Genomic DNA, 144,179 nt, shown 5'->3' with positions numbered 1-144,179 from the left:
GGATCTAGAACTAGAAATACCATTTGACCCAGCCATCCCATTACTGGGTATATACCCAAAGGACTATAAATCATGCTGCTATAAAGACACATGCACAGGTATATTTATTGCAGCACTATTCACAATAGCAAAGACTTGGAACCAACCCAAATGTCCAACAATGATAGACTGGATTAAGAAAATGTGGCACATATACACCATGGAATACTATGCAGCCATACAAAATGATGAGTTCATGTCCTTTGTAGGGACATGGATGAAACTGGAAATCATCATTCTTAGTAAACTATTGCAAGGACAAAAAACCAAACACCGCATGTCCTCACTCATAGGTGGGAATTGAACAATGAGAACACACGGACACAGGAAGGGAAACATCACACTCCGGGGACTGATGTGGGGTGGGGGAGGGGGGAGGGACAGCATTAGGAGATACACCTAATGCTAAATGACGAGTTAATGGGTGCAGCACACCAACATGGCACATGGATACATATGTAACAAACCTGCACATTGTGCACATGTACCCTAAAACTTAAAGTACAATTAAAAAAAAAAAGAAAATGAAAGAAGGTGCAAAACTCTTAAGCTAAAAAGAAAAGATTGTAGCTTTCCAGTAAAAGTAAAGCTACTGAACTGGTGTTTTTGTAACACTATGTATCTTAGGAATTTAAAATATTTCATAAAATTTAAGTTTTATGGTCCAATACTTTAATAAATAAAAAATGTACTTTCTAAAAAAAAAAGAAGAAAGAAAAACAAAAGGACAAAGAACATCTTAAATGACTACATTCAATTATCATGGAACTTTAATTTTTTAACTATTCAAAAAGATAGCCACTGTATTATTTCAACTATATGACTCTCCTGAAAAAAGTAAAACTATGAAGATAAAAGATCAGTGGTTTCCAGCAGTTGCTAGGGAGAAAGGGAGAGATGAACAGGCATAGAATTTTTAGGGCAGCATTTTTAGGGCAGTGAAACTGTTCTGTTTATAATAAATAGATACAGATCATTATACATTTGTCCAAATTCACAGAATGTACAGTATTAAGAATGAAGCCTGATGTCAACTACGAACTTTGAGTGATTATAATGTGTCAATGTAGGATCATGAGCTGTAACAAATGTACCACTCTGGTGGAAAATACTAACCATGGGGGAGGCCGTGCATGTGTGGGAGGCATGGAACATAGGAGAAATCTCTGTACTTTCCTCTCAATTTTGCTGTGAACCCAAAACTGCTATAAGACATAAAGTTATTGACTTAAAAAACATATTCGCTGTCTATGCATCCCAGGATTTCCAGAACAAAAATAAAAAATAAAAGATATTCACTGAATCTGTTATTATGATATATTTAAGCAGGACACAGTGGTAATCCTAAAAATTGGAGATCATTAAAGACCAAAGTAACAGCATGTGGGCATGATTTCTCAAATCGCAGTATAGAAAATACATAAAACAAATAAATTTAATTGCAAGCTTAGGCAAGAAAATATTAATAAAATTATTGAATATCTTATCTTATTTCATAATTCTAAACAGGGATTTAGCAGAATATGAAAACTAGATTATTCACATAATCAAAATAAAAGACCATTTTTATTCTAATTTTAACTCAGAAATTATTATGCTTATTCAATTTAACACTTTTACTGAAAGGTTAAAGAGATAAGAAGGACAGATTATAATTGCCTAATATTGCTATGGTAACTTTCATCCAAATACCCGTGAGTCACCAGAAGTCAAAAAAGTAACCAGCATTGCAACACAGGATGGATCATACAACACAAACTAGTACCAGGGTACCTTATCTTATATTATTATTTGCTGTTAAAATGAGATTTTAAAACAACACCAAAAATTAAGTTGGGGTTAAAATTGTTGTGCAGAAAAGATTTCATATAGCAGACAAGAGACTGCCATCCTTAGAAAGACCCGCATGCAAGGCTGGCCCTTGGCTGGTGTTTAGGAAATTGGAATTGGGAGGATTCCCACCACTCCCTAAGACTGGCTCACTGTGTCTAAAGTGTTTATAGAAACAATGTGGTTAATCTGAATAATTGCTTTCCGTCTGGGAGTCTGGAATGTGGGTACATGTGAGGGAGAGTAACCTCCATTAAAAAAACTTGGGTACTGAGTCTCTAATGAGACTCTGGTACTGGTAGATATCACTGCACATGGGTTGTCAGAATGTGAGGCTGGGAGAATTAAGCAGATGCTGGGAACTCCACAGGAGAGAACTCCTGGAAGCTTGTGCCTGGTTTCCTCCAGACTTGACCACATGCACCTTTTCTCTCTTATTTTGCTTGTGCCCTTCCATTGTAATCAATTAGAGATCTCAATATGACTATTTGCTGAATCCTGTGAGTCCTTCTAGGGAATCACCAAACCTGGAGGTGGTCTTGGGAACCCTTGTCACAAATGCATTATATAAGGTTTTTATTAAGTTAACATGATATACTTGACTATAATCAGATGGTTATTTCACAGAATAACTTTCCCTAATCTGTTTTTCTTTTATTTTCTTTCCTTGATATTTGACTTGGAGATTCTTATATTTCTATATCCAATTGATTAAAGCCATAAAAGAACTAAATGGAACAATTATGTTAGAAAATAATGTGAAATAAGCAGCAATCCTAGTTTCACCAGAATAAAAAATACAGAATCTTGATGATTGACAATGTGTTCTACAATATGAATACCTCTACAAAAAAAAAAAAAAAAATGAAAAGGTGGTCAATTTTCTGCAACTCAACTGGGCTTAATTCCTTTTCATAATAATTGTGCAGGCCAGGTGTGGAGGCTCACATCTGTAAAATCCTAGCATTTTGGGAGGCCAAGGCAGGAGGATCTCTTGAGCTCAGAAGTTCCAGACTTCCAGACCAGCCTGGGCGATATAGTGAGAAAAAACAAAGAAACAAACTAAAAAAAAAAAAACACCTTAAAAGGAAAATTAGCCAAACATGGTGGTGCATGCCTGTAGTCCCAGCTACTTGGGAGGCTGAGGTGAAAGGATCATTTAAGGCCAGAAAGCAGAAGTTGCAGGGAGCCAAGACAGCTCACACCACTGCACTCCAGTACTGGCATCAGAGGGAGACCTGTCTCAAAAATAAATGATTGTGTATCCAGCTAGATGTAACTACACATGGCTATAGTCCCAGCTACTCAGGAGGATGAGGTAGGAGGACTGCTTGAGCCCAGAAGTTCAAGGCTACAGTGAGCTATGACTGTGCCACTGAATAGACACCATATTCTAGCCTGGGCAACATAGAGAGAACCCATCTCTTATAATAATGATAATAAATTAATTGTGCATCATTCAAGTAACTTGTATAACTGGAGAAAAACATAACCATTGAATATAGTATAATAGTCTACTACTGATCATAGAGTTCCTTTTACTTGCTTCTAATCTTTTCATTTCTTGTAAAACTAAAACATGGTTCACCCATTAAAGGCAGTTCATCACAGAACAAGTCAAAAAGCCAAAAGAATTGCATCCAAACTGTAGGATGTGTTATCCACTGCTCCCTGCAAACAGTGGATTTGGTCTTCAGAATCAGCAAGACTTTTAACTTATTTTTGTGTGTGTGTGCACACCGGAACACACGTGTGTGTATGTGTATGTGCATGTGTGTATGTGTGTGTGTAAACTATGACAGATAAAACCATTTTGCTTATGTAAGAATAGGTAACATAACTTGTGCTTCTCACGAAGGAATTGCTTTTCTGTCTTCTGCACTCAGTCGGTATCTTCAAAAAATAATCTCCTATTTGTATGGGTGCACACTGGTTCAGTTTTACAGTTCTTATGGCCATTTATTTATTCTACGAGAAAGGGATTGTTGAGTTCCCGGTTCTAAAGATAGTTACTTTCTTAGTGACACAAATTAATAGGTAATACAGTTCACCCTTGAACAGCAAGGGTTTGAACTGCAGGGGTTCATTTATATGCAGATTTTCTTCTGCCTCTGCCACCCAGAGACAGCAAGACCAACCTCTCTTCTTCCTTCTCAGCCTAATCAACCTGAAGATGATAAAGATGAAGACCTTTGTGAGGACCCATTTATGCTTTATGAAGTCAATATATTTTTCCTGCTGATTTTCTTTCTAATAGCTTCACTTCTCTAGCTTACTTTATTGTAAGAACACAGTATATAATAATGCAGCACAAACAAAATAGGCGTTAATTGACGGTTTGTCATCAGGAAGGCTTCCAGTCAATAGTGGGATATTAGTAACTCAGTTGGGAAAATCAGAAGTTATACTTAGATTTTCAGCTGCACTGGAATCAGAGTCCCTAACCCCCACATTATTCATGGGTCAACTGTAATTATTTATTTACTAAATGTAAGCAATGTATTATAAAATCAACAATTTATTATAAAAATGAATGAGAAGATCCATATGCATAACAAGTCCAATTTGTTACAAGGTGACTATAGAGAAAACTTAAATATTATATAGGATTTTACAGATCATAATTAAGTAAATGAATTTTTTTCAGATAATACTGTTTGAGATTATAAATTAGCTACAACTACCTTCTTAAATAACTCTGAATTTCAAACTAAAGAAGTTAAATTTAAAAAATTAATTTACATATATGTATATATGTATATATACATGCAATTTACTCATATTTTTAAACTTGTCTTTTTCCTTCAAAACTACCTTAATCTTACATCTTAATTTTTTTTAATCAAGAGTAGGACCACCAAGAAAAATGAGATATTCACTATCAGAAGTCTTAACTGGATTGTAATTTTTAAGAATCTTCTTTCTACGTTCCAAAATTTGGTGTCAAATTCTATGTATAAAGTAATAAATAAAATTCCTATTTTAATACTGAAATAAAAACTATTTGCCATATTAAATTCTTAATGTTTGGTAAATGTGTAATCAAACTGATTCTTTTTTCCTCGCTGGCTATAACAAAATACATCTTCGCACATCAACATACTTCTATATCTATTGTCACCTTCAATGGTCACATATTATTCAATCCTATGGCTGCAACTGAAATTTACTTACAAGATCCATTCTACGGGTTCTTTTTAAAATAAGTGCTGTGAAAAACAAAGTGCATGTATCTCTATTTCCTAAGGGTATTTTGGTATAATGGAATTGAAGGGTAACAGGCATACACATTTTTAAAATGTAGTACTTACCACCAAATTATCTACTTAAAAAGTAATAGCAACTTTAAGCAGCAGTATAAAACATCCTCACACATATTGTGGACAGAAAACGGTTTCATTCCTCTTTTAATTTAAATTCTTATACCGGAAACGCAAAGGATTTCCTATGTACGTAAGTAACTTGTAGATCTGCAAAAAAATACTTTGCCCACTTTTAGAGTTTTTGATTATTTGATTTGAAAGAATTCCCTGTAAAATGAAGATGCACTTTTCAGGCCGGGCGCGGTGGCTCACACCTGTAATCCCAGCACTTTGGGATCGCGGCTCACCGCAAGCTCCCCCTCCTGGGTTCAGCCATTCTCCTGCCTCCGCCTTCGGAGTAGCTGAGACTACAGGCGCCCACCACCATGCCTGGCTTTTTTTTTTTTTTTTTTTTTTTTTGTATTTTTAGTAGAGAAGGGTTTTCTCCATGTTAGCCAGGATGGTCTCAATCTCCTGACGTCGTGATCCCCCCGCCTCAGCCTCCCAAACTGCTAGCATCACAGGCATAAGCCACCGCCGAGTAAAAATGTCGTTACAATAGTAAAAGACAGTAGGTGTCATGCAAAAATGTTAAAACCTTGATTTTTTTCATTCGGCTTCTGTAAAATTGATAAACACAGAAACGGCTCACATTTTGAGAAAAATGTGTCTTCCCATTCAAGAACACAGAAACCACCTCCCACTTTCAAGTTTCCCTCTAAGAACCTTCAGTAAAGAACTGATCTACACAGGTGGATACGGATGTAAAACGGACAGTTTTAGGTGAGAAATTTTGGCTACTGAAAATGACTCATGGTATTTTTTTTTTTTTTTTTGAGATGGAGTCTCCTCTGTCGCCCAGGCTTGAGCACAGCGGCGCGATCTCGGCTCACTGCAAGCTCCGCCTCCCGGGTTCACGCCATTCTCCTGCCTCAGCCTCCCTAGTAGCTGGGACTACAGGCGCCCGCCACCACGCCCAGCTAATTTGTGTGTGTGTGTGTATTTTTAATAGAGACGGGGTTTCATCATGTTAGCCAGGAGTGTCTCCATCTCCTGGCCTCGTGATCCTCCCGCCTCAGCCTCCCAAAGTGCTGGGATTACAGGCCTGAGCCACCGCGCCTGGCCGACTCACGGTATTTTTTGATAGAGGAATGAGTTCTCTCATTAGGCACCTCCTATAATGTAAATAACACCATGTTTTAAACGTGTAGGTTAAAAATAACAATGCATATGCTTAGCTTTGTGAGTTAAATCACTCACATTCTCCACCAAGTGTTCCAGCCGGGGAATTATGAGGGATGCTGAGCAGCTGAGGCTCCGTTTGGCACCGCCACTCCGAGGGTGTCTGGCGCCCTCCAAGGCCCCGTTCCAGGGACTGCGGGGAAGCCGGGCCTAGGGACCCTCTCCCACCCTGGGCTGAGCCCCCACCCCACTACCTGTGCTGCCTGTCTCTGCTCCTGCATGCCAGGCAGCGCTCCACCCCCGCGGCATCGCCCTTGACAGCGCCCTGTGGATATTCCGATTCGGTGCCCTGAACCCGTGTAGACCTGGCCTATGGAGCCCAGGACCGCGGGCCCCTGCGGCTCCCAAAGCCGAATAAGTGCTTCAAGGTGGTGAGTTCTTTTCAGACCCCCAACCATTGGCTCCTGAGCCGCGGCAGCTCCCTGTCACCTTTTCACCGACCCCCTTCCTACAGCCCTACACCCACCCCCAAATCCCCAATCCAACTCCAAATCCCCTATCCAACCCCCAATCCGCGATCCAATCCCCAATCCGCGATCCAACCCTCAATCCGCAATCCAACTCAAAATCCTCGATCCAAATCCCAGTCCGCGATTCCAAGTCTGCGATCTAGCCCAGAATCCGCGATCCCGCCTGGTCCACCCTTCAGCAACGACACTCCCAGCCTCCAACCTCTCAGACCCAGTGAGCCTCGCAAAGCCGTTAGGCGCGCGCCTGCACCTCGGGGCCGCCCAGCTCCCGGAAGCCTCATGTCCAGGCGCCGCTGGGCTCGCGGGTTTTCCTGGGCTGGCCCGGGCTGCCCCAGGACCACAGGCGGAAAATCGCAGGCGCGCAGCCCACCTGGCCTGAAGGGGAGGGCCTATCTGGCCATGCGACCCGCCCCGCTCCTCCTCCGAAGGGAGATCTGGTGCTGGCATGGGCACCCCGCGGCCACCGGAGTGGCTTCCTGGATGGCCTGGCTTCAGCGCTGACGCTCTGTCTGGCCCTGGGGGCTGCCTGGCTGGTGTCAGGTAGCGGAAGACTCCTGGAGAGTCACTTGCTCCTTCCCCCCTGCCCCCACCACTGCTGGTGCCAGGACTCGCAGTTTGCGGTTGCAGCTCTGGCACTGGCGCGGGATGGCGGAGCTTCCCTTGGATGGCGTCAGGGTCACCGAGTGCACAGCCTACCTGGTCTAAGGGTCTGCTCCTCCTGGACACCTAACCCTAAAAATACAAAATTTAGCTGGGCCTGGTGGCCGGGGACCTGTAATCCCAGCTACTCAGGAGGCTGAGGCAGGAGAATTGCTTCAACTCGGGAGGCAGAGGTTGCAGTGAGCCGAGATCACCTTACTGCACTCCAGCAAGGGCGACCATCTCTTAACCATTTTTTCCAGTGTACTGTCTTTTTCTTATTAGTTTATGGGAGTTAGCCACATATCCTAGATGTGAGGCTTTTGTCACATTAATCTAGAGTAAATATTTTCCCCCACTCTATTCTCCCCTTTTACTTTCTTAAAGGTATTCTTTGAAGAAGACAAGTTTTTAATTTTAATAAAGTCCGATTTATAAATTTTTGCTTTTATGGTTAGTGTTCTTTGCATCCTATCTGAGAAATCTTTTCCTGTTCCTAAACCATAAAAAGTTCCCCTTTAATCTATTAGAAATCTATATTTAAACTTTCACATTTGAAATGAAAATTTACTTGGAATTCATTTTTATTTACAGTGTGAGGCAGAAATCAAGATTTGTTTCTTTCTAACGTAAATAGCCAATTGACCCTGGAGGGCATTTACTGAGAAGACTTTATTTTCCCCATTGCCTAACTGGGTCTCTATACAAGACATCTGAATCTGTGGGTCTGAGTTGGACTTCCTATTTTTTCTTTATCCTTGTGCCTATTACTGCACTACTATGCAATATGACCTTGGTTACTGTATCTTTAACCAAAGTCCTAATATCTGAAAATGTAAGTCCTCCAAATTTGTTCTTCTTCACAATTGTCTTGACTGTTCTTGGCCCATACCTTGATGTAAATTTTGAAATTGGCTTATTAGTTTTCACAAGATATCTGGTGAGATACTTCACTGTGGTTATGTAGACCTGTAGATCAATTTGGACAGAAGTGATGTCTTAATAACACATAGCAAACAAAACAAAGCAAAACAAGCACAACACCAAAAAAAGAAAAAAACAGTTCAAACTAAAACTAAACACCATAATAAAACAAGAAGTACTAAACTGAGAAGAAATACTTGCAATGCATATCACAAAGGGACTCACATCCCCACTGTATAAACAATGTCTAGAAGTTGATAGGAAGAGAAACAGCTACAAAGCAGAAAATTTCACAAAATAACCCACAGTTCACAGAAAAAGAAATATCAATACATTTAAATACAAGAGAATATACTCAGGCTCAGTCATAATATGACAAAATTGTGAAATTCAAAGTTTGACTACTCACTTTAAAGCTGTGGAGAAATAGAAAAGTGTTTTCTCTTCTTCAGGCCCACCAGGCCTAGCACCCTGTGGCTCTACCTGAATACACTGGCTGTGCCATGGGCCCCAGAGGACATAAAGCACAAACAGCAGACAGAGGCTGTGAGTGGAGGATCAGATGCAACTGGCTTCACAGCAGTGTTGTTGGTGCATTTTGCGTGCCCACTTAACCCTCACAGGAGACTTGGCTTTTCTATGCTCCATGCCCACAGCATGGGCCATGTCAGGAGACCTGTGTACCCATGTATGACTGAGCCCGGCCCATGCCAACAGACTATCTGGTGTTGATCGAGTCGAACACCATGTCCTCACTGAGCACACACTTTTTCTATTCCTCATTGTCTAATTGGGAAACTGAGGTCCAGAAAGATGAAGGGAGTGGCTCAGACCAAGGAAGGTGGGCAGAGTCCAGGGTATTAGGGAGAGCTCTGGCTTCCTAGGCCTTGGCTTCACCAAATCCATCAGGATTGCTTTAAAAATAAAAGCCTCTAAGATCCAGGGGGACCCCTGACCACTCTGTCTTCATCTGGGATTATTTTCCTTTCCATGTCCCCAGGTAAGACAGACACACACACATGCATGACGACTTCCTAGGTGGGAGCCATAGAGATAGGGTTAAAAAAATAATTAGACACTATGGAAGTGACAAGAGGAAGAGAAGAAAGAGGTTGGAGGAGCTCTGCCATGGGGCAGTGGCCTCCACTCTTTTAGCAACATACCCAGAGGCCCCGGGCATGAGCAGGAGGATGTGCAAGGTTCCAAGGGTTCTGTCTGGCTTGGGGCTATTCCCAGCACACCCTTGAGAAGTTGGGACTGGGCTCCTGCAGCTCGTTTCTGTGGGCACCTGGAACTAGGATGAATTCGCCTGTCCCAGTGTAGACATGAGCTACAGCAGCAAAACCCTCCACTTCCTCCTGTATAACCTGAGATATTTAAGTGGGTGACCCCAACAGTTCGACATAGTAAAAAATTTTGACAGGCCTTGGTTTCCCCATTGGTGACCCACTGTGCTTTGAAACTCTGGAAAAATGCTTTCTGCTCCCTAGAGGTCCTTCAGGACAGAAAGAGATGTAAAGGATTTTGTAGATGATGTGAAATAGAGAATGTTTTAGAGCACTGGGCCCTGAGTCTTGGGTTCAGGAACAGGACTAGGATGTGTTGGATCCTTGAGGTCCTCATTGGGAGGTGGCAAGAAATCACTGCCCTGGATTAGGTGAGGATGTCATGAGTGAACCTTATGCCTCAGAAGGTGAAGGCAAAGAGGGGACGAGGGAAGATTTTGAGGTCCCTCTTACTGACCCTGGAGCCTACAGATTCTACTCCAAGGTGTGCTGGGACGCTGGAGATCCATTGTCTTGAGGACCCCTGAATGCAGATGCCTGTTTTGTTCTGTGACGCTTCGGCCTGGAGCTGCAGTGCTAGTCCTGGCCACCAGGAGGCAGCACCCTCTTGTGTCCCTGGTACCCACTGAGGTTTGCTGGAGCAGCTGGAGTCAGGGAAGATTCCTGCAGAAGTCATTTGGCCATTTACTGCCTAAGACCCAACTTAAACCTCCTGTCTTCAATTATCTTTACATTGTAAGGTGTTCAGAAACAGAAAAGAGGTTCAAGATCCCACTTATTTTTCTCGGCAACTCTGCCTTCAGCATTCACTCTATGCTAGGTGTCCTGGTGGGCCAATCATGTGTTTCTAAAAATTACCAAGTGTCTCTAACCCCGAGGAACTCACAGTGTGAGGCTAGCTGGAAAAAACGCTAAAGCAAGTAGGTATAACAAAAGAGTAAGTGATATAATGAAAACAAAGTAGGATGTTGTGAGGGAGAGCTGGGCATTTATGATGTGACCAGAATGATGAGAAAAATCTTGCCCTGCACAAATCTAGAAACAGTGTGTTAGGAAGAAGTCACTCCTGACACATTAAGACTTTTGTTTTAATGTTATTTTTATTTTATGAAAATTATTTTATCAGAACTATTTTTATTTTGTTAGAGTCACTTGATTTTCCTTGTAGTTTACAAAAAATTAACAAAAGTTTTTATTAATAATTATTTTGTAACTTTTAGATTAATTTAGTTTTATTATTTCATATTTTTAAGTAACCATTAACCTCTAAATTAGAGAAAATTATTTTTAGTAGAAACTTCATCTAAATGTCATTGTAACAAATTTTATTTTACTGAAAACACATCTTAATTTTTAATACACTTTGTAAGTAGATTTTTTACAACCAGTAATTTTAATTACACATATTAACTATTATTTGAATGCTTAGCAATGCTATTTTTTAGTGAGAAACCTAAGATTACTTAATTTAACATAACAAGACTTAAAGATTTTAAATCCCTAAAAAAATTAAAATTATGACACAGGTACTTCCTCTAATTTTTTGGGGGGTGTTTCAAGCACCTATGTTATATATTGAAATCTGTTGCGGGAAGTCAGGGACCCGGAACGGAGGGACCAGCTGAAGCCACAGCAGAAGAACATAAATTGTGAAGATTTCATGGACATTTATTAGTTCCCCAAATTAATGCTTTTATAATTTCTTATGCCTGTCTTTACTGCAGTCTCTGAACATAAATTGTGAAGATTTTATGGACATTTATCACTTCCCTAATCAATGCTCTTATAATTTCCTATGCCTGTCTTTACTTTAATCTCTTAATCCCATCATCTTTGTAAGGTGAGCATGTATGTCACCTCAGGACCCCGTGATGACTGTGTTAACTTCACAAATTGTTCGTAAAGCATGTGTGTTTGAACAATATGAAATCTGGGCACCTTGAAAAAAGAACAGGATAACAGCAATGTTCAGGGAATAAGGGAGATAACCATTAGGTCTGACTGCCTGGGAGCTGGGCAGGACAGAGTCATATTTCTCTTATTGCTGAAAACGGGTAAGAGAAATATTGCTGAATTCTTTCCCCGTAAGGAATATTAATAATTAGCCCTGGGAAAAGAATGCATTCCCAGGGGGAGGCCTCTAAAATGGCCGCTCTGGGAGTGTCTGCCTTATGCAGTTGTGGATAGGGATGAAAAACCTGCCCTGGTCTCCTGCAGTGCCCCCAGGCTTGCTAGGATTAGGAAATTCCAGCCTGGTGAATTCTAGTCAGACCAGTTCTCTGCTCTTGAACCCTGTTAACTGTTAAGATGTTTATCCATGACAATGGGTGCACAGAGGGACATGAAACTTCATCAGCAATTCTAGTTTTGCCCTGGCCTTGTGACCTTGCCCTGCCCATTTGCCATGTGATATTTTATTGCCTTTGAAGCATGTGATCTCTGTGACCCACACCCTATTCATACACTCCCTCCCCTTTGAAAATCGCTAATAAAAACTTGCTGGTTTTGCGGCTCAGGAGGCATCACGGAACCTGCCGACATGTGATGTCTCCCCTGGACACTCAGCTTTAAAATTTCTCTCTTTTGTACTCTTTCCCTTTATTTCTCATACCGGCTGACACTTAGGGAAAATAGAAAAGAACCTGCGTTGAAATACTGGGTGCTGGTTCCCACGATAGAAATCTACTGTTTCTGTAAGCCCCACCCTTAAGTCAAAATAACCTTGATGTTATTGTTAACAAGTACTTAGCATAAAGCCTACCCTTAGGCAAATTTATATAGTGATTTCAATTGTCCTGCACATTCCTTTCCTGTGATAAGTGTCTGGGTTTGGAGGGTAACAGTGTGGGGATCCACCATCTTCAGCCATCTGAGACATAGCTTCTATTCATAAATCTCTTTTTGTTTCTTTTAAGAACTTGTTTGCTGTTTGTCGTAGATAGCTCTTATTTTTGAGATACGTCCATCATACCTATTTATTGAGAGTTTTAGCATGAAGGGTTGTTGAATTTTGTCAAAGCTTTTCTGATCTATGAGATAATCATTGGTTTTTGTCTTTGGTTCTGTTTATATGTTGGATTACATTTATTGATTTGCGTATGTTGAACCAGCCTTGCATCCCAGGGATGAAGCCCACTTGATCATGGTGGATAAGCTTTTTGATGTGCTGCTGGATTCGGTTTGCCAGTATTTTATTGAGGATTTTTGCATCAATGTTCATCAAGGATATTGGTCTGAAATTCTCTTTTTTGGTTATGTCTCTGCCAGGTTTTGGTATCAGGACGATGCTGGCTTCATAAAATGTGTTAGGGAGGATTCCCTCTTTTTCTATCGATTGGAATAGTTTCAGAAGGAATGGTACCAGTTCCTCCTTGTACCTCTGGTAGAATTCAGCTGTGAATCCATCAGGTCCTGGACTCTTTTTGGTTGGTAAGCTATTGATTATTGCCACAATTTCAGAACCTGTTATTGGTCTATTCAGAGATTCAATTTCTTCCTGGTTTAGTCTTGGGAGGGTGTATTTGTCGAGGAATTTATCCATTTCTTCTAGATTTTCTAGTTTATTTGCATAGAGGTGTTTGTAGTATTCTCTGATGGTAGATTGTATTTCTGTGGGATCGGTGGTGATATCCCCTTTTTCGTTTTTTATTGCATCTATTTGATTCTTCTCTCTTTTCTTCTTTATTAGTCTTGCTAGCGGTCCATCAATTTTGTTGATCTTTTCAAAAAACCAGCTCCTGGAAAAATCAGGAAACAACAGGTGCTGGAGAGGATGTGGAGAAATAGAAACACTTTTACACTGTTGGTGGGACTGTAAACTAGTTCAACCATTGTGGAAGTCAGTGTGGCGATTCCTCAGGGATCTCGAACTAGAAATACCATTTGACCCAGCCATCCCATTACTGGGTATATACCCAAAGGACTATAAATCATGCTGCTATAAAGACACATGCACACGTATGTTTATTGCGGCACTATTCACAATAGCAAAGAGTTGGAACCAACCCAAATGTCCAACAACAATAGACTGGATTAAGAAAATGTGGCACATATACACCATGGAATACTATGCAGCCACAAAAAATGATGAGTTCGTGTCCTTTGTAGGGACATGGATGAAACTGGAAAACATCATTCTTAGTAAAACTATCGCAAGGACAAAAAACCAAACACCGCATGTTCTCACTCATAGGTGGGAATTGAACAATGAGAACTCATGGACACAGGAAGGTGAACATCACACTCCGGGACTGTTGTGGGGTGGGGGAGGGGGGAGGGACAGCATTAGGAGATACACCTAATGCTAAATGACGAGTTAATGGGTGCAGGAAATCAACATGGCACATGGATACATATGTAACAAACCTGCACATTGTGCACATGTACCCTAAAACCCTAAAGTATAATAAAAAAAAAAAAAAAAAAAAAAAGAAACTTGATTTGTCAGCCTCTTTCTTCAACCTCTCAACTCCCTTGGCCTGTAAAGGTAGGTTTACATATACCTACTCATGACAAAACAAGTTCATATATATGGTCTGTCAATTTCTAGAATATTGTTATATGGTTGATGATTGAAATGTGTAGCACAAAGTATAGTTTTGTACATGAATATTATATTTTATATAGTATATTCTATATAGCTACTTTCTATTACACATCACTAAAATACATGTTCAGTAAGTGCTCACTTAACGTCATTGATAGGTTCTTGGAAACTGACTTTAAGTGAAACAAAATACTATATACCATAGAAAATTAACTCTTGTTTACATCAATTAGCCAATGGTAAAATTGGTTTCATGATATAGTACATTGTTTTAGTTAAAGTCACAGTTTCCAAGAATCTGTCAATAAAGTGAGAACATACTGTAATTACTATTATAGTATATAGTACATTCTAGAATTATACTATTATAGTATGTTACTGTAGTCTTAGCAGTTGGTGGTATAATGTGTTTCAGCTTCCCCAAAGATCACAGAATTATTTAGACCAAGGAATAAGGGCTTCCTTTGGGAACCAGGAGCATCTCACCCTCTTAATACTACAAAACCTTCCTCTGACACCTCCTGTTTGTTTTCTCTGCTCCCAAGTGCAATCCTTGTGTGGGTCTGTTTACCTTACAGTACTTTCCTCCTTCCATGATTATATGTAATGAATAACTGCGGTCAGTCTCATCTGTCCAATAATTGGTGCCATGGCTTTAACTGTTCCAGTAGCCCTAGAGTGCTAATTTCTCCTTCACCAGTGGGGTAAAGGGGAGGCTAATCAAACAATTCACAAAACAAACTGGATTAATCAACTATGACTGAGGACATCTGCTCAACTTTAACTGCTTTTGGCATACTGGTTTCATGATATATTAAAAGTCACCTCAGTCAGATCCACCAGTTGGTGGTGGGCTTTTGCTTTGGTCTAAATAGCACTTTGTGGCCTTTATCATGAGTTGCCTTCCCTACCCGCACTAAAGCATACTCATCACCTAGAAATAAGTGGTCAATTGACTCTGCTCCAGCATGATGTGTCATCAGGTTTAGCCTGTGTTTGGCAGGCAGTTTGCAACACACTTGCCTGTCAAGGCAGTGAAAACATAGCAATTTAATCAGTCAGCACTTCAGTCCTGATTACCTGATTATAGTCAGGCTAGATCCCTGTGGTCACTTCATCTGGTCTGGTTATCATTACTAAATGGCTGGGTAGCTATTTGAACATTGTTTATTATTATTGCACACTCTCAAGGCAGGCCAAGGGATGTTCATTTGTAAAATTGCAGAAACAAAAGAGACTTTTACTTTGGAGAGAATTTGCTCAGTTGCTCAGTGACTCATGTCGCTCTGTGACTCATGTCGCTCTGTTGCTCTAACAAGTGCTACTGTCATGCAAGCAACAATGGTGGCCTTGTCTTTTCTGAGCTGCTGCTTCCTTTGCTGCTGTCATGTGCACTCTCATGATGCGGTGCATATTCCTTGTGCCTTATGGTTCAGGCACAGATAAGTAATAAAAAGGAAAAAGAGCATTTGATATTAGCCCCTCCCAAAACATGAGGAGCAATTATCTCACTGTGAAACCCTTCTCATCATGTGAACTTTCTGCACTGCTGCTTACTGGTATGCAAAAAGTGCAATCTTAGGATTAGGAGTTCGAAGGACCCAAACAAAATCACCATAGTGCATATGGATGCTAATCCCAGTGAGATTGAGTGGCAGTAAACACCTTCATCAAAAGAGAAGACAGATCACAAATAAACAAATAATGGTACAAATGAAGAAACTAGAAGAGAATGAACTCATCCAAAAGTTACCAGATGATGAAATCAATTAAAAAATCAGAGCAGAAATTAATATAATGGAGAGTAGAAAAACAACAGGAAATGTAGAAAAAAAAGTAAGAGTGTTTGTTTTGAAAACATAAAATTGACATATCTTTAGCTAGACTAAGAAAAAAGTGCTCAAATAAATTAAATCAGAATTAAAGGGAAGACATTACAAATGGTAAAACAGAAATACAAAAGGTCATAAGACTGCTATGTACATAGACTCCTATGTACAATGATATCCCAAGAAATTGAATAAGGTAGAAGACATGAACAAATTTCTAGATATGTAAAACATACCAAGACTGAAGCATAAAGCAATAGAAAATATGAATATATCAGTAATGAGTAAGAAGTTTAAATCTGATTATTTGACTGCTGAATTTTACCAAACATTTAACAAGAATCAAATCTTTGAAAAAATTGAAGAAGGAGGAATACTCCCAAACTCACTTTATGAAGCCAGCATTACCCTGATACCAAAGCCAGAGATGGACATTACAAGAAAAACAATTACACTCCACTATCCCAGATGAACATAGATGCAAAATCATCCACAAAGTAGTTGCAAATGAAATTCAAAAGCACTTTAAATGGATCATTTATTACAATCAATTTGGATTTACTTCTGGGATGCAAGAATATTTTAATATGTGGAAATCAATAAATGTCATACACCTTATTTACACAATAAAAAGATTAAAAATCTTGACTATTTTTGTGCATGCCTAAAATTATTTTGACAAAATTTAAAACTCACTCCTAATAAAATTTATAACAAATTAAGTATAGAAAGCATATACCTCACAATAATGAGTTACATTCTTCATTAGCTATAGGACAAGCCCATAGCTAACATTATAGTCAATGGTAAAACGTTGGAATCTTTTTTCTAAGATTTATTCTAAGATAAATATGCCCACTCTCACTACTTATTTCAACACAGTGTTGGAAATCCTACTTAGAATACTATACAAGAGGAAAAAAAGGAAGGGCATTTAAATGAGAAAGAACAAGATCTTATTTTCCTGGAGATTGACGATCAAGTTTTTACAGATTAGATTTAACAGCATGAAAGCTGGCACCACCCAGGAATCAAAGGAACTGTCCCTAAGGACATAGGACCTTAAGGTGTCAATTATTAAGTGGCTACATGAAAGCAGAAATGCTCCTGAATATTTCCATTGTCTAGATATAAAGTTTCAACGGATGATCCCCAGCAAGTAAAGGCACATCTTTGACTACTGTGGATGATGAGTGTTTCACCCAAAGCAGAGATGTGATACCTGACAGGTTTCAAAGACCCCCCACCAAGTGCTGTATAACTTGAATTGTATAACTCCCACAAAGATGGAGTACCATCTGTTCCTGAGGGATCAGGTCATCATCCATGTCTTTGAGACACTAACCAGTCAGGCTTCCGTTGACATGAGGCCAGTGATTTTAAGTGTAAAATGCCTCAACTATCATACTCTTTAGGTAGATATTTGGAGGCCTCCACACTTAAATGGGTTGGTGAAATATCACACCAGACACATGGCTGGGAATTGGGGTTTTCTCCTCTGCTCTTAGCAGCACCTTGGTAACCCAATGATTACCCTCCCTCGTGCCTCCACGTCCACATCTGCGAAAAAAGGCGCTGTTGAGGGTGACTTTTTCACAAAGCCGTAGGCCATGGTCACTCCCTGCAAAGCTCTGAACGTGTGAATCCCCAGGCCAGGCGGTGGGAGTCTTTCAAAGGCGCCTGAACTTGCCCTCTGCTTAGAGAGAGTGGAGGCAGCAGCATAGTGGACCGCGTCTGGGACCTCAGACCAGTCGCCTCTCATGGCCTCCGCCCAGAGTTGCCACTGTAACGCTCCTCGGCCAGGCGTTGGGCGCGCCCCGCCGCTTTTCTCGCCGCTACTCCCCTCAGACAAGCGCAGTGCAATGGTCCCTAGGGGTGGGTAACCAACTCAGACCACTTAGGAAAGCCGCCGGCTCCAGGGGCTGGAAGAGGCGCAAAGCTCTGGAAAGACCCTAGGTGTGGGTGGGAGAGAAAATCGAGCTAAGCAGTGGGAAGCCGGGTGAGTGAGGATTAGATACTCCCGATTTGGGCAAAGGCAGGGTGCACTTCGCAGCAACACATCCTCCTCACTGCCCAGCCCAGAGCTGCCCAAGTTCCTCTCCTTACTCAATCCCCTTGGCCAGGGTTTGGCACGGAATCAATGGCCCGCAAAGCTTTGTAAAAGAAGAGGCCCACACCGCCTGGCCCCTCCCTCCTCGGGTACGCGCGACCCTAGAGGCCGCATGGATCTATCTCACAGACGCCCTACAGAAGGTCCTTCCACACTTTACCCCTCAGGGGAGCCATCATTCCCCTGCGAGCCCCCATAGATTATTCCTGCGCACCCCGCATTGACCTCTGGCCTTGGAGCACCCTCGAGTTTTCCCCGCCGGGAACGTGGGGACTCCACAATTATTCCCATCCAAAGACCCCTCTCAAACCTGTCTCCTGGCATCAGCGATGCTGACACACCGCGGCAACTGCCCAGGCTGCCCTCTTCCCCGTTCCAACCACCTCGGAGGCTCCACAATGACTTCCCCAGGTCAAGGGCTGTACTGAGACCCTGCACAGCGACCCCAAAACACAGGCGACCCTCCAGCACTCCGTCAGACATCCCGCCCACCCTACAGGGGTGATCAGGCCCCACCCTCCACTCAGGCGATGGCTTCCCCCCACGACCCCTAAAAAGATGCTTTCCCGGAGACCCCGCACAGGGCGCCTCTGTCACACAGGGGCAATCCTATGAATCCCTCCCCAGACATCCTCGCTCCCTCTCCAGAGGGAGACCTCACAAGTGGAGGACTCCCCTGGAGAGGATCCTCAGAAACCATTCTCAAAGCCACCACCCACAACCAGAAAGACCCAAGGGAGAATCGTGGCCACGAAACGCATCTCCACACACACACTCCTCCCGGCACTCACGGCCGCCTCACCCCATGGTGACCTCAAAACGCTCTCCCCATGTTGCAGGGAAAAGAAAGGGAGAGTCCAGCAGAACTTCCCACAGGAGAATCCATTTTCCTTTTATTAATTATGCAGTGGAGCTAAAGTGAAGGCACAAAGGATTTTACACAAAATTTTACGTTCTTATGTAGAGGTTTTCATGGAAATTTAAACATTTAACAATGATAGGGATAATAGATAATAAACCCATCCTAAATACATTATCACTAGGTTTCAGCAATTCTTATTTTGCTATTTATTTTCAACTATCAATCTAAATATCCTAGTAGTATTTTAAATCAAATATAAGATACAATATCATTTAATTTTTAATAAAAATTTAAAAAAATTAAGATAAATTAAATCTAAAAAAATCAAATATAAGATACAATATCATTAATTTTGGAAAAATTTAAGTAACTATATCTAACAAGTAAAGATAAAAAAGAAAATATCATTATCACAACTAATACAATTTTTAATATATAAAATAGATAAATTTGTGTATTCACCAAAGAGTAGACTCTACAACCACTGAAGTTTTGCATGAAATGTTTTAACATGTTTAGTCTAATATTTTATCCTCAGACACAAAATATCAATACATGAAAATATTCAATTACATATAAAGGGCCATAGATTATGGTTGGAGGAGGAAACCACAAATCATCAGTGGGATATTCCAAACCACTGCACTGTGAAAATAAAAGCAAGAAAGAAAATAGGGATTCCTGTTGTTCCCGATAAAAGGAAAGGAAATGTAACTCTTAGAAAGCCACTCCCTCACTTTGCCATATTCAAATGTCTAGAACAAGGCACAGGCCTGGCCATACCCAAGGAAAGATTCAGGGTGTAACAAAAGACAGCAGAGATAATAATGGCATCTTAGGATTCTGCCCCCCCACATCCACCCTTGCACAAAAACCTGATCTAACGTCTCACATTGGTGGGGATCTGGTCTCGTAAGAAAAAAGAAAGTCTCAGAAAGTGTTTCCCTTGTAGACTCTGGGGCAGTTGATCCTCAGCGCTTCTATTTGGATGCCAGAAAATTCTTTCTTGATTGAGAAGGGGGGCAGTCCTGTGCACCAGAGTCCCATTGTTGACTGCATGTCAGTGGGTGCCACCAGTTATTACAACCAGAACTGTGTGGGCAAACTTCCTCAGGATGCAGAAGTCACTCCTGTGAGAACCGCTGCTCCTCTCCATATGTGAACAGACTGACAGGTGCAGGCAGCACCAGCAATCTCTTGAACCACTGAGGTGCACTGGAAAATGTGAGTTGTGGTGTGACCCTGTGTTAGAATCATTGAGAGGCTTTTGTTTTGTTGACAAGTGCTGAGACCATACAATGCACCAGGGCAAGATTAGCTGGGAAAATGATCTTCTGATAATGTTTTGAACCCAGATGTTCCTCCTTTGTTGTTTTCCCGGAACTGGGTAAATTCAGTTTTCACTTCTGTAGCTCCCCTAACAATCCCAAGGCCGGGTCTTTTACTGCTTCCCTAGGTGGTGTGACCATTATCAGCCTGGGGGAAGATGAGCTGATTTCATCTCTTCCTTTAGAACCATGACGTAGGGGCCTCATTTCACATGCACAGATTCCCTCCAAAGACTAGATGTGCAGGCCTGAGCCACCCTGGTGCTTGGAGTGATGACAGCCTCGCCCCGATGCCACTCTCTCCCAGCCATTGGGGAGTTTTGGGCCATCATGTATTCAGTGCCTCAGTGAACAGAGAACCAAACCCAGGTGCTCTCACAAATCTGGAGCCAATTCTAAAGTTTTTTGAGCTCTAGCTCAGTTCAGACTACTGTCACCTGCTAGGGACTGTGGGTGACTGTGGACACGACTGGCACCTGCTTGAGACTGTGGGTGACTGTGGACTCTGAGCTGGGATGTGCCGTGTCCATGTGACACTGCTTCTCCCCAAGAGTTGTTCAAGATGGTGCCCTAGGAATGCCATCTGGACCCAGTGGAAGAGGCAGGACAGGAAGCACCTGGCACCCACTGTTCATACCACCATCACCCAGTTCCACAATGTGGCTAACTGGAAGATGCTTCCTCTCGATGAAAATCCTAAACACTAACAACAACAACAACAACAAAAACAATTAACAAAACAAATAACAAAACAAAGAAAAAAAAGAAAATCCTAATTTTGTTGTTTCTTTCAGCAGAAGTGATATTTTCTACTCTTTACAGTTGAGAAGCTCAGGGTCTTTTAAGGCTAATTTCTCTCTTTAAGATAAGATGGCATTAGAGCACCGAATACCAATGAAGTTCATGCTGACAGCCCTTTTCATTGCAGCGGCATCTCGATGCAAGTCTTTGTATTTCCCCACGGCCGTGACAGCCTAGGAAAGTAAATCAAAGAGAAAACAGGTATAATTTTAAAAAGGGCTCCAACTTATTTTTTTTTTTGAGACGGAGTCTCGCTCTGTCGCCAGGCTGGAGGCAGTGGCACGATCTCCACTCACTGCAAGCTCTGACTCCCGGGTTCGCACCATTCTCCTGCCTCAGCCTCCGGAGTAGTTGGGACTACAGGCGCCTGCCACTGCGCCCAGCCAATTTTTTGTATTTTTAGTAGAGATGGGGTTGCACCATGTTAGCCAGGATGGTCTCAATCTCCTGACCTCGTGACCCACCTGCCTTGGCCTCCCAAAGTGCTGGAATTACAGGTGTGAGCCACCGCACCCAGCCAGGCTCCAGCATTTTTTAAAAGGCACCACTGATGAGAAGCCACACATACAGATTCCTTTAGATGGTTCCTTTGCAGCTGCTTTGGCTGAGGTTTACAGGGCCAGGTTCTGAGGATGCTACTCCCTGCCCATTCACTAAGGTGATCTCCTTTAAGGGCTATGAATAGATTGCCAGAGCCAAGAGGAACTTACTTTATTAAGTTATTTTAAAATTGGGCTCATCACTTAATGATACAGTTACATAAAAAATAAAATAGGACTCCCAAAGATTTCAAGAGTATTGTGACAAGATCCTAACAACAATATCATCTGTTACCTGTGCACCTGTTCCTTCGACATAATAAACATGCACTTGTGCCAAAAAATCAATTTACTCAGCGATTCAAATTCTACCCAATCTCAAAGCAAATTTAATGAGACAGGTGTGTGCTGGGCTATTTTGGAACATCCAAGAAGTCTAATGACTGAAGCACCATAAGGTGCTACTTTACTTGCACATTGTGGTAGAAAAATGTATTATTCTAAAGTACCACCAAGATATGAGAAAAAGTGCCAATTTTATATGTGTCTATTTCAGTTGTAATTTTCCTGTATACTCACCAAGGGTCATAAGCCATAAATCTTACGTTGTCCCATGAAAGTTATCATTTTCATTAAAAACCCATGTCCTTCCTACAGACAGTACTTGAAACACTGGCACCTTATGCAGTCTAAGTACAAGTCTCTCAGTCACTACTGCTTTGTCTAATAAACTCATGGGACTGCACTGTGTTGTATACAGTAGACAATGACATAAATTTCCAAACTGTGTAAGTAAAAGACAGTCAAGAGTGGTAAGTGCATTGTGTATGCAGATATAATTAGGAATACAATTGCATTTATTCATGTATTGTTGTCTGAATGGATAGAGGTTAAAAACAAAACCCATTAAAATCAGATTAAATGTAATTAAAAATATTCTGAATTATGGTCATAACAGAAAGAATATCAATAATTTTTTAAGAATATGGATCACTGGCTGGCGCGGTGGCTCATGCCTGTAAGTCCAGCACTTTGGGAGGCCAAGGTGGGCGGATCACCTGAGGTCAGGAGTTCGAGACCAGCCTGACCAACATGGCGAAACCCCGTCTCTACTAAAAATAAAAAATTAGCTGGGCATGGTGGCGCATGCCTGTAATCCCAGCTACTCGGGAGGTTGAGGCAGAAGAATTGCTTGAACCCAGGAGGCAGAGGTTGCGGTGGGCCAAGATCGTGCCATTGCACTCCAGCCTGGGCAACAAGAGTTAAACCCCATCTCAGAAAAAAAAAAGTATATGGAGTATCATTGGCTGTGGCTCACACCTATAATCCCAGCACTTTGGGAGGCTGAGGAGGGTGGATCTCCTGAGGTCAGGAGTTCAAGACCAGCCTGACCAACATGGAGAAACCCCATCTCTACTAAAAATACAAAATTAGCAGGGTGTGGTAGCACATGCCTGTAATCCCAGCTACTCAGGAGGCGGAGGAAGGAGAATTGCTTTAACACAGGAGGCGGGGGTTGCCATGAGCCAAGATCGCACCATTGTACTCCAGCCTGGGCAACAAGAGCTTAACTCTGTCTCAAAAAACAAAAAATTAATTAATTAATTAATTAATAAAGAATATGGATCCTTCTATAAACTGTAACAGATAAGAAATATGATGCCAAAGAAATAAGCTGTTTGGTCTGTTAATTTTAAGCCTTTCATTTTCCTAATCACTACTTAATATGATTTTGTAACAGATGTTGGCTTTTGTGGCCGATGGAAAATTCCACTAAGTGACTTCACATCCTTACCTCCAGTTTCTGTGCTTTATCTTTGTGAAGAGAACCAAATAGAAAATACAAGTTATGGTCATTTGCCAAGGCACACAGATCGAAGTAATATTTTGCATAGACACTGGCAGATACATGAATATTAAACTCAAGTAGCTCTAAGAAACACTTCTCCATCTTGCCCCTAGGGGAGGAGAAACACAATAAAACCAATATAGGACAATTCTAGTCAAGTGGGTTATCTTTAAAAATACCATTCTGAGCTACTAGGATGCTCTAAATTCTGTTTTGAAACAAATAAAGCCTGCCGGGTTGGGTTCCTACACTAATGTCCCAACAAGACACAGCTGCTTGGGGTGTCTTCTGCATCCCAGCACCCCAAGTTTGGGATGAGGGAAAGGTGGAAGCCTCTTCTGCACTCCTGCTGTGGACTCGGGGCTCATTCTTCAGAGTTCCCTTAGGGCAACTGCACAACTCAATCTCCATTCTCACTCACAAGCCCCGAAATAGCAATCACATGACGGGAATGATGGGTGTCATTTATTAGCTCTGAAGGACCTCCAGGCATTTTTACCAGGACGATAACAGGAAGGGGTTAACTGAAGTAGAGAAGCACCAACAGGAGGACTGGGCGCATCACCACGGCAACAAATGGACCCATGCAGAGCCACCCTATTATCTCAGAGGAGGAAAAATTCTAAGGCTACAAGAAGGATTCATCCCAAATAAATACATAAGCAAGCTACATTCCATGGCAAAAAGAATCCCCTTCCCTCTGCTCCAGCCCGCAAGGCTATGTCAAGGGGGCATAATGCAAGTTTCTGCTCACCTTAGTATTATGAAGAGTTGAAACTGCCACTATGACAGGGCAAGGATATTCTTTAAAGTTTGAAAGGCAGAAAAATCAAGGAGAGACATTTTGGCTAGACTAAACCCATTTTATAATGTGATTTCTAGTAGGGCCCTGGCCTTATACACGCAGTCTTGCTCCTGAGTTGGGAATGCAACCCTGAAGTGCTCAGCATCTGTCACCCCTGGCCAGAATGGGATTTGGGGGAGTTGAATACAGTGGGAGATGAAAGGGCTGGGAGCTGTCCTCTGCCACATGATCATCCAGCCGCCGTCACCAAGGCTAAATTAATAGGTACACAGAGTAAATCTGGCTGTTTTCAGAGTAACCTCTGTAATGAGTTAATTGCTTAAAAATGAACAGTATCTGAACAATACATTTGGTTTCTTGGTTTGAAAGTTTTTAATATTTTATTGAAAGTTTTTAATATTTTACCCAGTGGCTAAGTCAACAAATGCTTGATGTTCTCCTGTAAGGGGGACAGTTAGACCACGAGCCAACAGGTGGTGATCTAATTTGCTGGACTTAAAACCCAGCTGAACCTACTTCCAAAATTAATTTTCTGCTCACATGTCGACTAGTCTATAGAAATTTAAATATATATATATTTGAATTTTATATATATATATATAACTTGAATTATTGAATTAACTTCTAACCTCCAAGCTGTCCTTGTTGATTCCTAGGCAGAGGCCAAACTAACTTTGGGATGAACTTAGTTTATAGTTTAACTCTGAAATAAAGACAGTAGCAGCCCTTTCCCAAAACAAACCTGCTTCCTTCCTGGGGACTGGACTGCCTTTCCAGGACTAACAAATTAGCCACAAGATTAGAAATTATGGTTTAGGAGTCATGCAGCTGAAGTCTGCAAGAGTCTGAACCTCCCCATATTGCTCCTGGGAATAATATCACTATTGTAAAACCTAAGATCAGTGCTTGAGATATTTTGCAGGCCCTGTACTGGGATCAGGTGGCACCACTCCAATCAACAAACTTGGCTCATCTGGTTTTGTGGCCCCCACCCAGAAGCCAACTCAGTGCAGGAGGACAGCTTCAACCCTCTCTGATTCCATCTCCAATGCGACCAATCAGCATTCCCCACTTTCTAACCCCCTACCCACCAAATTATTCTTTAAAAAACCATCCCAGAGTTTTTGGAGAGGCTAATTTGAGTAATAGTAAAACTGGTCTCCCGTACAGCTGCCTCTGCATAAACTAAACTCTTTCTCTATTGCAATTCCCCTGTCTTAATAAATCAGCTCTGGCTAGGCAGCAAGCAAGGAGAACTCAGGCAGTCACGAACCTTGTTTCCTTCCAGGGACCAGTTTTCAAATGGATGACTATGATCAAGGCCACTTTAGTGTTTGCAACGTCCAAAGTACTTCCTTTAGTTTCAAATTCATTTGCGGTCACACTCTTTGCTAAAATGGCTACCAGAAATACCACCACAATCACTTGGTTTATACTGTTAGCAAATAGATTTTTGTTTTTGTTTTCGAGACAGGGTCTGGCTCCATCACCCAGGGCTGGTGTGCAGTGATGTGATCACAGTTCACTACAGCCTCAACTTCCCAGGCTCGGGCAATTCTCCCACCTCAGACTCCCAGGTAGCTGGGATTACTACAGTTGCCTGCCACCATGCCCAGATAATTTTTTTAAAAAAATTTGTACAGACGGGGTTCACTGTGTTACTCAGCAGGTCTTCAACTCCTGAGCTCAAGGGATCCACTCACCTCAGCCTCCTGAAGTGCTGGGATAACAGGCATGAGCCACTGAGCTCAGCCGCAAAGGGGTCATTTTTAAATGTAGATATACACTGAGGTATATCTACAATAGACACTGTATCTTCAATTGCAGACATACACTGAGATGATTCAGAATGATAGTATTATCTGGAGTCATGGACAATGGTCACAAAACTAACTTGTGCCACTGCCTGGAATGATCTTGATGGGCTGCTGCTGCTCAATGTGAACAAGAGCTGCTCCCTTGTCTTGCACAGATGCAGCCTGCACAGCTCTCCTCACTGTCCAGCAGGCACCCAGGAAGGCTCTGCTGGAAACACCTCCCTGCTCACCCTGCCTGCCAGCTCCAGGGCCCATCCCTTCACAGCAGTCATGAGGCCGGATTGGAAGGGAGTCCTGGTGAAGCTGGGTGGTGTTGGTGCATCTGGGAGGAACTCATGCCTCTGCAAGGCTCCTTGCACTGTCATGGGCAACTCTAGACCCCAGAGTGCTGCCGCGGATGTCTGAGTACCCATTGAGCCTTGTGAGTGTGGTGGGCATGGGGAGATGCCCCAGAAATGCTTTTCACACCACAGGCGAATGTTGGAGGTTCTAACTCATCAGGCTGATTTCCAAACACACGCAACACTCCCAGTGGGGAGGGGCCAGGGCACAGGAATCTGTGGCTATTTAACTTCATATCTCAAGGTTCCTATAAAAAAATGTCTTCAGATAAAAGGGGGAGGAAAGGACCAGCAAAAGCAACTACACAATGGGGGACTTAGGTTGAAGCTAAAACTTCTCCATAGTCCAGAGTCCTTAAGACCTTAACAGTGGCCAATTATTTCAAAGGCCAGATGTTTGCCCTTTAAAAAGGGACTGAAACTGGCAGATAGCTTCTAAAAACCTATAAAGATATTTACTGTACTGTGTCATTCTCATAGTACACTTGTAAGAGGTTTGCCAAAAAACAATCAGAAAAATACTTTTCAGTTTATCCAGGAGGTTATTACAACAATAACACATCAAGACCTACCCACGAATGCCGGAAAATATAAACTGTTACACTAAAGCTGGATAGACAGAAGTCTGTTGTCTTATGCCTATTTCCTTTATCTGCACAATGAAACCTATAAAGATATTTTTTACAATGTTAACTTGGAGAGCAAATGAGGTATGGAAATCGGTTACACTGTTCGCCAAAACCTTACAAACTCACATGTTCTCAACTGCAATGTCCTTGGGATTCTGGCTGTCATCCACACTCCACAGACCATGATTTATCCAAACCTTGGAGGCAAGAAGCATGGCTCCAAGGACAATCTTTTTCCAATTAGTAGGACAAAGATCGATGTTAGCATTAGTTCGAAGTCGTTCAATGTACACCTGCAAAATAGAGTGCTGCTCTTTGATTTCAGTTCAGTTTAAGTGTGGTGATATGAACATTTAAGAATGAAAGATTTCTTCTGGTTTTGACCAGAAAGTAAGTGCCTTTTATTCTTATGCTCTGCAGAGACTTTGCTCAGACAAAGCAAGAGGCCAAATCACAGTCATATTGAGATACCTCTGCAGCCTACTCTGCCCATAGACATTTCCAGCCCAATTTCGGTTGCAGGGATGCCTGGACATCCCTGTGGGCATGAAGAGAGGCACCATTAGCACCTTCACACTCATGAAAGGCAGCACAAACTCAGGCCCAGTGCAGATAAAGGTTGTTCAGGAAACACTCCAGTGCCGTCCGTGTGTGGCATCACACCTGGCTGGCAGGTAGGAATTTTACAGGTGTGCCATGCTTGAAAATGTAATGCCCAAGTGATACTGAGGACACTGCTGTCTTCTCCTTTTCACAATAACTAACCCACTCTTGGGACACCAGCTGAGGAACTGTGGGTCAAGAGCGCTTCCCAATGCCTGCCGTGCAGACAGCATGACAAATGCAGGTCTCTGTGGCTCAGAAATAATCTCCATATTCAGTGCCTTGTTAAGGAACGCATGTGTGTGAAAGGAGGGTCCTGCTCACAGCCCCTATTTTCCATGTCTCCACAATCACTTCATGAAAACTCGTTTCTTGTCCTACAGTATCTGCATTCAGTCAATTCAGTTGGTTTTTAGGTACAGAGAGCTGTCGGCTTCTGTATCCCTGGGGTTCCTCTCAACCTGCCAAGCAGTTTGTGAGACAATCTCAGAAAGCATTTTCTGTCTTTCCAATCTCTATCCTATAAAGAACTGGGTGAGGGACCAGCTGAGTGAAGGTGACAGAGGTGAGCTGTGAGGCGTTGCTACCCCAGAGGGTGCTCTGCAGAAGAGTATGTCTCTATGCTACTTGAAGTCTTTGTATCAAGACCAAAAGAGAACAGTTCATTTTAAGAGAGTTCATTTATTGTCCAAAGGTTATAGATTGGTGGCTCAGATCTGGCAATGTTCTCCAAACTCAACTGTGTTTTCAAAATCAAATGGCTGTTGAACGGGATATGTTCTTATGAGAGATTCTGCTCCCTTTCCCCCTAACTCTGCACTATCGAGTATCCTAGGAATGACCCTCCCTCCCAGGGTTCAACTCCACAGGATTCAAGAACAGCATTGGTGAGCCCTCAACTTCCTGTCACCTTTACTGGTAAGCTGGAGCTGCTGACACTCACTGATACCACTTGCCCTCCTGGGTCAGTGAAAAATCTCTTTTTTTAACACCAACTCTTCTGTCAGCACGGTGGATCCCATCCCACATTTGTAGAATACTGTTCTCCAAATCACCTCTTCTTGAAGACTTTCTCCCTCTCTGCCAGAGATTTTCCCCAGTACAAATGTGTTTCCTGTTCCCGTCCTGCTCCCCACAGCTCCCCAGGGGCATCCTCTCATTTGCTTACAGCATCAGGCCCTGTTGCCAGCTCCTCACCTCCCATCTCTCATTAACCCACCTCACCCACCCCCATCACTTGCCTGAGACTCCTCTTGCCAAGGTCCTTGGAGTCTTGACACCTACAAACCAGAGCCCTTCACCCTAAGGCTCCACTCCCCAAGCTGGCCTTAATCTTGTCCAGGGAATTGCCATTGGCCTAGCTCCTGGGGACTCATACGTACATGTGAGTTACCCTGTTCCAATCTGTGTGCAATCCCTCTATGCCTACCTTCACGTGTAGGCTGCCTGCTTCAGATTCTTCATACCACCATGGGTAATGGCTCACCTATATCACCCTAGTTGCTTCTTGGTCCTCTTCTCTGCCCCAACCTTCCTCCTAACTGTGGTCTGCTTTCCCCAAAGCAGTCACCATAACCTCTTAAATTAAGAACACTGCACTCCCCTGCTCAAGACCTACCATGAGTGCCCCCATCAAACTGGTTGAACTCCTTCTTATGGCCTGCAAGCCAAAGGGTTCTGTGAGCTGTGGCACTGCATGTGCGGCCTCATCTCTTCTGTTCTTTCCTTCATTCCTCTCACCACACGGGGCCCTGCTGTTTGTTCCTTGAACACACATGAAATGTGTTCCTGTCTCAGTCCTTGCACTCATCCCACTGCCTGTCATGCCAGCACTCCTTATCGTCCTCGCTTTATAGTCAGGTCACTGTTCAAATGTGACCTCTAGAGAGGCTCTGCCTGATCATCCTATCTGAAATAGTGAGCCCCTCCCATCACTCTGTCTTTATCCTGCTTTATCATTTTGCTATTTTCCATAACCTAAAAAAATGCTTTCCTCATTACAACATAAGCTCATAAAGACAAGGACTGTGTTCCACCTGTCCTCTTCTCTTCCCCAGCACTTAGAAGAGTGGGACAGGGTCGGCATCCAGGGGGTGTTTATGGAACAGACAACTTCTTGCAACATTTAGCACTGTGACCACAGCCTTTCCTATCCTTTGTTCTTCTTTTATTATCCTCTCCTGCTCTTCCTCCTCCCACTCTAGCCACTTTACTGGAGGCTTGTCCCTTACATGCTGGTAGTCCTTACAGAGCTATCTTCTGTCCTCCTTTTCTTTTCCTTTTTAGAGATGGGGACTTGCTATGCTGCCCAGGCCAGACAGAAACTCCTGATCTCAAGGGATTCTCCTGCCTCGGCCTCCTGAGTAGATGGGACTATAGGTGTGTTCCACCATGCCCGGCTTCTCCACTTTAATTCTAAACACTTTCTCTGCATTTGAGCAGCTACTCTTTTTCCTTTGAGACAGAGTTTCGCTCTCGTTGCCCAGGCTGGAGAGCAGGGGCGCGATCTCGGCTTACTGCAACCTCCGTCTCCCAGGTTCAAGCGATTCTCCTACCTCAGTCTCCCGAATAGCTGAGATTACAGGTGCCCATCACCACACCCAGCTAATTTTTTGTATTTTTTAGTAGACAGGGTTTCACCATGTTGGTCAGGCTGCTCTCGAACTCCTGACCTCAGGTGATCCGCCTGCCTCAGCCTCCCAAAGTGCTGGGATTACAGGTGTGAGCCACTGTGCCCAGCCTTGAGCAGGTGCTCTTAGTCTTCATTCCTTATTTCCAGTTCAGATTCATGCTGCAGTCCCAAGGATCCAAATATTGACTGCACACGGCCACTCTGCTATCTTACAGGCACACCAAATTTAGCCTGTCTACAGTGAACACCCCCTTCTTCCAATCCAGCTTTCCCTCCAGCATCAGCTCTCTCTCTCTCTCCCGCTGGAAGTTCCACTCCTGCTTCCTGCCAGCAGGTGCTGAGCATTCCAAACGGCCTGCAGCTCGATGAGGAGGCCTGCGTCTGATCCAGTGCCCATGGAGGGGTTTCTATGCAGGTGCCCAGCAAAAGCCTTCTCTTCTAAGCTCTAGCCAGATGCTAAACAAGAGGGTACTGCTCTAAGTATCTTTTCTCTCCTGGCTGTGTGGTTGACATTCCTCTACAGGTTAGTGTAGGGAGGGGTAAACCAATCCCAGCCATCTGAAGAGGACTTCATATTCAGAATGAGTCTCACCACAGTGATTCTGTGAGAATGATGTAGAGGTAAGGACACAGCTGCAGCTTAGCAGGCTATCTAGCAAAGCCTGTGTCCAAGTCTTACTGGTACCACATTCCTGGGCAATTTATGGAGCAGGCACAAAAGGGCAGCAGGAACAACAAAGCATTCAGAGCAGTAGCTCCCAGTCACAGCATGCATCAGAAGTGCCCAGGGAATATGGCCTGGGACTCAGCTTAGATCTACATTGGAATCTGTTGAAGGAGAAACCAGAAATCTCTCCTGCTGCCTTTAATAGCAATTATTCTGTGATAATAAAAGCAATGGCATCATTTTAAACCATAATGAAGATTAAACTCAAATATGTGTATTTACTTTGCTTGCACAGGTTTCTCTTAAAAGATCTGATGATAATTCCAGGAATCTACTTTTAGTTAGAAACACTGCCATACCCCGTGTAGGAGACCAGTTGTTAAAGATGCTTTATAGATAAGAAATATCTTACCAAAGCTACGATTGCATATGGAGCTGCTAGTATTATGACTAGAAAAAGAGTACAGAAATATCTGAAAATACAGTTGCATTTGGGATCATGCTCAAAGGATTTCCCTGGAGCCTTCTCTTCCTGGAAGAAGGAAAAAGGCAACATAAATATCCACTCAAGAAAACTTTTTAAGAACTCTTAAGATGGCAATGTTCACATTTGTGCCCACGTGTCCCTTACAACAATTCTGATGGGATAAATATCTTTTAATTTTAAAAATATAAACAGCAGGATCTTAGAATATTTTTGGTTTTCTGCAAACACAGGCCCTATGGTAGCCCTGTGGCTATCATATGTGAAGGAAGTTTTTAACTTTTTATAGCATTTAAACTGATTTAAATTTAAATTGTTTTCTAGTTCTATTCACAGAGATTGTGCATATTTGTCAGGAGTATTTACAAATATTTATATTGTTTGGTGCTATAGAAAATTATTTTTTTAAATGACACATTTTGTTATTTGGATGGTATATTTACTCCCCTTAGTGCACTAATTAAACCAAGCTGCAAGTCAGCTCTTACTCCAGCATGCCCACTTGACAACACTCCTTATATAAGATGATTAGACACAACAGAGGGAAGACTTAAAGGTGGGTGATTTTGACTTCAGCATGAACTAAATACAACTCTATGAGACAAAAATAGAACCTTAAAGAAAGTGACACTTACTGAAAGTGGATGTATTGGCTCTTCAAAAATAGCTAGAGATCTATTTGCAGATCTATAAAATAAGAATGTGTATTTATGAAATTAATTCGGGAATTGTTAACATCTTAGTAAAGTACCTGCTGGGAGTAGGGCATGGAGGGTGGAGGGAGATACACCTTGTTTGCTTTGGTAAAATTTGTTCACCAAAACAGTTTTTGCAAATTTTTCTCCTGGATCCTGGCCTTCAGAGGGTTTCTTGACCTCTTTTTCTTCAGCACATAATGTCCTGAACTGTGAAGTCTTTTCTACATTGATGAGCCAGACTTGCCTTTAAATATTGACCCCCACAAACAGGCAATGGTAATAAATTATATCTACTTTCACTCCTCTAACCTCATGCTGGAACACAAGAACATTTTATGAAGCAGTAGTGGTTGCCAATAAAGTTTTTAGAACTTTTAATAAATGTGAATGAGATTCAGATTTCCCAAATCTTCCTGTAGTATACATCTATCATATTTGCTTAAGTAGTTTGAGTTACAAACTTAATTGCCTTTTTATTTTAAAAGAGGCCAGTCTTTAATGGACTTTAAAAAACTGTCTTTAAAAAAAAGACATTGCTTGCTTTCTCACTGTTCAACACTTGTAATGATTGCATAAAAGCAAAAGTGGGTAAAACTGCTGGTTTCTCAGTATGAATAAAGGCTGTAGTACCAAATTACACTAGTATTCATTCCACTCTTCACTGTCCCTTGCAGTTTTTGTTAAAGTAGCCAGCTTCACTTAAGAATGTCCTTGACGAAACAGTAAAAATTAATGGTGTTATTAAATCCTGAAATCTCTTTTTAGTATTCTAAGTAGGAAGTTCACATAAAGCACTTCTGCATACTGAAGTATGGTCATGTTAAAGAAAAGCACTTGTGATTTAACTGTGAGCTGAACAAGCCAATTTTTCACAGAATACCATTTCTGTCTGAAAGTATGACTGACTATCATTCTCAAAAAGAAGTCAAGTGAGTCTGTCATTTCAAGGAAAATAACAAGTATTTGTTGTGTATAATAAAGCTAACGCTTTCAAGATAAAATCAGGACTTGGAAAACTCATACCTACTACTGTGAGCTTGGCAGCATCTCAATATTTGAAGACATTTTTATAATCATGGTGATACTAATGAAAGTGAGTTTTTGACACTAGAGATGAACATGAATTAATATTTTCCAAATAGCCAATGCATAATATTATAAAAGCTGGTAAGGGGAAAGACCCATTTATTGTACAAGAAAGATCAATGAGTATTAGTGGAACGAATTCATTGATATGTACAATCCCATTATAACTATTTTAATAAATCAGCACTTGTGAAATTTTGGTGTGGCTAAAGAATACCTAAAATTACCTGAAAGCTTTAAAAATACACATTTTTTCTATATATATTTGCATGAGGCTAGTTCATCTTTTTCTTTCTTCTTTACCATAAATTGCAAACAAGACATTAAAAAATACACTTTGAGACCCTCAATAATTTAAGAGGTAAAAGAGTCTTACAAAAACCCACAAATGATTCACTTTAATACTGTAAAATAAGCACACTACAGCTTATGTCTATAGTTATGACCTAACAGCGTGTGTCATATTATACAAAGTGATGAGCTGGAGTAACAAGGCAGGTTTTCAAAGAGCTCACCTGTGCTTTATGTTGTAATATATTGCCAAAGTCACACTGTGGAGGGAAAAATATATTTGTAAGAACTGATTTTATCATTTGTTTGGCCTGAAGATATGTTTTTAAAAGGGGGAGGAGGGAACCCTCTCAGTGGCCCTGAAATCATCTTGTTCGAAACAGTACTGTATGAGCACTTTTCTTTTGTTTTAGCTCTCTGGCTTTATAGTGAAAATAGGAGAAACAAAATGCTAGGCAATATGCTGTTAGAAGACATTTCTGCTGATGGTTATTATATATAAATAATTACATATTTTCCCAGTCATTTGCTCTTCTATCCATAGACCTTTCATCCTGTGCAAGTCACTTACATCTATGTGTACATATGCTTCTATTTAGGCCATACAGTAATGTTTTGCTTTTTAAGTGGCTAAGCCCTGCATTTCAGCTGATTTAGTTCACCATCACCTACTCACCCATTTGTCATTATTTCCATAAAAGCACATAATGAATGTGCTTTATACCAAATAAAGTAATTTAAAATCACCTATGCATAATTATTAGCAGGAAATTTATTAGTAAACATAATGCACACAAAATTAATGACACTTTTAGCTATCCTGATATAAGCAGCACTAAACACACAGTGTAACACTGCATCATACAATGCTCATGACAGGTATTTCCACATTCGTTTAAACAAAACATTAGTGAACAAATACAACTCTTGAGATGTATGTTACTGTGGTCCTAAGTCATCCTCAGATGTTGTGTGGCAGCAAACAGGGGCTTCTCTTGGATAAGTTCTGTGCTTCCATTTGCCCTCAGCATTTAAAATGAGGCTCAGAATAATTCGAGAAGGCAAATTTGAGTTGTAAAAAGTAGGCCTTAGAACATTATTAGTATCTAAGATGGATATTTCTATAGTGCCTCAAACAGTTTCATCTCCAAATTGATTTCAAAATCACAGAATTTGAAGTTACATGCTGAAAAGACCACTGAACCTCACATGACACTCCATGAACCACCCATTTTACAAATAAGAGAACCAAGGCTTCAAACTGATTTGCCCAAGGTCTCCACATAGTGCTTTTGTGAACTGCAGGCGTTCACGAAACACTATGGTATGGTTTAAATTTAAGCATATGCACACATACATAGAAATGACTTGCACAGACGAAAGGCTCTATGGGTAGAAAGAAGAGCAAATGACAGGGAAAACGTGTAATTTATACATGAGAACCATCAATCCTCCACGCAAAGGAAGCAATGGCCCCCATGTTTGCTGCACACTGGATCACTCAAGGAGCTTTAAAAACAGCCTTAATGCCAGCTGGAGACATTCTGATTTAATTTGCATTGGGTATGATTTGGGCTTCAGGGTTGATTGGCAAAGTTCCCCAGGTGATTCCAATGTGCAGCAAAGTTTGGGAACGACTGAGTTAGGGTTAAGGTCAGAATCATCTGGGATGCTTTTATCCATATAATGATGCCTCACGTACTTAAACGTTTTTCTAAGAGGCTTGTGAGTGCCCAGCGATGGAGGGAATGTGGAGCTGGGAAGATGCATGTGTTTGCAGACATATATTTTGAAGAAACATGTATATGTGATTCTAATATGGCTCACTCATCCCTTTGAGAACAATGGACTACTAACCATGAAAAACATTTTTCAAAATCTTTCCAAAAAGCCAATTTGCTGTATTAATTTGCTCAGTAAACCTTCATTTTGTCAAAAGCAAATATACCAAATGATCCCTTCTAAAATTTGAGAGCAAATTAAAACTAACTGTACTTCAAAAACAAACTTCTAGGCCAGGTGTGGTAGCTCCTGCCTGTAATCATAGCACTTTGGGAGGCGGAGCTGCGTGGATTGCTTGAGCCCAGGAGTTTGAAACCAGCCTGACCAACACAGGAAAACCCCATCCCTAAAAAAGAAAAAACATCCTATTTTAAAAAAACTTATAAGAATTAGACTATGCTGGAAGAAAAAGCAGAATCTCTACTTGTTTAAGCAAGGTGAAGCTTAAAAACTACTTTTGAATTGCATACTGAAACATCAGAATCTTTTGAAATCAGAAGAAACCAGGGACTCTAGCCAAAACAGAGTGGCTTTTTACTTAGGGCTGAATACAAACATTAGGTGATGACTCCGTAGAGGCCAAACCTCAGGGCTTTAGACATAGGTGGAGTCCAGTTCCTGCTGAAACAGAATTTGATCTCAATAATTGTTATACATGAGAGAGGAAAGTAACATTATTATGAGCATAAATTTACCATTTTTTTTATTATTGTACTTTAGGTTTTAGAGTACATGTGCACAATGTGCAGGTTTGTTACATATGTATCCATGTGCCATGTTGGTGTGCTGCACCCATTAACTCATCATTTAGCATTAGGTGTATCTCCTAATGCTATCCCTCCCCCCTCCCCCCCACCCCACAATTTTAATTAAAGTGGAAATTACTGACAAATTAGCTTAAAATGCTAGTACATTAGAAACAAAATTTAGCCTGTGAGCTAGTCATGTTTATAGACTGGAAAGTTAAGTTAGGGATAAGGACATTAACAGGCTAAGGTAGTAGTTCTCAAACTGTTTTCCCAAAAATCAACACTCATAATCTAAGGAGATGTTAATAATATTCCCTGGACACCTCCAATGGAACTGGGCTTTGTTGTGACTTTTTAAATAAACTTGAACCCATCATTCAAGGGTGTTTTGAAAAGGCATCTATGATTGTGGCCTATGAAGTGCTCATGCATGATGGGAAAATTTAAATGCAGATACACTATGGTACCACTGGAGGACAAGCTGTTCCTTCATCCAAGAGTAGTTTCCAAAGTAGTACCCATCATCTTAGGCCTGTAGCCCATAAAGAACTAATAATTTTTCCCAGAAACATCCAATAAAAAGCACCTCTCCTTCCCATTAAGTTCAACACTATCATAACATGAATGCATCAGATAAATAGCTGTGCTTTTTCTGGGATTGCTTATTTGCTATCTGGCTTTTCCTTCTACCACACAGCATCTAAAGTTAAAAGAGAAACAGAAAATTCATATTTAGGTCCCAGAAATCTATATATAATTGACATCAGTTTCTTAAACTGCTTGCTGAAAAGGGCAACCAAATGGCTGAAATGACAGAGGATGGCCGGGATGCTTTTAGCATACGGGGGTCTGTCACTCAGCCCTTGGCAGCCTCGTTGTACTCACTTTTCTAGTGTGTGTCTAAGATCAGGCTGGCTGACTGTGCTGTTTTCTAGCAGTATGGTCGAACATGAGCTGTATTTTCTATCAAGAACCCATGAAGGTATCTGAAGGAGAAGGAAGATAGAGAAAAATGTCACAATAGGCTGAACCTACAGAAGTGTGGGCTTTTTTCCTTAGTCAAAATGTCAAACAATAAAGCATTAAGGTATTTCTTATGCCCCGTGACTTGCCTGGGTGTGGTATCGTGAGCAGCTCTATGGGAAACTCATTGGAGGCGCTTAACTTCCGCAGATGATGTTTGAGGAATGGGTTATAAAATGCTGCCCTTGCTATGATACCAATCATCAAACCTGGCAAGCCTCTATTATGAACTCCCTTTATAAATAATGGGAAAAGTTTAAAATAACATTTCATGTTTTTTCATTATGCAGTAAAAAGCAGCTGAGATTTTCTATTTCTGTTATTCACTAACTACAACAAAATGTCATACATTAAATAATATTGGCACAAGAGTATTTTTATTGCAGTAAATAAAGACCTAATACTACATTCGCTAAGTTACTAATCCTAAGTGTACTCATTCAAGAGACAGTGTGATGGAACCTGCATTTTAGAGTCAGAGACCCTGTGTGCCAGGGCGGCCCAGTGACCAAACAAGTGAGGGGCCATAGGTCTCTCTGGGCCTGTTTCTTTGGGGGAAGATAGAAAAAGTACTGCTTTAAGACTCTCTCACATCTAGAAATCAGATGATGAAAACAACTTCGGGAATTTAACTTTCACTTCATGTTTACATAAGACTATTACATTACTCAAATGAGAACTTCCGAGAATACTTTACATTCATTTCAAAAGTTGATTGATTTCATTCTGTAAGTTATTTGACACACATCATGGCACTGTCCTGCTTCACTCATGCTGCTCTCTGCCCGGAATACCTATTTCTTTCCCCCTTGTCCCAGCAAGCTTCACCTCCTCTGCCTTCTGGGATCCCTCAGCCAGCAGCCACACCACAAAACATTTCCGGTTTTGTGTACTCGTCAGTCTAATTCACCGTGTGTTACATGATGGCAATTGCCTGCAGAGCATCCCCCTGGTGAGAAAGTAAGCCTCTCCAGGGGAGGGAGGGCCCTTCCTCTCCTAACCGCAGCTGCTGAGCACAGAATGTGGGAGAAATTCAGGAGTTCAATAAATGCTTGACAAGTTATTTAAATCAGTTACAATTTGGAAGATAGATCTTCCTACAGATACAAATCAGTGAAAATTTATCTGCAGTGCTATCAGAGAGGTGACAGTGAACCTTTTGAGCCCTGTAGAAAATAAAGTATCTCTAAAACACTTTAAAAGTATCTATTCATTTGTTGAGAGTGCAACAGTCAATATGGAAACTGCCTCATCTATGTTTAAAAAAATGCTCTTCCTGGCCGGGCGCAGTGGCTCACTCCGGTAATCCCAGCACTTTGGGAGGCTGAGGTGGGTAGATCATGAGGTCTGGAGTTCAAGACCAGCCTGATCAAGATGGTGAAACCCCGTCCCTACTAAAAATACAAAAATTAGCTGTGTGTGGTGGCAGGCATGCCTGTAATCCCAGCTGCTCAGGAGGCTGAGGCAGAGAATTGCTAGAACCCGGGAGGTGGAGGTTGCAGTGAGCTGAGCTCATGCCACTGCATTCCAGCCTGCATGACAGAGCAAGACTTCGTCTAAAAAGAAAAAAAAAATTGCTCTTTCTTAAAAATAATGGCAGTAACCAAATCCTAGTCACCAAATAGTTGAAGAGATCAACAGCATTATTTAAAACCACAAAATACCAATTATTGTAGCTTTAAAAAAATAACTCAGATGAGCCTTCTTTCCTCCTATTGGGATATGCTTGTCTACATCATGTTATCACACTCTTCCATCAGGGTCTCCCACAAGTACATGAAAGACAGGGTAGGGAGAAGATCTAATGGTAGTTTATAAAAGTACACAGTATTTAAAAATTGCCTGTAGCCAATAATCAGAAATATCCATACTTTCTTAACAACATTTTGCTTGTTTCATATGCTTTTTACTATAAATTCACTTACTACTTAACAAAAATCCCAGATGTTTTTGAACAATATTACTATTTGAAGGACCAAATTCTCCTTCAAGGTAGAAATGTTTTAACTCTAGCTAAACTCTTATGTCTCTTAAGCTATTCTATTAATGTATATACTTTACATTAACAGTGTATGTGTGTCAATGTACATACTATTATTGCCTCAAAAAACAAATATAGCATGAAAAATGAAAGTGGACTCATTGAGATACTTTCATTCAAATTCAAAGAAGGTATCCCTTAAGGTCACTACTATTAGGGGTAATACAGCATAATACTACACCATAACAAAAGTTGTTTCTGAGGAAAAATCCATATATGAGAATAAAAAGAACAGAAAAAAGATGCATCAAAACATAGACTAGTTGGTACAGCTTTAGGTGATATCTGTCCCCATTTTGTTCTATTTAAAATTTCATATAAGGAATATATATTGGGCTGTGGTTTTTTTTGTTTTTTTTTTTTTTGAAGTCTTGCTCTGTTTCCCACCCTGGAGTGCAGTGGCCTGAACTCAGCTCACTGCAACCTCCGCCTCCCAAGTTCAACCAATTCTCCCGCCTCAGCCTCCTGTGTAGCTGGAAATACAAGTGAGCACCACCATGCCAGGCTAATTTTGGCCAGGCTGGTCTCCAACTCCTGGCCTCAAGTAATCTGCGTGCCTCAGCCTCTCAAAGTGCTGGGACACAGGTGTGAGTTACCCTGCTCAACTCTCAAGATCACTTTTTTCTCCCCATTTTTTTACAAGACATGTTTCAGATATTTTTTAAATAATTAATGACTTTTAGCTAACTTAAAAATTTCTAACACTTTGTGCACTAACAAAAACAGCTCCATCTATGTTGCACAGCAATGGGACCACATGGCATGTATGGAGTTTGAATAGAATTCTTACACAAGGCCTGAGTGGAAAAGTATAATATGTTTATTGGAGGTATAAACAGAAATTGTCTGAATTAATGTCATAATTATGTTGAATTTAAACTTAGATTTATGCTTACATATGGGTTCTAAATTTGGATTAAATATGATGGATTGACCAGAAATTTATTTTCTCTTCCTTCTGAAATCTCATTAGTATTAGTCATAAAATAAAACATTATACACAGGACCAGGAGACAGGATTGATGGCAGATGATCCTGAGTCAATGCTGCAAGGTGAAAAGCAGATAGAGGAGTGGCAACCGACACGGAAGCACAACTTTGGAGCTGACAGGGACAGAAACAAGCAATTTTCTTTGTTTTGAAGAACCCAACCCAGGCTCCAAAATCAGAAGCACATGGTACCTGGGAAGGTAGGGTGAAATATACAACAGAAGCCAGCAAGGTCAACTGTAAAGCTGTGCTTAGAGCCCCAAGGCCACCTCCCCTCCTATCTTATAAGGAATCTGTATGCGCATTCTCTGGATATATTATACCTGAGGGTTTCTGGGCTCAGAGCTGCTAGGGCTGAAACCTAGGAAATGGGATTAAATTGCACACGCAAAGGGAAACTCCACCTTGCTTCTCAACCCTGCTTCTAGAAAGCCAGCAGCCATGCTTGCACTGCCCAGGCAGAAAATTGGGAGACCCTTCTTGGAAGAAAACTGAACCATTGTAAAGAAAATACCCTCATACCCTCATATAATACACTGATGTCCCCCAAAAGAAAAGCTGGCTTGACCTCCAAATCCCCACAATGAGACCCCTTAGTGAACAAAGGTCCTGCTTCCAAATAGAAAAAGCCTAAGACCACCACACATCTGAGAGAAGCCTTCAATGAGAGATCAAAACAACAGGAAAAAGGAAGTCTTGGGACCAGTAAAAATTCAGGAGCAAAACTTTAAAAAAAAATCTTAAAATACCCTTATAAGGAGATTAAAAAAATTCAATAGAAGGGTTAGCACAGAAAGTCAAAGAATCTCTAAGAAGCAGAACAAAAGACAAACTGGAAAATAGGAGGGGAAGAAATTAAAGATCAATGCAGAAATACTGGTCTAAGAGGCCCAACATCTGAATCATAAGAATACTAAAATAATAATAATAAAACAGAGAAAATAAGAAAATTCTCTAAAAGAGATAGTCTGCAGGCTTAATGGCCGCAATAAAATAAAAGGTCCCCACGAAGCTGTATTGTACAATTTCAGAATCCCAGGAATAGAGAAGATCCTAAAAAGCTCAAGAAATGTAAAAATTGGTTACATATGATGCCTCACACAAAGGCAACAGTTTCAAGAACAGTATAATGAAAACACAATAGAGAAATGTCTTCAGAGCCGTGAAATTTAGTTTTCACTCTAGAATTTTATACTCTATAACAAAGGAGGGGTTTTGAGAGAGGCTAGATCTCTATACATATGTGTCCATGAGCCTTTCCTCGGAAACTGTGCTCCAGCACCACTGGGGAGTAACACAAGGCAGAGGGCAATGCACAGTCTAGGACTCAGGGATCCAACATGAGTGGGCACAGAAGAGTTCAGAGAGGGCTCCCAGGAAAACAGGCCCAGGACAGCCTAGGGAAACATAATCTATCCTGGAGGAGGATAACCAAAGGCCAAGGAAAGTTGCTCCAAGAGAAAACATGCAACATATGTTTTAGTAGATAAAACATTATTTTTGTTAGGCATGTGACAAAAGTTACAACACTTGGGGAAGAATAGCTGTCAAAAAAGAGGCAAAGGAACATAGTCAGAAAATTAATTCCATACACAAAATAATGAAGGATATGAAAACAAAGAGGCCAGCTGGCGGGTAATGGTCACATTTGGCTTTATGAGCTATCATGGGCTAGGAAAAGGGGGGTTATCTGGTAGAAGTACAGAAGTGTTCAGATTTCAGAAATATTTAAGAGAAAAAATGAAGGATGTACAAGGAGGAGGCACAGTCGGAATACTATATGACTCAGCAGTGAATAATATGTGCATACCCATAATCATGTAAATATCAATTAGTGATTTAATTAAAAATGTGTTACAGGTGGAAGAAACAGAGAGAAATAAGGTCACAGTGGAGTGAGGAAGCTACGCTTTCACCTGCTATGACAGGAAGTCAGCAGAAAGTGTTGAAGAAAGTGGACTTAGCTATTTTTAATTTTATTTGAATGCAAAAGATTAAATATTTAAGGCAGATATTTATATCACAACCAAATTGTGTAACTTAAATGTCAGACACCCTTAAAAATGGGCACAGTAAGCTAAAGACTTTCCTGAATAAATCCGATACTTAGGAAAATAGAAGAAATTTAGAAATTCCATCAAAAAAGGATCATGCTAACAGCACTGGCTCCCTGTTGAATATTTAAAGAATCATGACAGATAGACTTTTAATTCAAACAATTAATTTCTTAACTTTTCAAAAGCTTACTTACATAATATAGGTGAGAGCTCCTCCTCATTTCTTGCACTAAGAATGAAAAAATAACTAATCAATTCCGGTATAAACACCATAGAATAAAAGTAGTTGCTGATCATCTGATTATCACTATATAAAATGAGATAAAATTCCGTTTTTAAAAATTCTTACCAACAGAATTTATAATTTAAATAATCTGGCATGATGAATCTCGTAAAGTAAAATCTAAAAATATAGTTTCATTTTTTGACCTAACAGATATTTTATTACACAAATATGAAAGAATCCCCATGTACATAAGGAAAGGCAAAACAAATTAGGCAAGTGTGTGCCCTGCAAATCTCATGTTGAAATGTAGTGCCCAGTGTTGGAGCTGGGGAAGTGTTTGGATCACAGGGGCAGATCCCTCATGAATGGCTTAGCACCATCCCCTTGGTAATGAGTGAGTTCCTGCTCTGAGTTCATGCATAATCGTCTTGGCTTTTTGTTGTTGTTGTTCTGAGATGGAGTCTCACTCTGATGCCCAGGCTGGAGTACAGTGCCGTGATTATGGTTCATTGCAATCTTGACCTCCTAGGCTCAACTGATCCTCCCACCTAAGCCTGCGGAGTAGCTGGGGCTGCAAGCACGCACCACCACACCTGGCTAATTTTTTAATTTTTTGTAGAGAGAGGGTCTCACTATGTTGGCCAAGGTGGGTCTCAGACTCTGGCCTCAAGTGATTTGCCTGCCTCAGCCTCCTAAAGTGCTGGAGTTACAGACATGAGCCACCACACCTGGCCTGATCTGCTTGTTTAAAAGCAGGCAGCACCTCTCACTCTCTCTTGCTCCTTCTGTCACCATGTGAGAGGTGACTTCACCTTCCACCATGATTATTAGGTTCTTGAAGCCCTTGCCAGAAGCAGATGCAGCACCACACTTCCTGTGCAGCCTGTAGAACCGTGAGTCAATAGAGCCTCTTTTCTTTATAAATTATCCAGTCTCAGGTATTCCTTCATGGAAATGCCAAAATACAGGACAGATGAGAAATTTAGCTAATAAAAAATGTACCTATTGTATATCTGAACCCCTAGGCAGTAGTGTTTTCTGATTCTACATTTACACATAGCTTACTTTCATTACCAGGATCTAATAGCTGACAGCTCTAAGAACCAATTTCTGGCCAGGAGCCAATCTCTAGATGCACTAGAATCCCTGCAAGCATCCCAAAGGACTTATCGGTCATCTACTAATATGTTACTGAAAAAATAAATGGGTCTTTACACAACTGAAAAGTAGCCTCTCTTAAACTCAAATGTTAAAATGAGTGTCTAACCTAATTGAACATGGTATCCTCAGCACACAAAATCATTTTGTTCTAACACAGGTCCAAAGAATAAAAGCTACAAGGGGGACTTGGGCCACACTTTGTTCTCCACAATGCCTCCTCCTTTGAAGTTGAACTGGTCTCACTGACACACATTTCTCACTGCTGAAGAGACGAGGACATGGGGTAGGTTTTCTTCCACTTCCATGCACTCTATGTGTGAGAAGCCCATGGTTCTGGAAGAAACTGAGAAATACAACAATCCTAACCAGAAGTTACCAGCTCAAGACAGGCAAAGTCCACAAAAACTATGAAAACGCAGAGGAGAAACCCATTTTTTATTGTGCTGCGTTACTTCAGATGTTATTATAGAACCCCCACTTCTTGTATTCTTGCTGTTGAAAATAACTAAAAAACATGGTGTATGGCTTTTTTTGAAAATAAAGTAAGATTTAGCAGAATGTTACAAAAAATAAGCAGGAGTAGAGAAAACTCCTACAGTTTTAATTCTCATCCTTAAGCAAGCAGGATGTGGAAAATTTACACTAGTTTCACACACTAAGGCTAACCTGGAAAACAGCACAGGCCATCATTTGAATGAATAAGTTCTGAGTAGCATGAACATGGATGTGATAGGCTCATGTGGTTAGAGCACTGTGTAAAAAGGAGGCCAAAATCACAGATCCAATCTAGAACAATGGATTCTTTTGATTTGTTCAAGTGAAATCCAAGCTGTAGCCTAAATCCTATCACTCATCATTAAAATGTGCTCTTTGGAGCAAGGGAAAAATGGCAAAGACGTATGAAGAAAAAGGCATAAATCCATGACTACTACATTAAATCATGTGGCCAATTAATTGCATTGATAACAATGTCACCAATTGTGTAAACACAAAGTCGGCATGTTTCCATGAACAGTGACAACTAAAGGAAATTATGTCACACATTAAAATAAGACAAGTAAATATATGAAAAGTTGAAAATTTTTTAACTAATATCTGAGTTCCTCTAAATATGTTCTGTAATACACAAAACAGAAAGTTTGTAGTTTTTGCTTGGAGGAAGAAACCATATTGTCTTACCACTCATTTGATATTTTCTCAGGAAGAGTGTGCTTTCCCTTGGATGGTCAGAAGCAAAATCTGCAGAGGAAGAAGAAGGAAAAATGTAATAATTTAGATGAGTAGAAAAGATTCTTTTTAAAGCTACACATCCATTTTAATCACTTTTAACAGTCTTGAGAAAACTTTTTAGCAATAAATGTAAAGAAAATAAAGGCCACAATGTCCCAATTCTACTGAAGAATGCGAAAATCACAGAAGTTCTCCACATACGTGGAATAAAACCAGGCTGTGTCTGGGACTTCTTTTTAAAACTTGCACCTAAATAAACTGATGCAACTTGTAGATGAATCATATGCATGCCTTCCTCCTTCTACTTATCAAATATAACCACCCTCCTCTGTGCTGCTATTTCAGCACATTTCAGGGAAAGTCTCAAGCAGCAAGTGATGCTGTGGTCAATTAGTGTCAGACGCTGGCTCCATATATCAAATATGTAAAAACAAAGAGCTGTTTTAGGCAAAAAACAATTTGGTAAAGAGACATGGTCTCACTCTGTTGCCCGGGCTGGAGTGGTGCAATGGTGCCATGGAGCCAGCATAGCTCACTGAAGCCTCAAACTCCTGGGCTCAAGTGATCCTCTTGCAGCTGAGACTATAGGTGCAAGCCACCATAGCTGGTTAAGTTTTAATTTTTTTTTTTTTTTTGTAGAGACAGGGTGATACATGAGACATACATGAAAATGTGTTATAAATCCTAAAGAATGATATAAAGAGTATTTTGGGCTCTCATCAAACACTGCCTATCTACTACCTAGTGTGTAAAACCACTCAGAGGCTTACCTTACACCACCAAACAAGGAAAAACTTTCACAAGTACTTGCATGCTTTGTGTATAAAAGTACAACTCATTCACATACTATCTTTGTTCATTCTTTCACGATTTTTGAATATTCCAAGAGTACAGTACTTTCCAGTTACAAAGGCACATTCATCATGATGCTTAATTATTCTAACGTTTAAATAAATTAAGAGGCCAACTAAAGTTTAAACAGAAGAGCTGTAAGACACTTCCACTATAGGAATGAAATCTGTAGCATACGTTTTCTGTTTTGAAAACTTAGTTTTTGGCCAGCCTGGGGAGATGAGAAAGGGGCCAGAACTGGGCACTGGGGTAGGGAGGAGGAGAGAAACCACCAGATGCTGCAGGGAAAAAGAATGAGGGGTGGGGGCAGGCAGGCACGAAGCAAGGCCAGTCCTCCTACCTGGTCCGGTCCCTGGGCCTAGGAAAGCTGGCTAGGGGCAGCAGGGAGGAACCCAAGGCTGTGGATGCCTCTAGGGGGGACCTTGGGTCAGTGGCGGCCAGAGGCGCGCCTGAGGGCAAACAGTATCAGCCGCCTCCTTACATTTGGGCATCTCCTGGTCGCTGATGTGCTGCAGGTCATGGCCCTCTTGGGCTCCGAAATCCGACGGGGCAGGCTCCACAGCAGTGGGGTGTGATGCTACTGCCACCTCCACCTCTGTGATGTTATAGCTGCAGAGTGGTTCCGCCTACCGCACCTTGTGCTGTCTTTGCTTGGGGCTGGCATTAGGGAGCAGCATGTTCCATCTGTGGCGGCTCCACTCCTCTCTGCCTTGGCCTGCGCCTTTGCTTGACGCTGCCTCATAGATGTCAGCGCTGCAGGACAGCTCCCCAGACCTCCTGTGCTGGACTTGCTTGGGGCTGGCGGTGGTGCACAAGCAACAGCTCAGCGCATTCCCCATGGGGTAGCTCGGCTCCTCTCCAGCAGCTTTGGCCTTCCCTTGCTTCCAAGTCTGCAGAGCTCAGCACTTCCACCTGTTCCCAGCAAAGCTACGCTGGCAGGGCCAGCCCCTGGCAATGGGCCTGCACCCCACTAGCAGCCTGCACCTCGCCTCAGATACCTCCCCTGAGCTGACTTGTCTGCTTGGTTTATTTAGAATGGGTCTAGATGCAACAAGCTGTAATTGCCGGGAAGAGAGCACAGACGGAGCTCCTCCTCCTTCCACTGCTTCCCACCAACTGAAGGAGTTTGCCCTGCCAACGGCCAGAGCTCCCTCCTGGTTCCCAGGAACCAATCAGGCCCAGAGTCCCTTCCACGCGCCCCCGCCCCCATTGTGATGCGACAGCCTAGGCACGTGGCTCACCAGGCCCCGCCCTGCTGGCAGCCCTGCCCCCACCTTTCATTCATTGTTGGCTGCTGGGAGCTTTCAGGATTCTCCACTGTGAGGAAGATCTTATGGTTTCAACAAAGGAAGAGGCTTATGTAAAAGAAAACCAGGCCAGGTGCGGTGGTTCATATCTGTAATCCTAACACTTTGGGAGGCCAAGGCAGGGGAGTCATGAGGTCAGGAGATCGAGACCATCCTGGCTAACATGGTGAAACCCCATCCCTACTAAAAATACAAAAAAATAAAAATAAAAAATAGCCGAGTGTGGCAGCACGCACATGTAGTTCCAGCTACTCAGGAGCTGAGGCAGGAGAATCACCTGAACCCGGGAGGCGGAGGTTGCGGTGAGCCAAGATCACACCACTGCACTCCAGCCTGGGCGACAGAGCAAGACTATGTCTCAAAAAAAGGGAAAATAGAAGAGAAGAGAGGGGAGGGGAAAGGAGGAGAGGAGAGGAGAGAAAACCACCACATAATAAGATTTTAAATGTGATCCTAATTGCTTTTTTTTTTTTTTAGATGTAGTGTCGCTCTTGTTGCCCAGGGTGGAGTGCAATAGCGTGATCTCGGCTCACCATAACCTCCACCTCCTGGGATCAAGTGATTCTCCTGCCTCAGCCTCCCAAAGTGCTGGGATTACAGGCAGGAGCCACCACATCCAGCCTAAAATAAATTTTTAAGAAGCAGCTTACAACTTCCATTAACCCATGGAAAGTAAACATTGGAAATATGGCTGCCCAGAAATCTGCAAATGTGATAATGGCTAAAGGCTATTCTGTCTAGCAAATTTGAGGCTAAGAAATTTTGTGGGATTGCAACCACTGTGATAATGCATGAGAGGATCATTTGCCTCATAAGATATGTTTAAAATCAAGAGGTTCATAATCCATAGCTTAAAAACAAGTCAAACTCAGATTTCTTGTACCCCATGTAATTCTGGAGAATAAATGGTTCTGGAGCAGGCTAGCAAATTTGAGGCTAATAAATTTTGTGGGATTTCAACCACTGTGATAATGTATGAAAGGATCATTTGCCTCATAAGAAATGTTTAAAAATCAAGAGGTTCATAAAAAATAGCTTAAAAAGAAACTCATATTTCTTGTACCCCATGCAATTCTGCAGAATAAATGGTTCTGGAGCTGGGGCAATGGGTGGGGTAAAATAATAAACAAATCTTCTTTATGCTTATTTTGGAAGTCCCACCATCTATAGCACTTAACACAGGATCAGACAAAAAGTTCCCAGCACATATTTAGATTCACTGGTTGATGGCCATCATCAAAATGGCTGCTATAGTCCACAATCTTGTTCAGCCAGATTCCAAATCTTAATCTGAACAAGAAAATTCCTACTGGAATCTGAGTATCCATGAACATATTTACTGGTGGCTGGTACAAATAAATCTTATAACAATCAAAGAAATTTAAAATATAAATATTTTTAATCTTTGTCAGTTGGAAATGCAGAAAACTTTAAAATTATACTCCCTAAAGCAGCATTTTCCATAACAGCCAAAAGATGGGAACAACCCAAATATCTATCAATGGATAAATAGAGGAATAAATAAATTGTTGTATGTACATAAGTGGAATAGTACTAGGCCATAAAAAGAAAGTACTCATGCCTGGCTATAGAATCAATGTAGATTGCTACAACTTGGAAGAACCTCAAATATATTATGCTAACTGAAAGAAGCCAGGCACAAAGGGGTACATATTGCATGATTCCATTTATATGCTATATCAAGAATAAGCAAATCCATACAGATAGAAAGCAGATTAGGTCCCTATTCACTTATTGGTCTCCTCTGTTCCAAAAGAATCCCACAGGCTCCTCTGGGGCTTCCATCGTCCTGTGACCTGTAGGTACTAGGAGATCTGTTGGGAGACCATTCAGATACTGCAGAAGCTGGGAAATTGACCAGTGGCCTTTGAGGATGTGGCTGTAACTTCACCCTGGAGGGGTAGGCTTTGCTGAATCCTTCCCAAAAGGATCTCTGTAGGGAATGTGATGTGGGAAACTTTTAGAAACACAGCTTCTGTAGGAAACAAATGAGAAAACCAGACCACTAAGGATCAGTGCAAAAATTCTTGGAGAAATCAAAGAAGTCATATGGCAGCAAGACTCTGTGAAAGTAAAGAAGGTAGTCAGCATGGAGAAATGTTCAGCCAGATTCCAAATCTTAATCTGAACAAGAAAATTCCTACTGGAGTAAAGTGGTTGGGAGATTGGAGAGATCAATAGGTAGGAGGATTTCATTGAGTGCACTCAGACCTAGGGGATTAGTATCAAGGGATTGGGCCTAGAACAAAGACAGGACTTGAATTTTATACACTTCTAAAAGGGGGTTGGCTAGTTTGAAACAAGCTTACAGTGGCGTGAAGTGTAGTGGAGCAAAAGTGAGTGTACAGAAGCAGAACAAAGGCAGTTAATCAAACAGTGACAGGTTCATAACTCAGAATTACATGTGACTCTTGCTATGCGGCCTACATGGCTGTTATCTAGGTTTGCTCAAGTCCCTTGCAGAGCTTATCTTATAACCTTTGCTATAGTGCCTAGATGGCTGCAATCCAGGCCTGCTCAGGCATGTCTTATGACCTTCACTGTGCTGCTTAGATGAAAAACAGAATACTTGGAGTTAGTAGTTACAGAAAACAGTAATCTATAAACTCATAAATTTTCTCATACCATAGGGGAAAGGAAAATAAAAACAATTTGTTTTTCTTCTCCTTATATTGAGAGAGTGCTGGGAGACTCTCCAGAGCACATTCCTTGGAGCCCTGGCTTCTTAGATAATGTTATTGAGATTTTGCATGGGTCTGGAGTTTGCCTGTTACTGCTTTTAGGATGAGTCAACCTAATACAGAAGCTTGTTTTTCTTTTTCTTTCTTTCTTTTAATTTCCTGCCTCAAAGCCATGTAAAAGCAGTGTGTGTAGAAACATCTTCACCTGCCATTCCTCCCTTTGGAGGCATATCATACCTATTTCTGGACAAAAATCAGAGTGTGAGGAATGCAGAGAGAAGACATACACATGTAAACAATGTGGAAAAGCCTTCATTTCTCACCAGTGTCCAACAACACATGGTAACACACACTGGAAGTTGATATTATAAACGTACGGTATGTGAGAAAGCCTTTGATTTTCCCAATTCATTGCAAATCCATCAGAGAACTCACACTGAAGAGAAACCCTATACATGAAATCAATGTGGAAAGCCTTCATTTTTCCAGGTCCTGTCAAATACATGAAAGAATTCACACTAGCAAAAGACTGTGAATATAGGGAATGCAGGAAAAGATCCATTTTTCCTTTGTCTCTTAAAATACATGAAAAGATTCACACTAGAGAAAAATTCTATAAATGTAAGAAATGTGGTAAAGCTTTCAGATATTTCAGTTCCCTTAGGCTTTGCTCATTCCAGACTCCTTCATAATCATAATTAAACTCATACTAGGGAGAAACTCTATGAATGTAATTAATGAGGTAAAACCTTCAGATATTCCAGTTCCCTTCATAACCATAGAAGAACTCATACTGGTGTGAAGCCATACAAATATAAGAAATGTGGTAAGGGCTTCACTCATTCCAGTCACCTGCATAACCATGAAACAACTCATACTGGAGAGAAACTCTATGAATGTAGGAATATAGGAAAGATTTGTTTTTCCATGTTCTCTTAGAAGACGTTAAAGTATTCACACTGGATAAACACCCTATGTGTGTAAGAAATGTGGTAAAGTATTCACTCTTACTTGTTCCCTTTAACTACATGGAAGAACTCATACTGGTGGGGTGTGGTGACTCACACCTGTAATCCCAGCACTTTGGGAGGCCAAGGTGAGTGGATCATCTAAGGTTAGGAGTTTGAGAGCAGCCTGGCCAACATGGCAAAACCTGTCTCTACTAAAAAAATACAAGAATTAGCCAGGCATGATAGTGTGCACCTGTAGTCCCAGCTACTCAGGAAGCTGAGGCAGGAGAATTGCTTGAAATTGGGAGGCAGCAGTTGCAGTGAGCCAAGATCATGCCATTGCATTCCAGCCTGGGTAACAGAGCGAGACTCCATCTCAGAAAAAAAAGAAAAAAGAAAAAAAAGAAAAGAAAAGAAAGCAAAAATAACTCATACTGTCCAGAAACCTTATAAAAGCAAGAAATATAATCAAGCTCTTATCCTTAGATGTTTAGTTCCGGGAACCAACTTTCATATAGCCTTTCTCAGTTAAGTTTCTATCACTTAGAACTGAAGGAATTCTGGCAATGGACTATAACACAACTATCAAAAGAATAAGGTGGCTTTGTACATACAGACATATTTTTATGCAAGGTATTAAGGGAAAATAGCAACAGCAATTTTCAGAGTGTTGTTACATTATGCCTGTTTTGTTGTTTTTAAAAGATATGTATTTTTCTATTAATAGTGAGAACTGGAAAAAGAGGAGAATGTTCACTTCAACACATATAAGACTTTAAAACACACACACATATATATATTTAATCACAGAATAAGACGTTATAAAATTATATGCATAAATTTTGCATCAAAGCACAATTATCAAAATTTATTTCAACTTAATTTCCATAGAAGCCTGTGGAATGTACTTCCCAGAAAGGAATAAGAATAAAAACTGCAAACTGAATTACAAAGAAACATGAATGACACGGTTCTTATGAGCTCATCAGTGTTTTATTGAACTTTCTTCAATCTCCCTCTGAAAAGCAAAATCTAGAAAATGGTTATTTCACCATCCTTCTATAACTCCAGAAAGGTGAAGTATATACACTTGAGATCAAATGATCTCTGGGCAGTTTTTAAAAATATATTCATGTTGATATCTATGGTGCAATAATACAACAAGAAACTGAGGAAGGGAAATACATCTAAAGCAGCTGAAATAAAATGCTCAAATCAAGATATAGAATTTTGCTACCTGCCATAAATTCAAGGTCACACTAAGTGTGGACCATAAGGACAGGACACACAATTAGTCAACACAGAAGACTATCCTTTTTCCACATCAGCGTTTTCATCTCAAATATCAAATCCATACCCCTCCAGGGCACTCCCTAAATTCCCTATGCTATTCCATTGGAGATGTTTAACTCTCCATAATTGGGGCAAAATATACTGCATATAACTTAAATAAGAACAAAGTAGGTCTACTCATTATAACGAATTATGTGAATAAAAATTAATATAAGCTTAGATTTAAACTAAAATAGAAATGAAATCTGAAAAACTCCATGTTATAAAAAGGAACAAGGAAGGTATTAATGTTACTAACTTATCTACAAAATCTAAACCAAGATAAAGTAGAAATTCAATTGAAAAACCAATGTGATTTGGGAGGCTGAGGTGGGTGGATCACTTGAGGTCAGGATCACGCCTGTAATCCCAGCACTTTGGGAGGCCAAGGTGGGTGGATCACTTGAGGTCAGGAGTTCGAGACCAACCTGGTCAACATGGTGAAACCCCGTCTCTACTAAAAATACAAAAATTAGCCAGGCATGGTGGCAGGCGCCTGTAATCCTAGCTACTTGGGAGGCCGAGGCATGGAATCACTTGAACCCAGGAGACTCAGGTTGCAATGAGCCGAGATCATGCCACTGCACTCCAGCCTGGGTGACAAAGTGAAGCTCCATCTCAAAAACAAACAAAATAAAATAAAATTAAAATAAATACAAAAATAATTAGCTGAGCATGGTGGAATGAACCTGTAATCCCAGCTACTCGGGAGGCTGAGGCAGGAAAATTGCTTGAACTCAGGAGGCAGAGGTTGCAGTGAGCTGAGATAGCACCACTGCACTCCAGCCTGGGTGACAGAGCAAGACTCCATCTCAAAAAAAAAAAAAAAAGTGATTTTTTTTAGGTTGAATAAGTGGTATTTATCTTAAGGCATCACATCTAGAGGCAAAAATTTTAAAAAAGAATAGAAGGTTTTAATATCAACATTTGCCTGAAACTGATGCAGAAATGAACATTACTTTTTAAACCTCTTTGCGATTTTTAAAAAGTAAAAATACCTTTCAATGATCAAATAATAAATCTAACACAAATCCTACATTTAGTAGCATCCAAAAAATAAGAATTATTTTTCACTCAAATTTAAGAAACAATCATAACCACACTTCATGGGAAAAAAATATAGTATTCTTTCTGAAGCATAAAAACAGATACCAAAATACCATGTGTTCTTCAATGGATCACATATGCTACACCGACACTATGGCCCACAGTGGGTTTGAAAAGATATGACAGGATTCAATTTTGTTATTTCATCACTATAATCTTAATAATTAGGCATATTAATGTCACATAGAGTTTTTGAAATACAAATATTTTTAAAAGCTTGTTTTACAATATGATACCAAGAACACACAGCAGATACAGGTTGTACAGTTAATCATTTTGACTGTGTCAGTATTATAATCAGAATACTGTAATGGTAAGAGATAAATACTTTTTTTTTTTGAGACAGGGTCTCGCTCTGTTGCCCAGGCTGGAATGTGGTGGTGCAATCACACCTCACTGCAGCCTCAACCTCCTGGGCTCAAGGATCCTCCAGCCTCAGCCTCCTGAGTAGCTGGAACTACATGCATGCACCACCACACCCAGCTATTTTTTTTTTAAATTTATTTTTAGTAGAGACAGGGTCTCACTATGTTGCCCAAGCTAGTCTCAAACTCCTGGGCTCAAGTGATCCTCCTGCCTCAGCATCCCAAAGTGCTGCGATTACAAGTGTGAGCCACCGCCTGGCCTGAAAAATACCTTGTTTCTAATCATTCACATTCAGCAACAGTGAAAATACTCTATTTACCATATTGACTCTGAATAACACATTTCATTTCTGCTTCAAACCTCCTATGCTGTCTATCGCTGTTTTGATGACTGCATAGCTCAACAGAAAAATCCATCCCATTGACAGTCTCAATAATAAGTCTGATTAGGCAGATAAATTCCCAATCATAAAAGCTTTTATTTTAAGACAAGTATTATGCCAATACAGCATGGAAATCAGACTCACTGTCTTTGGGATGAAAAGGCAACTCTAAGAAGAACGCTGTACGTATGACACCTATTGCATTTTTATGCACTAGTTTTGCATTCCCTTCCTTTCTTCCTCGTCTTTGAAGTGCTAAAGGTAATTACACTAAAAAGTTACTACCAGGCTTAATATGAGAGAACCATGTGTATAAGAAAGCAAGACTTTCAGATAAGCAATCCCCAAATATTTTCTATTTTATATGTGTTTATGATCTTTCTTATAAAGGGGAGTGTTTTATGTGCAACATCTGCAAATGGAAATAAATCTACCTTTCACTCAAGCCCAAATAATCAAATATAAAATACAGGCATTACAGCAAACTACAATGGCAGCAGTGATTCTTAGGGCAGCATGTGCAAAATCTAGTATTTTGCTATCTACTTACATCCCTGTCGTCAAAAAAGAAATGTGCCAAAACTACCTTTCCCATTCCACTTGAACTGGTTCCCCACAATCCCAACAAACATCTCCTGTGACATTAAGTTGTCATCAGCTTGCGTGACCCCAGTTCACTCAACCTTTTCTTCATCTGGCCTTTTTATGTGGAGGCAGCAATTAGTTCATTTACAATTTTCCCTCGACTTGCTCAGAAGGGTCAGTTCTTGCATAAAGCTCCATTTTACCAGTTGCACACTGAATCAGCTCTTCTAGATCCACTCTTTCAGCCACATCTGGCTCTCCACCTGTCTGAATTTTAAGTGCTTTATTTTCTGGAGAAACAAACAAATAATAACAAAGTTAAATATACAAGCTAACCCAACTAAAACATATATTTCTACACAGTCTGTTACAGCTTTCAAGTTTTTTTTTTTTTTGGCAAAGGATTTCTGCTGTCCTCTAACTGGATTTTACAAATTGTTTGCCATAAGATTCTCAACGAGCAGCTGCCTTGCTTTCTATGCCAAGGTTCCCTGACCCTCATGCAGGATCACCAACTTTGAACTCTTCCTTTACCCTTTTAATCCCAGAATCACTTTTACTCAACAGACATTTCCTGGATAGTTACTATCTGCTAAGCACTGTGTCAGGAGGTAGGATGCACAGACTGATAAGATAGTGCCACTTTTCTAAATGAAGTCCCAATCTAGCAGCTAATCCTGGATAGGCCCCATGATCCCCACCCCCGGTATTACTTTCATGGCTATTAAATGGCAGAAGAATTTTGCATTGTAATTTTACAATGTAATTAAGATTGCTCATCAGTTTTCTCCAGCTGGTTGCAGAAAGGAAGTCAGAGAAATTCAGGGCATGAGAGATTTTCCTTGAGGGATGTTCTCTGTTGCTGAGATAGGGATGCCATGAGGCAAGAACCTCAGAGCAGCCTCTAGGAGCTGAGTGCCAGCCCCAGCAAACAGCCAGCAGCCAGCAGCCAGCAGCCAGCAAGAAAATGGAGACTTCAGACCCATGAGCTAAACGAATGAATTCTGCCAGTGAATGACATGAATGCATTTGGAGGCAGATTCTGCCCCCAGAGCTTTCAGATGAGTCCTGCCCAGCTGACACCTTGATTTCACTTTTGTGAGACCTGTGAAGAAATAAAGAACTTGCAAAGATGTAACTGGAGCGGATCTTGAAGAATGACAAGGACTACCCTTTAAACTCCTCTTTCAACCTGAAAAAGCTGATTAAATAAATAAACTGCTTTAAACTTTCCTCACCTATATCAGTGCTTAATCCTTCTCTATGACGAGACTTAATAGTGATCTACATCATAGCTTGAAGTTCACAAATTTCCACTGAGTTAGCTCCCCTTTGCTGCCAAGAAAGACAGGTGACAGGAAGGCATTTACTTCTACCAATAAAAACAGAGGTAAACTCCACTATCTCCTCCAGGAAATGCAACCTTCAACCTGGCACATTCATGTCACTGCCTCCAGCCTTAATAAATGCCAAGAGGAGCCACCATTGCTGTCACACACCCACCATAGTATCACACACCCACCATTGCTGTCACACAGCCACCGCTGATATCACACATCCACCCTCATTGAAAGCTAAGTATGATAAGAAGGGAACTGCACAGAAACCACAACATCAAGACTTTGAATGACAGTTGAACTAGTTGATCTTGAAAGTTTCTTTCACATTCTATAATGTTATGGCTTTATCCACCTTTTCTCTCTCCATGCCCAAGCATATCCCAACAACCTTTTTGAAGGAAGAGAGGAAGACTCAGATCCTTAATCAGCATTTAATGCTGGAATAAATTATGTCTGGTTTTTATATTAAAAATTACTAAATATAACATACCTTCAGTTCCATCTTTAGCATTTTCTTGCAGGTCAGAGAAGACTGTAGGTTTCACCAAGACAGCACCATAACCTTCATTATTATGTATTATATGATTCACCATGGATATCTTGGGAATGTCACAGTGTTCATCTAAGAAGTCTTGTGGCAATGAAAACAAATGCTTTAGGAACTGTCATATTCAACATTTCCTGCTTTAAAAATCTTCTTTATTCACACTATTCTAAAAATAAAGGGGAAAAGCTATGCTTAGTTCCATGTTGTAGCACAGTTTGAGCCCTTAGTGACACAGCTTTCCTCTGTCATTTCTGCAGATCTATAGGTAACAAAGCATTATCACAAGAGATTCCAATCACTGACTACTGATATTATCGAAATGTGTCTACTGTTTATGCTTTTCAAAACCAGAAAATAGAACCTAACAATTTATTAAAGCATAATTTGTAGGTGAAGCCATTCTATCCATTGAAAAGTGGGTGTTTTGGCCAATGCTCACCTTAATGAAGATCCCTTCCTTGCAGTGGTGGATCTCATTGTCACTCAGGGTGCACTGACTCCCAGGGTAGATTTCTATACGGGCACCCTATGAGTCACAGTTTGAGAAAATGACAATCAGTTTTTACAAGGCAAGACTATAAGAGTTTATTATAATTACTTCCTAGCCTTTAACACAGTACAAATGTACAGCACAAAGATAAAGTATTTTACAGATAAGTTTTATCAGCCATTTTTAATCAACATTTCCATTTGTTCCATTTCTAGCAAGTTGTTGACAATTTATCACTTTCAAAACCACACACACACACACACACACACACACACACACACACACTTGCCTAAGTGCCAACAGTTAATTCTTGTTCTACTCTTTTTCATTCTAGATAAATGTTTTCTGATTCTGCCAAAAAAAGGTCATTTAACAATTTTGTCAAAAGATGCACCTATTCAAAATGACCATTCTCTCAGATACTCAATTAGTTGGAGAAAAGTATTTGAATTTAGTAAAATATTGTAATTTGAGGATAGAAACAAGACCCCACATTTTCCAAAACATGCCAGTTTTAAAATACTCCACCCAAATTAAAAATCATTTCTATGAGTTAAACAATGGCTTTCCCTACCACACACGTTAACATTAGCAGCCAGTACAAATGTCATTCAAACAGAGTAACCAGAAGGATCAAACATGACACTATTCTCTCACATCTCATGGCACCAAAAAACATAGAAGTAATAAGAATTTCTTTCCTAATGCTATGCAAGTCACTCTGGAAAACAAAAATAATTCACTCAAACCTCTATAGTTATTTCAGCAACCATTTGGGAATAATTTAATACACAACAGCATCGATGAAGAGTTGCTATAACCATCGATGACACATCTACTGCATGTATGTTCAGTTAATTTTCTAGTAGCAGTAGTATTCCATGAGAAAACATTTATGATTACTTAACCCTGTACATATGCCTGAACCATATGTATACACCAATTTAACGCTCTGTAGAGAGGATTTTAAAAATGTGCTAATTGGGCCTTCTTCTAAGAGATTTTCAGTTTGGGGTTATGTGCAAAAAAAAAGGTTTAGGGGTGATTACATTAAAAAATATCTACAGCAAGATAGTTAAAATTAAATATCAAACTATCAAGAATCACATAAAATTTGTAAAGGAGAACAATTAAAACTAGCAGTCATGTAGCAAATGAAAGTCATATTCAAAATATGTTATGAAAATGTACAGATAATTTGCCAATTAAAAAGTAACTGAGGAGCCCGCCACTCTTGGGATGATGGAGCAGATGTCCCTATTCCTCCTGCTAGGTATGACCAAAAACCATGGGCATTATATATAAAACAAGCATAAGACTGAAAAGTGGAGAGAAGGCAAACCAGCTAGGGACCTCAGGACCCAAGAAACAACAACACAGTGGTTAAGTTCCTTTCTTTTTGCTTCATAATCCCTAGACTTGGAGCTGAAGAAGCCAGCAATCCAGTACACCAACAGACATACACCTAAAACAAAGCTGCTCTAATGAAAGGACTAAGCAACCTAGAAAGACAGAAAACTTTTAGATAATAATAGCTCTATTCCAGGTAAACACCACAGAATAAAACAGCAGCCCAAATCTCACCCATGCCAGCAAAGGTCAAGAGAAAAACCTAAACTTTTGCTCCCTCAAGGATGTAACCAGGTACCACACCTTGACTGGGGCAGTACCAGAGAAGATCAAGCAAGGAGCCAGGACTTTCATCCCCATCAACCACAGTTACAAGGCCCTCCCTGCAGCAGTGTCGGTGAAAAGTATATGAGGAGCCTGGACTTGTACTCCGACCTGGCAGTGCCAAGACAACCACTCCCTCCCTACTGGGGCAGTGTCAGAGCAGGCCTAGTGGAGATTCCAGGCTTTCACCTTTGCCCAGTGGTAACAAGACCACTCCCATATATCACAGTGCCAGTGGAGACCATGTAGGAAGCTAGACCTCCCACCCCTACATAGCAGTAATGAGGAGCTCCTCCACCCAACTTGGGTATCAATGGAGGCCAAGTGGGAACCATAACTTCTACCTCCACCAGTAACAAGATGATGCCCATCTACCCCCAACCCTGTCCCTTCTTGTAGTAGTATCAGAGAAGCCAAGTTAAAACAGAAGATCCAGAGTCTCACAACATAATACAAAAATATCCAACTTTCACTTGAAAATCCCTTGTCATACCAAGAATGAGGAAAATGTCAAAATGAATAAGACAATCAACAGATGCCAAAACCAAGATGTCAGAGATGATAGAATTAACTGACAGTGATTTTAAAGCAGCCATGATAAAAATGCTTCAATAAGGAATTATGAACACACATAAAACCAATGAAAAATGAAAGTCTCAGCAAAGAAGTAGATGATATAAAAAACCAAATGGAAATTTTAGAACTGAAAAATACAATAACTAAAATAGAAACTCAGTGGATGTGCTCAACAGCAGAATGAAAACAACAGAGGAAAGAATCAGTGAACTGGAAGATAGAACAATAAAATTTACCCAATAGCAGAGAAAACATACTGGAAAAGAAAAGTAAACAGAGCTCCAAAGTTCTGCTGGAATATAACAAAAGATCCAATATTCATGTCATCAGAGTTCTGGAAAGAGAAGAGAAAGAGGGTGAGGCTAAAAACATACCTGAAGAAATAATGACTAAAAGCTTGCAAATTTGGCAGGATTTGGATAACAAGCCTACAGGTTCAAGAAGCTGAGCAGACCCCAAACAGGATAAACTCAAAGAAATCCATGTCAAAATACATCATAATTAAACTAGTGTAAGCTAAAAACAAAAATTTGAAAGCATCAATGAAAATTTTATGCCTTACCTATAGGAGAGAAAATGTGATTGACAGCATCAGAAACCATGGATGCCAGATGAAAGAGACACAGTATTGTTCAAGGGCTAAAAGAAAAAAATTGTCAACCCAGAATCCTATAACCAGTGAAAATATTCTCCAGGAATGAAGAGGAAATCAAGATATTCTCAGAAGAAGGGAAAATAAGAAAATTTGTCACCAGCAGACCTAGCTTCATAGAATGACTAAAGGAAGTTATCTAAACAAAAAAGAAATGATAAAAGAGAGGATCTTGGAACATCAAAAAGAAAAAAAAACTCATTAAGCAAAGATACAGGTAAATACAATAAGCTTTCCTTCTCTTGAGTGTTCTAAACTATGTTTGACATTTGAATCAAAAATCATTGAATTGTCTAATATGGTTCTAGATGTATGTATGTAAAGGAAAAGTTTAAGACAATTATAAAAAGGAGATGGTAAATAATAATAAAGGGAGGCAAGGTTTCTACACTTTACTTGAAATGGGGACACCAGTAAACTGTGATGTTATGTACATATAATATACAACCTAGAGCAACCACTAAAAAAGCTATACAAAGAGATATTCTCAAAAACAAATGAAATTCTGAAAAATGTTCGGGTATCCACAGGATGGCAGAAAAAAAGCAAATCGAGAAATGAAAAGCAGAACAAACAGAAAACATAAAATAGCAGACTAAAGACTTAATATCAATAATTAAATGTGAGTGGTCTAAATACAATTAAAATACAAAGATTGCCAAATTGGATTAAAAACATGACTCAACTATATGTTGTCTACAACTCACTTCAAACAGAACATAGGCAAGTTGAAATTAAAACAATAGAAAAAGACATATCATGGAAACAATAATCAAAGGAAAGCAGGTGTGGCTATATTAATATCAGATAAAGTAGACTTTAGAGCAAAAAAAATTACCAGAGACAGACATAAAGTAATCATAAACATGCTGACTCACCAAAAAGACATAGCAATCCTGAACGAGCATATGCCAAATAACAGAACTGCAAAATATGTGAAGCAAAAACTAATAGTACTGAAACGGCAAACAAACAAATTCAGTTATAATTAGAGATTTCAACACCCCTCTCTCAACAATTGACAGAAGAAAAAAATCAGAAAGAATACAAAAGAACTCAACATCACCAACCAATCTGATCTAGTTGACATTGTATAGAATATACCACGCAATGACAGCAGACAGAATGTGAGAATGACTCACTTTCTTTTCATCTGCTCACAGAATATGTATCAAGATAGACCATATCTTGAGCCATAAAAGAATTAAAATCATATAGTATGTTTTTTGACCACAATGGAATGAAACTGGAAATCAACAACAGAAAGATAATAGTAAAACTCCAAATATTTAAAAACTAAACAACACACTTCTAAATTCTGCATGAATCAAAGCATAAAAATAAAAAATATCAAAATTTACAAAACAGCTAGAGCAATGCTGAGAGACAAGTTTATAGCATTAAATGCTTACATTAGAAAAGAGAAAAAGTCTCAAGTCAATAACCTAATCTCTCAGGTGGAAAACCCAAAACAAGTAAAATAAACCCAAAAGAAGCAGAAGGAACAAAATTGTAAAAAGAACATAAAAAAGTAAAAATTAACATTAAAATTAAATTTAAAAAAAAGAATTAAAATAAATGAAATTGAAAACAGAACAATTATCAAAAAGAAAAAAAATACACAGAACAATGAAACAAAGAATTGGCTCTTAAAAGAGAGAAGACACAAACTACCAATATCAAATATGAAACTGAGATCATTACTATACACCCTGCAGATATCAGAAGAATAAGGAAATACTACAAACAATTCTATAAATATAAACCTGACAACTTAGAAGCAGTGGTCCAATACCACAAAAAGCACAAACTACCAAAATATACTCAATATGAAATAGGTCATTTGAATACCCTTTTAACTATTAATGAAATTAAATTCATAATTTAAAAATTCCAAAAGAGAAATCTCCAGGCCCAGGTGATTGCATTGGAGAGATTCATCAAACATCTAAAGAATGAACAGCAATTCTACACAATCTCATCTACAAAATAGAAGAGAGGGGAACACTTGAGTATTCATTTTATGTAGCTATTATTATCGATAAAACCAGACAAAGACAGTGGCACAGAAAACCAAAACTAGAGTCCAATATTCATGAATATAGATGAAAAATTTCCTAACAAAAGATTAGCAAATATAATTCAGCAATATATAAGAAGAATTATATACCATGACCAAGTGGGGTTTATGCCACAGAGGCAAGGCTGGCTCAAAATTTGAAAATCAACCATTGTAACCCACCATTTTCTGTTTTCCAATAAGAAAAATCATGTGATCATATCAATCTATCCAGAAAAAAACATTAAAAGTCAGCCTATTCCTGAGAAAGGAACTCAGAAAAAAAGTAGTCAACATCTACTTATGATAAAAATTCTCAAAAAAAAAAAAAAAAAAAGAAAAAGAAACAGAGCAGATATTCTTCAACTTGATAAAGAATATCTAAAAACCTGGTCAACCTTATTCTTTTTGATGGAATACTAAACATATTCTCCCTAATATCAAAATCAAGGTAAGGAGGTCTGCTTTCATAGTGCTGGAAATTCTAGCCAGTGCAATAAGGCAAGGGGGGAAAAAGGCATAAAGATTAGAAAAGAAAAAAGAGAACCTGCCCTTATTTGCAGATAACAATACTCTCTATATAGAAAATCCCAAGGAATCTACAAAAACATTCCTATAAGTAGGGTTCAACAAAGTCATAGGATATAGTATAAACATAAAAATAAATTATATTTCTATATACTAGCAATGCACATATGGACATTGAAATGAAAAATATCACAATCACTCAAAAAAGTGAAATAATTAGGTACAAATCTAACAAAACACATATAACATTTGTATGCTGAAGAGTATATGATGCTGATGAAAGAAAACAAAGATTTGGCTGGGTGTGGTGGCTCATGCTTATAATCCCATCACTTCAGGAGACTGAAGCAGGAGGACTGCTTGAGCCTAGGAGTTGGAGAACAGCCTGGGCAACATGTCAAGACCCCATCTCTACAAAAAATAAAGTAAAAAATATTAGCTGGGTGTAGTGGCATGCACCTGTGGTCCCAGCTACTTGAGAGGCAGAGGTGGGAAGATGGCTTGAGCCCAGGAGACTGAAGCTATGCCATGAGCCATGTTCATGCCACTGCACTCCAGCCTGGGTGACAGAACAAGACCCTATCTCAAAAAAAAGAAATCAGAGATTTTAAGTAAATGGAGAAATACATTGTGTTCAAAGATTGGAAGGCGTTAATCCTTCCCAAATTGACATATGGGTTTATTAAAGTTCCTATCAAAATCTCAGCATGATCTTTTGTGGATACAGACAAAATTATTTTAACATTTGTATTGAAAAGCAAAGGAACTAGAGTAGCTGAAACAATTTTGAAAAAAAAAAAAAAAGTAGGAGAAATCACTCTACCTGATTTTAAGACTTAATGTATAGCTACAGGTATTGGTGGAGGGATGGCTACACAGATTAGTGAAACAGAATAGGAAAAGAAATGAACCGTGACCTAAACCTCACATCTTACACCAAAATTAACTAGAAAATGGATCACAACCTTATGTAAAATATAAAGCTATAAAATTTTTTTTTTAAATAGGAGAAAATCAGGATCTATGGCTAGGCAAACAGTTCTTATCACCAAAACCTCAACTCATAAAAGGAAAAACTGATACACTGGACTTCATCAAAATTAAATACTTTGCTCCATAAAAACCCATATGAAGAAGGTGAAAAGACAAGCTACAGAGTGGCAAAAAATGTCTCCAAACCACATACCTGACAACGGACTAGTATCTAGAATATACAGAGAACTCTCAAACCTCTACAGTAAAGAACAAACAATCCAATTAGAAAATGGGGCAACAGTCACAGATATTTCGCTAAAGAGGATATAAGGGTGGCAAATAAGCATATGAGAAAATTCTTGACATCATTAACAACTGGGGAAATGACAATTAAAACCACAGTGAGATATCACTACAGACTTATGAATGGCTAAAACAAAAAATAGTCAAAACACCAAATGCTCTTGAGGACATGGAGAAACTGGACCACTCAAACATTGCTAGTGGGAATATAAAATGGTACAACTACTCTGAAAAACATTTTAGCGATGTCTTAAAAAAAAAAACACTAAACATGCAACTACCATATGACCTACAATTGCATCCGTGGGCATTTACTCCTTAAAAAATGAAAAATGTGTTCACACAAAAACCTGTACCTGAATGTTTACAGCAGCTTTACTGACAATAGGCAAAAACTGGAGACAATCTAGACATCCTCCCACAAGTGACTAAACAAACTGTGGAACAACCACACATTGGACTATTCCTCCACAGTAAAAAGGAGCAAGCTATTGATACATACAACGACCCAGGTGAAGCTCCACAGAACCACACTAAGTGAGAAAAGCCAATCCCAAAAAGCCACATACTGTGTGATTCCATTTCTACATTTGTGAAATGAAATAAATAGAAGTGAAAAACAGCTTAAGGTGTGCCTGCAGTTAAGGAAGTGGTTGGTGGGAGAGGCAGGTGAGTTTGGCTCTAGGAGGGCAGCATGAGGGGTCCCTGTGGTGATGGGAATATTCTTCCACTTGACTGGATCGATATCAGTATTCTGGTTGTGATGTTGCACGACAGTTAAACAAGATGTTACCGTTAGGGGACACTGGTGAAGGGCATAATGCAGGATCTCTCCCTGTTATTTCTTACAACACTGTGTGAATCTACAATTACAAAGTTATAATTTTAAGGACCTAAACCTCTCTTAAAGCTACATAAAGTAATTGTGAGATTTATTACTTTTCTTCTATCATTTGAAAATGCTTCATGAGAAGACCCTTGCACAGTTGAGTTTGACTGACTTGGTAGAGATGACTGTCTGAAGAGAGTGGGAGTACACACATACATCTTGGTCCCATATTTCATATATTCATTTACAACTTAAACCCAAACTACTTCCCAAAGAGGACAAGAGCTTTTACCTTGGCTCCATATAAACCGAGTTCCTCATTAGAAACTCTGGCGATGTCCGTGCTGTGACTCTGGTCGTCTCACACTGCAGCACACAGTTTTCCAGCATAGTCTTACCACGGTGAACAACTGGGATGAAAACACATGCTGACTATTTTAAGAAGTAATGTGCCTTTTCCAATGTTAGAGATAGCCTGGCACTGACATTAGCTATGGTCTAAATATTTCTCAACAGCTACAATTTAAATTTTCTTACCTAAATTACAAATTCATAAAATATAAAACAATGACTATTTTGAGTTATTTTCTACAATCTAAAAGCAACAATCTTTAAAAAGAATGACTTGACCTCAGATACAAAAGCACTTTCCATTACCAGAAAACAAAAAAAGTATCAGAGAGCAATTTTTCTCAGTGTCTCGGAAGAAAAAGACCTTGATTCAAGAAAGGGGATACAAAGATTCCAGGAAACAAATCCCACGTGAAGATAACTTCAGTCTAGTGCTACCTTGAATACACAGAACACAGACCACAACACTGGAAAGTTTTAAAAGAAAAAAATCACTATACAGGAAAGAAACTAATATTAAACAACAAGTTATCATGAATAGGCTATTTTTCACTTCAGGGTTAAGATTGCTAAGTCGTCACACTATGTACATAAAAAAATAATTTTTTAGGCCGCATGCAGTGGCTCACACCTGTAATCCTAGCACTTTGAGAGGCCAAGGGGGGTGGATCACTCAAGGTCAGGAGTTCAAGACCAACCTGGCCAACATGGTGAAACCCCGTCTCTACTAAAAAATACAAAAATTAGCTGGGCTTGGTGGCGGGCACCTGTAATCCCAGCTACTTGGGAGGCTGAGGCAGGGGAATCACTTGAACCTGAAAGGCAGAACTTGCAGTGAGCCAAGATCACTCCACTGTACTCCAGCCTGGGCAACAGAGCGAGACCGCTGCCTCCTGGGTTCAAGCGATTCTCCTGCCTCAGCCTCCTGAGTAGCTGGGATTACAGGCGCCTGCCATTATGCCCAGCTAATTTTTGTATTTTTTAGTAGAGACGGGGTTTCATCATGTTGGCCAGGCTGGTCTCGAACTCCTGACCTCAGGTGATCTACAGGCCTAGGCTTCCCAAAGTGCTGGGATTACAAGTGTAAGCCACTGCACCCAGCCTAAATGAATAATATTTTTTTTTTTTTGAGACAGAGCCTCGCTCTGTTGCCTGGGCTGGAGTGCAGTGGTGCGATCTCAGCTCACTGCAACCTCTGCTTCCTGGGTTCAAGGGGATTCTCCTGCCTCAGCCTCCCGAGTAGATGGGATCACAGGCATGTACCACTACACCCGGCTAATTTTTGTATTTTTAGTAGAGACGGGGTTCCACCATGTTCACCAGGCTGGTCTCAAACTCTTGACCTCAGGTGATCCACCCTCCTCGGCCTCCCAAAGTGCTGGGATTGCAGGTGTGAGCCACCACACCCAGCCTCATAATCAGCCTTCCATACACATGCATATTCCAGAGATATTGCAGGTTGAGTTCCAAACCACCACAATAAAGGAAATATCACAATTAAAGTGAGTCACACAATTTTTTTGGTTTCCCAGTGCATACAAAAGTTATGTTTATGGGAGTCTGAGGAGGGTGGATGGCTTGAGGCCAGGAGTCTGAGACCAGCCTGGGCAACATGGCAAGACCCCATCTCTAAAAAATAACAAAAATCAGCCAGATGTGGTGGCACACGCCTGTAGTCCCAGCTACTTGGCTGGGGCTGAGGCAGAATTGCTTGAGCCCAGGAGTTTGAGGCTACAGTGAGCTATGATCATGCTATTGCACTCTAGCCTAGATGACAGTGAGACTGTCTCTAAAAACAAAAAATAAATAAAACTTATGTTTATACTGATGAGCATATGAGTTTATACTAATGAGTACTATGTTTATAATGCATCTATTAAGTGTACAAAAACATTATGTTTTTTAACAATGTATACATCTTAATTTAAAATACTTTATTTTGCTAAAACATGCTAACAATCCTCTGAGCCTTCAGCAAGACATAATTTTTTTTTGCTGGTGGAAGGTCACCTCAATGTTGATGGCTGCTTACTGATCAGAATGGTGTTTGCTGAAGGTTAAGGTGGCTGTGGCAATTTTAAAAAATAAGACAACAATGAAGTTTGCCACATTGATTGACTCTTCCTTTCATGAAAGGATTTCTCTGTAGCATGTGATCTTGTTTGATAGCACTTTACCCACAGTAGAAGGTTTTTCAAAATTGGAGTCGATCCCATCAAAATCTGCCTCTGCTTTACCAAGTTTACATAATATTCTAAATCATTTGTTGTCATCCAACCATGTTCACAGCATCCTCCCCAGGAGACTCCATCTCAAGAAACCACCTTCTTCGCTCATCCATAAGAAGCAACTCCTAATCTGTTCCAATTTTGTTATAAGATCGTAGCAATTCAGTCACATCTTGAGGTTCTCCTTGCTATCATCAGGCTCTAGTTCTCTTGCTATTTCCACCACATCTGCAGTTACTTCCTCCATTCGAGTCTTGAACCCCTCAATCATCCATGATGGCTGGAATCAACTTCTCCAGAACCCCTGTTAATGTTGAGATTTTAACCTCCTCCCATGAATCATAAATGTTCTTAGTGACATCTAGAATGATGACTCCTTCCCAGAAAGTCTTCAATTGACTTTGCCCAGACCCATCACTATCAATAGCTCATATAGCCTTATGAAGTGTATTTCTTAAATAGTAAGACTTGAAAGTTGAAATTACTCCTTCATCCGTGGGCTGCAGAATGGATGTTATTAGCAGGCATGAAAACAACATTAATCTCCCGATACGCCTCCATCATAGCTCTCAGATGATCAGGTACATTGTCAATAAGCAATCATATTTTTGAAGGAATCTTTTTTTCAGCAGTAAATCTCAATAATGGGCCTAAAATATTCAGTAAACCACGTTATAAACAGATGTGCTACCATTCAGGCTTTGTTGTTCCATTTCTAGGGCACAGGCAGAGTAGATCTGCCAAAATTCTTAAGGGCTCTAGGATTTTCAGAATGGTAAATGAGCACTGGCTTCAACTTAAAGTCACCAGTTACATTCGCTCCGAATGAGAGAGTCAGCCGTCCTTTGAAGCTGTGAAGCCAAGCACTGACTTCTCTCTAGCTATGAAAAGTATATAGAATTCATAAAATATTTTTAATATGTGTGACACAATGACATCCAGGTTTGTGAAATTCTCTGACATGGTAGATGAATAAGAGAATGCATTTCCCCTAGGGGCAGTCAGAGCTAATGACCCTATCAGTAAAGATCTCTATACATGTGAATAACCAATCAGCCACATGCAGAAGGCATACTTTCTTTGTTGTTGTTGTTGTTGTTTTTGTTTTGTTTTTGAGACAGAGTTTCAATCTTGTTGCCCAGGCTGGAGTGCAATGGCATGATATCCACTCACTGCAACCTCCACCTTCCAGGTTCAAGTGATTCTCCTGCCTCAGTCTCCCGAGCAGCTGGGATTACAGGCGCCCACCATGCCTGGCTAATTTTTTGCATTTGCAGTAGAGATAGGGTTTCATCACGTTGGCCACGCTGGTCTCAAACTCCTGACTTCAGGTGATCCACTCACCTCGGCCTCCCAAAGTGCTGGGATTACAGGCGTGAGCCACCATGCCCAGCCAAAAGGCATACTTTCTAACTACTACATTTGGTATGCAATAGAAAATGAAAACACACAGACACACACAATCTCACACAGAAACATAAGGGAATCAGTTAAAATACTCAGACAGTCGCTCTGTACAGATCACATAGCTCACAGAGCACGATACCACAGTCCTGGAATGTTTGTCACTAAGCCAAGACAAAGACCATCACACTACCAACAGAAGTCAGCCTCTTATTTCACACTGATTATGAAGAAGGACAGGAGCGTCAACTACAATGAAGAAAGTCAACAGAAGGAGCTGAGACAGGACATCCTCAAGCAAATGTCTTTTTCATCATAGCAGCCTAACAGCCTTATGCATCCAAGGATGGTTAAACTACTTTGCCCAAACAATAATTAAGCAGCCAACCGTGCTAACCTTTCACTAAAATAAATTATCTAGTATCGGTCACTGATACCCCTACTCAGGCAGCATGTTTATCCATTTCACAAAGATTCCCTGTGGACTAATAATAAAGAGAGAACCTCATGTGACTGTTCTTTATCAGAAAAAAAAGGTTAAGAAAAAGGCAAAATGAATTTTTAAATCTTTCATCAAAAAACAAAAACTCACATTTTCAATGTGACAAATATAACTTATACTTGCAAATTTGGAAAAGTAAAATATAAGAATTGTATTTCTTATAAAGTTTATTATAAGCAACAAACAGTTCAGAAAAAAATGAACATGGAATAATTATGGGCACTCAAGTAAAAGAAGACAGACTTTTTTGTAATTCTCAGTCTTCAAAAGAAATCAGAGCAACTGAATTGTTACATGCTTCAGAAGTTTACAAACAATTATGTGTTTATATATAAAGTAAAAGCCCATGGATGCCATGAATCGTTTTTTTTTTTTTTTGAGACAGAGTCTCACCCTGTTGCCCAGGCTGGAGTGCAGTGGCACAATCTCAGCTCACTGCAACCTCTGCCTCCCAGGTTCAAGTGAATCTTTAATTCAGTTGCAATTCCTTCAAAACCATCTAAGACCAGAAGGTGAATTAAACCATTTTAAGCACTTCAACATGTGATTTCACTAGGAGCTGACACAGGGTTATAGTAAGAGTAAACTCATACCAAGTACTGCTGGTCAGGGTCCTCAGAGCGCAGCAGATGAATGAAGGGCCCACAAGGCTCTGCTCATCAGCAGTCTTCTGGATCAGGGTCTTCTACAGGTAGATCTGGCTGATCTCGAATCAACGTGGATACCAAATTCATTATGGAATCCACCTGTAACATGCGAGGCACAAGAAACCCACTGAGGTGAAACCATTGGCATATAAAGCCACTGTCAAAAGTGTTTCCAGTCATAAAATTACAATACAGTATTAACAAAATATTCCTTTTTTTGGTTAGAAAGTCGATACACATGTATGTCATATACACATATACAGACAAAAGTCTGGAAAGATATGCACAAAATGTTAATTAACAGTGGTTATTCTCTATCTGGTGGAATTATAAATGTTTTATAATTCTTTATACATCTCCAATTTTCTAATTTATATAATGAATAAGTTACTTGTAAATTTTCTTTAATATTGAATTACCCTCCCTTCCCATCTCAGGTATCTAGGTCCAAAGTCTAAAATTGTAACACTGTTTCCCTAAAATAGCACGTAGATATTCTCTTACCTGGTCTTGAGAGACAAAGTCCAGAAACAACTCATGCTCTTTCTGGACTCATAGTCAAAATACTCAAAGAGTAGGTGAAAATGTTTTAATTTCAAGACTGTTAAAATATTTTTGTAAGCGTCAACTGGTATCTTCAAAAGTCTGGTGAATTCCTTTGAAACTGCACTGCTGGTAGCAATACTACAAAAAGAAAAACAGAAGTCTTAATGAATAAAATTAACTTTCTATATACACAAATAGAACTTGTTCCACAAGAATTAGAAATTTTTCATTGCACATTAAAGGAAATGGGTCAAGTGACTGATACCACCAGAAGACCATAACAACCTCCTTTTAAGAGGATAAAAATGCTTATCTAAACACAAACATAAATTCATCTATTATTTTTCTGTTGATACAAAACTAGATACAGTTTCCAACTCATGAACAGATGGTATAGCTGGAGTTAAGATGACTGTCTAGAATTTGATGTCATTTCTAAGGGAAGTATTTTAAGTGGTAGTTTGGTTCCCAGGGGGCAGCCAACAAGTATTGTATATTCACGATGAAAACAAGTAGGAAAAAAATCCATGCAAAATCAGCAATTTGACACAATAGAAAAATATATAAACTATTTCCTCTGCATCAGATTTTGGTGATTAAGGAAAAGCAGGCTGACTGACTTTTAGGTAGTGGTTAGTAAAAGCTCTGTAGATATTGAGGCATATTGGGACATTTATTACAACCTCTTTAGAGGTTGTTATTTCTAATTATTTTGCCTATTTTTACTTTAAAATTCACTTGGGGAGAAAGACATAGATACATCATTTAGTTTTTTTAATTTAAATTTTTTTATTTTTAATTTTATTTTTTATTAGAGACGGGGTCTCGCTATGTTGCCCAGGCTGTTCTCAAACTCCTGGACTCAAGTGATTCTCCCAACTCAGCCTCCTGAATAGCTGGGATTACAGGTGCAAGCCACCACACCTGGTACATCATTTGATTTTCTCTCACACTTATCATTCCATATCTGGACTTGTTTTCAGTTCGCACACACACAAAACCAAAAATGACCAAAAGAAAAAGGGTAACACAAAGGGAGGAAAAAAAGAAGAAATTTTCTTGATGCAGGTAAACCACTGGAAGGGAGATAGAAAGGAGGAAGATTACATGAGGTAAAATTCTGAAGAATATGTGGAGGGGAGGCAGGCCTGGCTTCACCCAAGTTCAGAGCAGTGGGGAACGGGGCAGGAAGGGAACTGCTGGGGAAGGTAAAGGATCAGAGCTGCCCATAGTGGCCACTAGAGGACGCCATAGGTCTAGGACAGAACAGCTGAGGAGGCTTCAAGTTGGAAATAGTACTGTTGATATTTCCTTTAAGGTATCAAAAGCAAAGCTCAAAATAGAAAAGATATTTAAACCAATTTAATTCTGCACCTTAAATACACATAGCCCCTCATTTTTCACCATGTGCTCATTCGTAGGAAAACACTACTTATGGAAATAAATACTGCCTGACAAAGTTTCCTTACCAGTTTAAGAACAAACTCATTCACATGCAAGCTTGTCCAACCAGAAGCCCACAGGCCGCATGCAGCCCAGGATGGCTTTGAATGCGGCCCAACACAAATTCATAAACTTTCTTAAAACATTATGAGTTTTTGGGGATTTTTTTTTTTTTAAGCTCATCAGCTATCGTTAGTGTTAGTGTATTTTATGTGTGGCCCAAGGAAATGCTTCTTCCAATGTGGCCCAGGGAAGCCAAAGATTGGATGCCCCTGATACACAGAAAGGGATCCAAATTGGAGACACTGGTCCCTGAAGACTGCCTACAGTCCATAGGTACCACACTTTCATTAACATAAAAAAAAAAAAACCAAGTAATTGGTCACTACTTTCTGCCCCTAGTAGTGCTAAGGATGACAATCTTAATGCATGATTAAAACAAGACAAATGCCAACAGTTCAAAAAACAATTGAGAAAGAAAAGCAAATCTAGGACAAAAATATCTTTATGAGGATTTTTACAAAAATATAACTGACTTACTGTTCAAGGTTGAGCTTATTGAATATCTCCACTGTTGTTTCTAGAACTTTATCAACATAGTCCACACGATCAGGGTAACATTTCATGGCAAGATTAATGAGAGAGACTTGTAAAGATACAACATCCTCTGAAGGCATGTCTTGTCTAGACTGGAATGTTTAGAAAACCACACAATTTATTTTAAACAACTGTAAAAGGAAGGCAGAGAAGTTTCAAAGTTTTCAGAACTTAGGAGAAATGCTACACAAACCTATATCACTGTAGCCACCTGCTGTGAAAATATATCAAAAAGTTTAATATCCGCTGGGATTCCAGGTTCATCATCTTCACGGTGAGCAAATAAAGCTAATCTAAAAAAAAAAAACAAAAAACAAAACCCCTTTATTTCAAAAGATACAGGGTTTGGGTAGTGAGATCATGGATGACATCTTATACTTTATTGCTTTTCTATATTTTATATGAGCCCAGAAGGCTTTTTTTTTTTTTTTTTTTTTTGAGACAGAGTCTCGCTCTATCGCCAGGGCTGGAGTGCAGTCACGCACTCTCCACTCAATGAAACCTCCACCTGCTGGGCTCAGGCCATCCTCCTTCCACCTCAGCCTCCTGAGTAGCTGGGGCTAACAGCATGTGCCACCATACCCAGCTAATTTTTGTGTTTTCTGTAGTGATGGGGTTTCACCATGTTGCCCAGGGTGGTACTGACCTGGACTCAAGCAAGCCTCCCTCCTTGGCCTCCGAAAGTGCTGGGATTACAGATGTGAGCCTCCTCAATTCATTTTTAACTAAACAGTTTTTCCAATGAAACCTTTTTCATCAGCATTCTTATTTCATACCATATTAAGTAGATTTTCAACAAGATAATTCTCTCAAACTCTTTGAAGCATAATTAAGTAGATATGGACAGAAATGCATTAAAGTGACAAATGTATTCAACAACCATGATTTAAATAAATAACCTTTAAAAAATAGAAGTACATAGACTATTTTAAGATACTGCATTTTTACTAAAGCTTGAAATACAACTAAGTCTAAAATTCATAAAATTAACTTTTATTTCCCACATCTTAAATTACTCAAAATAATATGTTTCATTATCATTATCTGTTTGTCAGAGTCACAACTACATCCACATTTTGCTATGCCCAGAAGCATCACTACTGACAGAGATGTATAAGTGACATTACAGGCAACTCAGGAAAATCCAGTTACTAGCTTTCTTTAAGAGTGGGCCCGATAAGTATGGAATTTTTGCTGCCTAGGATTGAGCTGATAATTTGGAAAAATTTGTTATCTAAATTCTCAAGACTTTAAAACTAATAACTTAGTTTTTTAAAAAACATACAAAAGGTATCTGCAGAAATAAATCTTCTCTTAGGTTTCTGGTTTCATGACAATGCTTACAAGTGTAGGACAGATATTACGTAGTACTACACAACATGGCTGCAAAAAAGTCACCAACTGGCCAAGCGCAGTGGCTCACGTCTATAATCCCAGCACTTTGGGAAGCCGAGGAAGGCAGATCATTTGAGCTCAGGAGTTTGAGACCAGCCTAGCCAACCTGGAAAAACCCTGTCTCTACTAAAAATACAAAAATTAGCTGGGCATGGTGGTGCATGTCTGTAATCCCAGCTACTCCAGAGGCTGAGACACTAGAATCACTTGAACCTAGGAGTCGGAGGTTGCAGTGAGCCGAGATAGCGCCACTGCGCTCTAGCTTGGGTGACAAGAGTGAGGCTCTGTCTCAAAAAAAAAAAAAAAAAAAAAAAAACTAAGAAAATAAAAAAGTGGATGTACTAAACATATTTGATACTTAAAATTTTTTCTTTAAGCAAATGTGATGATAGAGTGATTACTTAAACATTTTCAATCATCTGTATCTTACAGCTACTCTAAATCAAATAAGTTCCCACTGCAAGATACTTACATCATGGTAAAAAACAAATTTGTTCTTCAATATGATCTTTGGATTTGTACGATTTAAAAAAATAAGTCTGTAAAATGTCTTTAAATGTCAATTAAACACCTAGAATAAAGATATTCATTATCTTCATGTCTCCTGCATATTTAAGTTAAGCCTCTTTCATGTCTAACCTAGGCAAGTACCTAGTACTCATACTCACAAAGCTAAATTATTTATAGTATAATTAAATTAAGATCATTGGTATGATAAAGATGTAACAGAAACAAATAATTCAAAAAAATGTTTAAGATTCATTATTCCCAAGTCAGAGCATTTATCCTCCAGTGTTGGAAGGTCTTACCTATCAATTAAAGCAATGATTATGTTTTTCACGTTTACATTCTGGTGTAACTCAGCACAGGCCCGAAGAAAAGGATTCAAAGTCTGGAGGTGAAATTCATCAGGGAAAACCTGAAAATCAAATGATCAATACAAATAAAAGTATTTCACATAATATTCTGGACTCACATATGGTAAAGATCACATTTGTGGGAAAAAAACACTGTATTCTTATACAACTAAATTCAAACACATTACTTTTGAACCTCTCTACTAAACATAAGCTCAGACAGAAATATTCCAACAAACAAAGTGCACCTACAATTAAACTAAAACTATAGAGACCTAGAAAACTCAGATTACTCATTCCTACATTTTGGAGGAAAATAAACCACACTGATACGAAGACCAAGGTATAAGTTAGAAACAGAAAATTCCTATTTTAAAATTATTTTTAGAAGAAGCAAGATTACATTAAAAAAAAAAAAGAAACACTAAAAAAATTTTTTAATTTTTTATAGAAATGGCATCTTGCTATGTTGCCCAGGCTGGTTTTGAACTCCTGGCCTCAAGAGATCCTCCCACCTTGAATTACAGGTGTGAGTCACCACACCCCACTAGGAAAATTCTTTATTCAGGAAAGCTTATTTCCTATTCCATCAAAATTTTTTCAAAACAATTAAATTTAATGAAAGATAAAATAGGTCATTTAAAAAAAATGAAATAAATGTTCCCACCTACCTGAATAATACACTCCATGAGATATTCTTGAGCGAAAGCATCCCTACAGTTTACAACTTGCTCCAATATGCCAGTCAAAACAATCTAAAAGAGAAAAAAACACACATAAGGGTTAAAATCTGTTTTCGAAATCTTAAGCTATTCCTCTAGTAACACATTTGAACTACTAACTTGAAAATCGTATTTGAGATTTTTCTCAACAAGACTTCACCACTTCTAAACTTTAAAAGCTTTTTCCTTTTCGAGACAAGGTCTTGTTCTGTTGCCCAGGCTGGAGTGCAGTGGCACAATCTCCACTCAATGCAAAGTCCACCTCTTAGGCTCAAGCCTCCTCCCACCTCAAGCCTCCTGAGTGCTGGGACTACAGGTACGTTCCACCATGCCCAGCTAATTTTGGTAATTTTTGTAGAGATGGGGGTCTCCCTATGTTGCCCAGTCCTGTCTCAAACTCCTGGACTCAAGTGATCCATCTGCCTTGGCCTCTCAAAAGTGAGCTTTTTTCTTCATGGCTTGTGCTTGTATATCCTCAGAAATCTTTGTCTAATCCTAGGTCATAAAGATTTCCTCTGTGTTTTCTTCTAACAGTATTAGGTTCTGTATTCAGGCCTCTGATAGATTTTTGTGTTTTTTCTATATGGTATGAGGGATGGGTCAAGGTTCAGGTTTTTTGTTTGTTTGCATATAAACATCCAATTGTTCCAGAATCACTTGCTGAAAAGGTTGCCTTTGTACTTTTATCAAAAATAACTAATCATAAATATCTGGGTCTACTATGGATTGTCTAGTCAGAGATCGGTAAACTGAGCTGCTGCTTGTTTTTTTTTTTTGAGACGGAGTCTCGCTCTGTCACCCAGTCTGGAGTGCAGTGACGCAATCTCGGCTTACTGCAAGCTCCACCTCTCGGGTTCACGCCATTCTCCTGCCTCAGCCTCTCCGAGTAGCTGGGACTACAGGCGCCCGCCACCACGCCCGGCTAATTTTTTGTATTTTCAGTAGAGACGGGGTTTCACCGTGGTCTCGATCTCCTGACCTTGTGATCCGCCCGCCTCGGCCTCCCAAAGTGCTGGGATTACAAGCGTGAGCCACCGCGCCCAGCCAGCTGCTGCTTGTTTTTACAAATAAAGTTTTACTGGAACACAGCCATGCCCATTCACTTCCATATTGTCTGTGGCTGCTTTTGCACCCTGTCTGCACTGTTATTAGTTGTAGACCAGGGGTGTCCAATCTTTTGGCTTGAAGAAGAATTGTCTTGGGCCATACATAAAATACACTAATAATAGCTGATGAGCTTTAAAAAAAAAAAAAAAAGCAAAACGTCTCATGTTTTAAAGTTTACAAACTTATGTTGGGCCACATTCAAGGCTGTCCTGGGCCGCAGGTTGGACAAGCTTGTTGTACAGCATATGTCTTACAAAGCCAAAAACCATTTATTATCTGGTCCCTCACAGGTAAAGTTTGCCATTCCCTGTTTTATTCCCCTTTTTTTATTGTGTGTCTATCCTTTTCACCAATACCACACAGGATCTCACTGCAGCTTTAGAGTAAATCATGAATTCAGGTTGTTTGGGTCTTTCAACTTGTTCTTCCTTTTCAAATTTGTTTTAGCTGTTCCAGGTTCTTTGTTTCTTCATATAAACTTTAGAATCAGCTTCTTAATTTCTACAAAAGTCTGCTGGGATTTTGACTGAGATTACACTGGATCTATAGATCAATTCTTTTTAAATGCTATTTTGACAATATTAAGTCTTTCAATCCACAAACACTGCATATATATCTTTCCGTTTAAGTCTTCTTCAATAACAGCCATTTTAAGATGTTTTTCAATGTGCTATTGTGTAACAAAAATATTCTGATTTTAAAAATCAGATTTCAGTTTATCTCAGAACATAAGAAGAGGTAACAAAAATATATAAACCTGTTTGTAACGTTCCACATTTACACCTTCCAACTGACTGAGGCGCACCAAATTTGTTCCCACTAAAATTCTCAGTTCTTGTCTTTCTCGTTCTCTTTTTTCTCTATCTTGGCTATGTCTCTGATGCTGCATTCGCACCCAGAGCTTGTTCATTTCTGCAAAGTTGAGCAGTACAAAATCCATGGAATCACTGATGTCACCAGTTGTTTCTTCACGGCAAGGAGACAGAAAAGCCTTTACACAGTATTTACAGGACCAACTTACTACTATCCCTCTTCCTTGTGTATTTCCTACTTATCTCTATAGTACACCAATGCTTTATAAAAAATCAGTTTCAACTTCATTGGCTTAGTGTTAAATTTCAAAGGGAACAGACTCTAGGGTAAAAAGTACCATGGTGAGGACAGTATAAATTTAAAGGGCAAACTACTTTCCCCAACTCCTTACCCTGGGCCAACTGGACTTGCTCTTATGGCAACTTCCTTAATTCAAAAAGGCTAGAAGGATGGGGATGGTGGCTCATGTCTGTAATCCAGTGCTTTGGGAGGCCAATGCAGGAAGATCGCTTTAGGCCAAGAGTTTAAAACTGGCCTGGGCAACATAATGAGACCCCATCCCTACAAACCAAAAACAAAAACAAAAGGCTAAAAAATGTAACACCTATGGTGTACTGCTAACTACATCATTTTACTGTTGAATATTTTGTTTTTAATTGGAATGTAAGCTTTGTGAGGGAAGAGACCATGGATTTCCTGCTTTATTTTTCTACGTCTCCTAGGATGGAGACCTCAGTACCTTTCAAAAATTGTTATTGATTGCCTAATTAAATGCTCAAAATGGAAGTCAAAACATAATAAAGCAAATAACTTCATCAATTTCTCTACATTGTTAAATGTTTTATCTTTTCTGTACTGTTTTAAAAGAAATTGATGCAGATATATTAAAAAACATTAGAAATAAATGATATATTAAAAACCTTAGAAATAAATGAAAATATTAAAAAGAAAAAATCTGTTGGGGCAAACTGAAAAAAGATTAAAAATTAAAAAAAGAAAGAAAATAAATGAAAAAACTTTTTAAAAAAGGAATGAACTTCTTTAATCTGGGGACCTGTCATGTGAACAGCTTACCCCACCCCACTGAAGACCACAGTTGGCTGACCATCTGCCCCTGCTGTGGGATAAAAGTACAGTAGACTCTGATGCTGGAATACTAATTACGCAAGAAACAGGAGTGTCTCTGAATGGCTTTTATTTTTCCTTCTCTGGAGTTAATAGCTAACTCGTAACAGCTAATTCAAATCACTTATATTCCAAGGTAACTAGCAGTCTATAAATTATAAAAACTGATAGACATTAAAGAAAAAATTATGAAATCCAGCTGGCTCACACTTTATTATTTCATTACGAATTCAATTTCCAAATATAACTTTCTTAAAAAGTTGTATTTTCAAAGAAGATTTAATGTAGTGGAAAAAATTACATTCATTTAATGTAAAAAAGCGGGTCCTAATTATATTCATTTAATGAAAAAAGCAGGTCCTAATAATCCAAAGATAAAATTTGCATAAGAGTACATTTTATATCATACCACATATACTGAGGAGTTCTATATATTACAAAGGAAATCTATATACAAATGCTACCTAAATGGCTGACTGGGTGGAAGAATCATTCATACTTACTTTGTTTCTATACATGTTTCCACACTTTTATACATTCTACAATGAAAGACATATTGCAACAAAATCAAGAAAGAAAACCACTTACTCTGTTGGCTCTCCTTCATCAGGTAAGATATTTCTGGTACACTGAAGCAGGTAATTTCGAAGAAACAGACCCCTCAAGGGATGCTGCACACCACGGCACATTTCTACCAAATCTTTCAAAATATCTTTCCTGGACTGAGGAAATGACTTGACATATACAACTCCAACTGTGATCAAAAGCTAACTAGGAGAATTATGAAGAAATGCTGATTAGAAATAAAATATTCAAATCAAGAATTTATTTCCAAACACACTGAACAAAATATTAAATAAACAAGACAGGTACCATGTTGTTTTCTCTCGCATGACAAGGAAAATATCTCATTTAAAATATAACCACTGACTGACCTCTAAAAAAACTATACATACACACACACACACACACATATATACTGTATATATACAACATAGATATTATCTTTAAACCTATTAGGAAGAGAACAATTGTATTAATTTTTCTAACTGTCAAGACATTAAACAAAATAGCAAGCATGTCCATTATTTCTATTTCCAACATTCTTCAAATATCTACATAAAACGTAAATCTAGTTACTCTAAAACAAATGAGAGTATCTACCAAAATGTTAATCTCAATTTGTTAAGAAATTACCCTTAAAACTTTTTCTTAAGCTGATAATCATAAAGGACATAACATAAAGTGGGAAATACAGACACAAAAGTTCTCTGATTTGTAATTACTTACAGCCTTGGGATAATGTTTCCGGCATACTGTACAAGTTCATAGAGATCTGCCACTTTCCTTCCTTTAGCAAACTCATCTGTCAGGTAGACCTCCAAGTACTGCAGTTCATCAGAAATGGCCGTATCTTTTAATCATGATTAAGGACTAAAAATAACAATAAGCCAACCTAAACAAAACTTTGAAACTTGTTGGAGTCATTATTAACTACTGGGTAGATATCTTAAGTTTTAGTCCTTTAAGAAAGTGTTCAAGTGAAGGAAGAATCTTAGCTGGACTTTTCTTACTTTAAAATAAGGGTTTTAAAGCATGTGTGGTGAAGCAAAGCAGTAAATACAATGGTTACCTGTCAGACTGCTAATGGGTTTTGAAATGGCAAATGATTAAATTCCTGTCCATTTGAGACTCCTGCATAACAAAATCTAAGTATTAAAGAACCAACTGTGTCATAGCCTAAATATCCTCATGAAGGGTCTAAAAATTGAGATGCACTGACAACACACTTAAAGACGTTTAAGCATAGGAAAGGAGTACTCTCAAAGTATTTTTCTCACTTAGCACATCTGCATGGAGAAGGAGTGCCATGTGACTCAGATAACGAAGAATAAGATAACTCCAGAAAAACTTCATAAAGAACAAACAAAATTGGCCTTATCAAGAAAAAGATATGGTCCAAATGTTTAGTCTTCAACGTTCAAAAGATACAAAGTTCACAGTAGCTCTTTGGTGATAACACAGAAGTCCGGAGTTCACCAAGCATATTAGAAGCATGTTTTAGAGCATCCATAAGCTTGTTTTTGCCCTACAGAAATACCAAGAGAATAGATGAGAATGCTTAATTTAAATAAACATTTATCTTGGTTGTACAAATTCTTTACATCAAGGACTTGTTACATAGTTTTAAAAGTATACCGCACTTAAATGATTTTAACCACATTAAAAAAATCAACTTAGATCGGTTCACCTTGCCGTCTCTACTGAAAAAGAATCTTAGTAAGACTTAACATAGCTAAGACTGCAAGCTTCTTGATAGAATGCTAATCTTTTCAATCTATAGAGACTAGGAAACTAGCTCCATTCATCACATTTTACCTGCAATCAAGAGAACTGGCATACTGATTCACGTGAAGGAAGATACTATCCTGACATGGCTTTGTCATGGGTTAAAGACTCTTCAGAGCTGTCTGAAATGACTATGCATTTAAGTTTGCTTTCCTCTTGCATTCTTCAAGCCCTCACAATGCCCACATGTTCCACTTAACTCAGAAATGCAAGCAATTCCTTGAGATAGAGGAAACACTACCCATACACAGGAAGAGAAAGAAGCAAGCAATAGCAAACCCATCTTCTCCATTCCAAGACATTTATTTTTCATTCCCAATTTGTTAGGAATGAAACCAATAAAAGATACAAGAGCATATTACTATGCTTTAGAAAGCATAGTAAGACATTTTACAAAGGCAAGATAGCATCATCTTCATCACAGTAAAGTACTAACCAATTTGGCTCAATTCCTTACATTTTAATCCAGAGAATCAACAGTATCTACACAGATTATCTCTTACTTTATCTTTTAGAATATAAAAATATATAAATAAGTGTTAAGTACAATTTTTAAGCTAGCTTCTACAATAAATAAATCTATTCAGCAAAGAAATTAAAGTTTTCAAGATATTTAGAAAAAAAGCTGAATAATTCAAATGCAAAGCATTTAAATCCATTCATTCAACACATATTTACTGAGTACCTATTATATGTTAAGTATTCCTCAGGTCTGAGGTGTAGAACCAACGAGGCTAGTAATTCTGGTCAGACACAGGTGTGGTAATAATACAGTAATGTATAAATAAAAGGAAGAGTCTCTTGTTCTTATGAGCTTGTATTCTAGGAGGGAAGACAGACAATCCCAAACCATAAATATACATGTGAGTAAACAGGGCTCTTTGTTGAAATTGCTCCACAAAGTGCTTGAGGGAGATGAGACTGAAGATAGATGCTGGTAGACGGTGAAGATTAGATTTACCAGAAACACCTGACTCTAGAAGACACTGCACATGCTTCCTTAGGAACACACGAACTGCAACTGTGCCTCCCACATCTCCATTCTTACCAGGCATCTCTTCATTTGGAATGACTGGACCTTCACAGCCTGTATGGCTTCATCCAAGAGCTTTTCCTGCTCATCCTGAGGGGACTGCTGTGTTGTAGGCTGAAAAATAAAAAATTCCACTGATGTCTCAAGCACACTCAAACCAGCTCTACACCTCAAACCCATTTACCAAATTTTTTTTTTTTTGAGACGGAGTCTAGCTCTGTCGCCCAGGCTGGAGTGCAGTGGCGCCATCTCGGCTCACAGCAAGCTCCGCCTCCCGGGTTCAAGCCATTCTCCTGCCTCAGCCTCCTAAGTAGCTGGAACTACAGGCACCCACCACCACGACCGGCTAATTTTTTTTGTATTTTTAGTACAGATGGGGTTTCACTGTGTTAGCCAGGATGGTCTCCATCTCCTGACCTCGTGATCCGCCTGCCTCGACCTCCCAAAGTGCTGGGATTATAGGCGTGAGCCACTGCACCCGGCCCATTTACCAATTATTAACAGCTGCTGCACACAGAGTCCTGCCCAATCGCTGAAGTTAACAGAATAAGACTGACAAAGGAGAACAGTATGTGTACAAAGAATTGCCTCTCTCTCAGAAAGTAGGCTGGCCTCGAAGAAACTTGCAGTGGCAGTTCATGGCTGTGTTCTGCTAATACACTCTGAATCCAACCCAGACATAGCCATCTGACCAATCGAAATCTTGTGATAGGTGTAGCCGAAACCAATCTCTAAAGCCTCTCTTTTCCTCTAGACTACTTATCATCTGCATTTCAGTCTATTCTTAGACAGACTAAGGAACTAGTTTACGAGAACACTGACCAGCCCCTCCTTGGCAATATATAACAAAAGACTAAACAGCCTAGAAATAAAATAGCCAAAATTGTTAGTAACTTACAGTAGAAAACAATAAAGAGCACTGTCCTCAAATAGCTTATACCATTTCAAATATACTGATCTACAGCTACAGTGGACAAAATATATCTAGACACTCTACTCTTTGCCATCAACAAAAATCTGCTTGCAAAATGAATTCAATCTCCATGCCAAAAAGAATTAACCACTTCTTCAAGTCATATAAACACTGTTTATATCTCCACCAAAGCATGCATCACATTATTATTATAAATGATGGTCATTTTTACATCCTTGGGATCCAACACACTGCTTGATACATAATGTGCTCCACAAATGTTCACTGCATAAATGAATACACTGGTTTTAGAATGTTTAGATATTTAACAAAAAAATGACTGAATAATTAATGGATGAATAAACAAATTGTGGTATATACATACAATTACAGAATATTATTCAACCATAAAAAGGAATGAAGTATTGCTACATAAATGAAAGTAGAAAACATCATGCTAAATGAAAGAAGATAGACATAAAAAGCCACATATTGTATGATTCCTCTAATATGAAATATTCTGTATAGGAACAGAAAGTAGACTGATTATTACCAGGAGGGAGGCTGAGGGGAATAATCACTTAATGGGCACTTGCTTTCTTTTAGGGGTAGGGAAAACGTTTTGAAACCAAAGGTGGTGATTGTACAGTATTGTGAGCATACTAAATGCCACTAAATTGTTCACTTTAAAATGGTTAATTTTTTGTTATGTCATTTCACTTTTATTTTTTAAAACAATGACTAAAGACAAAATGCCTCTCACACAGTGAGTTGAAGAGGTGGAAGGCAAAGACTTACACATCAACCTGCAAGTAAAATCTGGTCTGTCTCATTATCTAAGAAAAGCAAAACAACATTTCATTTTGAAATTAACAAAGAAACTTGAGTAACATAAAACCCACTTCTGAACTAACATAGCTTATAAAAATTGAAAACCTTCTCTTGTTCTAACTTCGGAAAGAGAAAAATATTAACTGAATAATGAACAATGCCATGCATCTCCCTTTTTTTCCCTATGAAAAACTCTAGTAAACTGAGCTCTGCTGCAAGCACTCTTCCTCAGAAGCACAAACAAATTTCAAAGAAAAAGTTAGATATCTTTTAAACTTCACTTAAAGGGAACATGAATCCCAGTGGAACTATTACCATAAAATGCTGGTTTCAGAGGCAAGGATGACACCAGCATTTAAAGATTCTGACTTAATGAAATTTACTGTTCATATCTCTGAACTTTAGTGAAACCAGGCCATCATTTGGAATTTTTTGGCTCCTTACCTCTGGACGCAATAGATTTAATAATAATTTGAATCAATGGATTTCATTAAGTTCAACTGATCCATTTAGAGATAAACAGTGATACATCTGAATTTTTTTTATTTTTCTTTATGATACATCTGGATATTTTAATTAAAAAACAACCTCTTGTTGTGGTAAAATGTACCTAAAATTTACCATTTTAACATTTAAATGTACAGTTCAGTAGCATTAAGTACATTCACATTAATACAGTTACCACCATCTATCTCTAAAACTTTTTATCTTTACAAATGCAAATAGAAACTATAGCCATTAAACTTCCATTCTGACCCCCCAGGCAATTCTACCTGCTTTTCTCTGAGTTTGACTACTCTACATACTTCATATAAGTGAAATCATACAATATTTTTACTTTTATGTCTCGCTTATTTCACTGACCATAATATCTTCAATGTTCATCCATGTTGCAGTATGTGTCAGAATCTCCCTCCTTCTAAAAACGAAGTATTTCATTATATATCTATATATATACACAAACACTACATTTTGTTTATCCATGGACATATGGGTTGTTTCCACCTTTTGGCTGTTGTGTATGATAATTTTTATTATATAGCAAACGAAACTGTGGGTATAAAGAGGTTACAATCAGTTCCAAAAACATTTGTATAGAATGACTAGAAAGATTTAGAGATGTATAAACAAAAGAATGCAATTTTAGGAAAATTCTTCTATTTTGTCTCAACTGAGCTTAAAATAGAAATGTAAATACAAAATGTTGAAGATTACAGATATGACTTATTACAAAGTAAGCTACAAGTGAAGACATAAAGCTATAGTAAAGCAATCTATTTTTATATATTACTCATAAAACAGTGTAGTTATGCTAGCAACAGCTATTCTAAGGGCTATTCTTGATGCCTTCCTACGAAGTGTCACATACAGCCTTAACAGTTATAATACGAGCACGCTATCATTAAACACAAGCCAATTAACCAGTGTTTCCTCAATCATGAAAGTGGTTTTCCATTTGTAAATGACCGTACTTCACAGCTATATGGATCAGAAGAAAATGGAAACCCTACAGAATGGGGATCAAATTAACATTTGTGATTAGGCCCACTTTAGCTTGAGGCCCACAAACAGCCCTCTCAAGTCTACAGTTCTAAGGAGCAGAGCAAAGCAAAGGTCATCATGAACTGATCACTCGGAAAACTACACTCCACTCAAACAATGTGCTTTTATTTCCTCTTCTATGAAACAGAGATGAGAGTACATCACTGTTATGAAGAACAAATGAAACCAACAAATGAAACCAAAGCTCAAAACGTGCCTACTACTTAGTAATAAGCACTTAATAAGTGCTACAATTACTATTCAGTTTAGATACAAATAATTATCTCCACTTATGTTAGAAACCTATTGTGGTTCAATCCCCCTGCTCATATGCTGTAGATGTAATCTGACAATACAATGTAAACCAAATGTAACACTCATTTCTTCAAACAAAGGTACAGAATATCACGTTAATGAAAGAACTATTTTAAAAATGATGACATGGCATACATTGACAACTGAAGTGGAGAGAAATAAGGATGATGAGGGCATGACAACTTCAAAGTATAATTTGAACACCAAACGGCTCTAACTTCATTTCCAATACATATCCCCAAGAATCCTCTGATGGAGCACACTGAACGTTCTGGCTTCATCTATTAGCAATACCTTTTCTTTCCACCTGGAGAATTTCTTTCCACCCTCTTTATAGTCTCAGTTCAAGTTACTTCCTGTAGTCCTTCCCAAAGTCCCCAGGCAAAACTACCCCTCCATGACCCCAAAGCACTGAGTTGACAATGTTAGTAAAGCAATCCACACACTGTATTACAGTTAAGTTCTACAAGCGTGTCTCCCCCAGTAGCCTCTTAAGTTCGACAATGGTATCCAGTGCCACAGTCCGTGACACTGAAGGCACACAAGATGTTTGATAAATTGAAGTGGATTCTGGAATTTTAGGGCTGGGAAGGGCCAAAGGGGCCAACACTTGCTTTCGGATGCAAAAGTGCGACACCAAGAAGACTAAGCGACCTGCCTAAATTATAGACAGTGACTGTGAAAGAACGAATGCTCAAGTTTCCTTTCCCAATAAAATTCATGAGAACAAGACTGTGTGTCTGGCAGATTGCTCCCAACTGGTTCACCCAACAAAGAATCGGAGTGTGTAATACATCCTCAATTAAGTGTTTTCCATTACAAAACAATATAAATGTCAATCCATAAACGCTGGGAAACACACAAATCCTAAAGTTAAATTTTGCGCCGGTCTTGTATCAATTCCCAATTATAAAAATTCTGAGAAACAGGCAAAAATCACCTTGTACGGCAACATGTTATATGAAAATAGTATTTGTAAAACATTTAATCCTTTCTGGCATTAAGACATTTAAAGTGAAATCTGTTTCCAGGCTTACAGATTTACAGAAGCCTATCTACACAGAGTGAATAAGATAATTAAAGCGGACATACAGTATATACTCAAAAAATTTATTTACACAGTGCAGGCTATGTCCAACGCTAACAAAATGCAAGTGACAACTTGCCTTTGTGGGAACCAGACACAAAGATTCACATTTTGAGGAAGTTCAAGTCTACCGGCCAACAGCCACACCACGATTTGCTGCCGTCACAGAGGGGCCCTAAGGACAAGGACTGCTTCCAGCAAGTCAAATACTTGGATTTCATCAATGGAGAGACAAAAGAGCCAAGGTGCGCCCAATGCACAAATGCTAAAGGAAACAATCATCTCCTTTGCGACCGTCAGGATTAGAAGACAGCCTGAGGAAATTCATGTAAGCAGGTCCCCAGAACTCGCTGACAAACACTGCAGCCGAAGACGGGTATGAGGCCAGGAAAGGCCGAGGAACCACTGCGACCCCTCCAGGAGGGCGCGGGGACGGCCGAGCACAACTAGGCACAAAGGTAAAAACGCAACATCTGGGCGGGTCCCGGCGCCACCTCCCAGTCTCAGGGCCCCCACGCGCCCCGGGGGCCAGACGCTCAGACCTAGGACCACGGGTCCCCTCGTGGTGGGCAGGTGGCCGATTCCACTTAGAGGAGGCCGCAGGTCTTCGTGGACCCCCAAAGCCTACATGCCAAGTCACCCCCACAGAGAGGCCGCCCCGTCTCTCAGCAACGGCCGCAGCCAGGAGCCGCCGCCCACCCCGGCCCGAATCAGCCTGCCCGCGGCCTTCCTCCTCCTGTCCCCTATCCCGCAGGCCAAATTGGGCTGGCTTTAGTCCCGAACGGTCTGTGGGGCCCCTTCTCCACTCGCTGGGGTCCGGGGCGGTGGGAGAGAGCAGGGGCTACAAGGAGGGTCGACCCGGGTGCCACTGCCCCCTCAGCACTCACCATGGCGACTCCCCAGAGCCTGCAGCAAGCAGCACCCACCCCGCGCGGAGTCTCCCGCGGTCAAGTGACGCTGCGGCACCTCCAAGCCCAGCCCTCTCTAGCCCCGCCCCCGGGCCCCACAGGCGGCTCATTGATTGGCCTACTTCTAGGAACCCAAGTCTCGCGTGCTTATTGGCCCTGGCCACTTAACGCTAGATGGACGGACTTGGGCGCCAGCCAATCTCACCACCGCGTGCGAGAGTGGGCGGAGCGGTGCAGGGCAGTGGGGATCGACCGGAGGCAGGCAGGAGACAACAGGAGGGAAAGGCAGTGTGTGATGAGTTTGTCAAGAAGGAATGTAAGGAGTGGGAGCCGACAAGTCCACGTCCACCATATCTGTGTTGGCGAGTGCGCTAGTGATGCGCATGCGCAAAAGGAAGACCCTGATTGGCTCGTGGGAAGGTCTCAACGTCCTGTCCTAACCAATCCAGATGCGCCGGGGGTGGGGCCTGTCTCTCACTGGCTGGTGCAGCCTCTGCGCGCGGGTTTCGTTGCCCCGCGGCATTCGCCGCAGTTGTTCGCTTTAGTGCGGTAGTCATGGGGTCGGAGCTGATCAGGCGCCTGGCCCCGCGCCTGGGCCTCGCCGAGCCCGACATGCTGAGGTGAGTTCGGCCGCGCAAGACCAGGGCTGGGCTTCCGCCTCGCGGCCCTGGGCCCTCAGGTGAGGCCCGCGCCCTTCCCAGGCGACGCGCGGCGCAGGAGTGACGGGGAGCGCTAGGGCCGGGCGGGGTTTAGGGCCTACTTCAAGAAAAACTTCCCGGCCGTGGGCTTGAATGAGATGGCAAGAAGGGCGATGGCAAACGGCGATGGCACACGTCCCTGGGAACAGCCAGCTCTGTCCGTGGGTGGCACACGGTGGTAGAAAAACGAGCCAGGGAGAACTTTCTGCTCATTCCGCCAGCGCTTACTGCAGTCGTGTTTATAGCGGTGAACCCGACAACGAGGCGCAGACCCCGCCGTCTGTAAGGGCGAGGACTGTGTAGACCTTAACCGGGCCATGCGCCAGAGCCACTGGGCTTCGGGTGGAGCGCGGCCTAGCGGCTGCCTTTAACAAAACAAACAAACTAGGAAAAGCAGGCGCCCTTCCCGCTGAGGCCGGATTGATGGCAGGTGTTAGGCGAGGAAAGATACGGCAAGAGCAGCCCAGGCAGGGACGACAGCTCCTGTAATAGCCTTGAGATGGGAAGCAGGATCCGGGGTTCGAAATAAATCCATTGTAGCTAAAACGTGGAGCAGTCAGGCGAGGGAAGGCAAGGAAAAGAGCACTTAAAAGATTTGAAGACACACCTGCAGGACTCGGTAGTCTTTTAGAACAGTGGTTCTCAAAATGTGGTTCCTGGACCAGCAACAGCCATATCATCTTGTCACTTGTTAGAAATACAAATTCTTGGGTCCCATCTCAAGCCTACTGATCAGTAACTCAGCCTGGGACCCAGTAATTTGTTTTCACAAGTCCCCAAGGTGATTTTCGCCTACAATCAAGTTTAAGAACTACTGATTTAAAGGAAATAGGAGGAGAGGAGGAACCCTGGTCTAACCTGCCTGTGTCTGTGATAGTTCATGCTTGTTCCAGTAATGGAAGGAGGAAAGAAGGGTTTTTTTTTTTTGTCAAAATTTAACTTCCTTTTGCCTGAAAGCATTTGAGCACAGGGATGTTTGGAGTCAGTTCTGGTTCTGTCTTCCTCTCCCCAGAGGATATGACCTTCATTCCCAGCCCCAGATAAACGTGCGACAGGAGTTAGGCTTAGTGTGAAGCTCACCAGGCTGTATTCATTGTTTACCAACGTGTTGAGCAAACTTCTGAATAAGCTGTAGCGAACACACTGCCCTTTTAACCAGGAAAGCAGAGGAGTACTTGCGCCTATCCCGGGTGAAGTGTGTCGGCCTCTCAGCACGCACCACAGAGACCAGCAGTGCAGTCATGTGCCTGGACCTTGCAGCTTCCTGGATGAAGTGCCCCTTGGACAGGGTAAGTAGGTCCCACCGAATGTCTGAATAATCCAGTGCAACACTGAAGCTCTTTTAAATTTTGGTTGAACTAAACCCCAGTAAAAACTCTTGTTTCAGAATTGTCCTGGCTATTCTTGTATGTTATTCTGGAAATCCTGTAGAATCATTTTGCATTGGAAAAAAATTTTTTGCCATGTTTTCTTTACTCTTCATTGTTTTCCCTGACCACCTCTTTCTCGGCTAGAGGCCATCTTCCACGTTGCTGCTAGCATTATCCTCCTTTTAAAGCACGTATTTCCAAACCCCTATGCTTTTCTTCCAATGTCACAGTGTTTGAGAGAACAAGCTTTGGGGTCAGGAGGAATTGCGTGTTGAGATCAAATCTCCACACTAGCTACCTCTGTTAGCCTCCAGTGTCCTCATCCATAAAGTGAAGATAAAATATCCAATTTCGCTGGATTATTATGAGGATTAAATGTACAGAACACCGTTAACACAGTACCTGTGTCATAACGATACACTCATTAAATGGTAATATTAAAACAAAGCTTTGTTGATGACCATCAAACTCTCCAGCCTCTCTTGAATCCTGGCCTCAAGCTACAGTATTCACTTAACAGACTCTGCACCTCAATGATTTGTGGCTTTGAAAATGCAATACCTTGTTTTTTCCTACAGTGCTCTTCTGGTAAACTCCTATTTGTCTTACATGACCCTGCCTTATTGTTACATTGAAACTTTCCTCAAGTCTCCCAGACAGTGCTGGTTTCCCACAGTGGATCCTCCTGTTTCTTTTCCTAGTTTCCTTTTGCTCTTTCTCTCTTCTATACACACACACACACACACACACACACACACACACCCCACCCCCTACTCCACTCCCACTACTTCTTCCTTTTCCCAATAAATTACATGTTAGCACCTTTGTATAAACACAAGTAACCATATCTGTGTTTCCTGTGGTATTTTACTGCCTGTTTTGACTATATTAATATTGTGTTACAATTTTAAATCATCTGTGCATATGCATGACTGCCTGCGTTTGTATAGTTTGAACTCTTTGAAAGCAGTACTTCCTCAGCCTGACATGATTACCAGTTTTTTGACTAAATGAAGCTAAACCTTTAGGTAGAGTGACTTGCCACAAAATTAATTTTGAAAAGTTATACTGCTCATTAAACAAGTTTAAGGGTACTAATATATAGAACTTAAGGTTTTTGTGATTTGTGTATGTGCTTTTCCTTTCACAGGCTTATTTAATTAAACTTTCTGGTTTGAACAAGGAGACATATCAGAGCTGTCTTAAATCTTTTGAGTGTTTACTGGGCCTGAATTCAAATATTGGAATAAGAGACCTAGCTGTACAGTTTAGCTGTACAGAAGCAGTGAACATGGCTTCAAAGATACTAAAAAGGTATGGGGCATAAAGAACCTTAATTGAAAATGTATACCAATAGGCCGGGCGTGGTGGCTCATGCCTGTAATCCCAGCACTTTGGGAGGCCAAGTCGGGTGGATCATGTGGTCAGGGCTCTTTGGGGTCAAGTGACTCAAGACCAGCCTGGCCAATATGATGAAACCCCATTTCTACTAAAAATACAAAAATTAGCTGGGCATGGTGTCATGCACCTGTAATCCCAGCTACTCAGGAGGCTGTGGCAGGAGAATTGCTTGAACCCAGGAGGTGGAGGTTGCAGTAAGCCAAGATTGCATCACTGCACTCCAGCCTGGATGACAGAGCAAGACTCTGTCTTGGGGTGGCGGGGACCAGAAAATGTATACTGATAGATACAAATTATCCATTGTCCTATTCTGGTTAATTTTCAGTCTTTAAAAAAAATAACTCAAGTGACGGCACACATATCCATTTTAAAAGCTTGTAAGTTCTGGTTTACACTTTCAGTCTCTTTTCAAATAATATTTTCTAACAGATAATTCTGCAATAACTTCTCCTTTAGCTATGAGTCCAGTCTTCCCCAGACACAGCAAGTAGATCTTGACTTATCCAGGCCACTTTTCACATCTGCTGCACTGCTTTCAGCATGCAAGTAAGTATTTCATTAAACATTCAGAAAAGTTACCAAGTGGGTTTTTCATCCCCAAGGAATACTTCTAATTTAGTTGATATCAATTCAGAGCATATTTTCCCCTAGAAATAATATTAGGAATATTGGCCAAGTGACCATATTCCCAGTTTATCCCATAATGTAGCTAACAACTTGGAACTAGTGTTGCCGGAATTTCACTAGCCAAATAGCAGCTGTATACATATGCTGGGAATTCTGATTTCAGTCTGCCTTTTATAAGAGATGATATCTGTCATTAAAACAATCTTCATGTGTGATTTTCTGCTCATATTTTTAAAAAAGTACTGGCTGGGCCAGGCGTGGTGGCTCCCGCCTGTAATCCCAACACTGAGAGGCGGAGGCAGGAGGACTGCTTGAAGCAAGGAGTTCAAGACTAGCCTAGACAACATAGTGAGGCCCCAATCTCTTAAGAAAAAAAAAAAAAAATTAGCTGGGTGTCAGCGCATGCCTCCAGTCCTGGCTTCTCAGCTACTCGGGAGGCTGAAGCTGAAGGCTCACTGGAGCCTAGAAGTTGTTGGTTATAGTGAGCTATGGTCATGCTACTACACTGCAGCCTAGGCAACACAGCAACACTGTCTCTAAAAAAAAAAAGCATTGGCTACAACTGTTCTTCAAGGAATTTATAACATATTTTAGTGATAAATTCTCACATCTGAATCTTAAAATTGTGGGTTATCTATGTGTATACTGAAATGTTACCTTGGAAATATTAGTAATTGTTGATATCTTTGTCTAAAGTTATCTTATTTTTATCTTGCCAGAAGACTCCTTAGAAAACAAAATGTAGTTGGCCCTTAAAGAATGGATTTCTCACTACCTACCCACTAATTTTGGTATGCTTGGCTCTATTAGGTACATACCTAGGAGTATTAATTGGCATTTGTGGAAAACATCTCTTCAATTCAACAAAAGTATGTGCATATACGGAGGGAGTGTAGCTGTTATTGTAGAAAACAGAATAGTCAACCCTACTTTTGAAACCATATTACGCTGAGTAAGAAAAGATCTTGACAGGTCTATTATCCTGAAGAAAAAGTTTATTTTGTGTTTGTAATTAGTGGTTGCTGTGGAGTTCTTATTAGGAGAGTTTATTTTCAGGGTGGGGTGGGGTTGTTACATTCCTGTAATATCCTGTGAGTTAAAATGAGCGGAACATTAAAAAGTCCCATGATTGTCATTCATTAAATTAATCTGAGATTTACTAAAGAGTTCTAAAAGTCATGAAGCACTACAGCAAATGTCTTTTATGTGCCCCTTTGTTATAAAACAGATCCCATGTGCATTTTAACTCTCAGTCCAATAAACGACAACTTAGCGTAGATAATAACATGTTTGGAATGAAGGAAAAAAACTAGACAGAGGCTCTTAAAGCGTGGTCAAAAAGAAAATAAGTTGATTATCTGGTTGCCCAGAGAAGAAAACTGTACAGGTCTTGAGAAAAGCAAGTTATGAAATTGTTTTGTAGGATTCTAAAGCTGAAAGTGGATAAAAACAAAATGGTAGCCACATCCGGTGTAAAAAAAGCTATATTTGATCGACTGTGTAAACAACTAGAGAAGATTGGACAGCAGGTCGACAGTAAGTATTCTGTAGTTCAAGAATGCGTCATTTGAAAATGTAGTATTTTTGCTTGTAAAAGTCAAATATTTTCAAATACGTAAACTGGCTGCTTCCTAAATTCCGTATTACATGTGGACCAGATATGTTTTTATTGATGTTTCTAACCTATGATTCCATGAATCTGTGCCTGGAAAATAGATTCTCTATTAACATGTTCCCATGTTAAATACCAGCCTGTTGATACATAAGCCAGGATAGAAATGATTCTCAAGTCTGACGAGAGGCCAAAAAGAGAAGTCTAAGATCATTTGTCTTCTCCTCATCATATTTGATCAGTTAAGGTGTCTAATTTTATTTGTGATCCAAAACATGCCCAAATACTGAAATTGAGGACAGGAGAAAAATTAACCTTGATAACACTTCTTAAAGGAGAACCTGGAGATTTAGCTACTCCACCACGGAAGAGAAAGAAGATAGTGGTTGAAGCCCCAGCAAAGGGTAAGTTTTACTAACACGGTACTGACATTGACATTTTATGCAGTGAACAGCCCAGTGCTGCTCTAGCAGCTTGCCTGACAGGAGTCCAGTTTTAAGTAAATTCTGACTGTGAATCATTTGATAAAACCAGTTTTCCAAGCAATCAGTAATGGAAGTAACATCGTTATTGGGTAATTAAGAATATGGCTGGTCTGGCACTGTGGCTTATTCCTGTAATTCCAGCACTTTAGGAGGCTGAGGCGGGAGGATTGCTTGAGCCCAGGAGTGCGAAACCAGCCTGGGCAGCTACAGCTAGGTATTTGTCCTACCTGGGCGTGGTCTGATGGGAAGTCCCTAGTTATATAACCAGTCAGCTGGTTGGCTGTTTGTGATTGGCTGGGGATTATTTTTGTCTTTTGGAGGTTCTTTTCCCCCCACAAAGAAATGTTTCCAAGTTAAGTTCCAGTTTGCTTATAAGAGCTTTAGCTACAAAGACAATCTCAGGCAAATGGCTGCATTATTGTTTTAATACCACCTACTGGCTATGTGAGTTTTTGGTTTTTTTGTTTGTTTGTTTTTTGGTTTTTGGTTTCTCTTTTTCTGAGACATGGCCTGGTTCTCTCACCCATGCTAGAGTGCAGTGGCACGGTCTCGGCTCACTGCAGCCTCCGCCTCCTGAGCTCAAACCATCCTCCCACCTCAGCCTCGCATGTAGCTGGGACTACAGGCATGTGCTACCACACCTGGCTAATTTTTGTATTTTTGATAGAGATGGGATCTCACTATGTTACCCAGGCTGGTCTTGAACTCCTGGGCTCAAGTGACCCGCCCCCTTTGCCTCCCAAAGTGCTGGGATTAAAGGCATGAGCCACTATGCCCAGCCACTGGCTATGGGATTCTAAGAAAGTCTATAATTTCTGTGAGCCTCAATTTCCTGACCTATAAAATGTGATTAATATTATCACCTATTATGGAGCGTAGTAGGGGTTAAATGAAATAATGCTATTTAAAGTACTTGGTTCAGTGCCTATCAGGCACCAGTTAAGTGCTTGATAGACGTTAGCTATTATTAGATGTCTTGGAATGCTTGGAGTGTAAAGGAGAGAAAAAAGTGATAGCTAAGCTAGGTGTGGTAGTGTGAGCCTATAGTCCCAGCTACTCAGGAGGTGGAGGTGGGAGGATCATTTGAACCTCAGAGTTTGAGTGTGGCCTGAGCAACATTACAAAACCCCACCTCAAAAAAAAGTGATAACTGCTGTTTCTCCACGTTATTTCAGTATCTTTTCTATTTTAGACAATTTAAACAAGTTTACCTTTTTTTAATTTCATTTCTAAGCATAATAATTTTGAAATTCCTTTTGATAATTTTCTGTTAGAAATGGAGAAGGTAGAGGAGATGCCACATAAACCACAGAAAGATGAAGATCTGACACAGGATTATGAAGAATGGAAAAGAAAAATTTTGGAAAATGCTGCCAGTGCTCAAAAGGCTACAGCAGAGTGATTTCAGCTTACAGACTGGTATGCATTCCAAACCAAAAGTACATTGCCACCTCCAGGAAGACTTGACGGCTTTGGGATTTTGTTTAAACTTTTATAACAAGGATCCTAAGACTGTTGCCTTTAAATAGCAAAGCAGCCTACCCGGAGGCTAAGTCTGGGCAGTGGGCTGGCCCCTGGTGTGAGCATTAGACCAGCCACAGTGCCTGATTGGTATAGCCTTATGTGCTCTCCTACAAAATGGAATTGGAGGCTGCGCGCAGTGGCTCACACCTGTAATCCCAGCACTTTGGGAGGCCGAGGTGGGTGGATCACCTGAGGTCAGGAGCTCAAGACCAGCCTGGCCAACATGGTGAAACCCCATCTCTACTAAAAATACAAAAATTAGCCAGGTGTGGTGGTGCGTGCCTGTAATCCCAGCTCCTCAGTAGGCTGAGACAGGAGCATCACTTGAACCTGGGAGGCAGAGGTTGCAGTGAGCCGAGATTGTACCACCGCACTCCAGCCTGGGTGACAGAGCGAGACTTGTCTCATAGATAGATAGATAGATAGATAGATAGATAGATAGATAGATAGATAGATTAGATAGATGGAATTGGAGCCATTTTGCTTTAAGTGAGTGGAAGTCCCTCGTCTTATTCAGAATATAAAATTCGGTCTGAATGGCATCTTACAGATTTTACTTCAGTTTTTGTGTAAGGTATTTTTTATTTGACTAAATCAATATATTGTACAGCCTAGGTTAATAAATGTTATTTGTGTATGCATTCAAGTTGTACTTGTCATCAGTTTGGGGGAATCCTTCTTATGCTAAACGCTATGTCTCGTCTAACAGGAAAAAGCCCAGGTTCCTGTCCACTGAGCCACAGGGCCCACCAGACCACAAACTCAAATCAGACTTTAAAACCTTGCTCAGCCACTTATCAGCTGTGAAACCTTTAGCAAATTAATTAACTTTTTTATGCCTCATCTATAAAGTAGGAGCAGAAATGGTACCACCTCGTAGATAATATGGAGGAGTTTCTGAGCCAATACATATAAAGCATTTAGCACAGTACCTGCTATGAGTAAGCATTTAGAAAATATTAGAATAGAGAAAGAATCTCACATATGGAGGTCTCATAATGAATTAAACATTAGCACCTTTTTATAAAATCAAGCCTTTTTTTTAATATCTACATATTGAAAAATGTAAACTTAGTACATACTACTTATTTTCAGACTATGGAAAAGGACCTTTTCATGGATGTTAAGAAGTTGCTAAAGGCATCATGCCGGACATGATTTTAACTAAAATTAAGAATATATGATATAATTAAATATTTCCATGATAAAGGGATTGCATTCAAATGTTTAAAATCTATGTAGAATGACATCAGTAATAATAAGGGTTGCCTTTTATCTGCTACAGGTAATGAATAATACCTGCTACATAGATCTAGAATGACTAAAGGCGATGTCTCTTTTTTCCCCCTACCCTTTTTAGTTTTAGAACTTTAGCAGACTAAGGCTAAAGAAATACCACAATCAAATGGTCCCAACATAAGCATGTCTGGCAAGGCCTGTGGTATTGGGGAATGAACATGAGCTTTGGAACCACACACACTTGGGTTTAAATTCTGGCTCTGCCACTTCTCCCCTAACAAAAGCCCAAAATCTTTCTGACCCTGTTTTCCTATTTATAAAATAGAAAAGCTGGGCACAGTGGTGTGCACCTACAGTCACAGCTACTCAGGGGCCAAGGCAGGAGGATCACTTGAGCCAAAGAGTTTAAGTCTGAAGTATGCTATGATCACACCTGTGAATAGCCACTGCACTCCAGCCTGGGCAATACAGGGAGACCCCATCTCTTAAAAAAAAAAAAAAAAAATAGCTAAAATAGAAATACCTGCCTTGTGAGGATTAAAGGTACTATTGTATTTGTGAAGTGCACAGCATTTAGAAGGCATTCACTAAATAGCTCTTGTTATGGCTTTGATCCAAAATTGATAAATCTTCCTCATTTATTTAGAAGGTATGTAATTTGAGACCCAGCACAATGGCTCAGGCCTGTAGTCTTAGCACTTTGGGAGGCTGAGGCAGGCAGATTGCCCAAGCTCAGGAGTTCGAGACCAGCCTGGGCAATATGGCAAAACCCGATCTTACTAAAAAATACAAAAAATTAGCCAGGCATGGTGGCAGGCGCCTGTAGTCCTAGCTACACAGGAGGCTGAGGCACGAGAATTGCTTGAACCCAGAAGGTGGAGGTTGCCGTGAGCCAAGATTGTGCCACAGCACTCCAGCCTGGGTGACAGACGAGACTATCTCAAAAAAATAGAAGCTATGTAATTTGTTACTTGGTGTCAAGATTTAGATTTCTAGCTTCGAGTCAAAAGCAATGTACTTATCACCTTGTAAAGTTAAGCACATTCACCTACTTAAAAATTATAGTAAAATATATGTAACAAAATACACTATCTTAATCTTTTTAAAGTGTTTATGGTTAAGTATTATGTAGTCATTTTGTTTTGCAACCAATCTCCAGAATTTTTTCATCTTGCAAAACTGACTTAACCATTAAACAACTCCCCATTCCTCCCCACATCCCCTGACAACCACCATTGTACTCACTCTCTCTGAATTTGATTAAGGATTCATGTAAGTGGAATCATAGTATTTGTGACTGGCTTTTTTCACTTAGTATAATGTTCTCGAGATTATCCATTGTTGTAACGTGTCAGAAGTTCCTTTTTAAAGCTGAATATTCAGTTGTATATACCACATTTTGTTTATTCATCCATCAATGTGACACTTGGGTTGATTTGAATAATGCTGCTATGAGCATGTGTGTACAAATACCTCTTGAGGACCCTGCTTTCAATTCTTTTGGGTATACACTCAGAAATGGGATTGCTGGATCATATGGTAATTCTATTGATTGACTGATTGAGATGGAGTCTCATTCTGTCGCCCAGGCTGGAGTGCGGTGGCACGATCTCAGCCCACTGCAAACTCTGCCTCCTAGGTTCAAGCAATTCTCCTGCCTCAGCCTCCCAAGTAGATGGGATTACAGGTGCCCACCACCACGCCTGATTAATTTCTGTAGTTTACTTAGTAGAGACAGGGTTTTGCCATGTTGGCCAGGCTGGTCTCGAACTCCTCAGATGATCCACCTTCCTCAGCCTTCCAAAGTGTTGGGATTACAGGCGTGAGCCACCACACCTGGCCTCTATTTTTAAATTTTTGAGGAACTGCCATAGAGGGTATGCCATATTACATTCCACCCACAGTTCATAAGGATTCCAATTTCTCTACATCTTTGCCAACACTTGTTATTTTCTAGTTTTTCTTTTTTTTTTTAATAGTAGCCATCCTAATGGGTGTGAGGTGTTATCTCATTGTGGTTTTGATTTGCTTTTCCCTAATGATTAGGAGAAAGATGTTGGGCATCTCTTCATGGACTTGAATAGACATTTTTTAAAGAAAATATACAAACAGCGAATATGCCCCTTTTTGAATCAGGTTGTTTGGTTTTTGTTGTTGAGTTGTAGGAACTCTTTATATATTCTAGATATTAACCCTTATCAGAAATGATAGGTAAATATTTTCTCCCATTCCTTAGGTTGCCTTTTCACTCTGTTGATTATGGCCCTTGATGCATGGAAGCTTTTAATTTTGATATAGTCCAATTTATTTTTACTTCTGTGGTCCATACTCTTGCTATCATATCCAAAAAATCATTGCCAAATCCAATGTCATGAAGCTTTTCCCCTGTTTTCTTCTAAGAGTTAAATGGTTTTAGCTCTTACATTTAGGTCTTTAATCCATTTTTAGTTAATCAGGCACATTCACTTTTAAATTACCCTGTTAAGATGTGATTCTGATAAATCTAAAATTTCTGAGCCTTGTTTAAATAGTGTATGAGAATAAATATAAGTAGTATTGTCTGTTTTTTCTTTATGCCATGAAAGCAAGTAATGGTATTTTGATAATTTGCAATATAATATGTACTTAGTTATTTTTTAAATTAGTTGGGGAGTGGAGGAATTACCTTAAAGCAGTCTTGTCCAAATGCCCTCCTAGGAAGCCTTTCTGCAGTTTTCTAACACAATTACAATCCCAGTGATGAATGCTGTGATGATGGTTAATACTGAGTGTCAGTTTGATTGGATTGAAGGATACAAAGTTTGATCCTGGGTGTGTTTGTGAGGGTGCTGCCAAAAGAGATTAACATATGAGTCTGGGCTGGGAAAGATCCACCCTTATTCTGGTGGACACGATCTAATCAGCTGCCAGCAAATATAAAGCAGGCAGTAAAACGTGAAAAGGAGAGACTGGCCTAGCCTCCCAGCCTACATCTTTGTCCTGTGCTGGATGCTTCCTGCCTTCGAACATCAGACTTCAAGTTCTTCAGTTTTGGAACTCGGACAGGCTCTCCTTGCTCCTCAGCTTGCAGACAGCCTATTGTGGGACCTTGTGATCATGTAAGTTAATACTTAATAAACTCCCCTTTATATACATATATATATGTATATCTATATATATACACACACACACATATTTATATATATATACACACACATATTTATATATGTATATAAAGGGGAGTTTATTAAGTATTAACTTACATGATCACAAGGTCCCACAATAGGCTGTCTGCAAGCTGAGGAGCAAGGAGAGCCTGTCCGAGTTCCAAAACTGAAGAACTTGAAGTCTGATGTTCGAAGGCAGGAAGCATTCTATATATCCTGTTCTGTCCATCTACAGAAACTTGACTAATACACATGCTTACTAGTTAGTGAATTTGTGTGTTTCAGTACTGTTGTTATAAACACTTTTTGGAAGCTCACTTCTTTAACAGTTCTTCATGGTTTAACTGATTAAAACGTTTTTTTTGTCATGAATGTTTTCAAATACAGCAGTAAAGAGGACAGTATAATGAAACCCATACACATCACCTAGACCCAAGTTATTATTTGTTGCCATACTTACTTAACTATACCTTCCTTTTTCTCTGAAGTCATTTAACCACATTGCCAATATCACACCTCACAAAATTAATAGTAACTCTATCATCAAATGTGAAATTCATAATCTAAATGTCTCAAAAATATCTTATTGTTTGCTCAAATCAGGGTCAACACAAGGTTCACACTTGACATTGAGTTGTGAATTTTTAATTATAAAAGTAATACATGTGGGCCAGGCGCAGTGGCTCACACCTGTAATCCCAGCACTTTGGGAGGCCGAGGTGGGCAGATCATGAGGTCAAGAAATTGAGACCATCCTGGACAGCATGGTGAAAGCCCGTCTCTACTAAAAACACAAAAATTAGCTGGGTGTGGTGGTGCATGCCTGTAGTCCCAGCTACTTGGGAGGCTGAGGCAGAAGAATCGCTTGAACTCGGGAGGCAGATGTTGCAGTAAGCCAAGATTGCGCCACTGCACTCCAGCCTGGCAACAGAGTGAGACTCCATCTTGGAAGAAAAAAAAAAAAAGGAATACATGCTCATTGTAAAAAAAAAAAAAAAAAAGATTCAAAAGGTTCAGAAAGATAAATGAAAAGTGGAATTCCCCCTCTCCCAATCACCCACTTTTCACACTCCACTGTTAAGTTTCTTGCATATCCTACAATTTTTTAATGCACATACAAGCATATGTCTCGTCACAGATGGGATGATACCATGTATACATTCTATAATTTTTTTAAGAAAAAATGGCTTTCAATATATCTAGATCTATCTATAACAGCTGTGAGGAATTCCACTATATGGATGTGGCAAAATTCATTTAACTAAAACCAAACTAATAGGCATGTGTTGGTTGTTTTTACTGGGCCATTAGCAACAGTGCTATAATAAACATCATTTTGCATAAATCTCTATACAATTGTTCAAGTACGGAAGGATAAATTTCTAGAAATAAAATTTCTGGATGAAAGCATGGGCATGACTTTTATTTGGATACATATCCATCAAAAGTGGGAGAATGCCATTTTCCCCACACACTCACCAATTCTTCACCAATCTGACAGGTGGAAAAAGTGGGCCCCAACTACCTTTTAGAGTTTCTCTGCCCAGCAGTTTCCAGTGACTGTACATGCAAATGGAAAAGTCCCATTAGAAATAGTTGACCCAACACAGCTGCAATAAAATATTTGAGCTAAGTACACACCAGCAAAGTACTAAAAATATCCAGAAAAACTCAAGCTTCATAAAACCTCAAATTTCAAATCAAGGATGCTAAAATCCACATAGCTCACTTGTGTGGGCCTGGCCTAAACAGACCCCTCAAAGGAACTTTGGAGGGAAATTGTTTCTCTAGGTAAGGAATAACAGCATTAAGGGAAAAAAATTAAAATTGGTAGATACAGGATTCTCTCTAGATCTGCTTAGTCCAATATCGATGCACTAACCACATGTGGCTATTAAGCACTTAAAATGTGGCTAGTGCGACTGCAGAACTGAATTTCTAATTTAATTTTAATACATGTAAAAGTGGATACTTCAGTTATTGGAAAACTGTGAGTTATGTTTCAAACAACTTGAGTATGTAAGTACATTTTCCACAGTAAGTTTTAAGAAATCTAAATACAGATTAAGTACGTCTGATGAAAACCTAGCATCTGAATTGACAGGTTTTTTTTGTATGTGGGGGGTGGGGACAAAGTTTTGCTCTTCCACCCAGGCTGGAGTGCAGTGGTGTGATCTCAGCTCACTGCAACCCCCGCCTCCTGTTTAAGTGATTCTTGTGCCTTAGCCTCCCAAGTAGCTGGGATTACAGGTGTGCGCCACCACGCCCAGCTAATTTTTGTATTTTTAGAGATGGGGTTTTACCATGTTGGCCAGCAATCTGCCCACCTTGGCCTCCGAAAGTGCTGGGATTACAGATGTGAGCCACCATGCCCAGCCTTGACATGTGTTTTTAAGTGTAAAATATACCAGATTTTGGAGACTTAGTATGAGAAAAAGAATATAAAATACCTCTTTTTTTTGAGACGGAGTTTTGCTCTGGTCGCCCAGGCTGGAGTTCAATGGTGTGATCTTGGCTCACTGCAACCTCTACCTCCTGGGTTCAAGCAATTCTCTGGCCTCAGCCTCCCTAGTAGCTGGTAAAATATCTCAATTTTATACTGATTACATATTGAAATATTTTTGATACACTAAGTTACATAAATTATTAAAATTGACTTTCAATGGGTTTTGTTAGAGAAGTTACTAGAAATGTTTTAATTATGTGTATAGCCTGTAGTATATTTTTGTTGGGCAGTGCTGCTCTAGATATGGTAATTAACTACCTTTTTCTGGGGAGATGTTTCATAGCATTCTCCAGAATCTGAAGTCCAAAACAGGGTATGAACCACAATAGAACTATAAAATATACTCTCTAGCTCCTTCTGGAGGCTGCCCTCAAAAAACCTTTTAAAGAAAGATAACAGACATTTAAAAAATAAGACATTTTACTAAATCACTATCACTGTCTCATCAAAGGACAACTTCCAGCAGCTGTGTCTTCTGATGTTCATTCTTCAGCTGACCAACTTGGAGGAGGCCTAGACTTGCTGGTACTGAAACTGTTAGTTCCCAACAAGGGTTAGCCTTCCAGAGGAAACGTAACAACTTGAGAACTGCAGCAGCAGGATAACCTCTCCACCTGCCTACCTCTCTGTCAAAAAACAAGAGCCTCTGTTATGAGACAAAAATCCTGAAAGGTGGTGAAACTGTTGCGTGTCTAATTAAAATCTAAAATTCACAACATCGACTAAAGCTGCTCACCTGAGGCCGAGCACCGTGGCTCAGGCCTATATTCCCAGCTCTTTGGGAGGCCAAGACAGGTGGATAACCTGAGGTCAGGAGTTCGAGACCAGCCTGGCCAACATGGCAAAACCCCATCTCTACTAAAAATACAAAAATTAGCTGGGCGTGGCAGCACACGCCTGTAATCCCAGCTACTTGGGAGGCTGAAGCACAAGATCACTTGAACCTGGGAGGCAGAGGTTGCAATGAGCCAAGAACACACCAGTGCACTCCAGCCTGGGTGACAGAGGAAGACTCTCTCTCAAAAAAAAAAAAAAACTAAAGCTGCTCACCTGAGAAAAAAATGGGAATAGCACAAAAATCATGTAGAAGGAAGGAAATTAAAAGATTGTGTATTTTTTAATAATAAAGTACTCCTTTTAACCATTTTACAAGTTGATAAAGTATCTAAATATACATGTATTCAAGTTCGTAAATGTTGAAGCTTGGTGTGGTGGCTCACACCTATAATCCCAGCACTTTGGGAGGCTGGGGCAGGTGGATCGCATGAGCTCAACACAGCAAAACCCTGTCTCCACTAAAAATACAAAAATTAGCTGGGTGTAGTAGCGGGCACCTATAGTCCCAGCTACTCATGATCACCTGAGCCCAGGAGGCGGAGGGTGCAGTGAGCCAAGATCACACCACTGCACTGCAGCCTGGGCAACAGAGTGAGACCCTGTCTCAAAAAAACAAAAAAAGTGTTAGTTGCTTGCCATGTTGAGAACAGTATGATTTCAGTGAAGGGATGACAGGGCTACTCTAATGCATATAGAAAAGTGTTTAAATGTACAGTGGACCTTTGAACAATGTGAGGGCCAGGAGTACCTACCCCCTTGCAGTCGAAAATCTGAGTATAACTTTTGTCTCCCCAAAAACTTAACTACTAATAGCCTAATGTTGACTGGAAACCCTATCAATAATATAAACAGTCAATTAACACCCATACACACATACGTGTATGTGTGTGTGTGTGTGTATACCTATACTGTATTCTCTTTTTTTTTTAGATGGAGTCTTGCTTTGTTGCCTAGGCTGGAGTGCAGTGGTGCAATCTTGGCTCACTGCAAACTCCGCCTCCTGGGTTCAAGCAATTCTCCTGCCTCAGCCTCCTGAGTAGCTGACATTACAGGCATCTGCCACCACGCCCCACTAATTTTTGTATTTTTAGTAGAGACAGGGTTTCACTGTGTTGGCCAGGCTGGTCTTGAACTCCTGACCTCAAGTGATCTGCCTGCCTCAATCTCCCAAAGTGCTGGGATTATGGGCATGAGCCACCGCACCTGGCTTATATACTGTATTCTTACAATAAAGTAAGCTAGAGAAAAGTTACTAAAATCATAAGGAGGAGAACATATGTTTACTATTCATTAAGTGAAAGTGGATCATCATAAAGGTGTTCATCTTCATCATCTTCCTGTTGAGTAGGCTGCAGAGTGGGATGAAGAGGAGAGCATGGTGTTGCTGTCTCAGGGGTGGCAAAGGTGGAAGAAAATCCATGTATAAGTTGACTGTGCAATTCAAACCCTGTTCAAAGGTCAACTGTACATATATATAGGAAGTGTACGTGTAGAGTGACAACACTGAGAGTGCTACAGCCTGAGGCAGCAGAAGAGCAGCAGCTTTCCTTTACGTCTCAGGATGTATCATTTCTGTGTTTCTCAGAAAGCTGAACCTCATTACATTCTTATCTCTTTCATAAATTGCCTATCAGCTTCCAGACTTACAAGACCAGAAATTTATAACCAACACAGAGGGGTTAAGACAGGGCAGAATTAGGAGAGAGGTGGAGATGTGTGGAGATTTAAAAAGTACACTCAAAATGATCACTTCTCTGATTTGGCTATGACAGTTGACATATTTTGACATTTCAAGTGATGCTGATTCTCAAAAGGGAGCATAAGTTAAAGCAAGTTTGAAGATCACTGTCCTAAATCCACATGGCTTGACACAAGAATGGGGTAGTACAATAAAATGTCAGCTCACACCTGAGGAAATCAAAATTCTAGGAATTCTTTGTACTGGAGGAGATAATACTGAATAATATGGCCCCTGCAAAGTAGTCTACTGAGTTCTTTAATCAGTGTGAGTTTAGAATTTAAATTTGACAGATGCAAAGTACCTACCTAAAGCATCCTTACACTTACCACCAAAAGTAGGTATATTTGAAAGGTACACAGAGCATTTCACACGTAGTGATCTTACAAGGCAGGAAAAAAACGTTCTTAGGAAGCTTCTTTACAGCCACTTTTCATCCACAAGGAAGGCAGCAGCCATAACTATTTTTACAAAATAAGTGGAATCAATAATACAAAAACCAAATTATTTAAATGTTTGAGTCATCTCTTCACTTCACCACTGGCCTCAGTAATTTCTGGACCCATTGGAGCAGCAGAGTTGAAGATTAGGGAGAAGTTGGAAATTTCTTTAACCTGTTGGCAGCAGTCACCACATAGAAATGTTTCTTGAGGCAAGGAGAGAAGAAAAGAAAAGAAAAAGCATGTATTTTAGACCAGTGGCTTTATGAAGAAACAATAAAAGGATTTAAGTGAGTCCAGCCACTAGGGTTGGTTTAAATCTGATAACCTAAAGGGGAGACAAGTTTCTAAAATAATGATGGAATAGTCACATGACTTTCAGGGGCATGTTGGGAGTAAATATGAAGTGGGAAGATATATCATCCTGCCCCCTTTTTTTTCTTTTTTTGGGGAGGGGGTGGGGGGTGGGGATGAGGTCTGGCTCTGTTGCCCAGGCTGGAGTGCAGTGGCGTGATCTTGGCTCACTGCAACCTCTACCTCCTGGGCTCAAGCAATCCTCCCACCTCAGCCTCCCAAGTAGCTGGGACTACAGGCAACCACCACCACGACTGGCTAATTTTTGTCTTGTTTGTAAAGATATGGTCTCACTATGTTACCCAGGTTTATCCTGCCCTTTTCACATGAAAAATGGAGCACCTTAGAACAGTGTCTTATTTTTATTTTTTATCAGCCTACATCATGCTTTGACAGAACAGTGTTTTTCAAATTGTGATTCACAACCAAGCAGTGGGTCATGAAATCAAATTGGTGGGTTGTGAACAGCGTTTAAAAAATAAAACCAAGTGGCACAGAATAGAAAATATCAGAATACATCATACTCTGTTAGAGAAAATGTGATTTTTTTTAAAAAACAGAGATGGGAGTCTCCCTCTGTCACCCAGGCTGGAGTACACTGGCGTGATCACGGTTCACTGCAGCCTCAAACTCCTGAACTCAAGTGATCCTCCCTACTCAGCCTCCCGAATAGCTGGGCCTATAGGTGCAGGCTACCACGCCTGAGTCAAATTTTTGTTGTGTGTGTGTGTGTGTGTGTGTGTGTTTCCCGGTATGTGTGTACATGTATAGGTATTCTTGTGTACTGGCTCCATACATAAAGGGTTTTGTTTATGCTTTTGGATCCCCAGTGAGGATCTAAGTCCATATTAAATTGTTGGAAGCCACTTCCCTGGATCACAACTGCTTTTAAGATAGGTTTTATGTCCATGGTACTAAAGAATTCTGTTGTAAACAAGAGAATTGTTTACAACAGGCCTTTCTTATCTCCCATTTCTGAAATGTGGAAGAATCAGGCCTCAAGCTCTAAGCAGTTAGTTCAGGAGCTTCACTGTGATTGCCACTGAGAACATACACTTAAGCTTCATTCTGTCACTTCAAGTGTCCATATAAGCACAAACCAAATGTAAGTTTTATGCCAGTTATTTTTGCTCTGTGACATTTTTAAATCAAGCTAGCAGCTTTTGACATGAGAGAGATTTTTCCCCCAAATAATCTTTCTGTTTAGAATCAAAATGTAAGTAAAAACTTGGCTACAGGCTGGGTGCAGTGGCTCATGCCTGTAATGCCAGCACTTTGGGAGGCTGAGGCAGGAGGATTGCTTGAGGTCAGGAGTTCAAGACCATCCTAGGCAACTTAACAAGACCCTGTCTGTGCAAAAAATAGAAAAGTTAGCAAGGCATGGTGGTACATGCCTGTAGTCCCAGCTACTTAGGAGGCTGAGGTGGGAGGATTGCTTGAACCCAGGAATTTAAGGTTACAGTGAGCCATCATCATGCCACTATACTCCAGCCTGGGCAACAGAGCAAGACCCTGTCTATAAAAACAAACCCAAAAAGAAGAAAAAAAAGAAAAGAAAAGAAAAGAAAACTTAGCTGCAGTTTTTTCCAAGGACAGATTAGGATGACAAATTCCACCTTTACTAAGAGAAAAACCAAATACCTTCCATTTTCTTTGAGCTATGTATTTCTGCAGCAGTAGTTGGGATTTGAGACGAGCTTTGGATCTTGAAGCTTTGGCAGGCAAATTATTCAGCCACTCGTGTTTCAGGCATTGTGTGGCACTCATTCTGCAGCTGTGAAATCAAAGAGCAGTTAAGACTTTTAGTTGGAGTTGCCTTTTCTCATCCATAAATCTGTTCAATTGGGTAGGAAGCCTGAGTCAGTGGAACGGATTAATCATTTAGGCAGATTCATGCCATGTACCAAAAAGGGAACTCCTTGTGTCTAAAATTCCCTTCCTTCAAAGTGCCAGAAGGTTGTCAGCAAAATGTTCTCTGACCTCTATAAGCGGGAACATATTCCAGTGATTCTGGGAGGAACCACTTCCCAGAGCGGGCTGAGAAGTTGAGGCAGGGCAGTAGGAAGGCTAGCTATGCCTGGAATTGCTCTTAAAGAAGCAAAAGAACAGGAAATTTGAAGGAAGCTCATTTCTCCTTCCAGAGTATGAAGGCAACTTGTTCATCTGACTTAGAATTTTTTTTCCTCTCACATAACTTTTCACAGTCAGAAAGAAACAAAATTGTAAAAGTCAGGGAAACACAAGCTGTCTTAGAGCCCAGACTCTTGGGCCTTAGCCTTGGGTTGTTAATACCTTTGGTTATGTCTAGTTATTACCTTATTCTGAGTATCACAAAACTCAAATGGCTTGACCCATGACTTTGATATAGATGTTGAAGCCTAAATAGATCTTTTTCACCAAGAAACAAGGTATTCAGATCTTTATTCTGGAAATAACATCTGCATATCTCAGTTCTTTTTTTCAACCTTAGCCTATGACAACTGATAACTTGCAGGACCAATCTACATATGCTTCTTTCTAAAACTATATTTTATGCCCCTACTTGTTTGTTGTTTCATTGATTTCCTGTCCCTTTCTCTGTTCCCTTTATTTTTCCAAAGAAGTAGCAAACTAAGAAATCTTGAATGGAGTTTGTCCACAGGAAGAAGGACCTTCACGGTCAGCAGTCCTGTCCAGCTCCCAAACCTGGGGTCCCCATCAGAAGGGCCCATGAGTGACAAGCAATTGAAAGGTACCTCTTCTCTTTGACCAGCAACCGGGAAACAAAGTCCTTGGTCTCCTCCGAGAGCCATTCAAAGGTGTCAGCATCAAAATCCCAGCTACAGTTTACAATGAAATTCATGGTCTCTGCATCTGTTTCCCCTAGAAATGAGGACAAGCCACTGAGTCTATAGAAGAGAGAAAGGACCATCAGTAGGTGGAGGCCACATTTGCCAACATGCATCGGCAGAATAGAGAAGCTTACAGAGTTCAAGTGGACCTAGCCAGAACCAAGAGGGTTCAAAAGAAAAGCACCTCCACTACTTCTCCACAGGATGGAGTCTAGTGTGTTCATTAAAGGGAGGAAGCAGAAGGATTTAAAATTCGGAGGCAAGAAGAATTTTTGGAGTAAGTCCCCTCTTGCGCTCACCTCTTTCCACCTCATTCCTGAAGTAAAGAGTAAAATTAGGGCCCAACTTGGTATGCCCAGTTATCAAGTACACATTGATTTAATTTTAGAAATAGAAACAGCCTTGCATGTCCTTGAGACAGCCAGGCTTATTTAGATGCTACCCAGGCCCCAAGCCAAAGGAAAATGGGCTTTATTAGGCTCCCGCTTGAGGGAGGGTAGAGAATCAGGACACCCTGACGGCCAGCCTTAGGGATCTGAACTTCCCCAGCTGGGTGCAGCTCCCATATCTGAGTGCAGGGACAGTGCATAGCAGTTACACAATAATCAGGAGACCAGAAGTAAAACATGACTTTACCTCTGAGGAAGCAGCTACGGGAAGTCCACAGCTGGACAGAGAAGAAAACAGAGAGCACAGAGGTTCAATGATGCCACAAAGGGTATCCTGCGCTGCCCCCCACCCCCTTACCCCTTCGGTGCACTCCAGCCTCATTTGGGTTTTTATTTTGTTTTGTCTTTAAACAGGGCCTCATTCTGTCACCCAGGCTGGAGTGCTACGGTGCAATCATAGCTCACCGCAGCCTCAAACTCCTGGGCTCAGGCAATCCTCCCACCACAGCCTCCCAAAGTGCTAGGATTATAGGCATGATCCACCTCCATTTTTACCAAAGCACCTGCATGTCTTTGCTAGAGGTCTTTCTCTCCAGCTGAAGCTTGCTTTACCCACCCAGAAGTATCAGGAAATCAATTCCACCCCATCTCCATTAGTCCACAAGGAATAACTGATAAGAGTTAGCATATAAATACCCCCTAGATGAAATAACTCTTAGGGGGTATTCCATGATGGATTCTGGAGTTCCCCAGCAGAATGAAACTCCAGTTGCCCACAATCGGGCCTTACTCCTGGGTCATGAATACCTTTGTTATTTTCAGTTATTACTTTTATGTCTCAGTACCAAAAAATGCAATGGCTCAAGCCATAACTTTATTATTATTATTATTTTTTGAGACATGGTCTTGCTCTGTCACTCAGGCTGGAATGCAATGGCATGATCATGGCTCACTGCAGGCTCAAGCAATCCTCCCACCTCAGTCTCCCTAGTAACTGGGACAATAGGTACGCACCACCATGCCCAGCTAATTTTTTTTGGTTTTGGTAGAGACAGGGTCTCCCTATGTTGCCCAGGATGGTCTTGAACTCTTTGGCTCAAGCAATCCTCCCACCTTGGCCTCCCAAAGTGCTGCGATTACAGGCATAAGCCACCATGCCCAGCTCAACCCATAACTTTGATACAGCTGCTGAAGCCCAAGTAGGCCTTCCTCACCGAGAAACAGGCCTTTAGACCTTTGTTCCAGGGAATAATATCAGCACATCTCAATTTTTTCAATATTAACTTACTAAAATGATAACTTGGAAATACGATTGCCTTGTAAATACGGTAACTGGCTTGATAACATACCCTTCCCTGGCTCCTTTCCTTCCCCATCTCACTACCCTATTCCTCCACTGGGGTTTCCTGGGGTTACTTCCCAAATAGATTACTTGTGCTCAAAATTTTGCTTCTAAGATTACCCAAAGGAAGACAAATGACCCCCATCCCCACTTTAGAGCCAGGGTGCTAAGCACTCACAGCATGTAGGTGATGACTCCCACACTCCACATGTCTGTGGGGAATGAGACAAACTCATAGTTGACGACTTCTGGGGCCAGGAACTCAGGAGTGCCGAAGTTCACCTTCAGCTTCTCTCGAGGCTTGTACCTGGGGAGGAGGGGAGGGTACAAAGAACCATGGGGTGAGGCCTGGGAGATGTGGTGCTGGGGCTCATTTCTGGAGGGATGCAGACTTTCCCCACTTCCCATCAGCCATATGGCCTGGACCCCACACCCACATTACACCTGTGAATTACTGGGGAATAATCAGATCCCAGGCCCCAAACTTCAGGCTTTTCTAAGTCAGCGATAGAATCAGAAAACTACAGTCTTCCTCCTCCAGGCATTTGCTTCTTTCAATAGTCAAATTTATAGAAACAGAAATTAGGAAGGAGTTGGGGCAGGCGGAAAACGGGAAGTTATTATTTAATGAGTATAGAATTTCAGTTCTTCGAGATGAAAAAGTTCTGGAGATTGGTTGCACAACAATGTGAATGTACTAATTGTATATATTTATGGTATATATGATGCCTTTTTTTTTTTCCTTTTTTGAGACAGGGTCTCACTCTGTCACCCAGGCTGAAGTGCAGTGATAAGATCTCGGCTCACTGCAACCTCCGCCTCCCAGGCTCAAGCAACTCTCTCACCTCAGCCTCCTAAGTATCTGGGGCTACAGGCACATGCCACCACATCTGACTAATTTTTTGTATTTTTTGTAGAGATGAGGTTTCACCATGTTGCCCAGGCTGGTCTCAAACTCCTGAGCTCAAAAAATCCGCTTGTCTGGGCCTCCCAAAGTGCTGGATTACACGCATGAGCCACTACACCCAGCCGGTATATATGATGCTTTGATACATGTGTACATTGTAGGATGGCTAAATCAAGCTAATTAACATAAGTATTACCTCACATACTTATTTTTTGTGGTGAGAACACTTAAAATCTATTCTCTTGGCAATTCTGAAGTATACAATACATTAACTATAATCACCATGTTGTACAATGGCTCTCTTGAATTTATTCCTCCTTTCTAAGTGAAATATTGTATCCTTTGGCCGACATCTCCCCAGTGCCACCTGCCCTGCCTTCGGTAACCACCATCCAACTCTCTGCCTGTAAGAGTTTGTCTTTTTTAGATTCCACACCTAAGTGAGATCACATGGTACTTGTCTTTCTGAGCCTGGCTTATTTCACCTAACATAATGCCCTACAGGGTCATCCTCATCCATGTTGCTGCAAATGACAGGATTCCCTTATCTTTTGAAGCTGAACAGTATTTGTCTGCATATATACACCCCAGATTTTTTATCCACTGATGGACACTAGGTGGTAACTTTTATGTTATGTATTTTTTTAACCACAATTCCAAAAATAAAAAATTAGAAAAAGTTCTGGACACGAAGTTTAAGGCTAGGAAGAGAGTCGATGGTTGAGTGGGAAAGGGGGGCAAACAGTGTGTTTTAGAATCACTCTTGAAGAAAAAGAGTCTCTAGCTAAAATTTCATGGGCACTTTATTTGCCAGATACTATGCTAAAAGTTTTATACATGCGTAGCATCTCTTTCCCTCCTCCCAATAGCCCTATGAAATATGTAGGATTATTGTCCCCATTTTATAGATGAGGCAATTGAGAATAACGATAATAAAATAAATAAAATGAATATTCTGCCAATATGCCCTGCTTCCTTTAAATCCGCTTTCAGAGAGCAGTCTCCTCTCCTCCAAATTTGCTGAGAGCCAGGCAGACAAAGACGCAGTGCCAACACAGCTGAGCCCATCCAGTGAAAGAGCAGCAAGGTGCTGGGGGTTGAAGGCCTGGGCCTAGGGGGGCAAGCGCTCCTCTGGCACCTGCCCCTCCCCTGCCCAGCAGCTGACCCAGGACTCAAGGATCAGGAGCTGAACTCCAACTAAGGGAACAGCCTTCCTCTCAAGGAGAAGCCCCCAAAGCCACTCTCCCAGGTTGCATTACTGTTCCCAGTGCCTCAACGTGCCCCACAGCCACACCTCGTGTCATGTGACTTTGTAGTTCCCTCCACAAGAGGTGTAATATATTACTCCCCACCCCACTGACGGTGGGCCCATGCCAACCTAGGCCATCAGAACTTGTCCTCTTTCTCCTTCACCATCACCATGAGAACGACGGCACACGGAGCAGACTCACCCTCACTGACCTGCACCCTGGATGCAAGCCCAACTGTGCCCAGTCTAGATCAGCGACTCCCAGTCAGGGGTATGTGGGTAAATGCTTCACAATCATCTATCTGTTTTTGTTGTTGTTTTAAAGCCCCAATTTGTAGCATTTGCAATTTCTGTGGTGTAGATACCAATTTCACCATGGTCAATGTCAAGGTATTATCATGGCATCACTGAACGAAGGTGGGAAGAGCTGCACAGCGGCACCCCCTTCAAGTATTTCCACCATAGAGACACGATGGGCAGAAGCAACCTCAAGCACAGAGCACAGCAGCATAGTTAGGAAGCAATGGAGTCTGAATATTTAGTATCTTCTATTTTAATTTCTTTGTTTGTAAACTTATAGAATTTAATTCTTACTAATGGCTGTGTTTAACAACTGGATTACAAAACTCCTTATCATGAGCTAATACAGTAAGTACTAGTTAAAGTTGCATCCAGCATACCACTCCCCCAGCTAAATCACAAATGTATGGATGGGAATAAATTACTGTCATGTTAAGCCTCTGGTTTTGGGGTGGTTTGTTACACAGCAGTATTGCAGCAATAGCTAACTGATACATTCACCCCAAAGCTGTCAAAATATCCACCAAAATGCTCTCTTCATATTCTTAGCACAAGTCTATCTATGGCCATAAAGTCAAATAGGAGACCGTATCCTCACAGGGCTTGGGGAAGGCATCCTCTTACTCTGCCAAAGGATCTGATGAAATGGGATCTTTTGTGCTCTGACTCTAGTCTGAGCACTGGACTGGGAGTCAGGGGACTCCCAACATGTTTAAGATAATTTCCATTGTGTCTCCAGCCTTAACCCTGGACATGTCACTATTTAGATGCACTGATGGCTCTCACTGCCTGGCCTGGGATAACCCTGGTCCCTCTTGCTGGAGGTCCTGATATCGGAGAATTGTACAAATATGTGCCTCCACTGCACCAGGAGCCATGTCCCTGCTGAAAACCAACTTTATTTTCAATAGTTTGTATTCGGGAGAAATTAGCATTCCCTTTGTCTTCACAAACAGAGGCTAAGAAAAAGACAGGCCTTGCTGGGTTTAGATCATGGGCTTTTTGTCCAATCACCTTTCTATGCCATTGTCAATCATGCCTATGTATTGATGCCTCCATAAAACCCCAAGAGGACAGAGTTGGAGAACTTCCCGATGGCTGAACACGGGGAGATTCCTGGAGTGGGGGGCACCCAGGGAAGGCATGGAAGCTCCATGCCCCTTCCCCCATACCTTGCCCTATGCCCCTCTTCACCTGTATTCTTTGTAATATAAACAGGTAAATGTAAGTAAGTATTTCCTTGAGTTATTTGAGCCATTCCGGCAAATTAAGCAAACCCAAAGAGGGGGTCCTAGGAACCCCAACATGAAGACATTCCATCAGAAGCTCCAGAGGCCTGCACTTGTGACCAGTGTCTGGGTGAAGAGGGGTATCCTTGAGGACTGAGCCCTCAACCTGTGGGATCTGAAGCTATCTCCCGGTAGGGGATGTCAGAACTGAACTGCAGGACACCCAGCTGGCATCCACTGCTCGCTAGTAGGGAACCCACCTGCCCGCTTTTGATCACAGAAGTCTTCAGTGTTGTTTGCTGTGGTGTGAGAACAGAGGAAATACAATTTGAGAGTTTTTCCCCAAACAGCCACTCAGCATGGAGGCTTTTGGCATGACTAATTTTTGGTAAATTGACCTACAGCCCTTTTCACCTCCCCACCACGTAAGACTGTGGCCTATAGACGTGTGAGCCTCGCATTCAGGATTCCCCATTAGTGCCCTCATCTTCCACTGTATGTTCCCCTGACAGGCCCACACATACACAGCATGCACCCTGTTCTCAGCCCATAACTCACAGGGCCCCCCCACCTCCCCCCCAGGCAGTGCTGCACTAGAGCTGGCTCTCAGGTACACGGGAGTCCTGAGTGCCTCTCCTTCCAACTCCACCTTCAGTGATAACATCTTGGTAGCATGTAATTAGCAAACACTGGCAAAGATTACAAATCAAACCCATCCGCTCTCACTCCCCACTCCCCCAGGCTGGTGCTGAAGCATTTGCCAGCATAGCAGCATTGCCTGCAGACAGCAAATCTTGTCCACCAGTCCCTGCCAACCGCTCAGAAAAGCCTTCCCTGATTCCAGGGGCATCCAGTGATTGCTTCTTTCTCAGTGTTCACAATGTGTCCCTTCAAATGCTCATTTGGCAGCGGGCCATTAGGTATTTGAGAGTGTACTGCATACACCAGCGTGTGCATTCTCAGTGAAGACAATATTGCCCCATGGGGGACAAACATTGGTTCTTGGGGGACAAAACACCCTTAGCTATTGCAATGGTTTGTGGCTCTCCAAAGGGCCACAGCACATAAACAGATACACAGTACATCAGTGGTATTAAATTTCATGGCATAGGGGGACTAGGCGATTGGGGAAATAAAGTCAAAAAGGGCTCACTACAGGGCAGACAGCGATAAGGAAATAGGTTGAGAAACACTGCCCTAGTGTATACAACGTGCAAGCATGTGGGAGGCATCTGAATTTTATAGCACGTTATCAGGGAAAATACTAAGCAATTTGCTAACATGATAGATTGAATGTGATTTTTTTCTGTTCATGAACTACAATACACTGTGTGATAGAGACCCTGAAGGCCTCCTGGGATGATGTGAAATTCCTCCTGAGGTTGCACTAGCAGCATATGGGGCACTGAAAATGCATCATCACACTGCAAATGGGTAACGTTTACACTTCAACCAGTGGAGGAGTGACCAGGAAGACCAGCACTGAGGCTGTAGGTGCTGCTTGGGAGGCAGGCGCTGGAAGGCAGAGCTGAGCTCAGGCACGCGGCTCTGCATCCAGGGGCGATGCTGTGTTTCCTTCCACTCGTGGATGTAGTGGAGGGTACTGCGTGGCCATTAAATAACAAAACTACTTCTGCATGGAAAACAGCCATCAGGGCCAGGCGTGGTGGCTCACGCCTGTAATCCCAGCACTCTGGGAGGCTGAGGCGGGCGGATCACTTGAAGTCAGGAGTTCAAGACCAGCCTGGCCAACACAGTGAAACCCTGTCTCTACTAAAAATACAAAAATTAGCCAGGCGTGGTGGCGGGCACCTGCAGTTCCAGCTACTCGGGAGGCTGAGGCAGGAAAATTGTTTGAACCCAGGAGGCGGAGGTTGCAGTGAGCCAAGGTTGCACCACTGCACTCCAGCCTGGGTGACAGAGCAAGACTCTGTCTGAAAAAAAAGGAAGAAGAAAAAGAAAACAGCCAGCCATTAGGAGAGAGAAGGAGCTTCCAGAAGAGTTGAAAATTCAGCTGCAGCTGAAAGACCTACCTAGAAGATGTATGATTTGGCCTGCCGTGGTGGCTCATACCTATAATCCCAGCACTTTGGGAGGCCAGGCAGGCGGATCACGATGTCAAGAGATCGAGACCACCCTGGCCAACATGGTGAAGCCCCATCTCTACTAAAAATACAAAAATTAGCTGGGCGTGGTGGTGGCCACCTGTAATCCCAGCTACTTGGGAAGCAGAGGCAAGAGAATTGCTTGAATCCAGGAGACAGAGGTTGCAGTGAGCCGAGATCATGCCACTGCACTCCAGCCTGGGTGACAGCATGAGACTCGGTCTCAAAAAAAAAAAAGATATGTGATTCCCAGAGAAATGTCATTCTTGGAGGAAACAGAATCCTGGAACAATCCTGGAAGCTGGGCATACAACTACTGCCATGTTTACGAACTGAGGATGCCTGAAGGTTTAGGGGAAGCCTTCCCAAATGCCAAGGGTCTGCTACTACCACTGCCAAGAACCCACACCACTGGGCATGCATGCCGTGGGCAGGAGCTCTCCAGGCGCACAGTACTCAGCACACATGTGACTGGACTTCACAGCACCTATCTGTGAAGAGAGTAGGGTGATGGTGAAGGGGGCCGCTGAGTGGGGTGCTGGGCTGCTCAGTTCTGTGGGTTCCCCAGGCCTCCTGGGGCCAGGACATGCTGGGCTATGCGATGCATCTGTCACCACCCCTGCCCTCCAGGAAATGACCAGTTTAAATACAAAAAGTGAGTATGTGACAGTGTTGGGTGGTGCCATGGGTAGTGTGGCACCCCTGGGCTACACAGCAACATTAGCCACACTGCACTAGGCTTCAGGCATTTTAAGAGACTCTGAGATTTTTAACATCATATACAATGGGCCTGATGTGGTGGCTCACGCCTGTAATCCCAGCACTTTGGGAGTCTGAGGCAGGAGGATCACTTGAGGTCAGGAGTTTGAGACCAGTCTGACCCACTTAGTGAAACCCTATTTCTACTAAAAATACAAAGATTGGCCACGTGTGGTGGCGGGAACCTGTAATCCCAGCTACTTGGGAGGCTAAGGCAGGTGAATTGCTAGAATCCAGGAGGCAGAGGTTGTAGTGAACAGAGATTGCACCACTGCACTCCAGTCTGGGTAACAGAGCAAGACTCCATCTCAAAATAATAATAATAATAAAAAATAATATACAATGTTTATTTATTATTTATTTATTTTTAGACAGGGTCTAGCTCTACTGCCCAGCCTGGAGTGTAATGGTGTGATTTTGGCTCACTGCAGGCTCAAGTGATCCTCCCACCTCAGCCTCCCAAGTAGCTGAGACTACAGGTGCTCACCACCATGCTGGGCTAATTTTTGTATTTTTCATAGAGATGAGGTCTTGCTATGTTGCCCAGGCTGGTCTCGAACTCCTGGGGTCAAGAGATCCTCCCTCCTTGGCCTTCCAAAAGTGTTGGGATTACAGGCATTAGCCACTGTGCTGGGCCTACAATGTTTACTTTATGCCCTGAAACTTGAGAACCTAACCTCCCGGATAGGATGGGTCCACACTGTCTGTGTATTTTCTCATTTAACCCTCATAACAACCCCCATGCAAGCAGATAATGTATTATATCACCATTTCACCAAGATGTAAACCAGTCCTGAGTGGTTACAGAAACACCTACCCATGGCACCACCCAACACTGTCACATACTCGCTTTTTGTATTTAACCTGGTCATTTCCTGGAGGGCAGGGATGGTGACAGATGCATCGCATAGTCCAGCACCTCCTGGCCCCAGGATGCCTGGGGAACCCACAGAACTGAGTAGCCCAGCACCTCGCTCAACAGCCCCCTTCACCATCACTCTCCTCTCTTCTCAGACAGGTGGAGTGAAGTTCAGTTAATTCCATAGCCTTTTAGGAAGAAGCAGAGCCCACAGCACAAAGCCAGCCCATGCAAGAGCAACAAGGCCTGTCTGCAAGTCAAAGGCCACCAGCTTCTGTGCACAAGAGCTTTCTTGCATCAGTTCCAAAACTCAAGCATTAGCTGGGTCAGAAGTAACCATACCCAGAGAGCCACAAAGAGTCCCAAGGAATTTTGTTAAGGTATCTACATAAAACTCCCTTACCTTCTGGCCAGCCCAAAGTCAATGATCTTAATTTGATGTCCTGTCTGATTGACGCACAATATGTTTTCTGGCTGGGAAAGAAGGAAGTCTGCTTAGTCCAAGCAATAGCTGAGGAGGTCTGCAGCTGCCACACTTGTCCATAGGCCTCTGTTTTCCAGCCTTCAAGGGACATGAATGGCTCAGGGCAGCCCTGCAAGGGCTGGATAGATAATGGAAATACATGAAGGGGCTGGTGAGACAATAAGGATTGGTGTGGAGTGTGGGGAACTGGAGGCTCCCAGCCTGTGTAAAGGGACAGCACTACCCAGTCCCAGACACTGGTCACCACGTAGGAGTGCAGGCACAATGCCAGAGTTTCTCAGTCCTCAAGAGAAGCTGGGAATTCAGGGGTTTTTTGTTTGGTCAGTTTTGTTTTTAATTAAAAAAACAGAGATGGGGTCTCACCATGTTGCCCAGGCTTGTCTCGAATTCCTGGGCTCAAGAGATCCTCCAGCCTCAGCCTCCCAAAGGGCTGAGATTTCAGGCATGAGCCACCATGCCCAGCTAGGAATTCAGGTTTTTATGTGAAAATTCCATGCTTTTAAATGTTAACAACTAAATGAAATCTAAACTCACGTCTCAGAGCCCAACAGAATACCTCTGTGATGTATAATTGGCTCATGAGCTGCTTGTATGGGACTACTGGTTTGGGGCTGGGTTTCCAACACTGGCTGTACATTGGAATCATCAGGGGAGCTTTTAAAATGCCAATATTATACTGGAATGCTAAGAGAATTTAAAAAAAAGAAAAAGAAAAAGTCCCAGTGTCCAGGCCTCAATCCTGACCAATTACATCAAAACCTCTGGGGTGAGACCAAAGCATCACCGGTTGGTTAAGGAGAGCAGAGCTGCTGAATGTCCACCTGCCATTCTGCAGTGACAGCTGTGGCCCATGGCATGAGGGTGGCAGCCTTGGCATGCCTCTCCTCTTATGGCATTTGGATCAGCTCTGAGGCCCTGAAGGAGTATGGAAGGATGCTCGCTACTCGTGCATGACAAATTTGGGGGTATGTGTGTTGGGGGCTTGAGGACAGAAGCTGAGTGAAGATGTAGGGCTTATGAGAGACAGGACTTGCAGACCCAGTGTCCAGTGCCTGAGGCCCAGGGGCTCATTACCTGGTTCTGTAGCCCGAGATGAATCCCTCCCCATTCCTGAAGACTCAATGTCTCCATATGTAAAACGGGTGTAATAACCTCTTCACGTCTGTCCCCCCAGAGGGTGTGAGGATAAAATGACATAACATGCATGAAACACTTTACAGCTTCCAAAGCAAATGTCAGCTACTGTTTCTCCCAACAGAAGTTTTCATTGTTATTTATGTTACAATGGGGTTGTACAATTCCTCAGATAGGTGCGAGAGAATGGTGTTTAAAAATCTCTGTCTTCTATATAAGATCTAGAATAACACTGTCCAATAAAAATATAACGTGAGCCACATATATAGTAATTTAAAGTTTTCTAGTATGCACATTTAAAAAGGTCAAAAGAAACAGGTGAACTTAAATTTTATAACATTATAAGTAATACAAATAATACTGATTTTTACCATAAAACTCACCTTTTTTGGGGTGGGGGTGGGGACAGCATTTCACTCTTGTCGCCCAGGCTGGAGGGCAGTGACAACGATCTCGGCTCACTGCAACCTCTGCCTCCCAAGTTCAAGTGATTCTCCTGCCTCAGCCTCCCGAGTAGCTGGGATTACAGGTGTGGGCCACCACGCCTAGCAAATTTGTTTGTATTTTTAGTTGAGATGGGGTTTCACCATGTTGGCCAGGCTGGTCTCAAACTCCCGACCTCAGGTGATCTGCCTGCCTCAGCCTCCCAAAGTACTGGGATCACAGGCGTGAGCCATCTCGCCCATCCAGAACTCACCATTTTAAAGTGTGCAATTCAATGATTTTTAGTATATTCACAGAGTTGTGTAATGATATCACTATCTAATTTTGGAACATTTTCATCATCTCAAAAAAAAAAAAACATACCCATCATCAGTCCTTGTCCATTCTCCCCTCACTTCCCACCCCATGGCAATCATTAATGTATTCTCTTTCTCTGTGGATTTGCCTATTCTGGACATTTCATATAAGTGGAATCATAAAACATATGGCCTTTCATGTCTGATTTCTTTCACTTACCAGAATGTTTTCAAGGTTTATCCGTGTTGTGTAGCAGGTATCAGCACTTCATTCCTTTTCATGGCTACATAATATTCCACTGTATGGATAAGACCATATTTCGTTTATCCATTAACTAATAAAATTAATGAGTATCTGGGTTGTTTACACTTTTGGCTATTATAAATAATGCTACTAAAACCATTTGTGTACAAGTTTTTGTGTCAACTTATGTTTTAATTCTCTTAGGGGTATAGCTAGGAGTAAAATTGCTGGGTTATATGGTAATTCTATGTTTAGCATTTTTAGGAACTGCCAAACTTTTAAAAAAGTGAGTGCACATTTTACAACCCCACCAGCAATGTATGAGGGTTCCAATTTTCCCATATCCTAGCTAATGCTTTTTTTCTTTTTCTTTTTTTTTTTTTTGAGATGGGGTTTTGCTCTTGTCGTCCAGGCTGGAGTGCAGTGCCTTGATTCCGCTCACTGCAACCTCCGCCTCCCGGGTTCAAGTGATTCTCCTGCTGGGATTACAGGCATGTGCCATGACACCCAGATAATTTTGTATTTTTAGTAGATACAGGGCTTCTCCATGTTGGTCAGGCTGGTCTCAAACTCCAGACCTCAGGTGATCTGCCTGCCTTGGCCTCCCAAAGTGCTGGGATTACAGGCATGAGCCACCGTGCCCAGCCTTTAACACTTTTTATTGTCTGTCATTTTTACTTTTTATCGTAGTCAGTCTAGTGGATATGAAATAGTATCTCATTCTGATTTTGATTTACAATTCCCTAGTGACTAATGATGCTGAGAATCACTTCATGTGCTTAGTGGCAATTGTATGTTTTCATTGGATAAATATCTATTCAAATCCTTTGACCATTTTTTAATTGGGTTATTTCTTTCTATTGTTGAGTTATAAGAGTTTGTTATATGTTATAGATACAAATCCTTTATCTGATATATGATTTGGAAATATTTTTTCCCATTCTGTGAGCTATTATTTTACTTTTCTCATGGTATCCTTTGAAGTATGAGATTTTTTTCATTTTGATGAAGTCTAATTTATCTCTTTTTTTAAATTATGTTTTTAGTGTTGTATCTAAGAAACCATTGCCTAATCCAAGGTCATAAGAATCTATTACTATGTTTTCTTCTAACAATTTTATAGTTTTAGCTCTTACATTTAAGTCTACAATCCATTTTGAATTAATTTTTGTATATGACGTGAGGTAAGGGTCCAACTTCATTCTTTTACATGTAGCTCCCTAGCATGAGGTCCCAGCACAATTGTTGAAAAGACTATAATTTTCCCATTGAATTGTCATGGCATCTTTGTCACAAATCAATTGACCATAAATGTAATGGTTTATTTCTAGACTCTCAGGTGTATTAATTTGATGCACATATCTAACCTTACATCAGTAATACACTGTTTTGGTTTCTGTAGCATTGTAGGAAGTTTTGAAATTGGGAAAAGTTAGTCCTCCAAATTTGTTCTTTTTCAAGATTGTTTTTGTTGTTCCAGGTCCCTTGAATTCCCATCTGAATTTTAGGATTTCATTAATATCTGGAAAGAAGCCAGCTATGACTTTGATAAGGATTATGTTGAACCTGTAGATCAATGGGGGAGTATTGTCACCTTAACAATATTATATTTTCCAATCCATGACCATGGGATGCCTTTCCATTTATTTAGGTCTTTGAATTATCTTAACATTTTGTTGTAGTTTTCAGAGAATGTCTTGCACTTATTTTGTTAATTTTTTTCTAAGTATTTTACTCTTTTGATACTGTCACAAATGAAATTATTTTCTCGATTTTATTTACAGATTGTTCAGTCCCAGTATTTAGAAATACAACTGATTTTTGTATATTTGTCTTGTACACTGCAACCTTGATGAATTTATTAATCCTAATAGTTTCCTCTCTTTAAGATTTTTTATATACAAGAGCATGTCATCTGTAAATAGAGACAGTTTTACTTCCTTCCCAGTCTGAATGTCTTTTATTTATTTTCTTGCCTAATTGCCCTAGTGATAGCCCCCAGTAAAATGTTTAATCCAAATGGCAAGAACAGATATCCTTGTCTTATTCCTGATTTTAAGGAGAAAATATTCAGTCTCCTACTACAAACTATAGTGTTAGCTGTGGACTTTTCACAGGTGGCCTTTATCAGGTTGAGGAAGTTCTGTTCCTCATTTGTTTATTATTTTCATTATGAAAAATTTTTGGATTTTGTCAATTATTTTTTCTACATCTATTAAAATAATGACACGATTTCATCCTTTATTCTATTAATATGGCACATTAAGTTGATTTTCATATGTTAAACCAATCTTGCATTCTTGGGATAAATTCCACTTTGTCATGTATATAATCCTTTTTATATGTTTTATTCAGTTTGCTAACATTTTATTGAGAATTTTTGCATCTATATCCATAAGGGATTTTGGTCTGTAGCCCTCTTTCCTTGTGATGTCATTGATTTGGTATCAGGATAAGATTAGACTCATAAAATGAGAAGGAAGCGTTCTCTCCTCTTCTATTTTTGGAGGAATTTGTAAAGGTGTTAATTCTTCTTTAAACATTTGGTTTTTATTGCATTTGCTTTTGGGTTCTTGCTCATGAAATCCTTGCCTAAGCCAATGTCTAGAAGGGTTTTTCCAATGTTATCTTCTAGAATTTTTAGTTTCAGGCCTTGGATTTAAGTCTTTGATCCATCTTGAGTTGATTTTTGTATAAGGTGAGAGATGAGGATCCAGTTTCATTTTCCTACATGTGGCTAGCCAATTATCCCAGCACCATTTGTTGAATAGGGTGTCATTTCCTCACTTGATGTTTTTGTTTGCTTTGTCAGTCAGTTGGCTGTAAGTATTAGGGTTTATTTCTGGGTTCTCGATTATGTTCCATTGGTCTATGCACCTATTTTTATGCCAGTACCACATACTACTCAGCCATAAAAAGGAATGAATTAATGGCATTTGCAGCCATCTGGGCCAGATGTGGTGGCTCACGCCTGTAATCCCAGCACTTTGGGAGGCTGAGGCAGGATTGCTTGAGTCCAGGAGTTCAAGACCAGCCTGGGCAACATGGTGAATCCTTGTCTCTATATAAAACACAAAAATTAGCCGAGTGTGGTGGCACGCGCCTGTAGTCCTGGCTACTTGGGAGACGGAGGATCACTTAAGCCTGGGAGGTCCAGGCTGCAGTGAGCTATGATGGCACCACTGCACTCCAGCCTGGGCAACAGAGAGAGGCCCTGTCTCCAAAAAAGAAAGAGAAGAGAGAGGAGAGAAGACAGAGGAGAGAGAGAGAGAGGGAAAAGAGAGAGAGAAAGAAAAAGAAAGTGAGAGAGAAAGAAAGAGAAAGAAAGAAAAAAGAAAGAGAAAGAAAGAAAAGAAAAGAGAGAAAGAAAGAAAAGAAAGAGAGAGAAAGAAAGAAAAGAGAGAGAAAGAAAGAAAAGAAAGAGAGAGGGGGAGGGAGGGAGGGAAGAATGCATCATAGGACCTCCTTTTGTGTGTCTGTGAGTCATGCCAGCTTGCTCACAGAGAAGTCCCTTCAGCACGGAGGTCTGGCGGGAGGAACTTTCACTGTGTATTTTACACACTACTCTGTTGTCTATATTTGTTACCAAAAGCCTATGTTCCCTTTTGAACTTTTAAAAAAACTAATCTTAAAGGTATTTTTAAAGAAGAAAAGCTCATTGTTTCACTTAATCTTCAAATAATACTTAAAGAGGTACAATTATCCAGATGGAAGAACTACAGCCCCAAGAGGCAGCAAGAGTGGCCTGTCCCAGACTCCAGAACTACAAAATGACAGAGAGCCAGGAATGGAAGCCGGGACTGTCTGTGGACAGAGCTCTCAATGGGGAGAGCATGCCAGGGGCTAGGGCACCAGGGGCCCCTACCGCACGCCCAAGGCAGAACCCACCTTGAGGTCCAGGTGCAGGATGCAGTGCTGGTGCAGGTAATGCACGCCCTCGCAGATCTGCCTGGTGAACAGGACCACATCCAGCTCAGTCAGGTGGTACTTCTCGTCTGTGATCCGGTCAAAGAGCTCACCCCCGTCCACGCTGCCAGAGCAAAGGGAGAGGCAGGCACCAGCCTAAGCAAAGGCTTTTCAGGGCTTGTCCACTGTCATCACAGGGCCAAAAGAGGCCAGCCCGGGTAGGCCCGCCGTCACACCCCATGGGTCACAGGGCTGCTGCCACTGCCCTTGGGTTTTTTGTGTGTTTTGTTTTTAGACAGAGTCTCACCCTGTCGCCCAGGCTGGAGTGCAGTGGCACGATCTCTGCTCACTGCAACCTCTGTCTCCTGGGTTCAAGTGATTCTCCTGCCTCAGCTTTCCGAGTAGCTGGGATTATAGGTGCTCACCACCACACCTGGCTAATTTTTGTATTTTTAATAGAGACAGGGTTTCACCATGTTGGTCAGGCTTGTCTCGAACTCCTGACCTCACATGATCCACCTCGGCCTCTCAAAGTGCTGGGATTACAGGCGTGAGCCACCCTGCCAGGCCTGCCATTGGGGTTTTATTGGGACCTTTGCTCCAGTCCACTCCCAGCAAAGATTAGGGGTGGTAAAAAGGAAGTGACAGGTCAAAGGGAAGAGGGGATGGCCATCAGTGTTGATGATCCAGGCACACTCTGGATGATCCTGACCAGGGCTGCGATCTCATTCGCCTATGGAGGCCAACTCGCACCTTTGTGGCATAAGCCTAAATGGGCCAATAAGGCCACACATGAAGCAAACATGTTCTGAAGACACACGGTCTTTTGCTTTATCTTTTCTTTTTCCACTTTCAATAAGGACATGACATGACAAACGTTTTACTCTCTTCAGCTTGGCCTGTAAGGAAGACAGCAACACAAGCACAAATATGAACAGCCTCTGAGCCCTTGGCCCCAGCACTGGGGCGGTTGGGAGTGGTGGGGATTGTGGCAAAGGAAACCTGGTCACCCTGTATACAAATGGCAACCCCTGGGAGCTCCCACACATCATTTCCACCTGGAAAGCAGGCCCGGCATTTACTACATCTTTTATGTTTTCAAGAAAAGCCAGATATCTAGGTTTTAATGTGAAGCTTCCTAATTTCCAATGGTTAACAACAAATTCCACATTACTAAAAACAGGCAGAGTGTGGTGGCTCACACCTATAATCCCAGCACTTTGGGAAGCTGAGGCAGGAGTATTGCTTGAGTTTAGGAGTTCAAGACCAGCCTGCGCGACATACCAAGACCTCATCTCTACAAAAAAATTTAAAAATTAGCTGGGCATTGTGGCACATGCCTGTGGTCACAGCTTCACGGGAGGCTACAGTGGGAGGATCACTGGAGTCTGGGAGTTCAAGGCTGCAGTGAGCTGTGATCGCACCACTGCACTCCAGCCTGGGTGACAGAGTAAGACCTTATCTCTAAAAAAAGTTTCAATTTAATTTAATTTTCAAAAAATTACTGAAAATAGTATAGGTCAATTGACATACATATACCTGCAGGTCAAATCAGGCTCACTGGCCACTGGTTTGTGACAAAGTTGTTTTGTCCTCCACATTCCATACTGGAGGTCAAATAGCCAAGCCAGAGAAGACAGGATGACACGACCCTGGACGTGCCAGGAAGGGGAAAGGACAGAGAGGGCTTTGCCTCGAATGAAGGCTCTAAGCCCCAGCACTGAGCCCTGGCTTGAGCCGAGGCGGCCGCCCCACCTCTGATACTCACTACTCCATGACGAGGGTGCAGCTGTGCTTGCTCTCGAAGGCGTCATAGAGCTGGATCAGGTTCACGTGGCTGAGCTGGTTCATGATGCTGATCTCGTTCTTCACGTCCTCCTTGGGGGAACCAGAGGACAGAGGGATTTCCAAGCGAATGAGTCAGGAAGAGGAGCCAGGTGACCTCCCGAGACAGACACAGAACTCTTCATCCTTCCTTATTTCCTATTCTCACACCAGGTCTCCCTGACTCAACACCCAAACCAGATTCTACAACACAAAGGGCCTGAGTGTGACCCACTCATCTCACAGACAGGAAACCTAAGGCCCAACAAGGACAGGACCTTCTTGCCCCAGGCCCCACAGGCAGCTCTACAGAGCTGCGCCTGGACACCTGTGCATGGTGGGTGGGTCTGGACCCAGGGCTGTGAAGGGGACTTCCTGACTGGAGGGTGGGAATCCAGGAAAAGAGCAGGAATAAGTAGCATTTCCAGCTCAGCATGGGAGCCTGGGGGCCCTAAGGGAAGGAAAGGAATCCTGAGGCTGGCCACAGGGACCTGGCCCATGCAGATGCCTCACCCGGTCCTTGGCGCTCTTCACTTTGATGATCTTGGTGGACTTCTCTGTGCACCTGTGGACCTGGCCAAACCGACCCCTGAAGAGACATAGCCACATGGCAGGCTGAGATCCCAGAGGCTCATCCCACACCCATCCCTGGACTTCTGGGTTCGACTCCTCCACACACAGGCCGTGCGGACCATCCTACATCCCAGAGTGCAGCCTGTCATCACCCCAAAACCCTGCTGGCTATCCTGAAACCTGCAAAGCAACTCTTCACCCAGGCCATTCTGCATCCCAGGGAACATCCCCTCATCCCACACCACTGAGGCCATCCTGCACCTGAAGGAACATCCCCCTCACCCCACACCACCCGGGACATCCTGCACCCCAGGGAACATCCCCTCACCCCACACCACCCAGGCCATCCTGCACCCCAGGGAACATCCCCTCACCCCACATCACCTGGGCTATCCACCCTAAAGAAACTTCTCCTCACCCCACCTCATGGTGGCTTTCTGGCCACCTCCAGGCTGTGCCTCCCATACCCACAGGGTGCCCGCTCTCCTGAGCCTCCCCTCCCCGACGCCACGTGGGCTCTCCTGTCCTCTCAAGCTATTCTCTTTCCCCCACTCTGTGGGCCACCATGCACCCCATGCTGTACGGGATGTCCCACCCCAGCCTTGGCTCCATCAGCTCCAGAGAGAGTCATCCTGCAGCACCCACCCCAGTTCTCCAGGTGGTCCCGACCCCGCCCCGTGACTCCTGCTCTAAGCCCCCCTACCAAGGCAGATGCCCACCTACCCTCCCAAGACTTCGTGCTGGCACACCTCGTAACCCGCCGAGATGGAGGTCTCCTTGACGCTCACTACCCGGTGTTCAAAAGGAGCTGGCGGGGCCGGACTGTCATCTGCTCAGGAGGAATAAGGACCCGTGAGCCTCCTCTGTGCAGCCCACACCTCTTGGTCACCTGTGCCAGACCCACTTAGCTTCCCTTGGTCCACCACGCCCTACGTACAGCCCTGGAATTTGAAACCTTTTCTCCAAACCATCTCAGTAGAGCCATCCATTTGGCAGAGAAGGGAGCTGAGTGTCAGAGAGGTGAGGTGACCACTGAGGTCACACAGGGAGCCTGTGACAGACAGCACTCAAACCCAGGTCTCCCGGCACCCAGGACAGTGCCCTTGGCAAGGCCGAGAAGTTCTATCCAGTCTGTTCATGAGGTCTAGAACAATCCTAGTGGATCTGTGTGGCCCGCAGGAAACAGAGGGCCCACGTGGACAAGGTGATGGGGCACTTAGTGACGCCACTATTTTTAAAGGGACTGTAAAGTCAGGGCTGTGGAAACTCGCAACGGTGTTATGAGAGGGAGGCAGCTGGAGAAATAAACATCCACCCTCTCTCCTCTCACCCTCCATCTCCTGCCAGCTGAGCCCAACCAGAAGCTCAGCATGACAGCCCGTGATGGAGCCAGGGGGGCAGGCCCCGGGGGCACAGGATGGGGAGGGGGTGGACAGGGGATCTGTCTGCAAGGGAAACAGACGACGGCCAGCACTTGGAAAGATTTGCTTGTTTGTTTGTTTTTTAATGGTTTAGGGTTGTTTTATTTTAATCTTGTCCTTCCGAGGTGATATGAATACTTAGAAATGTTACAGGAAATAGACTAAATGAATAAAACAGAAGCTAGAACACACAGCAAGTGCAGTGGTGTGAACAGGTTGTGCACCAAGGGCTGGAAGGAAGTCGGCTCGGGCTGGTGTTTGTTCAGGGATCGCCATGGGAGCACTCTGCCTGCTCTCCAACTACCGGGAACACTGACAGCGGTCCGTGGACAGTTATCAGACCAAGGAGGGTGTGACCCTAGGGCTGGAAGGGTTGAGGGCTTTTAGAACAGAAGAACACACCCTGGGTCACTAGCCCGGGTGGGTGGGAATGGCTGACAGTGGTCACAGACACCAATTCAGGTCTTTGCTTTTTAACAGAAGCCTTCTCTCTCTCAATCCAAAATGAGACTCATGGTGGCAAGCTCAGGCAGACAGGTGGCAGTAAGAAATCTCCCCAGTGGCCAGGCACAGTGGCTCATGCCTGCAATCCCAAAACTCTGGGAAGCTGAGGCTGGAGGATCACTTGAACCCAGGTCAAGCCTGCAGGGGACTACGATCATGCCACTGGACTCCAGCCTGGGCAACAGAGCAAGACCCTGTCTCCAAAAAAGGAAATGTACTCAGGTGGGCCACACGTGTGCCCTCTCCCTTACCTCTGCAGCCAGCCCAAGTTCAGGCCCCGCATCTTTGTGCCTTGGTCTCCAGCCCCAGGATGTACCTGGAGATGTTCCTGACTCTTGGACGCCCCCAGACTCACATGATCTACCCCTGGAAGCTACAGGAAGACTCCCCAGGAGTAGGGACTCCAAACTCCTTCCCCTCAGGGCTCGTGTCTAGCCAGACAACAGCCCCACTTACCCAGAACCACGCTGCCAGCCTCAGTACCTGGGGGCGTCCTCCTTACTGCTTCGGCTCTGCCCAGAGCCCTGGCTGCACAGTCCTGCTCAGGCTCAGGGTTTCCCGCCCCTGGGCCTTTGCCCTGCTGCAGGCCCAGGGCCCCAGCCGCGTGGTCGTTGTCGTCGCTCCTGGCCACGCTTCATCTCGTGCCAGGCTCGGCCCCAGCCCTTTTCTCTTCCTCTGCCTTCACTCCCCCGGGGCTGCGGCTCTCCTGCAATGGGGAGAGCTCTCTGGCTCCTTCAGGGGTCTGTTCTCTGGGCTCAGTCCCAGGGACTTGGAGGCAGCAGGAGTACCCATCTCTTGTATGTGGATGGAGATCCTGGGGTGGAGAGAAACGTGGTGCTGAGGTTAGAGGCAAGGACTCTGGAGTCAGAACAGACGTGGGTTCCAATGCCCACTGCTGCCATCATTGACAATGGCCCTGGGGCCCTGCTAGACAGGACACGAGGGCAGGAGCTGGCTTCAGTGGCAGTTGGTGCCATCAGCTCCCAGGATCCCACCGGATGAGCGTCCTGGGAAGCTTGAGAATGGACAGGGGTGAGGACCATACACCCCTGAGAACCTGCTTCTGTCCCAGGAGAACTGAGGCTTGTAGGCGGGAGGCCCGGGTCCCTCTACCTTTCCCTGGGCCCAGTTTCCCTTTCACTTAAATGAAGAGAAGGAGAAACCAACTCAAACATCACACTGGAAGCCCCAGATCAGAAGTATTTGTTTAAAATCAGTCAATTCCAGTTGGGCACAGTGGCTCACACCTGTAATCCCAGTGCTTTGGGAGGCCAAGGTGGGAGGATCCCTTGAGGCCAGGAGTTTGAGACCAGCCTGGGCAACATAGCAAGACCCCATCTCTACAAAAAATAATTTTAAAAAACTTGGCCAGGAGCGGTGGTCCCAGATACTCTGGAGGCTGAGGCAAGAGGATTGCTTAAACCCAGGAGATGGAGGCTACAGTGAGCTATGATCATACCACTGCACTCCAGCCTGGGCGACAGAGTGAGAGACCCTGTCTCAAAAACTAAAATAAAATAAAATCAGGCAATTCTCATAAAAGACTAGACTTTCTGTTCATCTTGAACAAACAGAAGAGCTGGCTGTGCTGGGCCCATGTGCCCACGTGGTTGAGGAACAGCTCTCCACCTCAGCACAGACCCTGTGCACCCTGGCAATGCTCCAGCTCACTTCACTCATTTTCACTGCCCAGACTCTGCAATACTAGGGTTTGTGAGCCCAGATGGAGGTGGGAAAGGCCCTCTGAGCCCCGACCTCTAGAAGGAAGGACTCTGATTCTGGCAGTCAAGTCACCCAGGAATCCAAACCCTCCCTCTCCGAGTCTCCCCAACTCTGGCTGCCTCTTGGTGGGGCTTCTTTTTGCTGGGCCACAATCCCACAGCACAGGGTCTATGTGTATTAGTGGGTGAGGGTGACAGTTTGTGGCGGGGACTGAGTCTCAGCAGGGAGGCAGGTGGCCTCGATTCTGGGCTTAGCTCTGCCAGCAGGTTGCTGGACAGCTTTCGATAAGCCTGGCCTCAGTTCTCTCTTTTGTCTTCAGGGACGGTGATACCTTACAGATGCACCAAGAGTCAACCAAGAGAGGAGGGCACAAATGCAGGGGTTCAAAAGGGCTAAAATGGCGCAACTGCTGTGGAAAACTGGAGGCTCTTCAGAAATTAAAAGTAGGATTACTGCATGTTTCAGCAACTCCACTTCTGGGTATATATGGCAGAGAATCCAAAGCAGGGTCTCCAGGAGACATCTGTACACTCATAACTGTAGCAGCATTACTCACAACAGCCAAAAGGTGGAAGCAACCCAAATACCCAGTGACGGATAATACATAGACAGAAGGTGGTGTCTACGCATTATACAGCACAGAATACTATTCAGCCTTAAAGAGGAGGGACGTTCTGACACACACTACAGCATCGATTGACCCTGAGGACACTGTGCTCAGTGAAATGAGCCAGGCACAAAAAGACAAATCCTGTGGCCAGGTGCAGTGGCTCACATCTGTAATCCCAGTGCTTTGGGAGGCCAAGGAGGATGGATCACCTGAGATCAGGAGTTTGATACCAGACTGGCCAACAAGGAGAAAACCCATCTCTACTAAAAATACAAAAATTAGCTGAGTGTGGTGACACATGCCTGTAGTCCCAGCTACTTGGGAGGCTGAGGCAGGAGAATCGCTAATTGCTTGAACCCAGGAGGTGGAGTTTGCAGTGAGCTGAGATCATGCCACTGCACTCCAGCCTGGGTGACACAGTGGGACTCCGTCTCAAAAAAAAAAAAAAAAAAGACAAATCCTGTATGATTCCACTGATATGACGACCCTCAAATACTCAGATTCACGGAGACAGAAAGTACAATGGTGGCTGTCAAGGGCTGAGGGGCAGGAGGTGTTATTTAGTGGATGATGAATCTCAGTTTTGCTAGAGGGAAACGTCCTGGAGATCTGTCTCACAACAACGTGAATATACTTAACACTACTGAGTGTACACTTTTAAAAGGTTAATATGGGGCTGGGCACTGTGGCTCACACTTGTAATCCCAGCACTTTGGGAGGCTGAAGCAGGAGGATCACTTGAGGCCAGGAGTTCGAGACCAGCCTGAGCAACATAGTGGGACCTGTCTCTACAAAAAAATAAAAAATTAACCAGGCATGGTGGCACATGTCTGTAATCCCAGCTACACTGCAGGATGAGGTGGGAGGATCACTTGAGCCCCAGAAGTGGAGGCTGAAGTGAGCCGAGATGGCACCACTGCACTCCAGCCTTGGTGACAGAGTGAGACCTTGTCTCAAAAAAAAAAAAAAAAAAAGGGGGGGGTGCTAAGATGTTAAATTTTACATTATGTGGTTTTTATCCCTATTTATTTATTTATTTATTTGCGACAAAGTCTCAGTGTTGTCCCCTAGGCTAGAGTGCAATGGCACGATCTTGGCTCACCGCAACCTCCGACTCCCAGGTTCAAGCAATTCTCCTGCCTCAGTCTCCTGAGTAGCTGAGATTACAGGCGCCTGCCACCACGCCCAGCTAATTTTTGTATTCTTAGTAGAGACAGGGTTTCACCATGTTGGCCAGGCTGGTCTTGAACTCTTTACCTCAGGTGATCTGCCCGCCTTGGCCTCCCAAAGTGCTGGGATTACAAGCGTGAGCCACTGTGCCTGGACAGTTTTTATCCCAATTTTTTAAAAGAAAACAGTGAAGCCTTTCTCCAGCAGCTGAAGGCCCTGTCCCTGTGTCTGAGCTGCTGGACCTCTCTGACACACCTGTCCCTAGGTGCGTGTGACTCACTGGGTGGGAGGTAGAAATCCTTCCAACACTGTGCCTTGGGACTGGGCATGGTTCAGTAATGACAGGTAGGAAGGGAAGTGTGGCATCCATGGCAAGCCACTCCAAATCTAACTCAGGCCTCCTGCCAGACCAAGGGACACAGGAAACTGCTGCCAGTCAATGGTCAGCTGAGAAGGCCAGCAGTCATGACTTCCCTTTGGGTCTTCACTTCCAGGGGCATGGAGTGAAGACCCTAAAGGCACTTAGAAGCAGCTCCTGCCACCTTCAGTACCCAAAGCTGTCTACCTGCCATGTGGCAGACTCACGGCAGGCAGTGCTGACCAGTTCCAGCTCAGTGCTTCAGTAGTCATGGCCTCAGGATCCTCTGGGTTTGTTTGTTGTTGTTGTTGTTTGTTTGAAATAGGGTCTCACTTTGTCTCCCAGGCTGGAGTGCAGTGGTGTGATCATAACTCACTACAGCCTCAACCTCCTGGGCTCAAGTGATCCTCCCACCTCAGCCTCCCCAGCAGCATGCATGGATTACAGGTGCACGCCACCATGCCCATGGTAACCCAGCTAATTTTTGTAGAGATAGGGTCTTGCTTTGTTGCCCAGGCTGGCCTCAAGCTCCTGGGCTCAAGCGATCCTCCTGCCTCGGCCTCTCACAGTGCTGGGGTCAAGGCATGAGCCACAGTGCCCAGGAGGATCCTCTGCACAGGCAGCCATGGCCCGTCACAGCTGATACTTGACTTCCAACCTATTTTCCTCAAAATACACCCATGTCTGAGGTGAGGAAGGGCAGGTAGTGATCTCCTCACTTCCTGAGGCCGCTGCAGGTCTGCTGGGCCTGAATTCAGCCAAGGGTTGAATCCGAGATAGAGAACTTTTCTTCTCTCTCAGAATCTTTTGAGGCCCCTAACAACTTCATAGACAGTTCACCCCCAGCCCCAGATTCCACATTTAGTGCCCTGGTTCCGATCCCGAGATGCCTGCCAGGAACCCCTCCCTCCAGCCTGTGAGGCCTCCTGGGAGACTCCCATTTCCTCCTAGAACCAAGTCTGACAAATGATCTGGGTTTCTCTGCCTGTCACCACAGCAAACACAGACACCAGATCCACTCCCTGAGCCAGGCCTGGGTTCTCCATGACAGGTCAGGGCCACCCCGGGCAGGCGCAGAAGATGCTAGGAAACACCAGGTCCCTCCGAGAGAAGCCCGGGGGCACAGTGCCCTTCAGCAGGGCTGCTCTGGGGACCGGGACGTGCTGGGGAGGTCATGAGAGTCTGCAGGTTCTTTACTCTGCTACAGACGTCTGCCGAGAGCAGGTCCTCAGGCTGCGTTCTTGGGGCAGGGCAGCTGCCACGACTCCACCTCCAGGACTTCTGCGTGAGCCTCCCGAAAGCCCCTGCGGCTAACTCAGCCTGCACCCCTCTCACATTCCTGAGGGCCCTGTCCTTCTCTCCCCACCGTATTATTTAGAACTTAATTAAATGCCGACTTGAGGAAGCAGGATGGTGCAGTGATTGGGGCACAGGTTCCGGAATCCGGTAACCCGGATTCAGATCCCAACTCTATGAATTCCTATCTGTGGGGCCCTGGGCACTGAGAGCCTAAGTATTCTCATCAATGAAATGGGGATGACAACCACATTCACCTCCTGTGGATGGCTTGAGAATAAAAGGTGAACCCGGTGAAATGCCCAGCCAATGGCCAGCCCGGGGGCAGGTGCTCCGTGAGCCCCATCTTTTAGCTACTGTTAGTACTGATCTAAGAGCTAGTGATTCTCAACCCTGTTCCCCATTAGAACCACCTGGGGAGCATGTAAAAAAAAAAATCTAATTCCTGAGACTCAATCCAGACCAATTCAATCAACATCTCCAGGCATATTTATTTTCCAAACTCCCCCCAGTTATTTCTAGTGGGCAGCTGGTGAGCAGTGGTACTCTAAGCTCCCAGAGGCAGGGCCCAGGCATCCTCCCCATTCCCCTCGCAGGAACAGCCCAGGAACATGTATGCAGTGGATGCTGCCCACGGCCGAGCTCCAGCGAGGGGCCGCAGTCCATCCCCTCCCTCGCCCAGCCTGGAAGAGCTCCTGTTACCTTGGAGGTGTTTCTCCACCACTGTGGGCTGTCCTGGCCCAGGCTGGCAGCCCTGGAGGCCCTGGGCACTGGAGGCCAGGCCCTGGAGTCAGCCTCCTGCCTTCCTCTAAGGGCTCAGGGTCAGGCCTGCTGGATGATGCTCCTTGTCCTGCACCTGGTGCAACCTCCAGGCTCGAGGAGACCACATTGACCATGCCGGGTACTGGAGCCAATTCCAGGCCAGTCCTGAGGTTCTCACTGGATGTCTCAGGAGCCTTGGTTTCCACCTTTGTGGGCAGGGGCAGGTGGCCAGGAACACCATCTCCTTGGCCTGGTGAGACCACTGCCTGGGCGGGGTCAGCTCCCAGCCCTGACGCTCTGATGGGGGGCAGCTTCTCCACTGTCCCCTCCAGCACATCCGCCTTCTGGCTCTCTACAGGAAAACAGGCAGGACAAAAATGCACTCCCATGTGTAGGAGTCTGCCACAAAGATACTGCAAGGAATCTGCACAAGGCCATTCAGTGCTCAGGTTTATAATAGCCAAAGACTGGAAGCCACCCAAATGAAAGAAGCTGGTTGACTAAACCATGATGCATCCAACAAGGAGTATGGCACAGCCGTGAAAAAGGGAAATTAATATCTCTATGGAAGCCTAGGCAACACAATGAAAGGTTGCCTTTACTAAAAATAAAAATTTTTAAATGAGTTGGGCATGGTCACATGTGCCTGCAATCCCAGCTACTTGGGAGGCTGAGGCAGGAGGATTGAGCACAGTAGATAGAGGCTGCAGTGAGTCATATTCACGCCACTTGCACTCCAGCCTGGGCAACAGAGTGAGACCCTGTCTCAAAAAAACAATCTCTAAGCATAGCTATGGAGTGATCTCTGGATATACTGTTAAGTGAAAGAAAGCAAGGTGGAGAATGGTGCGTCTGGCATCCTGTTTCTCTAAGAAGGGTGCATGTGTGAGTGTGTATGTGTGCACATGTGCACATAACCACGGATCATGTTGTCTAGTTAGACTGGACCTCAAGGGAAGGAAAAGACAAAAGTTTTTTAAATGGTTACTTACATATCGGGGAGGAAGCGGGGTGCAGAAAACAAAGGTAGAAGATAGACTTCTCTTTTATTTATTTTTTATTTTTGAGACAGAGTCTCGCTCTTGTCACCCAGGCTGGAGTGCAGTGGTGTGATCTTGGCTCACTACAACCTCCACTTCCCTGGTTCAAGGAAGGTTGGAAGAACCTCCACTTCTCCTGCCTCAGCCTCCTGAGTAGCTGGGATTACAGGCACATGCCACCATGCCCAGTTAATTTTTTGTATTTTTAGTAGAGACAGTATTTCACCATGTTGGCCAGGCTGGTCTCGAACTCCTAACCTCAGGTGATCTGCCCACCTCAGCCTCCCAAAGTGCTGGGATTACAGGTGTGAGCCACCGTGCCCAGCCTCTTATTTTTAAGTAAAAAAAATTTTCATAGTGATGGAGTCTCACTATGTTGCCCAGGCTGGTCTCAAACTCCTGGGCTCAAATGATACTCCTGCCTTGGCCTCCCAAATTGCTGGGATTACAGGAATGGACCTGCACCTGGCCTCTAGACTTCTCTTAATAAACATTGTTTTGTCTATTTGACTTTGGAACCACGTAAATATCATGCAAAATTATACAAGAAAATTAAAGGTTAAAAAAGTAATCCATAAACATTTAAAGCATTTGAATAACAAGTTGGTGGCATAGCCTGCACAGAAAGGTACTACAGTTGGCCCTTGAGCAACACAGGTTTGAACTGAACGGGTTCACTTAGATAAAGATTTTCTTCCTCCTCTGCCACCAAGACAGCAAGACCAACCCCTCACCTTCCTCGTCCTCCTCAGCCTACTCAATGTGAAAATGACAAGAATGAAGACCCACTTCCACTGAATGAACAGGGAATATATTTTATCTTCCTTGTGATCATTGTAATAACATTTTCTTTTCTTTAGCTTACTCTAAGAATACCATATTTAACAAGCATGTGTTAATTGCTTATTTATGTTATCAGCAAGACTTCCAGTCAACAGTAGGCTATTAGTTAAATTTTGGAAGAGTCAAAAATTATACTTGAATTTTCAACTGTGCAGGAAGTCAGTTCCCCAACCCCGAGTTGTTCAAGGGTCAACTGTATTCCAGGTGGTTTTGAAACACAGCAATTGACTATGTGTCTCTGGTGGGATATATATGACAAAAAACCCTGCAAAAACAACAAAAAAAGAAGATTTAACAGTTGCCCAGGAATCATACTGTGGGCCGTGTTGTTCGGGCCTTTATTCTGCAGCTGTTGTGTCTGCAATGTCAGATAAAGCAAATGGGGTCCCACTCACCTTCCCCAGGCTCCCTGGCACCAGACTGCACCCCACTGGCGCTCAGCACATGCTTTGGTTTTGCTCCCTCTTCTTCCACTCGCTCTTTGTTCTAAAATAACAACCATAAAAAATGTCATCATTATCATCAACATTGCCATTCAGGCCACAGACATTTGATTAGCACCTCCCCCTTGTTTAAGATAAGGGCATTTAGGTTATTTCACACAGTCTCACAGTAACATTAGAGAGTAGACACTGCAATTATCACTTTAGAGACAAGGACACTGAGGCGTTCCCAACTTCATGAAATTTAAAAGAGGAGGCGCCCAGCTTCACACCCAGAACCACCTCCTTTCCAGGGCTTCACCATATTCCCCATAAGGGATGAACCCAGCCCCCGATACAGGGTTCAAAATAGGCTGGACTCCAAAGGACTTAGACTAGAGATGGAAAATAATCATTTAAATATCTATATATTTAAATTTATATATAGATATTTAAATATATATATATATATATATATACACTTTTTTTTTTTTGAGACAAGGTCTTGCTCTGTCATCCAGGCTGCAGTGCAGTGGCACAATCTCGGCTCACTGCAACCGCTGCCTCCCAGGTTCAAACGATCCTCCCAGCTCAGCCTCCCGAGTAGTTGGGACTACAGGCATGGGCCACCACACCCTGCTAATTTTTGTATTTTTAGTAGAGACAGGGTTTCACCATGTTGGCCAGGCTGGTCTCAAGCTCCTGGACTCAAGCTACCCTCCCTCCTCAGCCTCCCAAAGTGCTGGGATTACAGGTGTGAGCTACCACACCCGGCCAGAGATGGAAAATAATCTTAATATGCCAACCCAGATCAACTGATCATGGCTACTACAGCATTGGTTTCAGTTGAATTCTGAAGTCAAATCCATGCTTAGGGGGAAACAGTGCCAAGGTCAATTAGTAATGTGTGCCTGGGAGCTGGGTTGGGGGATCCTATGGTCACCTCTTTACAGTGTAGCAGTGTAGCCAGGGGCATGGACTCAGGAGCCAGCCATGCTGGGTTTGAACCCCACCTTCACCACTTGGCCAAGATCCTTAAATTCTCTGCATCTCACTTTCCTCATCTGTTAAATGTGGATAATCATGTTATCAGCCTTGTAGAGTCAGTGGGAGGATTTGGGAGTAATGAGCAAATGTCTTAGAAGTGTGCCCAGCACATAGTGGGTGCTCAATAGCTCTGCTGATTTTGTCCTGCCAGGAACCAAGAGCTATCAGTGTTAAACGAGCCCAGTGTAAGGACACTGGCCCAGAGAAGCTCTCAGAAGCTTTTCCTTAAATCCAAAGGGTCCACACCAGACCAGTGCCTGGCCTGCCCATGCTTTCACCCATAAAACAGCCCAGAGCCCTCAGTATGCTCAGCTAGTCCACACTCAAGCAAATATTTCCAGATGGTCTGACCTCTTGCTGGGTCCTCATGCAAGAACATGGTGCTTCTGGGGGTTTGGACCCTTCGGTGAAGTCCCTAAGATGAATCCCAGCACATGTTACAGCAGCAATGCCAGCCACAGCCCAGAGCCTTGCTGGGCCCCCAGGTGTAAGGCACTCACCAGTCTCTGGGCTTCTGTGGCTAAGGCAAGAGAGGCCCCTGTATCAGTGAGTGCCTTATGCCTGGGGGCCCAGCCAGGGCCTTCCCCTGCCTTGCCACAGAAGCCCTTAATTAGAAGCCCAGAGGCCAAAAACAGCTCAGGACATATTTTGTTGGGCTTGCACTTTTTTTTTTTTTTTTGAGACAGGGTCTCGCTCTGTTGTCCAGACTGGAGTGCAGTGGTTGGATCCCAGCTCACTGCAGCCTCGACCTTCCAGGATTAACTGATCCTCTCACCTCAGCCTCATGAGTAGCTGGGACTACAGGCATGTGCCACCATCTCCAGCTAATTGTTGGTTGATGTTTTACAGAGACAAGGTACTCACTTTGTTACCCAGGTTTAAATTTTTCAATTTGTTCCCAACTTTTAAAATCTATGAGAGTTTTACAGTTAGGATCCCCTTTGGGGTGACAGAATTGTTTCCCATTTTTACTGTGGTGATGGTGACATAGATGGAAACATTTGTGGAGCTATATATTTGAAATGCGCATAGTTTGTATGTATGTGCAGTTTATTATATGTAAATTATACCATCATTATTATTATGTAATTACTATACCTTAATAAACTCACTAGAAAAAAAAAATCTAAGTTCCCAGCTTTTCTTAAAAAATCTGAGGATGGCCGGGCGTGGTAGCTCACACTTGTAATCCCAGCACTTTGGGAGGCTGAGGAGGGTGTATCACACGAGGTCAGGAGTTCAAGACCAGCCTGGCCAACAGGGTGAAGCCCTGTCTCTACAAAAATACAAAAATTAGCCAGGCATGGTGACAGGCACCTGTCATCTCAGCAAAACAAAAACAAACAAACAAAACACACACACACACACACACACACACACACACACAACCTGAAGATCTGGCAACTCTAGGCCAAGATGGCAAAACTCGGCTAGGGCAGTCCCCTCTAAGCAGGGCACCACAGCTGTCCCAAATGTCTCCCCAACCCTAAGGTCGTGGTTCCACTGTTTGTCTACATCGTGCCCACTCCTCTCAATTACTACCTGCTCATTACTTTGCGATTCCAGGACACCAAGCTTTGACCTCTGAACAGTAAGGACACAGCACATGGAGAACACACAGCCCAGCACCTGGCGTGGGGGAAGCACTTCATCAAAACTGCTCATTGCCGCTGTCACCATGATCACCAGCGTCATCAGTGTGGCCCAAATCCCCTGCTCAGCAGACAGCTCCCCCTTATCCTTCTGCAGGCTCTGTCCTGCCGCCCCCAGAGCTGGGGGAACTGGAGGCATGAAACAGACCTCCTCCTCTTTTACCCACTGGCAGAAAGGGACTTGGACAGACTGTCCTTTGGCAGACCTTGTTGGGCTCAAACTGTCCTCTCCTTCCCTCATCTTTAGGGTAGGCAGGCGCATGCGTGTGCACCCCCCACCCCCAGCTGGGTGCTGTCTTCAGGGCTCAGCCTTCTAGTCCCTGCCGTTTCTGTGCTTCCTCACACACCATTCTAGAGGACTGGTGCCTCTGAACACATATGCCTGGGGCTGTTTTCCAGGAGACTGCACCTGGCTTTCAGGGATGATCGAATTCACTGCTGGAACCAAATGAAGTGCCGCTGGGTACTTCTGAAGATCTCAGGAGGACCTTCACAAAGTCCTGGCACAATTTTCAAATTTAACCGCCAGGGCTAGGATTTAATTCCATTCCACAGATAGTTGCCATGCCCCACTCTCCCAGGAAACACAGTCCCCAAGAAGCCTCCATAATGCACGGCGTTCAGCACTGACGATGTGTTTTGCAGCTGTGGCTGTGTCTCAGTTCACCGCTCATTCTCTGAGCCCTTCCTGCAAGACCTGTCCTGGCCTCAGAACACGGAGGAAAGCAGAGGCTTCCTGTCATGGGCCAATCAGCAGCCGACAGCCTGATGGGGAGACTGGACTAAACCTCAAGACATCACTAACATGTTTATTAAACGCCAGGGCCAGAGGAGAGATCTAGCAAGTTCCAGTGGGGCAGGACAGACGGGAAATGGCACAAGAACTCAGAAAAGAGGAAGTTCTATGACTTCCCTTACCCAGAAATGTCTTCATGCAACATGTGAAACAGCTAGTTTCATTAACACATGAAGTGCTCTTACAAATCAATAAGAAAAAGGCAAAAAAACAAAATAGGAAAGAGGGGGAAAAGATATGAGCAGGCAGTTCACAGAAAATACAAAAGGTTTCAAACCTGTGAGTGATGTTCAGTCTTCTAGTAAAATAAATATACATCAAAACTGTGAGACGTTAGTCTAGCTTTGGTTATATTTGAAATTTTCCATAATAAAAACCTAAAATTTTTTCGTAAGTTCAAAAGGTTAGCTTTAAGAGACATATAAATATTTGTGTTATCTGGGTCTGATACAAATAAACTGTAAATTTTACTTTATTTTTGTGAGACGGAGTCTCACTCTGTCACCCAGGCTGGAGTGCAGTGGTGCAATCTTGGCTCACTGCAACCTCCGCCTCCCAGGTTCAAGCGATTCTTCTGCCTCAGCCTCTGGGGTAGCTGGGACTACAGGTGCATGCCACCATGCCCGGCTAATTTTTGTATTTTTAGTAGAGACGGGGGTTTCACCATATTGGCCAGACTAGTCTCGAACTCCTGACTTCGTGATCTGCCCACCTTGGCCTCCCAAAGTGCTGGAATTATAGGCGTGAGCCACCACACTCAGCTTTTTTTTTTTTTTTTTTTTAAGATGTAGTTTTTGCTCTTGTTGCCCAGGCTGGAGTATGGTGGTGCAATCTTGGCTCACTGCAGCCTCCAACCTCCTGGGTTCAAGCAATTCTCCTGCCTCAGCCTCCCGAGTAGCTGGCATTACAGGCATGTGCCACCATGCCCAGCTAATTTTTGTATTTCTATTAAAGACAGGGTTTCAGCATGTTGGCCAGGCTGGAGTGCAGTGGCGCAATCTTGGCTCACTGCAAGCTCCGCCTCCCGGGTTCACGCCATTCTCCTGCCTCAGCCTCTCCGAGTAGCTGGGACTACAGGCGCCCGCCACCACGCCCGGCTAATTTTTTTTTTGTATTTTTAGTAGAGACGGGGTTTCACCGTGGTCTCGATCTCCTGACCTCGTGATCCACCCGCCTCGGCCTCCCAACGTGCTGGGATTACAAGCGTGAGCCACCGCGCCCAGCCACTAAAATATTTTTAAAGTATAAGATAATCAGGGAAATTTGAACACCGAACTTCAGTAATACTAAAAAGTTATCATTCTGCCCAGTGCAGTGGCTCGTGCCTATAATCCCAACACTTCGGGAGGCTGAGGCAGGAGGATTGCTTGAGCCCAGGAGTTCAAGACCAGCCTGGGCAACCCTGTGAGACCCTGTCTCTAAATAAAAATAAGTAAACAAAGTTATTCACTTTTTTAGGTGTGATGATAGTATCAAGATTATGTTTTTTAAGAGCCCTTATCTTTTTGCTGTAAGTGCTAAAACATTTATGAAAGAAATGATCCAACATCTCAGATTTCCTTAAAATAATCTGAAGGGGGAAGTGGGTGGGGAAAAGAGAAAAAAAAAACATGCACAATAATTTCCCATCTTCATTCACCAGAAAGGCAAAAAGCCGCGGCGGTGCCGCGGCGGATGGGGGAAAAAGCCGCAAAAAGCCGCGGCGGCCGGGGGACAAAAAGCCGCGGCGGTAAAAAGCCGCAACAGCAGGGACAAAAAGCCGCGGTGAGGGGGTAAAAAGCCGCAAAAGGCCACGGCGACGGGGGCAAAAAGCAGCAAAAAGCCGCGGCGGGCGGCGGGGGCAAAAAGCAGCAAAAAGCCGCGGCGGCGGCGGGGGCAAAAAGCAGCAAAAAGGGGCGGCGGCGGGGGGCAAAAAGCCGCAAAAGGCCGCGGCGACGGGGACAAAAAGCCGCGGCGGTAAAAAGCCACGACGGTAAAAAGCCGTGGCAGCGGGGACAAAAAGCCGCGGGGGCGGGGGCAAAAAGCCGCGGCGGTAAAAAGCCGCGAAGGCGGGAGCAAAAAGCCGCGGAGGTCGGGACAAAAAGCGGCGGCGGGGCGGGTGGGGAGGCCGCAAAAAGCCGCGGCGGCGGGGGCAGAAAGCCGCGGCGGTAAAAAGCCGCGGCGATGGGCGCAAAAAGCTGCGGCGGCGGCGAGCGGCAAAAAGCCGCGGAGGCCGGGGCAAAAAGCCGCAAAAGGCCGCGGCGACGGGGTCAAGAAAGCCGCAAAAAGCCGCGGCGGCGGCGGGGGCAAAAAGCTGCGGCGGTGGGGAAAAAGCGGGGGCGGCGGGGGCGAAATGGTGGAAATGGGGTAGAAGGCCCGCACAGCTTGGCATTGCTGGAGTGTGATGTGGAAGGAAAAGTGCAGCTAAAGCCTAAAACAGATGTAAGTAGGCTTGACTCAGTGCAGCTAAGAACCCAGATGTTATCTTGAGGGTATTAACTAATATGCAGTTTAAATCAGAATGGCACATTCTGATTTGTTTTTTGTATGGTAACATTTGGCAGGCATAGATACTGTTTGAAGAGAGGAAAGTCAGTAGATAGAGGTAACAAATATGTGCCAAGTCTAGAAACCAGAGATTAGGGGGATAACGACCTTTCAAAATAAAATGCAAGATTTGAAAACTAATTGGCTGGGGGATGAGGAAAAGGCAGGTCTTTAAGATCAATCCCTGTTTTGCTTTAAGTTGTTAGGGGGTGGTTTTATCACATATTGTAGAATACGTCATTTCAGTTTTGAACATCTTGAGTTAAATTGTCATACATATCTCATGAATTTGACTTTCTTCCTGGGAAGCTAATATTTCAAAAACTTAAAGAGTATAGATTTCCAACTTGTATCCAATTTATAAAATTATCTCTAGGCTGCTGGTTTCAGGAGGAGGCTCATGAATATTCTATTTGCAGAGAATATATCAGGAGTTAACAGCTTCAATATTTGTGGACAACCAGTTAACTAAGCCACCTCTTAGTGTGTTTAGATGGGAAATCTTAGCTGAAGATATTCAATAATGAACCAACAGTGACTAAAAAATTCAATATTTAAGTATATTTCATTGTAATTAATTTGAATTTAAGTAGCCATATACAGCTAGTATTTACTACATTGAACAATGCAAATAAGGAAAAAATTAATAACCATCTCTAATACCACATGCCAAAATTCTCATAAATTTATTCTAGCTAAAGGAGTTCATCAGAAGCAGCAATTGAAAGCGCCAACTAAACCAGCTCGGGTTAATTCACTGTCATTCTCTCAGAACCATCTCTTCTCTGAACAAAACGAGTAGAAGAGTTAATTGTGAATCTGCATTTTCCTTGCCTATTTTAAGGTTTTGATGTTGACACTAATTTGTGAAATCCCTTCTGTGGTGTGATATTTCGTTTTACTTGCTTTTTGTTAGGAAAAGAATGCTTCAGCTCTTAATTTAAAATTGTTTCTCCCTTCTAGGTTGAGTGAACTTAGAATACATTCTCTGACATATCCAAGTTTTTGTTAATATGAATTTGGGGAAAAAAGCATACTTAATTAGCTAAGACTTCTTATTCTAGGCTTGACCCTGTGTTCGACATCTTTTGAATTTGTAGTTTCATAGGCTGCTCTCTGACACTGGTTAGTGATCTGGAAGCTATATTAACTTTAGGGGAGGTGGTGTATGAGCATTAGAGGTATCCTTGCAAGGAAAGACTTGTCTTATCTCAGTACGTCTTTTTTTTTGCACACAGGAAAGTCAATGTTTGAGTCTTCTCACATTTTCCTATTTCCAAGTTGCAGAGTACCATTGATTCCTAAACAAAGATCTAATTTTTGACTCAGATGTGGCAAGGTAGTGAATCACCGTTATAATTTAACAATCTTCAAGATAAAATTATCTCTCTGATATTTAGATTTTGCCCAATAATTAAGATATTTGGGTGTTTCACTAAGAATGGAAGACTCTAGTCTCTTGAGCAGAGACTATAAATGCCTTAGATGATCGTTTATAATTTTATGCTCTTTAACATCTTCAACACAGTTGGAAGCAGCCAATATTCCCCGGAGTTGTTGTGTTTTTTAAACCAAATGCATGGTTCAGCAGTAGAAAACTGGGCTGATCCAAGCTGTTTTCAGTAAACACTTCATTTCAGGTGACCTATTTCATATTAAATAATCTCTAGATCCTGTCTTCAAAACTAACTAGATCAGATAACGTACCCTAGATTTTCACCTTCTAGGATCTGTTAGCTGCAGTCACTTGTGAACATGATTACAATGAAAAGATAGAGTTGTAGATGGGGAAAATGTTTTGACTAAGCATAGTGGTATTTAATATGAGAATTTAAGTTACACACATTTGAAAATTATAATGGAGTCTCTTGGCTGAGCTTTAAAAAATATAGCGTTTAGGCTAAAAAGGGAACTGCTACCTCTCCTAAAATCAGAAAGATGTTACAGTAATTCTCCACTCTCTAGAATTATCAGGAAGC

At 41.9% G+C, this 144,179-nt stretch overlaps 2 protein-coding genes, 2 long non-coding RNA genes and 2 pseudogenes across 6 annotated transcripts; 1 reads left to right on the top strand and 5 right to left on the bottom strand.

Annotated features, from left to right (window-relative positions):
* Positions 1-23,579: 23,579 nt before the first annotated feature.
* LOC115830914 lies at positions 23,580-31,533 on the bottom strand. The gene is made up of 3 exons (XR_004026461.1): positions 31,503-31,533; positions 27,315-27,481; positions 23,580-23,705 (listed from the first exon to the last, which is right to left on the bottom strand). It is a non-coding gene; the product is annotated as an uncharacterized LOC115830914 (long non-coding RNA).
* Positions 31,532-37,116, bottom strand: LOC115830913. Its single transcript, XR_004026460.1, has 4 exons — positions 37,066-37,116; positions 33,874-33,909; positions 32,210-32,261; positions 31,532-31,622 (listed from the first exon to the last, which is right to left on the bottom strand). It is a non-coding gene; the product is annotated as an uncharacterized LOC115830913 (long non-coding RNA).
* A 16,591-nt stretch (positions 37,117-53,707) lies between these two features.
* Positions 53,708-59,441, bottom strand: LOC100597528 (annotated as a pseudogene).
* Positions 59,442-69,536: 10,095 nt separating this feature from the next.
* On the bottom strand, positions 69,537-87,225 carry LOC100601044 (annotated as a pseudogene). The gene is made up of 12 exons (XR_123440.3): positions 87,159-87,225; positions 81,599-81,697; positions 80,194-80,290; positions 79,492-79,615; positions 78,790-78,972; positions 77,021-77,234; positions 75,106-75,189; positions 74,387-74,496; positions 72,376-72,475; positions 72,126-72,274; positions 70,101-70,280; positions 69,537-69,695 (listed from the first exon to the last, which is right to left on the bottom strand). The product of XR_123440.3 is annotated as a vacuolar protein sorting-associated protein 35-like (transcript).
* A 461-nt stretch (positions 87,226-87,686) lies between these two features.
* LOC100600692 (origin recognition complex subunit 6-like) lies at positions 87,687-95,531 on the top strand. Of its 2 annotated transcripts, XM_012504088.2 has the most exons (7): positions 87,687-87,799; positions 89,037-89,166; positions 90,398-90,561; positions 91,105-91,194; positions 92,699-92,811; positions 93,223-93,291; positions 94,647-95,531. In XM_012504088.2, the coding sequence occupies exons 1-7, from the start codon at positions 87,735-87,737 to the stop codon at positions 94,772-94,774; spliced, it is 759 nt and encodes a 252-aa protein (XP_012359542.2). In that variant the 5' UTR covers positions 87,687-87,734; the 3' UTR covers positions 94,775-95,531. The 2 variants fall into 2 exon arrangements, with proteins under 2 accessions (XP_012359542.2, XP_030652778.1); XM_030796918.1 differs by lacking the exon at positions 93,223-93,291 and having other exon boundaries at positions 87,717-87,799; positions 94,647-95,185.
* Positions 95,532-104,875: 9,344 nt separating this feature from the next.
* On the bottom strand, positions 104,876-139,140 carry LOC100604194 (myosin light chain kinase 3). Its single transcript, XM_030795612.1, is given in 14 exon segments — positions 104,876-105,008; positions 106,798-106,930; positions 107,892-108,044; positions 109,897-110,025; positions 117,530-117,600; positions 123,617-123,758; positions 125,403-125,512; positions 125,972-126,047; positions 126,755-126,860; positions 128,413-128,770; positions 131,739-131,859; positions 133,815-134,226; positions 136,153-136,243; positions 138,616-139,140. Coding segments are annotated over 14 exon segments (2,487 nt in total). The 3' UTR covers positions 104,876-104,948.
* Positions 139,141-144,179: the final 5,039 nt, after the last annotated feature.

This window comes from Nomascus leucogenys, chromosome 17 (genome assembly GCF_006542625.1).
Source record: "Nomascus leucogenys isolate Asia chromosome 17, Asia_NLE_v1, whole genome shotgun sequence".
Lineage (NCBI taxonomy): Eukaryota > Metazoa > Chordata > Mammalia > Primates > Hylobatidae > Nomascus > Nomascus leucogenys.
The sequence above is the reverse complement of the archived record's forward strand: the minus strand, read 5'-3'. Positions and strand labels throughout refer to the sequence as shown.

What these genes read in the sequence shown, in the direction of transcription:
- LOC100600692 (XM_012504088.2), top strand. Translation starts at nt 87,735, where the DNA reads ATGGGGTCGGAGCTGATCAGGCGCCTGGCCCCGCGCCTGGGCCTCGCC. An exon ending in GCCGAGCCCGACATGCTGAG is followed by an intron (nt 87,800 to 89,036) that starts GTGAGTTCGGCC and finishes CCTTTTAACCAG; the next exon opens with GAAAGCAGAGGAGTACTTGC. An exon ending in GCTTCAAAGATACTAAAAAG is followed by an intron (nt 90,562 to 91,104) that starts GTATGGGGCATA and finishes CTTCTCCTTTAG; the next exon opens with CTATGAGTCCAGTCTTCCCC.